Raw genomic sequence first — 142,199 nt, 5'->3', positions numbered from 1 at the left:
AATCCAGGAGGTTTTGCCCTGCAGGCGAGAGGAGGCCCATTTCCGCTGAGGCTTCTCGTGGCCAATCGCATCTAACCACTGGAACTTCCAAAGGGTCCTTCACACCATTGCTGCAACTCAAGAAGTTCCCCGACATACCCGTCTCCACTCGAGAGGAAGCACGTGGGGTCCCGCACACATCCAGGGGAGCTCCGTTTCCGCCCCCTAGCTCGAGGTGAGGGATCCTTTCCCTGTTTCGTAGGGAAAGAATTCCCGGCGTTCCCGTCGCATCTCAAGAGGAGGCGCTCTCCACAGGAAAGGCGAGAGGAACTCCAGGGTCGTGCCACCATTCCAAGAGTCCCCCAGATGTGTCAGTCCATTCCAGAGGAACCTGTTTTCCCTGCACTGCCTTGACGTTCAAGCCGAGGATCGACTCCCACCACGTGTGCACGTGGGACAGCCCAGTGGGAAAGCCTCGTGGGAAAGCCTCGTGGGAAAGACTCGAAGGAAAACCATAGATCCTTTGATCCACGCGGCGGACTGCGTGACACTGCTGCTACCGCTCTGGAGGAAAGCGCAAGTGCATGCCCGCATTCGAGACGAGGATTGACTCCCCTGGGGAGACTCCAGAAGTACCCCAAGATCCATGTCAGCACTGGAGAGGAATCCTCAGGTTCCGGCCCCGACTCCACACAAGGTCTTAGGCCCCGGCATCGACGGGAGAGGAATCCCGAGAGGCCCCCGAGGAACTCGCATGGGGACTGGCCTTTCCTGAGGCCACCAGAGCGGTTCCCTGAGGTCACCGTCGTAAGTCGAGAGCACCTGCCGCAACTCGAGAAAATCCAGGAGATTTTGCCCTCCAGGCGAGATGAGGCCCATTTCCGCTGAGGCTTCTCGAGGCCAATCACATCTAACCACTGGAACTTCCAAAGGGTCCTTCACACCGTTGCTGCAACTCAAGAAGTTCCCCGACATACCCGTCTCCACTCGAGAGGAAGCACGTGGGGTCCCGCACACATCCAGGGGAGCTCCGTTTCCGCCTCCTATCTCGAGATGATGGATCCTTTCCCTGTTTCATAGGGAAAGAATTCCCGGCGTTCCCGTCGCATCTCAAGAGGAGGCGCTCTCCACAGGAAAGGCGAGAGGAACTCCAGGGTCGTGACACCTTTCCAAGAGTCCCCCAGAAGTGTCAGTCCATTCCAGAGGAACCTGTTTTCCCTGCACTGCCTTGACGTTCAAGCCGAGGATCGACTCCCACCACGTGTGCACGTGGGACAGCCCTGTGGGAAAGCCTCGTGGGAAAGCCTCGTGGGAAAGACTCGAAGGAAAACCATAGATCCTTTGATCCACGCGGCGGACTGCGTGACACTGCTGCTACCGCTCTGGAGGAAAGCGCAAGTGCATGCCCGCATTCGAGACGAGGACTGACTCCCCTGGGGAGACTCCAGAAGTACCCCAAGATCCATGTCAGCACTGGAGAGGAATCCTCAGGTTCCGGCCCCGACTCCACACAAGGTCTTAGGCCCCGGCATCGACGGGAGAGGAATCCCGAGAGGCCCCCGAGGAACTCGCATGGGGACTGGCCTTTCCTGAGGCCACCAGAGCGGGTCCCTGAGGTCCCCGTCGTAAGTCGAGAGCACCTGCCGCGACTCGAGAAAATCCAGGAGGTTTTGCCCTCCAGGCGAGATGAGGCCCATTTCCGCTGAGGCTTCTCGAGGCCAATCACATCTAACCACTGGTCATTCCAAAGGGTCCTTCACACCCTTGTTGCAACTCAAGAAGTTCCCCGACATACCCGTCTGCACTCGAGAGGAAGCACGTGGTGTCCCGCACACATCCAGGGGAGCCCTGTTTCCGCCTCCTGCTCGAGATGAGGGATCCTTTCCCTGTTTCTTAGGGAAAGAATTCCCGGCGTTCCCGTCGCATCTCAAGAGGAGGCGCTCTCCACAGGAAAGGCGAGAGGAACTCCAGGGTCGTGACACCATTCCAAGAGTCCCCCAGAAGTGTCAGTCCATTCCAGAGGAACCTGTTTTCCCTGCACTGCCTTGACGTTCAAGCCGAGGATCGACTCCCACCACGTGTGCACGTGGGACAGCCCTGTGGGAAAGCCTCGTGGGAAAGCCTCGTGGGAAAGACTCGAGGGAAAACCATAGATCCTTTGATCCACGCGGCGGACTGCATGACACTGCTGCTACCGCTGTGGAGGAAAGCGCAAGTGCATGCCCGCATTCGAGACGAGGACTGACTCCCCTGTGGAGACTCCAGAAGTACCCCAAGATCCATGTCAGCACTGGAGAGGAATCCTCAGGTTCCGGCCCCGACTCCACACAAGGTCTTAGGCCCCGGCATCGACGGGAGAGGAATCCCGAGAGGCCCCCGTGGAACTCGCATGGGGACTGGCCTTTCCTGAGGCCACCAGAGCGGTTCCCTGAGGTCCCCGTCGTAAGTCGAGAGCACCTGCCGCAACTCGAGAAAATCCAGGAGGTTTTGCCCTGCAGGCGAGAGGAGGCCCATTTCCGCTGAGGCTTCTCGAGGCCAATCACATCTAACCACTGGAACTTCCAAAGGGTCCTTCACACCATTGCTGCAACTCAAGAAGTTCCCCGACATACCCTTCTCCACTCGAGAGGAAGCACGTGGGGTCCCGCACACATCCAGGGGAGCTCCGTTTCCGCCCCCTAGCTCGAGGTGAGGGATCCTTTCCCTGTTTCGTAGGGAAAGAATTCCCGGCGTTCCCGTCGCATCTCAAGAGGAGGCGCTCTCCACAGGAAAGGCGAGAGGAACTCCAGGGTCGTGACACCATTCCAACAGTCCCCCAGATGTGTCAGTCCATTCCAGAGGAACCTGTTTTCCCTGCACTGCCTTGACGTTCAAGCCGAGGATCGACTCCCACCACGTGTGCACGTGGGACAGCCCTGTGGGAAAGCCTCGTGGGAAAGCCTAGTGGGAAAGACTCGAAGGAAAACCATAGATCCTTTGATCCACGCGGCGGACTGCGTGACACTGCTGCTACCATTCTGGAGGAAAGCGCAAGTGCATGCCCGCATTCGAGACGAGGACTGACTCCCCTGGGGAGACTCCAGAAGTACCCCAAGATCCATGTCAGCACTGGAGAGGAATCCTCAGGTTCCGGCCCCGACTCCACACAAGGTCTTAGGCCCCGGCATCGACGGGAGAGGAATCCCGAGAGGCCCCCGAGGAACTCGCATGGGGACTGGCCTTTCCTGAGGCCACCAGAGCGGGTTCCTGAAGTCCCCGTCGTAAGTCGAGAGCACCTGCCGCAACTCGAGAAAATCCAGGAGATTTTGCCCTCCAGGCGAGATGAGGCCCATTTCCGCTGAGGCTTCTCGAGGCCAATCACATCTAACCACTGGAACTTCCAAAGGGTCCTTCACACCATTGCTGCAACTCAAGAAGTTCCCCGACATACCCGTCTCCACTCGAGAGGAAGCACGTGGGGTCCCGCACACATCCAGGGGAGCTCCGTTTCCGCCCCCTAGCTCGAGGTGAGGGATCATTTCCCTGTTTCGTAGGGAAAGAATTCCCGGCGTTCCCGTCGCATCTCAAGAGGAGGCGCTCTCCACAGGAAAGTCGAGAGGAATTCCAGGGTCGTGACACCTTTCGAAGAGTCCCCCAGATGTGTCAGTCCATTCCAGAGGAACCTGTTTTCCCTGCACTGCCTTGACGTTCAAGCCGAGGATCGACTCCCACCACGTGTGCACGTGGGACAGCCCTGTGGGAAAGCCTCGTGGGAAAGCCTCGTGGGAAAGACTCGAAGGAAAACCATAGATCCTTTGATCCACGCGGCGGACTTCGTGACACTGCTGCTACCGCTCTGGAGGAAAGCGCAAGTGCATGCCCGCATTCGAGACGAGGACTGACTCCCCTGGGGAGACTCCAGAAGTACCCCAAGATCCATGTCAGCACTGGAGAGGAATCCTCAGGTTCCGGCCCCGACTCCACACAAGGTCTTAGGCCCCGGCATCGACGGGAGAGGAATCCCGAGAGGCCCCCGAGGAACTCGCATGGGGACTGGCCTTTCCTGAGGCCACCAGAGCGGTTCCCTGTGGTCACCGTCGTAAGTCGAGAGCACCTGCCGCAACTCGAGAAAATCCAGGAGATTTTGCCCTCCAGGCGAGATGAGGCCCATTTCCGCTGAGGCTTCTCGAGGCCAATCACATCTAACCACTGGAACTTCCAAAGGGTCCTGCACACCGTTGCTGCAACTCAAGAAGTTCCCCGACATACCCGTCTCCACTCGAGAGGAAAGACGTGGGGTCCCGCACACATCCAGGGGAGCCCCGTTTCCGCCTCCTAGCTCGAGATGATTGATCCTTTCCCTGTTTCGTAGGGAAAGAATTCCCGGCGTTCCCGTCGCATCTCAAGAGGAGGCGCTCTCCACAGGAAAGGCGAGAGAAACTCCAGGGTCGTGACACCATTCCAAGAGTCCCCCAGATGTGTCAGTCCATTCCAGAGGAACCTGTTTTCCCTGCACTGCCTTGACGTTCAAGCCGAGGATCGACTCCCACCACGTGTGCACGTGGGACAGCCCTGTGGGAAAGCCTCGTGGGAAAGCCTCGTGGGAAAGACTCGAGGGAAAACCATAGATCCTTTGATCCACGTGGCGGACTGCGTGACACTGCTGCTACCGCTCTGGATTAAAGCGCAAGTGCATGCCCGCATTCGAGACGAGGACTGACTCCCCTGGGGAGACTCCAGAAGTACCCCAAGATCCATGTCAGCACTGGAGAGGAATCCTCAGTTTCCTGCCCCGACTCCACACAAGGTCTTAGGCCCCGGCATCGACGGGAGAGGAATCCCGAGAGGCCCCCGAGGAACTGGCATGGGGACTGGCCTTTCCTGAGGCCACCAGAGCGGGTCCCTGAGGTCCCCGTCGTAAGTCGAGAGCACCTGCCGCAACTCGAGAAAATCCAGGAGGTTTTGCCCTCCAAGCGAGATGAGACCCATTTCCGCTGAGGCTTCTCGAGGCCAATCACATCTTACCACTGGAACTTCCAAAGGGTCCTTCACACCCTTGCTGCAACTCAAGAAGTTCCCCGACATACCCGTCTCCATTCGAGAGGAAGCACGTGGGGTCCCGCACACATCCAGGGGAGCCCCGTTTCCGCCTCCTAGCTCGAGATGAGGGATCCTTTCCCTGTTTCTTAGGGAAAGAATTCCCGGCGTTCCCGTCGCATCTCAAGAGGAGGCGCTCTCCACAGGAAAGGCGAGAGGAACTCCAGGGTCGTGCCACCATTCCAAGAGTCCCCCAGATGTGTCAGTCCATTCCTGAGGAACCTGTTTTCCCTGCACTGCCTTGACGTTCAAGCCGAGGATCGACTCCCACCACGTGTGCACGTGGGACAGCCCTGTGGGAAAGCCTCGTGGGAAAGCCTCGTGGGAAAGACTCGAGGGAAAACCATAGATCCTTTGATCCACGCGGCGGACTACGTGACACTGCTGCTACCGCTCTGGAGGAAAGCGCAAGTGCATGCCCGCATTCGAGACGAGGACTGACTCCCCTGGGGAGACTCCAGAAGTACCCCAAGATCCATGTCAGCACTGGAGAGGAATCCTCAGGTTCCGGCCCCGACTCCACACAAGGTCTTAGGCCCCGGCATCGACGGGAGAGGAATCCCGAGACGCCCCCGAGGAACTCGCATGGGGACTGGCCTTTCCTGAGGCCACCAGAGCGGGTCCCTGAGGTCCCCGTCGTAAGTCGAGAGCACCTGCCGCAACTCAAGAAAATACAGGAGGTTTTGCCCTCCAGGCGAGATGAGGCCCATTTCCGCTGAGGCTTCTCGAGGCCAATCACATCTAACCAATGGAACTTCCAAAGGGTCCTTCACACCCTTGCTGCAACTCAAGAAGTTCCCCGACATACCCGTCTGCACTCGAGAGGAAGCACGTGGTGTCCCGCACACATCCAGGGGAGCCCCGTTTCCGCCTCCTAGCTCGAGATGAGGGATCCTTTCCCTGTTTCGTAGGGAAAGAATTCCCGGCATTCCCGTCGCATCTCAAGAGGAGGCGCTCTCCACAGGAAAGGCGAGAGGAACTCCAGGGTCGTGCCACCATTCCAAGAGTCCCCCAGATGTGTCAGTCCATTCCAGAGGAACCTGTTTTCCCTGCACTGCCTTGACGTTCAAGCCGAGGATCGACTCCCACCACGTGTGCACGTGGGACAGCCCTGTGGGAAAGCCTCGTGGGAAAGCCTCGTGGGAAAGACTCGAGGGAAAACCATAGATCCTTTGATCCACGCGGCGGACAGCGTGACACTGCTGCTACCGCTCTGGAGGAAAGCACAAGTGCATGCCCGCATTCGGGACGACGACTGACTCCCCTGGGGAGACTCCAGAAGTACCCCAAGATCCATGTCAGCACTGGAGAGGAATCCTCAGGTTCCGGCCCCGACTCCACACAAGGTCTTAGGCCCCGGCATCGACGGGAGAGGAATCCCGAGACGCCCCCGAGGAACTCGCATGGGGACTGGCCTTTCCTGAGGCCACCAGAGCGGGTCCCTGAGGTCCCCGACGTAAGTCGAGAGCACCTGCCGCAACTCGAGTAAATCCAGGAGGTTTTCACCTCCAGGCGAGATGAGGCCCATTTCCGCTGAGGCTTCTCGAGGCGAATCACATCTAACCACTGGAACTTCCAAAGGGTCCTTCACACCCTTGCTGCAACTCAAGAAGTTCCCCGACATACCCATCTGCACTCGAGAGGAAGCACGTGGTGTCCCGCACACATCCAGGGGAGCCCCGTTTCCGCCTCCTAGCTCGAGATGAGGGATCCTTTCCCTGTTTCGTAGGGAAAGAATTCCCGGCGTTCCCGTCGCATCTCAAGAGGAGGCGCTCTCCACAGGAAAGGCGAGAGGAACTCCAGGGTCGTGCCACCATTCCAAGAGTCCCCCAGATGTGTCAGTCCATTCCAGAGGAACCTGTTTTCCCTGCACTGCCTTGACGTTCAAGCCGAGGATCGACTCCCACCACGTGTGCACGTGGGACAGCCCTGTGGGAAAGCCTCGTGGGAAAGCCTCGTGGGAAAGACTCGAGGGAAAACCATAGATCCTTTGATCCACGCGGCAGACTGCGTGACACTGCTGCTACCGCTCTGGAGGAAAGCGCAAGTGCATGCCCGCATTCGAGACGAGGACTGACTCCCCTGGGGAGACTCCAGAAATACCCCAAGATCCATGTCAGCACTGGAGAGGAATCCTCAGGTTCCGGCCCCGACTCCACACAAGGTCTTAGGCCCCGGCATCGACGGGAGAGGAATCCCGAGAGGCACCCGAGGAACTCGCATGGGGACGGGCCTTTCCTGAGGCCACCAGAGCGGGTCCCTGAGTTCCCCGTCGTAAGTCGAGAGCACCTACTGCAACTCGAGAAAATCCAGGAGGTTTTGCCCTCCAGGCGAGATGAGGCCCATTTCCGCTGAGGCTTCTCCAGGCCAATCGCATCTAACCACTGGAACTTCCAAAGGGTCCTTCACACCCTTGCTGCAACTCAAGAAGTTCCCCGACATACCCGTCTGCACTCGAGAGGAAGCACGTGGTGTCCCGCACACATCCAGGGGAGCCCCGTTTCCGCCTTCTAGCTCGAGATGAGGGATCCTTTCCCTGTTTCGAAGGGAAAGAATTCCCGGCGTTCCCGTCGCATCTGAAGAGGAGGCGCTCTCCACAGGAAAGGCGAGAGGAACTCCAGGGTCGTGCCACCATTCCAAGAGTCCCCCAGATGTGTCAGTCCATTCCAGAGGAACCTGTTTTCCCTGCACTGCCTTGACGTTCAAGCCGAGGATCGACTCCCACCACGTGTGCACGTGGGACAGCCCTGTGGGACAGCCTCGTGGGAAAGCCTCGTGGAAAGACTCGAGGGAAAAACATAGATCCTTTGATCCACGCGGCGGACTGCGTGACACTGCTGCTACCGCTCTGGAGGAAAGCGCAAGTGCATGCCCGCATTCGAGACGAGGACTGACTCCCCTGGGGAGACTCCAGAAGTACCCCAAGATCCATGTCAGCACTGGAGAGGAATCCTAAGGTTCCGGCCCCGACTCGACACAAGGTCTTAGGCCCCGGCATCGACGGGAGAGGAATCCCCAGAGGAACTCGCATGGGGACTGGCCTTTCCTGAGGCCACCAGAGCGGTTCCCTGAGTTCCTCGTCGTAAGTGGAGAGCACCTGCCGCAACTCGAGAAAATCCAGGAGGTTTTGCCCTCCAGGCGAGATGAGGCCCATTTCCGCTGAGGCTTCTCGAGGCTAATCACATCTAACCACTGGAACTTCCAAAGGGTCCTTCACACCCTTGCTGCATCTCAAGAAGTTCCCCGACATACCCGTCTCCACTCGAGAGGAAGCACGTGGGTCCCGCACACATCCAGGGGAGCCCCGTTTCCGCCTCCTAGCTCGAGATGAGGGATCCTTTCGCTGTTTCGTAGGGAAAGAATTCCCGGCATTCCCGTCGCATCTCAAGAGGAGGCGCTCTCCACAGGAAAGGCGAGAGGAACTCCAGGGTCGTGCCACCATTCCAAGAGTCCCCCAGATGTGTCAGTCCATTCCAGAGGAACCTGTTTTCCCTGCACTGCCTTGACGTTCAAGCCGAGGATCGACTCCCACCACGTGTGCACGTGGGACAGCCCTGTGGGAAAGCCTCGTGGGAAAGCCTCGTGGGAAAGACTCGAGGGAAAACCATAGATCCTTTGATCCACGCGGCGGACTGCGTGACACTGCTGCTACCGCCCTGGAGGAAAGCGCAAGTGCATGCCCGCATTCGAGACGAGGACTGACTCCCCTGGAGAGACGCCAGAAGTACCCCAAATTCCATGTCAGCACTGGAGAGGAATCCTCAGGTTCCGGACCCGACTCCACACAAGGTCTTAGGCCCCGGCATCGACGGGAGAGGAATCCCGTGAGGCCCCCGAGGAACTCGCATGGGGACTGGCCTTTCCTGAGGCCACCAGAGCGGGTCCCTAAGGTCCCCGTCGTAAGTCGAGAGCACCTGCCGTAACTCGAGAAAATCCAGGAGGTTTTGCCCTCCAGGCGAGATGAGGCCCATTTCCTCTGAGGCTTCTCGAGGCCAATCACATCTAACCAATGGAACTTCCAAAGGGTCCTTCACACCCTTGCTGCAACTCAAGAAGTTCCCCGACATACCCGTGTGCACTCGAGAGGAAGCACGTGGTGTCCCGCACACATCCAGGGGAGCCCCGTTTCCGCCTCCTAGCTCGAGATGAGGGATCCTTTCCCTGTTTCGTAGGGAAAGAATTCCCGGCGTTCCCGTCGCATCTCAAGAGGAGGCGCTCTCCACAGGAAAGGCGAGAGGAACTCCAGGGTCATGCCACCATTCCAAGAGTCCCCCAGATGTGTCAGTCCATTCCAGAGGAACCTGTTTTCCCTGCACTGCCTTGACGTTCAAGCCGAGGATCGACTCCCACCACGTGTGCACGTGGGACAGCCCTGTGGGAAAGCCTCGTGGGAAAGCCTCGTGGGAAAGACTCGAAGGAAAACCATAGATCCTTTGATCCACGCGGCGGACTGCGTGACACTGCTGCTACCGCTCTGGAGGAAAGCGCAAGTGCATGCCCGCATTCGAGACGAGGACTAACTCCCCTGGGGAGACTCCAGAAGTACCCCAAGATCCATGTCAGCACTGGAGAGGAATCCTCAGGTTCCGGCCCCGACTCCACACAAGGTCTTAGGCCCCGGCATCGACGGGAGAGGAATCCCGAGAGGCCCCCGAGGAACTCGCATGGGGACTGGCCTTTCCTGAGGCCACCAGAGCGGGTCCCTGAGGTCCCCGTCGTAAGTCGAGAGCACCTGCCGCAACTCGAGAAAATCCAGGAGGTTTTGCCCTCCAGGCGAGATGAGGCCCATTTCCGCTGAGGCTTCTCGAGGCCAATCACATCTAACCACTGGTCATTCCAAAGGGTCCTTCACACCCTTGTTGCAACTCAAGAAGTTCCCCGACATACCCGTCTGCACTCGAGAGGAAGCACGTGGTGTCCCGCACACATCCAGGGGAGCCCTGTTTCCGCCTCCTGCTCGAGATGAGGGATCCTTTCCCTGTTTCTTAGGGAAAGAATTCCCGGCGTTCCCGTCGCATCTCAAGAGGAGGCGCTCTCCACAGGAAAGGCGAGAGGAACTCCAGGGTCGTGACACCATTCCAAGAGTCCCCCAGAAGTGTCAGTCCATTCCAGAGGAACCTGTTTTCCCTGCACTGCCTTGACGTTCAAGCCGAGGATCGACTCCCACCACGTGTGCACGTGGGACAGCCCTGTGGGAAAGCCTCGTGGGAAAGCCTCGTGGGAAAGACTCGAGGGAAAACCATAGATCCTTTGATCCACGCGGCGGACTGCATGACACTGCTGCTACCGCTGTGGAGGAAAGCGCAAGTGCATGCCCGCATTCGAGACGAGGACTGACTCCCCTGTGGAGACTCCAGAAGTACCCCAAGATCCATGTCAGCACTGGAGAGGAATCCTCAGGTTCCGGCCCCGACTCCACACAAGGTCTTAGGCCCCGGCATCGACGGGAGAGGAATCCCGAGAGGCCCCCGTGGAACTCGCATGGGGACTGGCCTTTCCTGAGGCCACCAGAGCGGTTCCCTGAGGTCCCCGTCGTAAGTCGAGAGCACCTGCCGCAACTCGAGAAAATCCAGGAGGTTTTGCCCTGCAGGCGAGAGGAGGCCCATTTCCGCTGAGGCTTCTCGAGGCCAATCACATCTAACCACTGGAACTTCCAAAGGGTCCTTCACACCATTGCTGCAACTCAAGAAGTTCCCCGACATACCCGTCTCCACTCGAGAGGAAGCACGTGGGGTCCCGCACACATCCAGGGGAGCTCCGTTTCCGCCCCCTAGCTCGAGGTGAGGGATCCTTTCCCTGTTTCGTAGGGAAAGAATTCCCGGCGTTCCCGTCGCATCTCAAGAGGAGGCGCTCTCCACAGGAAAGGCGAGAGGAACTCCAGGGTCGTGACACCATTCCAACAGTCCCCCAGATGTGTCAGTCCATTCCAGAGGAACCTGTTTTCCCTGCACTGCCTTGACGTTCAAGCCGAGGATCGACTCCCACCACGTGTGCACGTGGGACAGCCCTGTGGGAAAGCCTCGTGGGAAAGCCTCGTGGGAAAGACTCGAAGGAAAACCATAGATCCTTTGATCCACGCGGCGGACTGCGTGACACTGCTGCTACCGCTCTGGAGGAAAGCGCAAGTGCATGCCCGCATTCGAGACGAGGACTGACTCCCCTGGGGAGACTCCAGAAGTACCCCAAGATCCATGTCAGCACTGGAGAGGAATCCTCAGGTTCCGGCCCCGACTCCACACAAGGTCTTAGGCCCCGGCATCGACGGGAGAGGAATCCCGAGAGGCCCCCGAGGAACTCGCATGGGGACTGGCCTTTCCTGAGGCCACCAGAGCGGGTTCCTGAAGTCCCCGTCGTAAGTCGAGAGCAACTGCCGCAACTCGAGAAAATCCAGGAGATTTTGCCCTCCAGGCGAGATGAGGCCCATTTCCGCTGAGGCTTCTCGAGGCCAATCACATCTAACCACTGGAACTTCCAAAGGGTCCTTCACACCATTGCTGCAACTCAAGAAGTTCCCCGGCATACCCGTCTCCACTCGAGAGGAAGCACGTGGGGTCCCGCACACATCCAGGGGAGCTCCGTTTCCGCCCCCTAGCTCGAGGTGAGGGATCCTTTCCCTGTTTCGTAGGGAAAGAATTCCCGGCGTTCCCGTCGCATCTCAAGAGGAGGCGCTCTCCACAGGAAAGTCGAGAGGAATTCCAGGGTCGTGACACCTTTCCAAGAGTCCCCCAGATGTGTCAGTCCATTCCAGAGGAACCTGTTTTCCCTGCACTGCCTTGACGTTCAAGCCGAGGATCGACTCCCACCACGTGTGCACGTGGGACAGCCCTGTGGGAAAGCCTCGTGGGAAAGCCTCGTGGGAAAGACTCGAAGGAAAACCATAGATCCTTTGATCCACGCGGCGGACTGCGTGACACTGCTGCTACCGCTCTGGAGGAAAGCGCAAGTGCATGCCCGCATTCGAGACGAGGACTGACTCCCCTGGGGAGACTCCAGAAGTACCCCAAGATCCATGTCAGCACTGGAGAGGAATCCTCAGGTTCCGGCCCCGACTCCACACAAGGTCTTAGGCCCCGGCATCGACGGGAGAGGAATCCCGAGAGGCCCCCGAGGAACTCGCATGGGGACTGGCCTTTCCTGAGGCCACCAGAGCGGTTCCCTGAGGTCACCGTCGTAAGTCGAGAGCACCTGCCGCAACTCGAGAAAATCCAGGAGATTTTGCCCTCCAGGCGAGATGAGGCCCATTTCCGCTGAGGCTTCTCGAGGCCAATCACATCTAACCACTGGAACTTCCAAAGGGTCCTGCACACCGTTGCTGCAACTCAAGAAGTTCCCCGACATACCCGTCTCCACTCGAGAGGAAAGACGTGGGGTCCCGCACACATCCAGCGGAGCCCCGTTTCCGCCTCCTAGCTCGAGATGATTGATCCTTTCCCTGTTTCGTAGGGAAAGAATTCCCGGCGTTCCCGTCGCATCTCAAGAGGAGGCGCTCTCCACAGGAAAGGCGAGAGGAACTCCAGGGTCGTGAAACCATTCCAGGAGTCCCCCAGATGTGTCAGTCCATTCCAGAGGAACCTGTTTTCCCTGCACTGCCTTGACGTTCAAGCCGAGGATCGACTCCCACCACGTGTGCACGTGGGACAGCCCTGTGGGAAAGCCTCGTGGGAAAGCCTCGTGGGAAAGACTCGAGGGAAAACCATAGATCCTTTGATCCACGTGGCGGACTGCGTGACACTGCTGCTACCGCTCTGGATTAAAGCGCAAGTGCATGCCCGCATTCGAGACGAGGACTGACTCCCCTGGGGAGACTCCAGAAGTACCCCAAGATCCATGTCAGCACTGGAGAGGAATCCTCAGTTTCCTGCCCCGACTCCACACAAGGTCTTAGGCCCCGGCATCGACGGGAGAGGAATCCCGAGAGGCCCCCGAGGAACTCGCATGGGGACTGGCCTTTCCTGAGGCCACCAGAGCGGGTCCCTGAGGTCCCCGTCGTAAGTCGAGAGCACCTGCCGCAACTCGAGAAAATCCAGGAGGTTTTGCCCTCCAAGCGAGATGAGACCCATTTCCGCTGAGGCTTCTCGAGGCCAATCACTTCTAACCACTGGAACTTCCAAAGGGTCCTTCACACCCTTGCTGCAACTCAAGAAGTTCCCCGACATACCCGTCTCCACTCGAGAGGAAGCACGTGGGGTCCCGCACACATCCAGGGGTGCCCCGTTTCCGCCTCCTAGCTCGAGATGAGGGATCCTTTCCCTGTTTCTTAGGGAAAGAATTCCCGGCGTTCCCGTCGCATCTCAAGAGAAGGCGCTCTCCACAGGAAAGGCGAGAGGAACTCCAGGGTCGTGCCACCATTCCAAGAGTCCCCCAGATGTGTCAGTCCATTCCTGAGGAACCTGTTTTCCCTGCACTGCCTTGACGTTCAAGCCGAGGATCGACTCCCACCACGTGTGCACGTGGGACAGCCCTGTGGGAAAGCCTCGTGGGAAAGCCTCGTGGGAAAGACTCGAGGGAAAACCATAGATCCTTTGATCCACGCGGCGGACTACGTGACACTGCTGCTACCGCTCTGGAGGAAAGCGCAAGTGCATGCCCGCATTCGAGACGAGGACTGACTCCCCTGGGGAGACTCCAGAAGTACCCCAAGATCCATGTCAGCACTGGAGAGGAATCCTCAGGTTCCGGCCCCGACTCCACACAAGGTCTTAGGCCCCGGCATCGACGGGAGAGGAATCCCGAGACGCCCCCGAGGAACTCGCATGGGGACTGGCCTTTCCTGAGGCCACCAGAGCGGGTCCCTGAGGTCCCCGTCGTAAGTCGAGAGCACCTGCCGCAACTCAAGAAAATCCAGGAGGTTTTGCCCTCCAGGCGAGATGAGGCCCATTTCCGCTGAGGCTTCTCTAGGCCAATCACATCTAACCAATGGAACTTCCAAAGGGTCCTTCACACCCTTGCTGCAACTCAAGAAGTTCCCCGACATACCCGTCTGCACTCGAGAGGAAGCACGTGGTGTCCCGCACACATCCAGGGGAGCCCCGTTTCCGCCTCCTAGCTCGAGATGAGGGATCCTTTCCCTGTTTCGTAGGGAAAGAATTCCCGGCATTCCCGTCGCATCTCAAGAGGAGGCGCTCTCCACAGGAAAGGCGAGAGGAACTCCAGGGTCGTGCCACCATTCCAAGAGTCCCCCAGATATGTCAGTCCATTCCAGAGGAACCTGTTTTCCCTGCACTGCCTTGACGTTCAAGCCGAGGATCGACTTCCACCACGTGTGCACGTGGGACAGCCCTGTGGGAAAGCCTCGTGGGAAAGCCTCGTGGGAAAGACTCGAGGGAAAACCATAGATCTTTTGATCCACGCGGCGGACTGCGTGACACTGCTGCTACAGCTCTGGAGGAAAGCGCAAGTGCATGCCCGCATTCGAGACGAGGACTGACTCCCCTGGGGAGACTCCAGAAGTACCCCAAGATCCATGTCAGCACTGGAGAGGAATCCTCAGGTTCCGGCCCCGACTCCACACAAGGTCTTAGGCCCCGGCATCGACGGGAGAGGAATCCCGAGAGGCCCCCGAGGAACTCGCATGGGGACTGGCCTTTCCTGAGGCCACCAGAGCGGGTCCCTGAGGTCCCCGTCGTAAGTCGAGAGCACCTGCCGCAACTCGAGTAAATCCAGGAGGTTTTCACCTCCAGGCGAGATGAGGCCCATTTCCGCTGAGGCTTCTCGAGGCGAATCACATCTAACCACTGGAACTTCCAAAGGGTCCTTCACACCCTTGCTGCAACTCAAGAAGTTCCCCGACATACCCATCTGCACTCGAGAGGAAGCACGTGGTGTCCCGCACACATCCAGGGGAGCCCCGTTTCCGCCTCCTAGCTCGAGATGAGGGATCCTTTCCCTGTTTCGTAGGGAAAGAATTCCCGGCGTTCCCGTCGCATCTCAAGAGGAGGCGCTCTCCACAGGAAAGGCGAGAGGAACTCCAGGGTCGTGCCACCATTCCAAGAGTCCCCCAGATGTGTCAGTCCATTCCAGAGGAACCTGTTTTCCCTGCACTGCCTTGACGTTCAAGCCGAGGATCGACTCCCACCACGTGTGCACGTGGGACAGCCCTGTGGGAAAGCCTCGTGGGAAAGCCTCGTGGGAAAGACTCGAGGGAAAACCATAGATCCTTTGATCCACGCGGCGGACTGCGTGACACTGCTGCTACCGCTCTGGAGGAAAGCGCAAGTGCATGCCCGCATTCGAGACGAGGACTGACTCCCCTGGGGAGACTCCAGAAATACCCCAAGATCCATGTCAGCACTGGAGAGGAATCCTCAGGTTCCGGCCCCGACTCCACACAAGGTCTTAGGCCCCGGCATCGACGGGAGAGGAATCCCGAGAGGCACCCGAGGAACTCGCATGGGGACGGGCCTTTCCTGAGGCCACCAGAGCGGGTCCCTGAGTTCCCCGTCGTAAGTCGAGAGCACCTACTGCAACTCGAGAAAATCCAGGAGGTTTTGCCCTCCAGGAGAGATGAGGCCCATTTCCGCTGAGGCTTCTCGAGGCCAATCGCATCTAACCACTGGAACTTCCAAAGGGTCCTTCACACCCTTGCTGCAACTCAAGAAGTTCCCCGACATACCCGTCTGCACTCGAGAGGAAGCACGTGGTGTCCCGCACACATCCAGGGGAGCCCCGTTTCCGCCTCCTAGCTCGAGATGAGGGATCCTTTCCCTGTTTCGAAGGGAAAGAATTCCCGGCGTTCCCGTCGCATCTGAAGAGGAGGCGCTCTCCACAGGAAAGGCGAGAGGAACTCCAGGGTCGTGACACCATTCCAAGAGTCCCCCAGATGTGTCAGTCCATTCCAGAGGAACCTGTTTTCCCTGCACTGCCTTGACGTTCAAGCCGAGGATCGACTCCCACCACGTGTGCACGTGGGACAGCCCTGTGGGAAAGCCTCGTGGGAAAGCCTCGTGGGAAAGACTCGAGGGAAAACCATAGATCCTTTGATCCACGCGGCGGACTGCGTGACACTGCTGCTACCGCCCTGGAGGAAAGCGCAAGTGCATGCCCGCATTCGAGACGAGGACTGACTCCCCTGGAGAGACTCCAGAAGTACCCCAAATTCCATGTCAGCACTGGAGAGGAATCCTCAGGTTCCGGACCCGACTCCACACAAGGTCTTAGGCCCCGGCATCGACGGGAGAGGAATCCCGTGAGGCCCCCGAGGAACTCGCATGGGGACTGGCCTTTCCTGAGGCCACCAGAGCGGGTCCCTAAGGTCCCCGTCGTAAGTCGAGAGCACCTGCCGTAACTCGAGAAAATCCAGGAGGTTTTGCCCTCCAGGCGAGATGAGGCCCATTTCCGCTGAGGCTTCTCGAGGCCAATCACATATAACCACTGGAACTTCCAAAGTGTCCTTCACACCCTTGCTGCAACTCAAGAAGTTCCCCGACATACCCGTCTGCACTCGAGAGGAAGCACGTGGTGTCCCGCACACATCCAGGGGAGCCCCGTTTCCGCCTCCTAGCTCGAGATGAGGGATCCTTTCCCTGTTTCGTAGGGAAAGAATTCCCGGCGTTCCCGTCGCATCTCAAGAGGAGGCGCTCTCCACAGGAAAGGCGAGAGGAACTCCAGGGTCATGCCACCATTCCAAGAGTCCCCCAGATGTGTCAGTCCATTCCAGAGGAACCTGTTTTCCCTGCACTGCCTTGACGTTCAAGCCGAGGATCCACTCCCACCACGTGTGCACGTGGGACAGCCCTGTGGGAAAGCCTCGTGGGAAAGCCTCGTGGGAAAGACTCGAAGGAAAACCATAGATCCTTTGATCCACGCGGCGGACTGCGTGACACTGCTGCTACCGCTCTGGAGGAAAGCGCAAGTGCATGCCCGCATTCGAGACGAGGACTGACTCCCCTGGGGAGACTCCAGAAGTACCCCAGGATCCATGTTCAGCACTGGAGAGGAATCCTCAGGTTCCGGCCCCGACTCCACACAAGGTCTTAGGCCCCGGCATCGACGGGAGAGGAATCCCGAGAGGCCCCCGAGGAACTCGCATGGGGACTGGCCTTTCCTGAGGCCACCAGAGCGGGTCCCTGAGGTCCCCGTCGTAAGTCGAGAGCACCTGCCGCAACTCGAGAAAATCCAGGAGGTTTTGCCCTCCAGGCGAGATGAGGCCCATTTCCGCTGAGGCTTCTCGAGGCCAATCACATCTAACCACTGGTCATTCCAAAGGGTCCTTCACACCCTTGTTGCAACTCAAGAAGTTCCCCGACATACCCGTCTGCACTCGAGAGGAAGCACGTGGTGTCCCGCACACATCCAGGGGAGCCCTGTTTCCGCCTCCTGCTCGAGATGAGGGATCCTTTCCCTGTTTCTTAGGGAAAGAATTCCCGGCGTTCCCGTCGCATCTGAAGAGGAGGCGCTCTCCACAGGAAAGGCGAGAGGAACTCCAGGGTCGTGACACCATTCCAAGAGTCCCCCAGAAGTGTCAGTCCATTCCAGAGGAACCTGTTTTCCCTGCACTGCCTTGACGTTCAAGCCGAGGATCGACTCCCACCACGTGTGCACGTGGGACAGCCCTGTGGGAAAGCCTCGTGGGAAAGCCTCGTGGGAAAGACTCGAGGGAAAACCATAGATCCTTTGATCCACGCGGCGGACTGCATGACACTGCTGCTACCGCTGTGGAGGAAAGCGCAAGTGCATGCCCGCATTCGAGACGAGGACTGACTCCCCTGTGGAGACTCCAGAAGTACCCCAAGATCCATGTCAGCACTGGAGAGGAATCCTCAGGTTCCGGCCCCGACTCCACACAAGGTCTTAGGCCCCGGCATCGACGGGAGAGGAATCCCGAGAGGCCCTCGTGGAACTCGCATGGGGACTGGCCTTTCCTGAGGCCACCAGAGCGGTTCCCTGAGGTCCCCGTCGTAAGTCGAGAGCACCTGCCGCAACTCGAGAAAATCCAGGAGGTTTTGCCCTGCAGGCGAGAGGAGGCCCATTTCCGCTGAGGCTTCTCGAGGCCAATCACATCTAACCACTGGAACTTCCAAAGGGTCCTTCACACCATTGCTGCAACTCAAGAAGTTCCCCGACATACCCGTCTCCACTCGAGAGGAAGCACGTGGGGTCCCGCACACATCCAGGGGAGCCCCGTTTCCGCCTCCTAGCTCGAGATGAGGGATCCTTTCCCTGTTTCATAGGGAAAGAATTCCCGGCGTTCCCGTCGCATATCAAGAGGAGGCGCTCTCCACAGGAAAGGCGAGAGGAACTCCAGGGTCGTGCCACCATTCCAAGAGTCCCCCAGATGTGTCAGTCCATTCCAGAGGAACCTGTTTTCCCTGCACTGCCTTGACGTTCAAGCCGAGGATCGACTCCCACCACGTGTGCACGTGGGACAGTCCTGTGGGAAAGCCTCGTGGGAAAGCCTCGTGGGAAAGACTCGAGGGAAAACCATAGATCCTTTGATCCACGCGGCAGTCTGCGTGACACTGCTGCTACCGCTCTGGAGGAAAGCGCAAGTGCATGCCCGCATTCGAGACGAGGACTGACTCCCCTGGGGAGACTCCAGAAGTACCCCAAGATCCATGTCAGCACTGGAGAGGAATCCTCAGGTTCCGGCCCCGACTCCACACAAAGTCTTAGGCCCCGGCATCGACGGGAGAGGAATCCGGAGAGGCCCCCGAGGAACTCGCATGGGGACTGGCCTTTCCTGAGGCCACCACAGCGGTTCCCTGAGGTCCCCGTCGTAAGTCGAGAGCACCTGCCGCAACTCGAGAAAATCCAGGAGGTTTTGCCCTCCAGGCGCGATGAGGCCCATTTCCGCTGAGGCTTCTCGAGGCCAATCACATCTAACCACTTGAACTTCCAAAGATCCTTCACACCATTGCTGCAACTCAAGAAGTTCCCCGACATACCCGTCTGCACTCGAGAGGAAGCACGTGGGGTCCCGCACACATCCAGGGGAGCCCCGTTTCCGCCTCCTAGCTCGAGATGAGGGATCCTTTCCCTGTTTCGTAGGGAATGAATTCCCAGCGTTCCCGTCGCATCTCAAGAGGAGGCGCTCTCCACAGGAAAGGCGAGAGGAACTCCAGGGTCGTGCCACCATTCCAAGAGTCCCCCAGATGTGTCACTCCATTCCAGAGGAACCTGTTTTCCCTGCACTGCCTTGACGTTCAAGCCGAGGATCGACTCCCACCAGGTGTGCACGTGGGACAGCCCTGTGGAAAGCCTCGTGGGAAAGCCTCGTGGGAAAGACTCGAGGGAAAACCATAGATCCTTTGATCCACGCGGCGGACTGCGTGACACTGCTGCTACCGCTCTGGAGGAAAGCGCAAGTGCATGCCCGCATTCGAGACGAGGACTGACTCCCCTGGGGAGACTCCAGAAGTACCCCAAGATCCATGTCAGCACTGGAGAGGAATCCTCAGGTTCCGGTCCCGACTCCACACAAGGTCTTAGGCCCCGGCATCGACGGGAGAGGAATCCCGAGACGCCCCCGAGGAACTCGCATGGGGACTGGCCTTTCCTGAGGCCACCAGAGCGGTTCCCTGAGGTCCCCGTCGTAAGTCGAGAGCACCTGCCGCAACTCGAGAAAATCCAGGAGATTTTGCCCTCCAGGCGCGATGAGGCCCATTTCCGCTGAGGCTTCTCGAGGCCAATCACATCTAACCACTGGAACTTCCAAAGATCCTTCACACCATTGCTGCAACTCAAGAAGTTCCCCGACATACCCGTCTCCACTCGAGAGGAAGCACGTGGGGTCCCGCACACATCCAGGGGAGCCCCGTTTCCGCCTCCTAGCTCGAGATGAGGGATCCTTTCCCTGTTTCGTAGGGAAAGAATTCCCGGCGTTCCCGTCGCATCTCAAGTGGAGGCGCTCTCCACAGGAAAGGCGAGAGGAACTCCAGGGTCCTGACACCATTCCAAGAGTCCCCCAGATGTGTCAGTCCATTCCAGAGGAACCTGTTTTCCCTGCACTGCCTTGACGTTCAAGCCGAGGATCGACTCCCACCACGTGTGCACGTGGGACAGCCCTGTGGGAAAGCCTCGTGGGAAAGCCTCGTGGGAAAGACTCGAGGGAAAACCATAGATCCTTTGATCCACGCGGCGGACTGCGTGACACTGCTGCTACCGCTCTGGAGGAAAGCGCAAGTGCATGCCCGCATTCGAGACGAGGACTGACTCCCCTGGGGAGACTCCAGAAGTACCCCAAGATCCATGTCAGCACTGGAGAGGAATCCTCAGGTTCCGGCCCCGACTCCACACAAGGTCTTAGGCCCCGGCATCGACGGGAGAGGAATCCCGAGAGGCCCCCGAGGAACTCGCATGGGGACTGGCCTTTCCTGAGGCCACCAGAGCGGTTCCCTGAGGTCCCCGTCGTAAGTCGAGAGCACCTGCCGCAACTCGAGAAAATCCAGGAGGTTTTGCCCTCCAGGCGAGATGAGGCCCATTTCCGCTGAGTCTTCTCGAGGCTAATCACGTCTAACAACTGGAACTTCCAAAGGGTCCTTCACACCCTTGCTGCAACTCAAGAAGTTCCCCGACATACCCGTGTGCACTCGAGAGGAAGCACGTGGTGTCCCGCACACATCCAGGGGAGACCCGTTTCCGCCTCCTAGCTCGAGATGAGGGATCCTTTCCCTGTTTCGTAGGGAAAGAATTCCCGGCGTTCCCGTCGCATCTCAAGAGGAGGCGCTCTCCACAGGAAAGACGAGAGGAACTCCAGGGTCATGCCACCATTCCAAGAGTCCCCCAGATGTGTCAGTCCATTCCAGAGGAAACTCTTTTCCCTGCACTGCCTTGACGTTCAAGCCGAGGATCGACTCCCACCACGTGTGCACGTGGGACAGCCCTGTGGGAAAGCCTAGTGGGAAAGCATCGTGGGAAAGACTCGAGGGAAAACCATAGATCCTTTGATCCACGCGGCGGACTGTGTGACACTGCTGCTACCGCTCTGGAGGAAAGCGCAAGTGCATGCCCGCATTCGAGACTAGGACAGACTCCCCTGGGGAGACTCCAGAAGTACCCCAAGATCCATGTCAGCACTGGAGAGGAATCCTCAGGTTCCGGCCCCGACTCCACACAAGGTTTTAGGCCCTGGCATCGACGGGAGAGGAATCCCGAGAGGCCCTCGAGGAACTCGCATGTGGACTGGCCTTTCCTGAGGCCACCAGAGCGGGTCCCTGAGGTCCCCGTCGTAAGTCGAGAGCACCTGCCGCAACTCGAGAAAATCCAGGAGGTTTTGCCCTCCAGGCGAGATGAGGCCCATTTCCGCTGAGGCTTCTCGAGGCTAATCACGTCTAACAACTGGAACTTCCAAAGGGTCCTTCACACCCTTGCTGCAACTCAAGAAGTTCCCCGACATACCCGTCTCCACTCGAGGGGAAGCACGTGGGGTCCCGCAAACATCCAGGGGAGACCCGTTTCCGCCTCTTAGCTCGAGATGAGGGATCCTTTCCCTGTTTCGTAGGGAAAGAATTCCCGGCCTTCCCGTCGCATCTCAAGAGGAGGCGCTCTCCACAGGAAAGGCGAGAGGAACTCCAGGGTCATGCCACCATTCCAAGAGTCCCCCAGGTGTGTCAGTCCATTCCAGAGGAACCTGTTTTCCCTGCACTGCCTTGACGTTCAAGCCGAGGATCGACTCCCACCACGTGTGCACGTGGGAGAGCCCTGTGGGAAAGCCTCGTGGGAAAGCCTCGTGGGAAAGACTCGAGGGAAAAACATAGATCCTTTGATCCACGCGGCGGACTGCGTGACACTGCTGCTCCCGCTCTGGAGGAAAGCGCAAGTGCATGCCCGCATTCGAGACGAGGACTGACTCCCCTGGGGAGAGTCCAGAAGTACCCCAAGATCCATATCAGCACTGGAGAGGAATCCTCAGGTTCCGGCCCCGACTCCCCACAAGGTCTTAGGCCCCGGCATCGACGGGAGAGGAATCCCGAGACGCCCCCGAGGAACTCGCATGGGGACTGGCCTTTCCTGAGGCCACCAGAGCGGGTCCCTGAGGTCCCCGTCGTAAGTCGAGAGCACCTGCCGCAACTCGAGAAAATCCAGGAGGTTTTGCCCTGCAGGCGAGAGGAGGCCCATTTCCGCTGAGGCTTCTCGAGGCCAATCACATCTAACCACTGGAACTTCCAAAGGGTCCTTCACACCCTTGCTGCAACTCAAGAAGTTCCAGGACATACCCGTCTGCCCTCGAGAGGAAGCACGTGGTGTCCCGCACACATCCAGGGGAGCCCCGTTTCCGCCTCCTAGCTCGAGATGAGGGATCCTTTCCCTGTTTCGTAGGGAAAGAATTCCCGGCGTTCCCGTCGCATCTCAAGAGGAGGCGCTCTCCACAGGAAAGGCGAGAGGAACTCCAGAGTCATGCCACCATTCCAAGAGTCCCCCAGATGTGTCAGTCCATTCCAGAGGAACCTGTTTTCCCTGCACTGCCTTGACGTTCAAGCCGAGGATCGACTCCCACCACGTGTGCACGTGGGACAGCCCTGTGGGAAAGCCTCGTGGGAAAGCCTCGTGGGAAAGACTCGAGGGAAAACCATAGATCCTTTGATCCACGCGGCGGACTGCGTGACACTGCTGCTACCGCTCTGGAGGAAAGCGCAAGTGCATGCCCGCATTCGAGACGAGGACTGACTCCCCTGGGGAGACTCCAGAAGTACCCCAAGATCCATGTCAGCACTGGAGAGGAATCCTCAGGTTCCGGCCCCGACTCCACACAAGGTCTTAGGCCCCGGCATCGACGGGAGAGGAATCCCGAGAGGCCCCCGAGGAACTCGCATGGGGACTGGCCTTTCCTGAGGCCACCAGAGCGGTTCCCTGAGGCCCCGTCGTAAGTCGAGAGCACCTGCCGCAACTCGAGAAAATCCAGGAGATTTTGCCCTCCAGTCGCGATGAGGCCCATTTCCGCTGAGGCTTCTCGAGGCCAATCACATCTAACCACTGGAACTTCCAAAGATCCTTCACACCATTGCTGCAACTCAAGAAGTTACCCGACATACCCGTCTCCAATCCAGAGGAAGCACGTGGGGTCCCGCACACATCCAGGGGAGCCCCGTTTCCGCCTCCTAGCTCGAGATGAGGGATCCTTTCCCTGTTTCGTAGGGAAAGAATTCCCAGCGTTCCCGTCGCATCTCAAGAAGAGGCGCTCTCCACAGGAAAGGCGAGAGGAACTCCAGGGTCGTGCCACCATTCCAAGAGTCCCCCAGATGTGTCACTCCATTCCAGAGGAACCTGTTTTCCCTGCACTGCCTTGACGTTCAAGCCGAGGATCGACTCCTACCACGTGTGAACGTGGGACAGCCCTGTGGGAAAGCCTCGTGGGAAAGCCTCGTTGGAAAGACTCGAGGGAAAACCATAGATCCTTTGATCCACTCGGCGGACTGCGTGACACTGCTGCTACCGCTCTGGAGGAAAGCGCAAGTGCATGCCCGCATTCGAGACGAGGACTGACTCCCCTGGGGAGACTCCAGAAGTACCCCAAATCCATGTCAGCACTGGAGAGGAATCCTCAGGTTCCGGCCCCGACTCCACACAAGGTCTTAGGCACCGGCATCGACGGGAGAGGAATCCCGAGACGCCCCCGAGGAACTCGCATGGGGACTGGCCTTTCCTGAGGCCACCAGAGCGGTTCCCTGAGATCCCCGTCGTAAGTCGAGACCACCTGCCGCAACTCGAGAAAATCCAGGAGGTTTTGCCCTCCAGGCGAGATGAGGCCCATTTCCGCTGAGGGTTCTCGAGACCAATCACATCTAAACACTGGAACTTCCAAAGGGTCCTTCACAACATTGCTGCAACTCAAGAAGTTCCCCGACATACCCGTCTCCACTCGAGGGGAAGCACGTGGGGTCCCGCACACATCCAGGGGAGCCCCGTTTCCGACTCCTAACTCGAGATGAGGGATCCTTTCCCTGTTTCGTAGGGAAAGATTTCCCGGCGTTCCCGTCGCATCTCAAGACGATGCGCTCTCCACAGGAAAGGCGAGAGGAACTCCAGGGTCGTGCCACCATTCCAAGAGTCCCCCAGATGTGTCAGTCCATTCCAGAGGAACCTGTTTTCCCTTCACTGCCTTGACGTTCAAGCCGAGGATCGACTCCCACCACGTGTGCACGTGGGACAGCCCTGTGGGAAAGCCTCGTGGGAAAGCCTCGTGGGAAAGACTCGAGGGAAAACCATAGATCCTTTGATCCACGCGGCGGACTGCGTGACACTGCTGCTACCGCTCTGGAGGAAAGCGCAAGTGCATGCCCGCATTCGAGACGAGGACTGACTCCCCTGGGGAGACTCCAGAAGTACCCCAAGATCCATGTCAGCACTGGAGAGGAATCCTCAGGTTCCGGCCCCGACTCCACACAAGGTCTTAGGCCCCGGCATCGACGGGAGAGGAATCCCGAGACGCCCCCGAGGAACTCGCATGGGGACTGGCCTTTCCTGAGGCCACCAGAGCGGTTCCCTGAGGTCCCCGTCGTAAGTCGAGAGCACCTGCCACAACTCGAGAAAATCCAGGAGGTTTTGCCCTCCAGGCGAGATGAGGCCCATTTCCACTCAGGCTTCTCGAGGCCAATCACATCTAACCACTGGAACCTCCAAAGGGTCCTTCAAACCATTGCTGCAACTCAAGAAGTTCCCCGACATACCCGTCTCCACTCGAGGGGAAGCACGTGGGGTCCCGCAAACATCCAGGGGAGACCCGTTTCCGCCTCTTAGCTCGAGATGAGGGATCCTTTCCCTGTTTCGTAGGGAAAGAATTCCCGGCCTTCCCGTCGCATCTCAAGAGGAGGCGCTCTCCACAGGAAAGGCGAGAGGAACTCCAGGGTCATGCCACCATTCCAAGAGTCCCCCAGGTGTGTCAGTCCATTCCAGAGGAACCTGTTTTCCCTGCACTGCCTTGACGTTCAAGCCGAGGATCGACTCCCACCACGTGTGCACGTGGGAGAGCCCTGTGGGAAAGCCTCGTGGGAAAGCCTCGTGGGAAAGACTCGAGGGAAAAACATAGATCCTTTGATCCACGCGGCGGACTGCGTGACACTGCTGCTCCCGCTCTGGAGGAAAGCGCAAGTGCATGCCCGCATTCGAGACGAGGACTGACTCCCCTGGGGAGACTCCAGAAGTACCCCAAGATCCATATCAGCACTGGAGAGGAATCCTCAGGTTCCGGCCCCGACTCCCCACAAGGTCTTAGGCCCCGGCATCGACGGGAGAGGAATCCCGAGACGCCCCCGAGGAACTCGCATGGGGACTGGCCTTTCCTGAGGCCACCAGAGCGGGTCCCTGAGGTCCCCGTCGTAAGTCGAGAGCACCTGCCGCAACTCGAGAAAATCCAGGAGGTTTTGCCCTCCAGGCGAGATGAGGCCCATTTCCGCTGAGGCTTCTCAAGGCCAATCACATCTAACCACTGGAACTTCCAAAGGGTCCTTCACACCATTGCTGCAACTCAAGAAGTTCCCCGACATACCCGTCGGCACTCGAGAGGAAGCACGTGGGGTCCCGCACACATCCAGGGGAGCCCCGTTTCCGCCTCCTAGCTCGAGATGAGGGATCCTTTCCCTGTTTCGTAGGGAAAGAATTCCCGGCGTTCCCGTCGCATCTCAAGAGGAGGCGCTCTCCACAGGAAAGGCGAGAGGAACTCCAGGGTCGTGCCACCATTCCAAGAGTCCCCCAGATGTGTCAGTCCATTCCAGAGGAACCTGTTTTCCCTTCACTGCCTTGACGTTCAAGCCGAGGATCGACTCCCACCACGTGGGCACGTGGGACAGCCCTGTGGGAAAGCCTCGTGGGAAAGCCTCGTGGGAAAGACTCGAGGGAAAACCATAGATCCTTTGATCCACGCGGCGGACTGCGTGGCACTTCTGCTACCGCTCTGGAGGAAAGCGCAAGTGCATGCCCGCATTCGAGACGAGGACTGACTCCCCTGGGGAGACTCCAGAAGTACCCCAAGATCCATGTCAGCACTGGAGAGGAATCCTCAGGTTCCGGCCCCGACTCCACACAAGGTCTTAGGCCCCGGCATCGACGGGAGAGGAATCCCGAGACGCCCCCGAGGAACTAGCATGGGGACTGGCCTTTCCTGAGGCCACCAGAGCGGTTCCCGGAGGTCCCCGTCGTAAGTCCAGAGCACCTGCCGCAACTCGAGAAAATCCAGGAGGTTTTGCCCTCCAGGCGAGATGAGGCCCATTTCCACTGAGGCTTCTCGAGGCCAATCACATCTAACCACTGGAACCTCCAAAGGGTCCTTCAAACCATTGCTGCAACTCAAGAAGTTCCCCGACATACCCGTCTCCACTCGAGGGGAAGCACGTGGGGTCCCGCAAACATCCAGGGGAGACCCGTTTCCGCCTCTTAGCTCGAGATGAGGGATCCTTTCCCTGTTTCGTAGGGAAAGAATTCCCGGCCTTCCCGTCGCATCTCAAGAGGAGGCGCTCTCCACAGGAAAGGCGAGAGGAACTCCAGGGTCATGCCACCATTCCAAGAGTCCCCCAGGTGTGTCAGTCCATTCCAGAGGAACCTGTTTTCCCTGCACTGCCTTGACGTTCAAGCCGAGGATCGACTCCCACCACGTGTGCACGTGGGAGAGCCCTGTGGGAAAGCCTCGTGGGAAAGCCTCGTGGGAAAGACTCGAGGGAAAAACATAGATCCTTTGATCCACGCGGCGGACTGCGTGACACTGCTGCTCCCGCTCTGGAGGAAAGCGCAAGTGCATGCCCGCATTCGAGACGAGGACTGACTCCCCTGGGGAGACTCCAGAAGTACCCCAAGATCCATATCAGCACTGGAGAGGAATCCTCAGGTTCCGGCCCCGACTCCCCACAAGGTCTTAGGCCCCGGCATCGACGGGAGAGGAATCCCGAGACGCCCCCGAGGAACTCGCATGGGGACTGGCCTTTCCTGAGGCCACCAGAGCGGGTCCCTGAGGTCCCCGTCGTAAGTCGAGAGCACCTGCCGCAACTCGAGAAAATCCAGGAGGTTTTGCCCTCCAGGCGAGATGAGGCCCATTTCCGCTGAGGCTTCTCGAGGCCAATCACATCTAACCACTGGAACTTCCAAAGGGTCCTTCACACCCTTGCTGCAACTCAAGAAGTTCCAGGACATACCCGTCTGCCCTCGAGAGGAAGCACGTGGTGTCCCGCACACATCCAGGGGAGCCCCGTTTCCGCCTCCTAGCTCGAGATGAGGGATCCTTTCCCTGTTTCGTAGGGAAAGAATTCCCGGCGTTCCCGTCGCATCTCAAGAGGAGGCGCTCTCCACAGGAAAGGCGAGAGGAACTCCAGAGTCATGCCACCATTCCAAGAGTCCCCCAGATGTGTCAGTCCATTCCAGAGGAACCTGTTTTCCCTGCACTGCCTTGACGTTCAAGCCGAGGATCGACTCCCACCACGTGTGCACGTGGGACAGCCCTGTGGGAAAGCCTCGTGGGAAAGCCTCGTGGGAAAGACTCGAGGGAAAACCATAGATCCTTTGATCCACGCGGCGGACTGCGTGACACTGCTGCTACCGCTCTGGAGGAAAGCGCAAGTGCATGCCCGCATTCGAGACGAGGACTGACTCCCCTGGGGAGACTCCAGAAGTACCCCAAATCCATGTCAGCACTGGAGAGGAATCCTCAGGTTCCGGCCCCGACTCCACACAAGGTCTTAGGCACCGGCATCGACGGGAGAGGAATCCCGAGACGCCCCCGAGGAACTCGCATGGGGACTGGCCTTTCCTGAGGCCACCAGAGCGGTTCCCTGAGATCCCCGTCGTAAGTCGAGACCACCTGCCGCAACTCGAGAAAATCCAGGAGGTTTTGCCCTCCAGGCGAGATGAGGCCCATTTCCGCTGAGGGTTCTCGAGACCAATCACATCTAAACACTGGAACTTCCAAAGGGTCCTTCACAACATTGCTGCAACTCAAGAAGTTCCCCGACATACCCGTCTCCACTCGAGGGGAAGCACGTGGGGTCCCGCACACATCCAGGGGAGCCCCGTTTCCGACTCCTAACTCGAGATGAGGGATCCTTTCCCTGTTTCGTAGGGAAAGATTTCCCGGCGTTCCCGTCGCATCTCAAGAGGATGCGCTCTCCACAGGAAAGGCGAGAGGAACTCCAGGGTCGTGCCACCATTCCAAGAGTCCCCCTGATGTGTCAGTCCATTCCAGAGGAACCTGTTTTCCCTGCACTGCCTTGACGTTCAAGCCGAGGATCGACTCCCACCACGTGTGCACGTGGGACAGCCCTGTGGGAAAGCCTCGTGGGAAAGCCTCGTGGGAAAGACTCGAGGGAAAACCATAGATCCTTTGATCCACGCGGCGGACTGCGTGACACTGCTGCTACCGCTCTGGAGGAAAGCGCAAGTGCATGCCCGCATTGGAGACGAGGACTGACTCCCCTGGGGAGACTCCAGAAGTACCCCAAGATCCATGTCAGCACTGGAGAGGAATCCTCAGGTTCCGGCCCCGACTCCACACAAGGTCTTAGGCCCCGGCATCGACGGGAGAGGAATCCCGAGACGCCCCCGAGGAACTCGCATGGGGACTGGCCTTTCCTGAGGCCACCAGAGCGGTTCCCTGAGGTCCCCGTCGTAAGTCGAGAGCACCTGCCACAACTCGAGAAAATCCAGGAGGTTTTGCCCTCCAGGCGAGATGAGGCCCATTTCCACTGAGGCTTCTCGAGGCCAATCACATCTAACCACTGGAACCTCCAAAGGGTCCTTCAAACCATTGCTGCAACTCAAGAAGTTCCCCGACATACCCGTCTCCACTCGAGGGGAAGCACGTGGGGTCCCGCAAACATCCAGGGGAGACCCGTTTCCGCCTCTTAGCTCGAGATGAGGGATCCTTTCCCTGTTTCGTAGGGAAAGAATTCCCGGCCTTCCCGTCGCATCTCAAGAGGAGGCGCTCTCCACAGGAAAGGCGAGAGGAACTCCAGGGTCATGCCACCATTCCAAGAGTCCCCCAGGTGTGTCAGTCCATTCCAGAGGAACCTGTTTTCCCTGCACTGCCTTGACGTTCAAGCCGAGGATCGACTCCCACCACGTGTGCACGTGGGAGAGCCCTGTGGGAAAGCCTCGTGGGAAAGCCTCGTGGGAAAGACTCGAGGGAAAAACATAGATCCTTTGATCCACGCGGCGGACTGCGTGACACTGCTGCTCCCGCTCTGGAGGAAAGCGCAAGTGCATGCCCGCATTCGAGACGAGGACTGACTCCCCTGGGGAGACTCCAGAAGTACCCCAAGATCCATATCAGCACTGGAGAGGAATCCTCAGGTTCCGGCCCCGACTCCCCACAAGGTCTTAGGCCCCGGCATCGACGGGAGAGGAATCCCGAGACGCCCCCGAGGAACTCGCATGGGGACTGGCCTTTCCTGAGGCCACCAGAGCGGGTCCCTGAGGTCCCCGTCGTAAGTCGAGAGCACCTGCCGCAACTCGAGAAAATCCAGGAGGTTTTGCCCTCCAGGCGAGATGAGGCCCATTTCCGCTGAGGCTTCTCGAGGCCAATCACATCTAACCACTGGAACTTCCAAAGATCCTTCACACCATTGCTGCAACTCAAGAAGTTCCCCGACATACCCGTCTCCACTCGAGAGGAAGCACGTGGGGTCCCGCACACATCCAGGGGAGCCCCGTTTCCGCCTCCTAGCTCGAGATGAGGGATCCTTTCCCTGTTTCGTAGGGAAAGATTTCCCGGCGTTCCCGTCGCATCTCAAGAGGAGGCGCTCTCCACAGGAAAGGCGAGAGGAACTCCAGGGTCGTGCCACCATTCCAAGAGTCCCCCAGATGTGTCAGTCCATTCCAGAGGAACCTGTTTTCCCTGCACTGCCTTGACGTTCAAGCCGAGGATCGACTCCCACCACGTGTGCACGTGGGACAGCCCTGTGGGAAAGCCTCGTGGGAAAGCCTCGTGGGAAAGACTCGAGGGAAAACCATAGATCCTTTGATCCACGCGGCGGACTGCGTGACACTGCTGCTACCGCTCTGGAGGAAAGCACAAGTGTATGCCCGCATTCGAGACGAGGACTGACTCCCCTGGGGAGACTCCAGAAGTACCCCAAGATCCATGTCAGCACTGGAGAGGAATCCTCAGGTTCCGGCCCCGACTCCACACAAGGTCTTAGGCCCCGGCATCGACGGGAGAGGAATCCCGAGAGGCCCCCGAGGAACTCGCATGGGGACTGGCCTTTCCTGAGGCCACCAGAGCGGGTCCCTGAGGTCACCGTCGTAAGTCGAGAGCACCTGCCGCAACTCGAGAAAATCCAGGAGGTTTTGCCCTCCAGGCGAGATGAGGCCCATTTCCGCTGAGGCTTCTCGAGGCTAATCACGTCTAACAACTGGAACTTCCAAAGGGTCCTTCACACCCTTGCTGCAACTCAAGAAGTTCCAGGACATACCCGTCTGCCCTCGAGAGGAAGCACGTGGTGTCCCGCACACATCCAGGGGAGCCCCGTTTCCGCCTCCTAGCTCGAGATGAGGGATCCTTTCCCTGTTTCGTAGGGAAAGAATTCCCGGCGTTCCCGTCGCATCTCAAGAGGAGGCGCTCTCCACAGGAAAGGCGAGAGGAACTCCAGAGTCATGCCACCATTCCAAGAGTCCCCCAGATGTGTCAGTCCATTCCAGAGGAACCTGTTTTCCCTGCACTGCCTTGACGTTCAAGCCAAGGATCGACTCCCACCACGTGTGCACGTGGGACAGCCCTGTGGGAAAGCCTCGTGGGAAAGCCTCGTGGGAAAGACTCGAGGGAAAACCATAGATCCTTTGATCCACGCGGCGGACTGCGTGACACTGCTGCTACCGCTCTGGAGGAAAGCGCAAGTGCATGCCCGCATTCGAGACGAGGACTGACTCCCCTGGGGAGACTCCAGAAGTACCCCAAATCCATGTCAGCACTGGAGAGGAATCCTCAGGTTCCGGCCCCGACTCCACACAAGGTCTTAGGCCCCGGCATCGACGGGAGAGGAATCCCGAGAGGCCCCCGAGGAACTCGCATGGGGACTGGCCTTTCCTGAGGCCACCAGAGCGGTTCCCTGAGGTCTCCGTCGTAAGTCGAGAGCACCTGCCGCAACTCGAGAAAATCCAGGAGGTTTTGCCCTCCAGGCGAGATGAGGCCCATTTCCACTGAGGCTTCTCGAGGCCAATCACATCTAACCACTGGAACTTCCAAAGGGTCCTTCACACCCTTGCTGCAACTCAAGAAGTTCCCCGACATACCCGTCTCCACTCGAGGGGAAGCACGTGGGGTCCCGCACACATCCAGGGGAGCCCCGTTTCCGCCTCCTAGCTCGAGATGAGGGATCCTTTCCCTGTTTCGTAGGGAAAGAATTCCCGCCGTTCCCGTCGCATCTCAAGAGGAGGCGCTCTCCACAGGAAAGGCGAGAGGAACTCCAGGGTCGTGCCACCATTCCAAGAGTCCCCCAGATGTGTCAGTCCATTCGAGAGGAACCTGTTTTCCCTGCACTGCCTTGACGTTCAAGCCGAGGATCGACTCCCACCACGTGTGCACGTGGGACAGCCCTGTGGGAAAGCCTCGTGGGAAAGCCTCGTGGGAAAGACTCGAGGGAAAACCATAGATCCTTTGATCCACGCGGCGGACTGCGTGACACTGCTGCTACCGCTCTGGAGGAAAGCGCAAGTGCATGCCCGCATTCGAGACGAGGACTGACTCCCCTGGGGAGACTCCAGAAGTACCCCAAGATCCATGTCAGCACTGGAGAGGAATCCTCAGGTTCCGGCCCCGACTCCACACAAGGTCTTAGGCCCCGGCATCGACGGGAGAGGAATCCCGAGGGGCCCCCGAGGAACTTGCATGGGGACTGGCCTTTCCTGAGGCCACCAGAGCGGTTCCCTGAGGTCCCCGTCGTAAGTCGAGAGCACCTGCCGCAACTCGAGAAAATCCAGGAGGTTTTGCCCTCCAGGCGAGATGAGGCCCATTTCCACTGAGGCTTCTCGAGGCCAATCACATCTAACCACTGGAACCTCCATAGGGTCCTTCAAACCATTGCTGCAACTCAAGAAGTTCCCCGACATACCCGTCTCCACTCGAGGGGAAGCACGTGGGGTCCCGCACACATCCAGGGGAGCCCCGTTTCCGCCTCTTAGCTCGAGATGAGGGATCCTTTCCCTGTTTCGTAGGGAAAGAATTCCCGGCGTTCCCGTCACATCTCAAGAGGAGGCGCTCTCCACAGGAAAGGCGAGAGGAACTCCAGGGTCATGCCACCATTCCAAGAGTCCCCCAGGTGTGTCAGTCCATTCCAGAGGAACCTGTTTTCCCTGCACTGCCTTGACGTTCAAGCCGAGGATCGACTCCCACCACGTGTGCACGTGGGACAGCCCTGTGGGAAAGCCTCGTGGGAAAGCCTCGTGGGAAAGACTCGAGGGAAAAACATAGATCCTTTGATCCACGCGGCGGACTGCGTGACACTGCTGCTACCGCTCTGGAGGAAAGCGCAAGTGCATGCCCGCATTCGAGACGAGGACTGACTCCCCTGGGGAGACTCCAGAAGTACCCCAAGATCCATGTCAGCACTGGAGAGGAATCCTCAGGTTCCGGCCCCGACTCCACACAAGGTCTTAGGCCCCGGCATCGACGGGAGAGGAATCCCGAGAGGCCCCCGAGGAACTCGCATGGGGACTGGCCTTTCCTGAGGCCACCAGTGCGGGTCCCTGAGGTCCCCGTTGAAAGTCGAGAGCACCTGCCGCAACTCGAGAAAATCCAGGATGTTTGGCCCTCCAGGCGAGATGAGGCCCATTTCCGCTGAGGCTTCTCGAGGCCAATCACATCTAACCACTGGAACTTCCAAAGGGTCCTTCACACCACTGCTGCAACTCAAGAAGTTCCCCGACATACCCGTCTGCCCTCGAGAGGATGCACGTGGTGTCCCGCAAACATCCAGGGGAGCCCCGTTTCCGCCTCCTAGCTCGAGATGAGGGATCCTTTCCCTGTTTCGTAGGGAAAGAATTCCCGGCGTTCCCGTCGCATCTCAAGAGGAGGCGCTCTCCACAGGATAGGCGAGAGGAACTCCAGAGTCATGCCACCATTCCAAGAGTCCCCCAGATGTGTCAGTCCATTCCAGAGGAACCAGTTTTCCCTGCACTGCCTTGACGTTCAAGCCGAGAATCGACTCCCACCACGTGTGCACGTGGGACAGCCCTGTGGGAAAGCCTCGTGGGAAAGCCTCGTGGGAAAGACTCGAGGGAAAACCATAGATCCTTTGATCCACGCGGCGGACTGCCTGACACTGCTGCTACCGCTCTGGAGGAAAGCGCAAGTGCATGCCCGCATTCGAGACGAGGACTGACTCCCCTGGGGAGACTCCAGAAGTACCCCAAATCCATGTCAGCACTGGAGAGGAATCCCCAGGTTCCGGCCCCGACTCCACACAAGGTCTTAGGCCCCGGCATCGACGGGAGAGGAATCCCGAGACGCCCCCGAGGAACTCGCATGGGGACTGGCCTTTCCTGAGGCCACCAGAGCGGTTCCCTGAGGTCCCCGTCGTAAGTCGAGAGCACCTGCCGCAACTCGAGAAAATCCAGGAGGTTTTGCCTTCCAGGCGAGATGAGGCCCATTTCCGCTGAGGCTTCTCGAGGCCAATCACATCTACCACTGGAAATTCCAAAGGGTCCTTCACACCATTGCTGCAACTCAAGAAGTTCCCCGACATACCCGTCTGCATTCGAGAGGAAGCACGTGGGGTCCCGCACACATCCAGGGGAGCCCCGTTTCCGCCTCCTAGCTCGAGATGAGGGATCCTTTCCCTGTTTCGTAGGGAAAGAATTCCCGGCGTTCCCGTCGCATCTCAAGAGGAGGCGCTCTCCACAGGAAAGGCGAGAGGAACTCCAGGGTCGTGCCACCATTCCAAGAGTCCCCCAGATGTGTCAGTCCATTCCAGAGGAACCTGTTTTCCCTGCACTGCCTTGACGTTCAAGCCGAGGATCGACTCCCACCACGTGTGCACGTGGAACAGCCCTGTGGGAAAGCCTCGTGGGAAAGCCTCGTGGGAAAGACTCGAGGGAAAACCATAGATCTTTTGATCCACGCGGAGGACTGCGTGACACTGCTGCTACCGCTCTGGAGGAAAGCGCAAGTGCATGCCCGCATTCGAGACGAGGATTGACTCCCCTGGGGAGACTCCAGAAGTACCCCAAGATCCATGTCAGCACTGGAGAGGAATCCTCAGGTTCCGGCCCCGACTCCACACAAGGTCTTAGGCCCCGGCATCGACGGGAGAGGAATCCCGAGAGGCCCCCGAGGAACTCGCATGGGGACTGGCCTGTCCTGAGGCCACCAGAGCGGGTCCCTGAGGTCCCCGTCGTAAGTCGAGAGCACCTGCCGCAACTCGAGAAAATCCAGGAGGTTTTGCCCTCCAGGCGTGATGAGGCCCATTTCCGCTGAGGCTTCTCGAGGCCAATCACATCTAACCACTGGAACTTCCAAAGGGTCCTTCACACCCTTGCTGCAACTCAAGAAGTTCCCCGACATACCCGTCTGCCCTCGAGAGGATGCACGTGGTGTCCCGCACACATCCAGGGGAGCCCCGTATCCGCCTCCTAGCTCGAGATGAGGGATCTTTTCCCTGTTTCGTAGGGAAAGAATTCCCGGCGTTCCCGTCGCATCTCAAGAGGAGGTGCTCTCCACAGGAAAGGCGAGAGGAACTCCAGAGTCATGCCACCATTCCAAGAGTCCCCCAGATGTGTCAGTCCATTCCAGAGGAACCTGTTTTCCCTCCACTGCCTTGACGTTCAAGCCGAGGATCGACTCCCACCACGTGTGCACGTGGGACAGCCCTGTGGGAAAGCCTCGTGGGAAAGCCTCGTGGGAAAGACTCGAGGGAAAACCATAGATCCTTTGATCCACGCGTTGGACTGCGTGACACTGCTGCTACCGCTCTGGAGGAAAGCGCAAGTGCATGCCCACATTCGAGACGAGGACTGACTCCCCTGGGGAGACTCCAGAAGTACCCCAAGATCCATGTCAGCACTGGAGAGGAATCCTCAGGTTCCGGCCCCGACTCCACACAAGGTCTTATGCCCCGGCATCGACGGTAGAGGAATCCCCAGAGGCCCCCGAGGAACTCCCATGGGGACTGGCCTTTCCTGAGGCCACCAGAGCGGGTCCCTGAGGTCACCGTCGTAAGTCGAGAGCACCTGCCGCAACTCGAGAAAATCCAGGAGGTTTTGCCCTCCAGGCGAGATGAGGCCCATTTCCGCTGAGGCTTCTCGAGGCTAATCACGTCTAACAACTGGAACTTCCAAAGGGTCCTTCACACCCTTGCTGCAACTCAAGAAGTTCCAGGACATACCCGTCTGCCCTCGAGAGGAAGCACGTGGTGTCCCGCACACATCCAGGGGAGCCCCGTTTCCGCCTCCTAGCTCGAGATGAGGGATCCTTTCCCTGTTTCGTAGGGAAAGAATTCCCGGCGTTCCCGTCGCATCTCAAGAGGAGGCGCTCTCCACAGGAAAGGCGAGAGGAACTCCAGAGTCATGCCACCATTCCAAGAGTCCCCCAGATGTGTCAGTCCATTCCAGAGGAACCTGTTTTCCCTGCACTGCCTTGACGTTCAAGCCAAGGATCGACTCCCACCACGTGTGCACGTGGGACAGCCCTGTGGGAAAGCCTCGTGGGAAAGCCTCGTGGGAAAGACTCGAGGGAAAACCATAGATCCTTTGATCCACGCGGCGGACTGCGTGACACTGCTGCTACCGCTCTGGAGGAAAGCGCAAGTGCATGCCCGCATTCGAGACGAGGACTGACTCCCCTGGGGAGACTCCAGAAGTACCCCAAATCCATGTCAGCACTGGAGAGGAATCCTCAGGTTCCGGCCCCGACTCCACACAAGGTCTTAGGCCCCGGCATCGACGGGAGAGGAATCCCGAGAGGCCCCCGAGGAACTCGCATGGGGACTGGCCTTTCCTGAGGCCACCAGAGCGGTTCCCTGAGGTCTCCGTCGTAAGTCGAGAGCACCTGCCGCAACTCGAGAAAATCCAGGAGGTTTTGCCCTCCAGGCGAGATGAGGCCCATTTCCACTGAGGCTTCTCGAGGCCAATCACATCTAACCACTGGAACTTCCAAAGGGTCCTTCACACCCTTGCTGCAACTCAAGAAGTTCCCCGACATACCCGTCTCCACTCGAGGGGAAGCACGTGGGGTCCCGCACACATCCAGGGGAGCCCCGTTTCCGCCTCCTAGCTCGAGATGAGGGATCCTTTCCCTGTTTCGTAGGGAAAGAATTCCCGGAGTTCCCGTCGCATCTCAAGAGGAGGCGCTCTCCACAGGAAAGGCGAGAGGAACTCCAGGGTCGTGCCACCATTCCAAGAGTCCCCCAGATGTGTCAGTCCATTCGAGAGGAACCTGTTTTCCCTGCACTGCCTTGACGTTCAAGCCGAGGATCGACTCCCACCACGTGTGCACGTGGGACAGCCCTGTGGGAAAGCCTCGTGGGAAAGCCTCGTGGGAAAGACTCGAGGGAAAACCATAGATCCTTTGATCCACGCGGCGGACTGCGTGACACTGCTGCTACCGCTCTGGAGGAAAGCGCAAGTGCATGCCCGCATTCGAGACGAGGACTGACTCCCCTGGGGAGACTCCAGAAGTACCCCAAGATCCATGTCAGCACTGGAGAGGAATCCTCAGGTTCCGGCCCCGACTCCACACAAGGTCTTAGGCCCCGGCATCGACGGGAGAGGAATCCCGAGAGGCCCCCGAGGAACTCGCATGGGGACTGGCTTTCCTGAGGCCACCAGTGCGGGTCCCTGAGGTCCCCGTCGAAAGTCGAGAGCACCTGCCGCAACTCGAGAAAATCCAGGATGTTTGGCCCTCCAGGCGAGATGAGGCCCATTTCCGCTGAGGCTTCTCGAGGCCAATCACATCTAACCACTGGAACTTCCAAAGGGTCCTTCACACCACTGCTGCAACTCAAGAAGTTCCCCGACATACCCGTCTGCCCTCGAGAGGATGCACGTGGTGTCCCGCAAACATCCAGGGGAGCCCCGTTTCCGCCTCCTAGCTCGAGATGAGGGATCCTTTCCCTGTTTCGTAGGGAAAGAATTCCCGGCGTTCCCGTCGCATCTCAAGAGGAGGCGCTCTCCACAGGAAAGGCGAGAGGAACTCCAGAGTCATGCCACCATTCCAAGAGTCCCCCAGATGTGTCAGTCCATTCCAGAGGAACCAGTTTTCCCTGCACTGCCTTGACGTTCAAGCCGAGAATCGACTCCCACCACGTGTGCACGTGGGACAGCCCTGTGGGAAAGCCTCGTGGGAAAGCCTCGTGGGAAAGACTCGAGGGAAAACCATAGATCCTTTGATCCACGCGGCGGACTGCGTGACACTGCTGCTACCGCTCTGGAGGAAAGCGCAAGTGCATGCCCGCATTCGAGACGAGGACTGACTCCCCTGGGGAGACTCCAGAAGTACCCCAAATCCATGTCAGCACTGGAGAGGAATCCCCAGGTTCCGGCCCCGACTCCACACAAGGTCTTAGGCCCCGGCATCGACGGGAGAGGAATCCCGAGACGCCCCCGAGGAACTCGCATGGGGACTGGCCTTTCCTGAGGCCACCAGAGCGGTTCCCTGAGGTCCCCGTCGTAAGTCGAGAGCACCTGCCGCAACTCGAGAAAATCCAGGAGGTTTTGCCTTCCAGGCGAGATGAGGCCCATTTCCGCTGAGGCTTCTCGAGGCCAATCACATCTAACCACTGGAAATTCCAAAGGGTCCTTCACACCATTGCTGCAACTCAAGAAGTTCCCCGACATACCCGTCTGCATTCGAGAGGAAGCACGTGGGGTCCCGCACACATCCAGGGGAGCCCCGTTTCCGCCTCCTAGCTCGAGATGAGGGATCCTTTCCCTGTTTCGTAGGGAAAGAATTCCCGGCGTTCCCGTCGCATCTCAAGAGGAGGCGCTCTCCACAGGAAAGGCGAGAGGAACTCCAGGGTCGTGCCACCATTCCAAGAGTCCCCCAGATGTGTCAGTCCATTCCAGAGGAACCTGTTTTCCCTGCACTGCCTTGACGTTCAAGCCGAGGATCGACTCCCACCACGTGTGCACGTGGAACAGCCCTGTGGGAAAGCCTCGTGGGAAAGCCTCGTGGGAAAGACTCGAGGGAAAACCATAGATCTTTTGATCCACGCGGCGGACTGCGTGACACTGCTGCTACCGCTCTGGAGGAAAGCGCAAGTGCATGCCCGCATTCGAGACGAGGATTGACTCCCCTGGGGAGACTCCAGAAGTACCCCAAGATCCATGTCAGCACTGGAGAGGAATCCTCAGGTTCCGGCCCCGACTCCACACAAGGTCTTAGGCCCCGGCATCGACGGGAGAGGAATCCCGAGAGGCCCCCGAGGAACTCGCATGGGGACTGGCCTTTCCTGAGGCCACCAGAGCGGGTCCCTGAGGTCCCCGTCGTAAGTCGAGAGCACCTGCCGCAACTCGAGAAAATCCAGGAGGTTTTGCCCTCCAGGCGTGATGAGGCCCATTTCCGCTGAGGCTTCTCGAGGCCAATCACATCTAACCACTGGAACTTCCAAAGGGTCCTTCACACCCTTGCTGCAACTCAAGAAGTTCCCCGACATACCCGTCTGCCCACGAGAGGATGCACGTGGTGTCCCGCACACATCCAGGGGAGCCCCGTATCCGCCTCCTAGCTCGAGATGAGGGATCTTTTCCCTGTTTCGTAGGGAAAGAATTCCCGGCGTTCCCGTCGCATCTCAAGAGGAGGCGCTCTCCACAGGAAAGGCGAGAGGAACTCCAGAGTCATGCCACCATTCCAAGAGTCCCCCAGATGTGTCAGTCCATTCCAGAGGAACCTGTTTTCCCTCCACTGCCTTGACTTTCAAGCCGAGGATTGACTCCCACCACGTGTGCACGTGGGACAGCCCTGTGGGAAAGCCTCGTGGGAAAGCTTCGTGGGAAAGACTCGAGGGAAAACCATAGATCCTTTGATCCACGCGGAGGAATGCGTGACACTGCTGCTACCGCTCTGGAGGAAAGCGCAAGTGCATGCCCGCATTCGAGACGAGGACTGACTCCCCTGGGGAGACTCCAGAAGTACCCCAAGATCCATGTCAGCACTGGAGAGGAATCCTCAGGTTCCGGCCCCGACTCCACACAAGGTCTTAGGCCCCGGCATCGACGGGAGAGGAATCCCGAGAGGCCCCCGTGGAACTCGCATGGGGACTGGCCTTTCCTGAGGCCACCAGAGCGGGTCCCAGAGGTCCCCGTCGTAAGTCGAGAGCACCTGCCGCAACTCGAGAAAATCGAGGAGGTTTTGCCCTCCAGGCGAGATGAGGCCCATTTCCGCTGAGGCTTCTCGAGGCTAATCACGTCTAACCACTGGAACTTCCAAAGGGTCCTTCACACCCATGCTGCAACTCAAGATGTTCCCCGACATACCCGTCTCCACTCGAGAGGAAGCACGTGGGGTCCCGCACAGATCCAGGGGAGCCCCGTTTCTGCCTCCTAGCTCTAGATGAGGGATCCTTTCCCTGTTTCGTAGGGAAAGAATTCCCGGCGTTCCCGTCGCATCTCAAGAGGAGGCGCTCTCCACAGGAAAGGCGAGAGGAACTCCAGGGTCATGACACCATTCCAAGAGTCCCCCAGATGTGTCAGTCCATTCCAGAGGAAACTGTTTTCCCTGCACTGCCTTGACGTTCAAGCCGAGGATCGACTCCCACCACGTGTGCACGTGGGACAGCCCTGTGGGAAAGCCTCGTGGGAAAGCCTCGTGGGAAAGACTCGAGGGAAAACCATAGATCCTTTGATCCACGCGGCGGACTGCGTGACAATTCTGCTACCGCTCTTTAGGAAAGCGTAAGTGCATGCCCGCATTCGAGACGAGGACTGACTCCCCTGGGGAGACTCCAGAAGTACCCCAAGATCCATGTCAGCACTGGAGAGGAATCCTCAGGTTCCGGCCCCGACTCCACACAAGGTCTTAGGCCCCGGCATCGACGGGAGAGGAATCCCGAGAGGCCCCCGAGGAACTCGCATGGGGACTGGCCTTTCCTGAGGCCACCAGAGCGGTTCCCTGAGGTCCCCGTCGTAAGTCGAGAGCACCTGCCGCAACTCGAGAAAATCCAGGAGGTTTTGCCCTCCAGGCGAGATGAGGCCCATTTCCACTGAGGCTTCTCGAGGCTAATCACGTCTAACCACTGGAACTTCCAAAGGGTCCTTCACACCCTTGCTGCAACTCAAGAAGTTCCCCGACATACCCGTCTCCACTCGAGAGGAAGCACGTGGGTCCCGCACACATCCAGGGGAGCCCCGTTTCCGCCTCCTAGCTCGAGATGAGGGATCCTTTCCCTGTTTCGTAGGGAAAGAATTCCCGGTGTTCCCGTTGCATCTCAAGAGGAGGCGCTCTCCACAGGAAAGGCGAGAGGAACTCCAGGGTCGTGCCACCATTCCAAGAGTCCCCCAGATGTGTCAGTCCATTCCAGAGGAACCTGTTTTCCCTGCACTGCCTTGACGTTCAAGCCGAGGATCGACTCCCACCACGTGTGCACGTGGGAGAGCCCTGTGGGAAAGCCTCGTGGGAAAGCCTCGTGGGAAAGACTCGAGGGAAAACCATAGATCCTTTGATCCACGCGGCGGACTGCGTGACACTTCTGCTACCGCTCTGGAGGAAAGCGCAAGTGCATGCCCGCATTCGAGACGAGGACTGACTCCCCTGGGGAGACTCCAGAAGTACCCCAAGATCCATGTCAGCACTGGAGAGGAATCCTCAGGTTCCGGCCCCGACTCCACACAAGGTCTTAGGCCCCGGCATCGACGGGAGAGGAATCCCTAGAGGCCCCCGAGGAACTCGCATGGGGACTGGCCTTTCCTGAGGCCACCAGAGCGGGTCCCTGAGGTCCCCGTCGTAAGTCGAGAGCACGTGCCGCGACTCAAGAAAATCCAGGAGGTTTTGCCCTCCAGGCGAGATGAGGCCCATTTCCACTGAGGCTTCTCGAGGCTAATCACGTCTAACCACTGGAACTTCCAAAGGGTCCTTCACACCCTTGCTGCAACTCAAGAAGTTCCCCGACATACCCGTCTCCACACGAGAGGAAGCACGTGGGGTCCCGCACACATCCAGGGGATCCCTATTTCCGCCTCCTAGCTCGAGATGAGGGATCCTTTCCCTGTTTCGCAGGGAAAGAATTCCCGGCGTTCCCGTCGCATCTCAAGAGGAGGCGCTCTCCACAGGAAAGGCGTGAGGAACTCCAGGGTCCTGACACCATTCCAAGAGTCCCCCAGATGTGTCACTCCATTCCAGAGGAACCTGTTTTCCCTGCACTGCCTTGACGTTCAAGCCGAGGATCGACTCCCACCACGTGTGCACGTGGGACAGCCCTGTGGGAAAGCCCCGTGGGAAAGCCTCGTGGGAAAGACTCGAGGGAAAAAGATAGATCCTTTGATCCACACGGCGGACTGCGTGACACTTCTGCTACCGCTCTGGAGGAAAGCGCAAGTGCATGCCCGCATTCGAGACGAGGACTGACTCCCCTGGGGAGACTCCAGAAGTACCCCAAGATCCATGTCAGCACTGGAGAGGAATCCTCAGGTTCCGGCCCCGACTCCACACAAGGTCTTAGGCCCCGGCATCCACGGGAGAGGAATCCCGAGAGGCCCCCGAGGGACTCGCATGGGGACTGGCCTTTCCTGAGGCCACCAGAGCGGGTCCCTGAGGTCCCCGTCGTAAGTCGAGAGCACCTGCCGCAACTCGAGAAAATCCAGGAGGTTTTGCCCTCCAGGCGAGATGAGGCCCTTTTCCACTGAGGCTTCTCGAGGCTAATCACGTCTAACCACTGGAACTTCCAAAGGGTCCTGCACACACTTGCTGCAACTCAAGAAGTTCCCCGACATACCCGTCTCCACTCGAGAGGAAGCACGAGGGTCCCGCACACATCCAGGGGAGCCCCGTTTCCGCCTCCTAGCTCGAGATGAGGGATCCTTTCCCTGTTTCGTAGGGAAAGAATTCCCGGCGTTCCCGTCGCATCTCAAGAGGAGGCGCTCTCCACAGGAAAGGCGAGAGGAACTCCAGGGTCGTGCGACCATTCCAAGAGTCCCCCAGATGTGTCAGTCCATTCCAGAGGAACCTGTTTTCCCTGCACTGCCTTGACTTTCAAGCTGAGGATCGACTCCCACCACGTGTGCACGTGGGACAGCCCTGTGGGAAAGCCTCGTGGGAAAGCCTCGTGGGAAAGACTCGAGGGAAAACCATAGATCCTTTGATCCACGCGGCGGACTGCGTGACACTGCTGCTACCACTCTGGAGGAAAGCGCAAGTGCATGCCCGCATTCGAGACGAGGACTGACTCCCCTGGGGAGACTCCAGAACTACCCCAAGATCCATGTCAGCACTGGAGAGGAATCCTCAGGTTCCGGCCCCGACTCCACACAAGGTCTTAGGCCCCGGCATAGACGGGAGAGGAATCCCGAGAGGCCCCCGAGGAACTCGCATGGGGACTGGCCTTTCCTGAGGCCACCAGAGCGGGTCCCTGAGGTCCCCGTCGTAAGTCGAGAGCACCTGCCGCAACTCGAGAAAATCCAGGAGGTTTTGCCCTCCAGGCGAGATGAGGCCCATTTCAGCTGAGGCTTCTCGAGGCTAATCACATCTAACCACTGGAACATCTAAAGGGTCCTTCTCACCCTTGCTGCAACTCAAGAAGTTCCCCGACATACCCGTCTCCACTCGAGAGGAAGCACGAGGGTCCCGCACACATCCAGGGGAGACCCGTTTCCGCCTCCTAGCTCGAGATGAGGGATCCTTTCCCTGTTTCGTAGGGAAAGAATTCCCGGCATTCCCGTCGCATCTCAAGAGGAGGCGCTCTCCACAGGAAAGGCGAGAGGAACTCCAGGGTCGTGCCACCATTCCAAGACACCCCCGGATGTGTCAGTCCATTCCAGAGGAACCTGTTTTCCCTGCACTGCCTTGACGTTCAAGCCGAGGATCGACTCCCACCACGTGTGCACGTGGGACAGCCCTGTGGGAAAGCCTCGTGGGAAAGCCTCGTGGGAAAGACTCGAGGGAAAACCATAGATCCTTTGATCCACGCGGCGGACTGCGTGACACTGCTGCTACCGCTCTGGAGGAAACGCAAGTGCATGCCCGCATTCGAGACGAGGACTGACTCCCCTGGGGAGACTCCAGAAGTACCCCAAGATCCATGTCAGCACTGGAGAGGAATCCTCAGGTTCCGGCCCCGACTCCACACAAGGTCTTAGGCCCCGGCATCGACGGGAGAGGAATCCCGAGAGGCCCCCGAGGAACTCGCATGGGGACTGGCCTTTCCTGAGGCCACCAGAGCGGGTCCCTGAGGTCCCGGTCGTAAGTCGAGAGCACCTGCCGCAACTCGAGAAAATCCAGGAGGTTTTGACCTCCAGGCGAGATGAGGCCCATTTCCGCTGAGGCTTCTCGAGGCTAATCACATCTAACCACTGGAACATCCAAAGGGTCCTTCTCACCCTTGCTGCAACTCAAGAAGTTCCCCGACATACCCGTCTCCACTCGAGAGGAAGCACGTGGGGTCCCGCACACATCCAGGGGAGCCCCGTTTCCGCCTCCTAGCTCGAGATGAGGGATCCTTTCCCTGTTTCGTAGGGAAAGAATTCCCGGCGTTCCCGTCGCATCTCAAGAGGAGGCGCTCTCCACAGGAAAGGCGAGAGGAACTCCAGGGTCATGCCACCATTCCAAGAGTCCCCCAGATGTGTCAGTCCATTCCAGAGGAAACTCTTTTCCCTGCACTGCCTTGACGTTCAAGCCGAGGATCGACTCCCACCACGTGTGCACGTGGGACAGCCCTGTGGGAAAGCCTAGTGGGAAAGCATCGTGGGAAAGACTCGAGGGAAAACCATAGATCCTTTGATCCACGCGGCGGACTGTGTGACACTGCTGCTACCGCTCTGGAGGAAAGCGCAAGTGCATGCCCGCATTCGAGACTAGGACAGACTCCCCTGGGGAGACTCCAGAAGTACCCCAAGATCCATGTCAGCACTGGAGAGGAATCCTCAGGTTCCGGCCCCGACTCCACACAAGGTTTTAGGCCCTGGCATCGACGGGAGAGGAATCCCGAGAGGCCCCCGAGGAACTCGCATGTGGACTGGCCTTTCCTGAGGCCACCAGAGCGGGTCCCTGAGGTCCCCGTCGTAAGTCGAGAGCACCTGCCGCAACTCGAGAAAATCCAGGAGGTTTTGCCCTCCAGGCGAGATGAGGCCCATTTCCGCTGAGGCTTCTCGAGGCTAATCACGTCTAACAACTGGAACTTCCAAAGGGTCCTTCACACCCTTGCTGCAACTCAAGAAGTTCCCCGACATACCCGTCTCCACTCGAGAGGAAGCACGTGGGTCCCGAACACATCCAGGGGAGCCCCGTTTCCGCCTCCTAGCTCGAGATGAGGGATCCTTTCCCTGTTTCGTAGGGAAAGAATTCCCGGCGTTCCCGTCGCATCTCAAGAGGAGGCGCTCTCCACAGGAAAGGCGAGAGGAACTCCAGGGTCGTGCCACCATTCCAAGAGTCCCCCAGATGTGTCAGTCCATTCCAGAGGAAACTGTTTTCCCTGCACTGCCTTGACGTTCAAGCCGAGGATCGACTCCCACCACGTGTGCACGTGGGACAGCCCTGTGGGAAAGCCTCGTGGGAAAGCCTCGTGGGAAAGACTCGAGGGAAAACCATAGATCCTTTGATCCACGCGGCGGACTGCGTGACACTGCTGCTACCGCTCTGGAGGAAAGCGCAAGTGCATGCCCGCATTCGAGACGAGGACTGACTCCCCTGGGGAGACTCCAGAAGTACCCCAAGATCCATGTCAGCACTGGAGAGGAATCCTCAGGTTCCGGTCCCGACTCCACACAAGGTCTTAGGCCCCGGCATCGACGGGAGAGGAATCCCAAGACGCCCCCGAGGAACTCGCATGGGGACTGGCCTTTCCTGAGGCCACCACAGCGGTTCCCTGAGGTCCCCGTCGTAAGTCGAGAGCACCTGCCGCAACTCGAGAAAATCCAGGAGATTTTACCCTCCAGGCGCGATGAGGCCCATTTCCGCTGAGGCTTCTCGAGGCCAATCACATCTAACCACTGGAACTTCCAAAGATCCTTCACACCATTGCTGCAACTCAAGAAGTTACCCGACATACCCGTCTCCACTCGAGAGGAAGCACGTGGGGTCCCGCACACATCCAGGGGAGCCCCGTTTCCGCCTCCTAGCTCGAGATGAGGGATCCTTTCCCTGTTTCGTAGGGAATGAATTCCCGGCGTTCCCGTCGCATCTCAAGAGGAGGCGCTCTCCACAGGAAAGGCGAGAGGAACTCCAGGGTCGTGCCACCATTCCAAGAGTCCCCCAGATGTGTCACTCCATTCCAGAGGAACCTGTTTTCCCTGCACTGCCTTGACGTTCAAGCCGAGGATCGACTCCCACCACGTGTGCACGTGGGACAGCCCTGTGGAAAGCCTCGTGGGAAAGCCTCGTGGGAAAGACTCGAGGGAAAACCATTGATCGTTTGATCCATGCGGCGGACTGCGTGACACTGCTGCTACCGCTCTGGAGGAAAGCGCAAGTGCATGCCCGCATTCGAGACGAGGACTGACTCCCCTGGGGAGACTCCAGAAGTACCCCAAGATCCATGTCAGCACTGGAGAGGATTCCTCAGGTTCCGGCCCCGACTCCACACAAGATCTTAGGCCCCGGCATCGACGGGAGAGGAATCCCGAGACGCCCCCGGGGAACTCGCATGGGGACTGGCCTTTCCTGAGGCCACCAGAGCGGTTCCCAGAGGTCCCCGTCGTAAGTCGAGAGCACCTGCCGCAACTCGAGAAAATCCAGGAGGTTTTGCCCTCCAGGCGAGATGAGGCCCATTTCCGCTGAGGCTTCTCGAGGCCAATCACATCTAACCACTGGAACTTCCAAAGGGTCCTTCACACCATTGCTGCAACTCAAGAAGTTCCCCGACATACCCGTCTCCACTCGAGGGGAAGCACGTGGGGTCCCGCACACATCCAGGGGAGCCCCGTTTCCGACTCCTAACTCGAGATGAGTGATCCTTTCCCTGTTTCGTAGGGAAAGATTTCCCGGCGTTCCCGTCGCATCTCAAGAGGAGGCGCTCTCCACAGGAAAGGCGAGAGGAACTCCAGGGTCGTGCCACCATTCCAAGAGTCCCCCAGATGTGTCAGTCCATTCCAGAGGAACCTGTTTTCCCTGCACTGCCTTGACGTTCAAGCCGAGGATCGACTCCCACCACGTGTGCACGTGGGACAGCCCTGTGGGAAAGCCTCGTGGGAAAGAATCGTGGGAAAGACTCGAGGGAAAACCATAGATCCTTTGATCCACGCGGCGGAATGCGTGACACTGCTGCTACCGCTCTGGAGGAAAGCACAAGTGTATGCCCGCATTCGAGACGAGGACTGACTCCCCTGGGGAGACTCCAGAAGTACCCCAAGATCAATGTCAGCACTGGAGAGGAATCCTCAGGTTCCGGCCCCGACTCCACACAAGGTCTTAGGCCCCGGCATCGACGGGAGAGGAATCCCGAGAGGCCCCCGTGGAACTCGCATGGGGACTGGCCTTTCCTGAGGCCACCAGAGCGGTTCCCTGAGGTCCCCGTCGTAAGTCGAGAGCACCTGCCGCAACTCGAGAAAATCCAGGAGGTTTTGCCCTCCAGGCGAGATGAGGCCCATTTCCGCTGAGGCTTCTCGAGGCCAATCACATCTAACCACTGGAACTTCCAAAGATCCTTCACACCATTGCTGCAACTCAAGAAGTTACCCGACATACCCGTCTCCACTCGAGAGGAAGCACGTGGGGTCCCGCACACATCCAGGGGAGCCCCGTTTCCGCCTCCTAGCTCGAGATGAGGGATCCTTTCCCTGTTTCGTAGGGAATGAATTCCCGGCGTTCCCGTCGCATCTCAAGAGGAGGCGCTCTCCACAGGAAAGGCGAGAGGAACTCCAGGGTCGTGCCACCATTCCAAGAGTCCCCCAGATGTGTCACTCCATTCCAGAGGAACCTTTTTTCCCTGCACTGCCTTGACGTTCAAGCCGAGGATCGACTCCCACCACGTGTGCACGTGGGACAGCCCTGTGGAAAGCCTCGTGGGAAAGCCTCGTGGGAAAGACTCGAGGGAAAACCATTGATCGTTTGATCCATGCGGCGGACTGCGTGACACTGCTGCTACCGCTCTGGAGGAAAGCGCAAGTGCATGCCCCCATTCGAGACGAGGACTGACTCCCCTGGGGAGACTCCAGAAGTACCCCAAGATCCATGTCAGCACTGGAGAGGATTCCTCAGGTTCCGGCCCCGACTCCACACAAGATCTTAGGCCCCGGCATCGACGGGAGAGGAATCCCGAGACGCCCCCGGGGAACTCGCATGGGGACTGGCCTTTCCTGAGGCCACCAGAGCGGTTCCCAGAGGTCCCCGTCGTAAGTCGAGAGCACCTGCCGCAACTCGAGAAAATCCAGGAGGTTTTGCCCTCCAGGCGAGATGAGGCCCATTTCCGCTGAGGCTTCTCGAGGCCAATCACATCTAACCACTGGAACTTCCAAAGGGTCCTTCACACCATTGCTGCAACTCAAGAAGTTCCCCGACACCCGTCTCCACTCGAGGGGAAGCACGTGGGGTCCCGCACACATCCAGGGGAGCCCCGTTTCCGACTCCTAACTCGAGATGAGGGATCCTTTCCCTGTTTCGTAGGGAAAGATTTCCCGGCGTTCCCGTCGCATCTCAAGAGGAGGCGCTCTCCACAGGAAAGGCGAGAGGAACTCCAGGGTCGTGCCACCATTCCAAGAGTCCCCCAGATGTGTCAGTCCATTCCAGAGGAACCTGTTTTCCCTGCACTGCCTTGACGTTCAAGCCGAGGATCGACTCCCACCACGTGTGCACGTGGGACAGCCCTGTGGGAAAGCCTCGTGGGAAAGCCTCGTGGGAAAGACTCGAGGGAAAACCATAGATCCTTTGATCCACGCGGCGGACTTCGTGACACTGCTGCTACCGCTCTGGAGGAAAGCACAAGTGTATGCCCGCATTCGAGACGAGGACTGACTCCCCTGGGGAGACTCCAGAAGTACCCCAAGATCCATGTCAGCACTGGAGAGGAATCCTCAGGTTCCGGTCCCGACTCCACACAAGGTCTTAGGCCCCGGCATCGACGGGAGAGGAATCCCAAGACGCCCCCGAGGAACTCGCATGGGGACTAGCCTTTCCTGAGGCCACCACAGCGGTTCCCTGAGGTCCCCGTCGTAAGTCGAGAGCACCTGCCGCAACTCGAGAAAATCCAGGAGATTTTGCCCTCCAGGCGCGATGAGGCCCATTTCCGCTGAGGCTTCTCGAGGCCAATCACATCTAACCACTGGAACTTCCAAAGATCCTTCACATCATTGCTGCAACTCAAGAAGTTACCCGACATACCCGTCTCCACTCGAGAGGAAGCACGTGGGGTCCCGCACACATCCAGGGGAGCCCCGTTTCCGCCTCCTAGCTCGAGATGAGGGATCCTTTCCCTGTTTCGTAGGGAATGAATTCCCGGCGTTCCCGTCGCATCTCAAGAGGAGGCGCTCTCCACAGGAAAGGCGAGAGGAACTCCAGGGTCGTGCCACCATTCCAAGAGTCCCCCAGATGTGTCACTCCATTCCAGAGGAACCTGTTTTCCCTGCACTGCCTTGACGTTCAAGCCGAGGATCGACTCCCACCACGTGTGCACGTGGGACAGCCCTGTGGAAAGCCTCGTGGGAAAGCCTCGTGGGAAAGACTCGAGGGAAAACCATTGATCGTTTGATCCATGCGGCGGACTGCGTGACACTGCTGCTACCGCTCTGGAGGAAAGCGCAAGTGCATGCCCCCATTCGAGACGAGGACTGACTCCCCTGGGGAGACTCCAGAAGTACCCCAAGATCCATGTCAGCACTGGAGAGGATTCCTCAGGTTCCGGCCCCGACTCCACACAAGATCTTAGGCCCCGGCATCGACGGGAGAGGAATCCCGAGACGCCCCCGGGGAACTCGCATGGGGACTGGCCTTTCCTGAGGCCACCAGAGCGGTTCCCAGAGGTCCCCGTCGTAAGTCGAGAGCACCTGCCGCAACTCGAGAAAATCCAGGAGGTTTTGCCCTCCAGGCGAGATGAGGCCCATTTCCGCTGAGGCTTCTCGAGGCCAATCACATCTAACCACTGGAACTTCCAAAGGGTCCTTCACACCATTGCTGCAACTCAAGAAGTTCCCCGACATACCCGTCTCCACTCGAGGGGAAGCACGTGGGGTCCCGCACACATCCAGGGGAGCCCCGTTTCCGACTCCTAACTCGAGATGAGTGATCCTTTCCCTGTTTCGTAGGGAAAGATTTCCCGGCGTTCCCGTCGCATCTCAAGAGGAGGCGCTCTCCACAGGAAAGGCGAGAGGAACTCCAGGGTCGTGCCACCATTCCAAGAGTCCCCCAGATGTGTCAGTCCATTCCAGAGGAACCTGTTTTCCCTGCACTGCCTTGACGTTCAAGCCGAGGATCGACTCCCACCACGTGTGCACGTGGGACAGCCCTGTGGGAAAGCCTCGTGGGAAAGAATCGTGGGAAAGACTCGAGGGAAAACCATAGATCCTTTGATCCACGCGGCGGAATGCGTGACACTGCTGCTACCGCTCTGGAGGAAAGCACAAGTGTATGCCCGCATTCGAGACGAGGACTGACTCCCCTGGGGAGACTCCAGAAGTACCCCAAGATCAATGTCAGCACTGGAGAGGAATCCTCAGGTTCCGGCCCCGACTCCACACAAGGTCTTAGGCCCCGGCATCGACGGGAGAGGAATCCCGAGAGGCCCCCGTGGAACTCGCATGGGGACTGGCCTTTCCTGAGGCCACCAGAGCGGGTCCCTGAGGTCCCCGTCGTAAGTCGAGAGCACCTGCCGCAACTCGAGAAAATCCAGGAGGTTTTGCCCTCCAGGCGAGATGAGGCCCATTTCCGCTGAGGCTTCTCGAGGCTAATCACGTCTAACAACTGGAACTTCCAAAGGGTCCTTCACACCCTTGCTGCAACTCAAGAAGTTCCCCGACATACCCGTCTCCACTCGAGAGGAAGCACGTGGGTCCCGCACACATCCAGGGGAGCCCCGTTTCCGCCTCCTAGCTCGAGATGAGGGATCCTTTCCCTGTTTCGTAGGGAAAGAATTCCCGGCGTTCCCGTCGCATCTCAAGAGGAGGCGCTCTCCACAGGAAAGGCGAGAGGAACTCCAGGGTCGTGCCACCATTCCAAGAGTCCCCCAGATGTGTCAGTCCATTCCAGAGGAACCTGTTTTCCCTGCACTGCCTTGACGTTCAAGCCAAGGATCGACTCCCACCACGTGTGCACGTGGGACAGCCCTGTGGGAAAGCCTCGTGGGAAAGCCTCGTGGGAAAGACTCGAGGGAAAACCATAGATCCTTTGATGCACGCGGCGGACTGCGTGACACTGCTGCTACCGCTCTGGAGGAAAGCGCAAGTACATGCCCGCATTCGAGACGAGGACTGACTCCCCTGGGGAGACTCCAGAAGTACCCCAAGATCCATGTCAGCACTGGAGAGGAATCCTCAGGTTCCGGCCCCCACTCCACACAAGGTCTTAGGCCCCGGCATCGACGGGAGAGGAATCCCGAGGGGCCCCCGAGGAACTCACATGGGGACTGGCCTTTCCTGAGGCCACCAGAGCGGGTCCCTGAGGTCCCCGTCGTAAGTCGAGAGCACCTGCCGCAACTCGAGAAAATCCAGGAGGTTTTGCCCTCCAGGCGAGATGAGGCCCATTTCCGCTGAGGCTTCTCGAGGCTAATCACGTCTAACAACTGGAACTTCCAAAGGGTCCTTCACACCCTTGCTGCAACTCAAGAAGTTCCAGGACATACCCGTCTGCCCTCGAGAGGAAGCACGTGGTGTCCCGCACACATCCAGGGGAGCCCCGTTTCCGCCTCCTAGCTCGAGATGAGGGATCCTTTCCCTGTTTCGTAGGGAAAGAATTCCCGGCGTTCCCGTCGCATCTCAAGAGGAGGCGCTCTCCACAGGAAAGGCGAGAGGAACTCCAGAGTCATGCCACCATTCCAAGAGTCCCCCAGATGTGTCAGTCCATTCCAGAGGAACCTGTTTTCCCTGCACTGCCTTGACGTTCAAGCCAAGGATCGACTCCCACCACGTCTGCACGTGGGACAGCCCTGTGGGAAAGCCTCGTGGGAAAGCCTCGTGGGAAAGACTCGAGGGAAAACCATAGATCCTTTGATCCACGCGGCGGACTGCGTGACACTGCTGCTACCGCTCTGGAGGAAAGCGCAAGTGCATGCCCGCATTCGAGACGAGGACTGACTCCCCTGGGGAGACTCCAGAAGTACCCCAAATCCATGTCAGCACTGGAGAGGAATCCTCAGGTTCCGGCCCCGACTCCACACAAGGTCTTAGGCCCCGGCATCGACGGGAGAGGAATCCCGAGAGGCCCCCGAGGAACTCGCATGGGGACTGGCCTTTCCTGAGGCCACCAGAGCGGTTCCCTGAGGTCTCCGTCGTAAGTCGAGAGCACCTGCCGCAACTCGAGAAAATCCAGGAGGTTTTGCCCTCCAGGCGAGATGAGGCCCATTTCCACTGAGGCTTCTCGAGGCCAATCACATCTAACCACTGGAACTTCCAAAGGGTCCTTCACACCCTTGCTGCAACTCAAGAAGTTCCCCGACATACCCGTCTCCACTCGAGGGGAAGCACGTGGGGTCCCGCACACATCCAGGGGAGCCCCGTTTCCGCCTCCTAGCTCGAGATGAGGGATCCTTTCACTGTTTCTTAGGGAAAGAATTCCCGGCGTTCCCGTCGGATCTCAAGAGGAGGCGCTCTCCACAGGAAAGGCGAGAGGAACTCCAGAGTCATGCCACCATTCCAAGAGTCCCCCAGATGTGTCAGTCCATTCCAGAGAAACCTGTTTTCCCTGCACTGCCTTGACGTTCAAGCCGAGGATCGACTCCCACCACGTGTGCACGTGGGACAGCCCTGTGGGAAAGCCTCGTGGGAAAGCCTCGTGGGAAAGACTCGAGGGAAAACCATAGATCCTTTGATCCACGCGGCGGACTGCGTGACACTGCTGCTACCGCTCTGGAGGAAAGCGCAAGTGCATGCCCGCATTCGAGACGAGGACTGACTCCCCTGGGGAGACTCCAGAAGTACCCCAAGATCCATGTCAGCACTGGAGAGGAATCCTCAGGTTCCGGTCCCGACTCCACACAAGGTCTTAGGCCCCGGCATCGACGGGAGAGGAATCCCGAGAGGCCCCCGAGGAACTCGCATGGGGACTGGCCTTTCCTGAGGCCACCAGAGCGGTTCCCTGAGGTCCCCGTCGTAAGTCGAGAGCACCTGCCGCAACTCGAGAAAATCCAGGAGATTTTGCCCTCCAGTCGCGATGAGGCCCATTTCCGCTGAGGGTTCTCGAGACCAATCACATCTAACCACTGGAACTTCCAAAGGGTCCTTCACACCATTGCTGCAACTCAAGAAGTTCCCCGACATACCCGTCTCCACTCGAGGGGAAGCACGTGGGGTCCCGCACACATCCAGGGGGGCCCGTTTCCGACTCCTAACTCGAGATGAGGGATCCTTTCCCTGTTTCGTAGGGAAAGATTTCCCGGCGTTCCCGTCGCATCTCAAGAGGATGTGCTCTCCACAGGAAAGGCGAGAGGAACTCCAGGGTCGTGCCACCATTCCAAGAGTCCCCCAGATGTGTCAGTCCATTCCAGAGGAACCTGTTTTCCCTGCACTGCCTTGACGTTCAAGCCGAGGATCGACTCCCACCACGTGTGCACGTGGGACAGCCCTGTGGGAAAGCCTCGTGGGAAAGCCTCGTGGGAAAGACTCGAGGGAAAACCATAGATCCTTTGATCCACGCGGCGGACTGCGTGACACTGCTGCTACCGCTCTGGAGGAAAGCGCAAGTGCATGCCCGCATTCGAGACGAGGACTGACTCCCCTGGGGAGACTCCAGAAGTACCCCAAAATCCATGTCAGCACTGGAGAGGAATCCTCAGGTTCCGGCCCCGACTCCACACAAGGTCTTAGGCCCCGGCATCGACGGGAGAGGAATCCCGAGACGCCCCCGAGGAACTCGCATGGGGACTGGCCTTTCCTGAGGCCACCAGAGCGGTTCCCTGAGGTCCCCGTCGTAAGTCGAGAGCACCTGCCGCAACTCGAGAAAATCCAGGAGGTTTTGCCCTCCAGGCGAGATGAGGCCCATTTCCGCTGAGGCTTCTCGAGGCCAATCACATCTAACCACTGGAACTTCCAAAGGGTCCTTCACACCATTGCTGCAACTCAAGAAGTTCCCCGACACCCGTCTCCACTTGAGGGGAAGCACGTGGGGTCCCGCACACATCCAGGGGAGCCCCGTTTCCGACTCCTAACTCGAGATGAGGGATCCTTTCCCTGTTTCGTAGGGAAAGATTTCCCGGCGTTCCCGTCGCATCTCAAGAGGAGGCGCTCTCCACAGGAAAGGCGAGAGGAACTCCAGGGTCGTGCCACCATTCCAAGAGTCCCCCAGATGTGTCAGTCCATTCCAGAGGAACCTGTTTTCCCTGCACTGCCTTGACGTTCAAGCCGAGGATCGACTCCCACCACGTGTGCACGTGGGACAGCCCTGTGGGAAAGCCTCGTGGGAAAGCCTCGTGGGAAAGACTCGAGGGAAAACCATAGATCCTTTGATCCACGCGGCGGACTTCGTGACACTGCTGCTACCGCTCTGGAGGAAAGCACAAGTGTATGCCCGCATTCGAGACGAGGACTGACTCCCCTGGGGAGACTCCAGAAGTACCCCAAGATCCATGTCAGCACTGGAGAGGAATCCTCAGGTTCCGGCCCCGACTCCACACAAGGTCTTAGGCCCCGGCATCGACGGGAGAGGAATCCCGAGAGGCCCCCGAGGAACTCGCATGGGGACTGGCCTTTCCTGAGGCCACCAGAGCGGGTCCCTGAGGTCACCGTCGTAAGTCGAGAGCACCTGCCGCAACTCGAGAAAATCCAGGAGGTTTTGCCCTCCAGGCGAGATGAGGCCCATTTCCGCTGAGGCTTCTCGAGGCTAATCACGTCTAACAACTGGAACTTCCAAAGGGTCCTTCACACCCTTGCTGCAACTCAAGAAGTTCCAGGACATACCCGTCTGCCCTCGAGAGGAAGCACGTGGTGTCCCGCACACATCCAGGGGAGCCCCGTTTCCGCCTCCTAGCTCGAGATGAGGGATCCTTTCCCTGTTTCGTAGGGAAAGAATTCCCGGCGTTCCCGTCGCATCTCAAGAGGAGGCGCTCTCCACAGGAAAGGCGAGAGGAACTCCAGAGTCATGCCACCATTCCAAGAGTCCCCCAGATGTGTCAGTCCATTCCAGAGGAACCTGTTTTCCCTGCACTGCCTTGACGTTTAAGCCAAGGATCGACTCCCACCACGTGTGCACGTGGGACAGCCCTGTGGGAAAGCCTCGTGGGAAAGCCTCGTGGGAAAGACTCGAGGGAAAACCATAGATCCTTTGATCCACGCGGCGGACTGCGTGACACTGCTGCTACCGCTCTGGAGGAAAGCGCAAGTGCATGCCCGCATTCGAGACGAGGACTGACTCCCCTGGGGAGACTCCAGAAGTACCCCAAGATCCATGTCAGCACTGGAGAGGAATCCTCAGGTTCCGGCCCCGACTCCACACAAGGTCTTAGGCCCCGGCATCGACGGGAGAGGAATCCCGAGGGGCCCCCGAGGAACTTGCATGGGGACTGGCCTTTCCTGAGGCCACCAGAGCGGGTCCCTGAGGTCCCCGTCGTAAGTCGAGAGCACCTGCCGCAACTCGAGAAAATCCAGGAGGTTTTGCCCTCCAGGCGAGATGAGGCCCATTTCCACTGAGGCTTCTCGAGGCCAATCACATCTAACCACTGGAACCTCCATAGGGTCCTTCAAACCATTGCTGCAACTCAAGAAGTTCCCCGACATACCCGTCTCCACTCGAGGGGAAGCACGTGGGGTCCCGCACACATCCAGGGGAGCCCCGTTTCCGCCTCTTAGCTCGAGATGAGGGATCCTTTCCCTGTTTCGTAGGGAAATAATTCCCGGCGTTCCCGTCACATCTCAAGAGGAGGCGCTCTCCACAGGAAAGGCGAGAGGAACTCCAGGGTCATGCCACCATTCCAAGAGTCCCCCAGGTGTGTCAGTCCATTCCAGAGGAACCTGTTTTCCCTGCACTGCCTTGACGTTCAAGCCGAGGATCGACTCCCACCACATGTGCACGTGGGACAGCCCTGTGGGAAAGCCTCGTGGGAAAGCCTCGTGGGAAAGACTCGAGGGAAAAACATAGATCCTTTGATCCACGCGGCGGACTGCGTGACACTGCTGCTACCGCTCTGGAGGAAAGCGCAAGTGCATGCCCGCATTCGAGACGAGGACTGACTCCCCTGGGGAGACTCCAGAAGTACCCCAAGATCCATGTCAGCACTGGAGAGGAATCCTCAGGTTCCGGCCCCGACTCCACACAAGGTCTTAGGCCCCGGCATCGACGGGAGAGGAATCCCGAGAGGCCCCCGAGGAACTCGCATGGGGACTGGCCTTTCCTGAGGCCACCAGAGCGGGTCCCTGAGGTCCCCGTCGAAAGTCGAGAGCACCTGCCGCAACTCGAGAAAATCCAGGATGTTTGGCCCTCCAGGCGAGATGAGGCCCATTTCCGCTGAGGCTTCTCGAGGCCAATCACATCTAACCACTGGAACTTCCAAAGGGTCCTTCACATCATTGCTGCAACTCAAGAAGTTCCCCGACATACCCGTCTCCACTCGAGAGGAAGCACGTGGGGTCCCGCACACTTCCAGGGGAGCCCCGTTTCCGCCTCCTAGCTCGAGATGAGGGATCCTTTCCCTGTTTCGTAGGGAAAGAATTCCCGGCGTTCCCGTCGCATCTCAAGAGGAGGCGCTCTCCACAGGAAAGGCGAGAGGAACTCCAGGGTCGTGCCACCATTCCAAGAGTCCCCCAGATGTGTCAGTCCATTCCAGAGGAACCTGTTTTCCCTGCACTGCCTTGACTTTCAAGCCGAGGATCGACTCCCACCACGTGTGCACGTGGGACAGCCCTGTGGGAAAGCCTCGTGGGAAAGCTTCGTGGGAAAGACTCGAGGGAAAACCATAGATCCTTTGATCCACGCGGAGGAATGCGTGACACTGCTGCTACCGCTCTGGAGGAAAGCGCAAGTGCATGCCCGCATTCGAGACGAGGACTGACTCCCCTGGGGAGACTCCAGAAGTACCCCAAGATCCATGTCAGCACTGGAGAGGAATCCTCAGGTTCCGGCCCCAACTCCACACAAGGTCTTAGGCCCCGGCATCAACGGGAGAGGAATCCCGAGAGGCCCCCGAGGAACTCGCATGGGGACTGGCCTGTCCTGAGGCCACCAGAGCGGGTCCCTGAGGTCCCCGTCGTAAGTCGAGAGCACCTGCCGCAACTCGAGAAAATCCAGGAGGTTTTGCCCTCCAGGCGAGATGAGGCCCATTTCCGCTGAGGCTTCTCGAGGCCAATCACATCTAACCACTGGAACTTCCAAAGGGTCCTTCACACCCTTGCTGCAACTCAAGAAGTTCCCCGACATACCCGTCTGCCCTCGAGAGGATGCACGTGGTGTCCCGCACACATCCAGGGGAGCCCCGTATCCGCCTCCTAGCTCGAGATGAGGGATCCTTTCCCTGTTTCGTAGGGAAAGAATTCCCGGCGTTCCCGTCGCATCTCAAGAGGAGGTGCTCTCCACAGGAAAGGCGAGAGGAACTCCAGAGTCATGCCACCATTCCAAGAGTCCCCCAGATGTGTCAGTCCATTCCAGAGGAACCTGTTTTCCCTCCACTGCCTTGACGTTCAAGCCGAGGATCGACTCCCACCACGTGTGCACGTGGGACAGCCCTGTGGGAAAGCCTCGTGGGAAAGCCTCGTGGGAAAGACTCGAGGGAAAACCATAGATCCTTTGATCCACGCGGCGGACTGCGTGACACTGCTGCTACCGCTCTGGAGGAAAGCGCAAGTGCATGCCCGCATTCGAGACGAGGACTGACTCCCCTGGGGAGACTCCAGAAGTACCCCAAGATCCATGTCAGCACTGGAGAGGAATCCTCAGGTTCCGGCCCCGACTCCACACAAGGTCTTAGGCCCCGGCATCGACGGGAGAGGAATCCTGAGACGCCCCCGAGGAACTCGCATGGGGACTGGCCTTTCCTGAGGCCACCAGAGCGGGTCCCTGAGGTCCCCGTCGTAAGTCGAGAGCACCTGCCGCAACTCGAGAAAATCCAGGAGGTTTTGCCCTCCAGGCGAGATGAGGCCCATTTCCACTGAGGCTTCTCGAGGCTAATCACGTCTAACCACTGGAACTTCCAAAGGGTCCTTCACACCCTTGCTGCAACTCAAGAAGTTCCCCGACATACCCGTCTCCACTCGAGAGGAAGCACGTGGGTCCCGCACACATCCAGGGGAGCCCCGTTTCCGCCTCCTAGCTCGAGATGAGGGATCCTTTCCCTGTTTCGTAGGGAAAGAATTCCCGGCGTTCCCGTCGCATCTCAAGAGGAGGCGCTCTCCACAGGAAAGGCGAGAGGAACTCCAGGGTCGTGCCACCATTCCAAGAGTCCCCCAGATGTGTCAGTCCATTCCAGAGGAACCTGTTTTCCCTGCACTGCCTTGACGTTCAAGCCGAGGATCGACTCCCACCACGTGTGCACGTGGGACAGCCCTGTGGGAAAGCCTCGTGGTAAAGCCTCGTGGGAAAGACTCGAGGGAAAACCATAGATCCTTTGATCCACGCGGCGGACTGCGTGACACTTCTGCTACCTCTCTGGAGGAAAGCGCAAGTGCATGCCCGCATTCGAGACGAGGACTGACTCCCCTGGGGAGACTCCAGAAGTACCCCAAGATCCATGTCAGCACTGGAGAGGAATCCTCAGGTTCCGGCCCCGACTCCACACAAGGTCTTAGGCCCCGGCATCGACGGGAGAGGAATCCCCAGAGGCCCCCGAGGAACTCGCATGGGGACTGGCCTTTCCTGAGGCCACCAGAGCGGGTCCCTGAGGTCCCCGTCGTAAGTCGAGAGCACCTGCCGCAACTCGAGAAAATCCAGGAGGTTTTGCCCTCCAGGCGAGATGAGGCCCATTTCCGCTGAGGCTTCTCGAGGCCAATCACATCTAACCACTGGAACTTCCAAAGGGTCCTTCACATCATTGCTGCAACTCAAGAAGTTCCCCGACATACCCGTCTCCACTCGAGAGGAAGCACGTGGGGTCCCGCACACTTCCAGGGGAGCCCCGTTTCCGCCTCCTAGCTCGAGATGAGGGATCCTTTCCCTGTTTCGTAGGGAAAGAATTCCCGGCGTTCCCGTCGCATCTCAAGAGGAGGCGCTCTCCACAGGAAAGGCGAGAGGAACTCCAGGGTCGTGCCACCATTCCAAGAGTCCCCCAGATGTGTCAGTCCATTCCAGAGGAACCTGTTTTCCCTGCACTGCCTTGACTTTCAAGCCGAGGATCGACTCCCACCACGTGTGCACGTGGGACAGCCCTGTGGGAAAGCCTCGTGGGAAAGCTTCGTGGGAAAGCCTCGAGGGAAAACCATAGATCCTTTGATCCACGCGGAGGAATGCGTGACACTGCTGCTACCGCTCTGGAGGAAAGCGCAAGTGCATGCCCGCATTCGAGACGAGGACTGACTCCCCTGGGGAGACTCCAGAAGTACCCCAAGATCCATGTCAGCACTGGAGAGGAATCCTCAGGTTCCGGCCCCGACTCCACACAAGGTCTTAGGCCCCGGCATCGACGGGAGAGGAATCCCGAGAGGCCCCCGTGGAACTCGCATGGGGACTGGCCTTTCCTGAGGCCACCAGAGCGGGTCCCAGAGGTCCCCGTCGTAAGTCGAGAGCACCTGCCGCAACTCGAGAAAATCGAGGAGGTTTTGCCCTCCAGGCGAGATGAGGCCCATTTCCGCTGAGGCTTCTCGAGGCTAATCACGTCTAACCACTGGAACTTCCAAAGGGTCCTTCACACCCATGCTGCAACTCAAGAAGTTCCCCGACATACCCGTCTCCACTCGAGAGGAAGCACGTGGGGTCCCGCACAGATCCAGGGGAGCCCCGTTTCTGCCTCCTAGCTCTAGATGAGGGATCCTTTCCCTGTTTCGTAGGGAAAGAATTCCCGGCGTTCCCGTCGCATCTCAAGAGGAGGCGCTCTCCACAGGAAAGGCGAGAGGAACTCCAGGGTCATGACACCATTCCAAGAGTCCCCCAGATGTGTCAGTCCATTCCAGAGGAAACTGTTTTCCCTGCACTGCCTTGACGTTCAAGCCGAGGATCGACTCCCACCACGTGTGCACGTGGGACAGCCCTGTGGGAAAGCCTCGTGGGAAAGCCTCGTGGGAAAGACTCGAGGGAAAACCATAGATCCTTTGATCCACGCGGCGGACTGCGTGACACTTCTGCTACCGCTCTGGAGGAAAGCGCAAGTGCATGCCCGCATTCGAGACGAGGACTGACTCCCCTGGGGAGACTCCAGAAGTACCCCAAGATCCATGTCAGCACTGGAGAGGAATCCTCAGGTTCCGGCCCCGACTCCACACAAGGTCTTAGGCCCCGGCATCGACGGGAGAGGAATCCCGAGAGGCCCCCGAGGAACTCGCATGGGGACTGGCCTTTCCTGAGGCCACCAGAGCGGGTCCCTGAGGTCCCCGTCGTAAGTCGAGAGCACCTGCCGCAACTCGAGAAAATCCAGGAGGTTTTGCCCTCCAGGCGAGATGAGGCCCATTTCCGCTGAGGCTTCTCGAGGCCAATCACATCTAACCACTGGAACTTCCAAAGGGTCCTTCACACCATTGCTGCAACTCCAGAATTTCCCCGACATACCCGTCTCCACTCGAGAGGAAGCACGTGGGGTCCCGCACACATCCAGTGGAGCCCCGTTTCTGCCTCCTAGCTCGAGATGAGGGATCCTTTCCCTGTTTCCTAGGGAAAGAATTCCCGGCGTTCCCGTTGCAACTCTAGAGGAGGCGCTCTCCACAGGAAAGGCGAGAGGAACTCCAGGGTCGAGACACCATTCCAAGAATCCCCCAGATGTGTCAGTCCATTCCAGAGGAACCTGTTTTCCCTGCACTGCCTTGACGTTCAAGCCGAGGATCGACTCCCACCACGTGTGCACGTGGGACAGCCCTGTGGGAAAGCCTCGTGGGAAAGACTCGAGGGAAAACCATAGATCCTTTGATCCACGCGGCGGACTGCGTGACACTGCTGCTACCGCTCTGGAGGAAAGGGCAAGTGCATGCCCGCATTCGAGACGAGGACTGACTCCCCTGGGGAGACTCCAGAAGTACCCCAAGATCCATGTCAGCACTGGAGAGGAATCCTCAGGTTCCGGCCCCGACTCCACACAAGGTCTTAGGCCCCGGCATCGACGGGAGAGGAATCCCGAGAGGCCCCCGAGGAACTCGCATGGGGACTGGCCTTTCCTGAGGCCACCAGAGCATGTCCCTGAGGTCCCCGTCGTAAGTCGAGAGCACCTGCCACAACTCGAGAAAATCAAGGAGGTTTTGCCCTCCAGGCGAGATGAGGCCCATTTCCGCTGAGGCTTCTCGAGGCTAATCACTTCTAACCACTGGAACTTCCAAAGGGTCCTTCACACCCTTGCTGCAACTCAAGAAGTTCCCCGACATACCCGTCTCCACTCGAGAGGAAGCACGTGGGGTCCCGCACACATCCAGGGGAGCCCCGTTTCCGCCTCCTAGCTCGAGATGAGGGATCCTTTCCCTGCTTCGTAGGGAAAGAATTCCCGGCGTTCCCGTCGGATCTCAAGAGGAGGCGCTCTCCACAGGAAAGGCGAGAGGAACTCCAGGGTCGTGTCACCATTCCAAGAGTCCCCCAGATGTGTCAGTCCATTCCAGAGGAACCTGTTTTCCCTCCACTGCCTTGACGTTCAAGCTGAGGATCGACTCCCACCACGTGTGCCCGTGGGACAGCCCTGTGGGAAAGCCTCGTGGGAAAGCCTCGTGGGAAAGACTCGAGGGAAAACCATAGATCCTTTGATCCACGCGGTGGACTGCGTGACACTGCTGCTACCGCTCTGGAGGAAAGCGTAAGTGCATGCCCGCATTCGAGACGAGGACTGACTCCCCTGGGGAGACTCCAGAAGTACCCCAAGATCCATGTCAGCACTGGAGAGGAATCGTCAGGTTCCGGCCCCGACTCCACACAAGGTCTTAGGCACCGGCATCGACGGGAGAGGAATCCCGAGAGGCCCCCGAGGAACTCGCATGGGGACTGGCCTTTCCTGAGGCCAACAGAGCGGGTCCCTGAGGTCCCGGTCGTAAGTCGAGAGCACCTGCCGCAACTCGAGAAAATCCAGGAGGTTTTGCCCTCCAGGCGAGATGAGGCCCATTTCCGCTGAGGCTTCTCGAGCCTAATCACGTCTAACCACTGGAACTTCCAAAGGGTCCTGCACACACTTGCTGCAACTCAAGAAGTTCCCCGACATACCCGTCTCCACTCGAGAGGAAGCACGAGGGTCCCGCACACATCCAGGGGAGCCCCGTTTCCGCCTCCTAGCTCGAGATGAGGGATCCTTTCCCTGTTTCGTAGGGAAAGAATTCCCGGCGTTCCCGTCGCATCTCAAGAGGAGGCGCTCTCCACAGGAAAGGCGAGAGGAACTCCAGGGTCGTGCGACCATTCCAAGAGTCCCCCAGATGTGTCAGTCCATTCCAGAGGAACCTGTTTTCCCTGCACTGCCTTGACTTTCAAGCTGAGGATCGACTCCCACCACGTGTGCACGTGGGACAGCCCTGTGGGAAAGCCTCGTGGGAAAGCCTCGTGGGAAAGACTCGAGGGAAAACCATAGATCCTTTGATCCACGCGGCGGACTGCGTGACACTGCTGCTACCACTCTGGAGGAAAGCGCAAGTGCATGCCCGCATTCGCGACGAGGACTGACTCCCCTGGGGAGACTCCAGAAGTACCCCAAGATCCATGTCAGCACTGGAGAGGAATCCTCAGGTTCCGGCCCCGAATCCACACAAGGTCTTAGGCCCCGGCATCGACGGGAGAGGAATCCCGAGAGGCCCCCGAGGAACTCGCATGGGGACTGGCCTTTCCTGAGGCCACCAGAGCGGGTCCCTGAGGTCCCCGTCGTAAGTCGAGAGCACCTGCCGCAACTCGAGAAAATCCAGGAGGTTTTGCCCTCCAGGCGAGATGAGGCCCATTTCAGCTGAGGCTTCTCGAGGCTAATCACATCTAACCACTGGAACATCTAAAGGGTCCTTCTCACCCTTGCTGCAACTCAAGAAGTTCCCCGACATACACGTCTCCACTCGAGAGGAAGCACGAGGGTCCAGCACACATCCAGGGGAGCCCCGTTTCCGCCTCCTAGCTCGAGATGAGGGATCCTTTCCCTGTTTCGTAGGGAAAGAATTCCCGGCGTTCCCGTCGCATCTCAAGAGGAGGCGCTCTCCACAGGAAAGGCGAGAGGAACTCCAGGGTCGTGCCACCATTCCAAGACTCCCCCGGATGTGTCAGTCCATTCCAGAGGAACCTGTTTTCCCTGCACTGCCTTGACGTTCAAGCCGAGGATCGACTCCCACCACGTGTGCACGTGGGACAGCCCTGTGGGAATGCCTCGTGGGAAAGCCTCGTGGGAAAGACTCGAGGGAAAACCATAGATCCTTTGATCCACGCGGCGGACTGCGTGACACTGCTGCTACCGCTCTGGAGGAAACGCAAGTGCATGCCCGCATTCGAGACGAGGACTGACTCCCCTGGGAAGACTCCAGAAGTACCCCAAGATCCATGTCAGCACTGGAGAGGAATCCTCAGGTTCCGGCCCCGACTCCACACAAGGTCTTAGGCCCCGGCATCGACGGGAGAGGAATCCCGAGAGGCCCCCGAGGAACTCGCATGGGGACTGGCCTTTCCTGAGGCCACCAGAGCGGGTCCCTGAGGTCCCGGTCGTAAGTCGAGAGCACCTGCCGCAACTCGAGAAAATCCAGGAGGTTTTGACCTCCAGGCGAGATGAGGCCCATTTCCGCTGAGGCTTCTCGAGGCTAATCACATCTAACCACTGGAACATCCAAAGGGTCCTTCTCACCCTTGCTGCAACTCAAGAAGTTCCCCGACATACACGTCTCCACTCGAGAGGAAGCACGAGGGTCCCGCACACATCCAGGGGAGCCCCGTTTCCGCCTCCTAGCTCGAGATGAGGGATCCTTTCCCTGTTTCGTAGGGAAAGAATTCCCGGCGTTCCCGTCGCATCTCAAGAGGAGGCGCTCTCCACAGGAAAGGCGAGAGGAACTCCAGGGTCGTGCCACCATTCCAAGACTCCCCCGGATGTGTCAGTCCATTCCAGAGGAACCTGTTTTCCCTGCACTGCCTTGACGTTCAAGCCGAGGATCGACTCCCACCACGTGTGCACGTGGGACAGCCCTGTGGGAATGCCTCGTGGGAAAGCCTCGTGGGAAAGACTCGAGGGAAAACCATAGATCCTTTGATCCACGCGGCGGACTGCGTGACACTGCTGCTACCGCTCTGGAGGAAACGCAAGTGCATGCCCGCATTCGAGACGAGGACTGACTCCCCTGGGAAGACTCCAGAAGTACCCCAAGATCCATGTCAGCACTGGAGAGGAATCCTCAGGTTCCGGCCCCGACTCCACACAAGGTCTTAGGCCCCGGCATCGACGGGAGAGGAATCCCGAGAGGCCCCCGAGGAACTCGCATGGGGACTGGCCTTTCCTGAGGCCACCAGAGCGGGTCCCTGAGGTCCCGGTCGTAAGTCGAGAGCACCTGCCGCAACTCGAGAAAATCCAGGAGGTTTTGACCTCCAGGCGAGATGAGGCCCATTTCCGCTGAGGCTTCTCGAGGCTAATCACATCTAACCACTGGAACATCCAAAGGGTCCTTCTCACCCTTGCTGCAACTCAAGAAGTTCCCCGACATACCCGTCTCCACTCGAGAGGAAGCACGAGGGTCCCGCACACATCCAGGGGAGCCCCGTTTCCGCCTGCTAGCTCGAGATGAGGGATCCTTTCCCTGTTTCGTAGGGAAAGAATTCCCGGCGTTCCCGTCGCATCTCAAGAGGAGGCGCTCTCCACAGGAAAGGCGAGAGGAACTCCAGGGTCGTGCCACCATTCCAAGAGTCCCCCAGATATGTCAGTCCATTCCAGAGGAACCTGTTTTGCCTGCACTGCCTTGACGTTCAAGCTGAGGATCGACTCCCACCACGTGTGCACGTGGGACAGCCCTGTGGGAAAGCCTCGTGGGAAAGCCTCGTGGGAAAGACTCGAGGGAAAACCATAGATCCTTTGATCCACGCGGCGGATTGCGTGACACTGCTGCTACCGCTCTGGAGGAAAGCGCAAGTGCATGCCCGCATTCGAGACGAGGACTGACTCCCCTGGGGAGACTCCAGAAGTACCCCAAGATCCATGTCAGCACTGGAGAGGAATCCTCAGGTTCCGGCCCCAACTCCACACAAGATCTTAGGCCCCGGCATCGACGGGAGAGGAATTCCGAGAGGCCCCCGAGGAACTCGCATGGGGACTGGCCTTTCCTGAGGCCACCAGAGCGGGTCCCTGAGGTTCCCGTCGTAAGTCGAGAGCACCTGCCGCAACTCGAGAAAATCCAGGAGGTTTTGCCCTCCAGGCGAGATGAGGCCCATTTCCGCTGAGGCTTCTCGAGGCTAATCACATCTAACCACTGGAACATCCAAAGGGTCCTTCTCACCCTTGCTGCAACTCAAGAAGTTCCCCGACATACCCGTCTCCACTCGAGAGGAAGCAGGAGGGTCCCGCACACATCCAGGGGAGCCCCGTTTCCGCCTCCTAGCTCGAGATGACGGATCCTTTCCCTGTTTCGTAGGGAAAGAATTCCCGGCGTTCCTGTCGCATCTCAAGAGGAGGCGCTCTCCACAGGAAAGGCGAGAGGAACTCCAGGGTCGTGCCACCATTCCAAGAGTCCCCCAGATGTGTCAGTCCATTCCAGAGGAACCTGTTTTCCCTGCACTGCCTTGACGTTCAAGCCGAGGATCGACTCCCACCACGTGTGCACGTGGGACAGCCCTGTGGGAAAGCCTCGTGGGAAAGCCTCGTGGGAAAGACTCGAGGGAAAACCATAGATCCTTTGATCCACGCGGTGGACTGCGTGACACTGCTGCTACCGCTCTGGAGGTAGGCGCAAGTGCATGCCCGCATTCGAGACGAGGACTGACTCCCCTGGGGAGACTGCAGAAGTACCCCAAAATCCATGTCAGCACTGGAGAGGAATCCTCAGGTTCCGGCCCCGACTCCACACAAGGTCTTAGGCCCCGGCATCGAGGGGAGAGGAATCCCGAGAGGCCCCCGAGGAACTCGCATGGGGACTGGCCTTTCCTGAGGCCACCAGAGCGGGTCCCTGAGGTCCCCGTCGTAAGTCGAGAGCACCTGCCGCAACTCGAGAAAATCCACGAGGTTTTGCCCTCCAGGCGAGATGAGGCCCATTTCCGCTGAGCCTTCTCGAGGCTAATCACTTCTAACCACTGGAACTTCCAAAGGGTCCTTCACACCCTTGCTGCAACTCAAGAAGTTCCCCGACATAAACGTCTCCACTCGAGAGGAAGCACGTGGGGTCCCGCACACATCCAGGGGAGCCCCGTTTCCGCCTCCTAGCTCGAGATGAGGGATCCTTTCCCTGTTTCGTAGGGAAAGAATTCCCGGCGTTCCCGTCGCATCTCAAGAGGAGGCGCTCTCCACAGGAAAGGCGAGAGGAACTCCAGGGTCTTGCCACCATTCCAAGAGTCCCCCAGATGTGTCAGTCCATTCCAGAGGAACCTGTTTTCCCTGCACTGCCTTGACTTTCAAGCCGAGGATCGACTCCCACCACGTGTGCACGTGGGACAGCCCTGTGGGAAAGCCTCGTGGGAAAGCCTCGTGGGAAAGACTCGAGGGAAAACCATAGATCCTTTGATCCACGCGGCGGACTGCGTGACACTGCTGCTACCGCCCTGGAGGAAAGCGCAAGTGCATGGCCGCATTCGAGACGAGGACTGACTCCCCTGGGGAGACTCCAGAAGTACCCCAAGATCCATGTCAGCACTGGAGAGCAATCCTCAGGTTCCGGCCCCGACTCCACACAAGGTCTTAGGCCCCGGCATCGACGGGAGAGGAATCCCGAGAGGCCCCCGAGGAACTCGCATGAGGACTGGCCTTTCCTGAGGCCACCAGAGCGGGTCCCTGAGGTCCCCGTCGTAAGTCGAGAGCACCTGCAGCAACTCTAGAAAATCCAGGAGGTTTTGCCCTCCAGGCGAGATGAGGCCCATTTCCGCTGAGGCTTCTCGAGGCTAATCACATCTAACCACTGGAACATACAAAGGGTCCTTCTCACCCTTGCTGCAACTCAAGAAGTTCCCCGACATACCTGTCTCCACTCGAGAGGAAGCACGAGGGTCCCGCACACATCCAGGGGAGCCCCGTTTCCGCCTCCTAGCTCGAGATGAGGGATCCTTTCCCTGTTTCGTAGGGAAAGAATTCCCGGAGTTCCCGTCGCATCTCAAGAGGAGGCGCTCTCCACAGGAAAGGCGAGAGGAACTCCAGGGTCGTGCCACCATTCCAAGAGTCCCCCAGATGTGTCAGTCCATTCCAGAGGAACCTGTTTTCCCTGCACTGCCTTGACGTTCAAGCCGAGGATCGACTCCCACCACGTGTGCACGTGGGACAGCCCTGTGGGAAAGCCTCGTGGGAAAGCCTCGTGGGAAAGACTCGAGGGAAAACCATAGATCCTTTGATCCACGCGGCGGACTGCGTGACACTGCTGCTACCGCCCTGGAGGAAAGCGCAAGTGCATGCCCGCATTCGAGACGAGGACTGACTCCCCTGGGGAGACTCCAGAAGTACCCCCAAGATCCATGTCAGCACTGGAGAGGAATCCTCAGGTTCCGGCCCCGACTCCACACAAGGTCTTAGGCCCCGGCATCGACGGGAGAGGAATCCCGAGAGGCCCCCGAGGAACTCGCATGGGGACTGGCCTTTCCTGAGGCCACCAGAGCGGGTCCCTGAGGTCCCCGTCGTAAGTCGAGAGCACCTGCCGCAACTCGAGAAAATCCAGGAGGTTTTGCCCTCCAGGCGAGATGAGGCCCATTTCCGCTGAGGCTTCTCGAGGCTAATCACATCTAACCACTGGAACATCCAAAGGGTCCTTCTCACCCTTGCTGCAACTCAAGAAGTTCCCCGACATACCCGTCTCCACTCGAGAGGAAGCACGAGGGTCCCGCACACATCCAGGGGAGCCCCGTTTCCGCCTCCTAGCTCGAGATGAGGGATCCTTTCCCTGTTTCGTAGGGAAAGAATTCCCGGCGTTCCCGTCGCATCTCAAGAGGAGGCGCTCTCCACAGGAAAGGCGAGAGGAACTCCAGGGTCGTGCCACCATTTCAAGAGACCACCAGATGTGTCAGTCCATTCCAGAGGAACCTGTTTTCCCTGCACTGCCTTGACGTTCAAGCCGAGGATCGACTCCCACCACGTATGCACCTGGGACAGCCCTGTGGGAAAGCCTCGTGGGAAAGCCTCGTGGGAAAGACTCGAGGGAAAACCATAGATCCTTTGATCCACGCGGCGGTCTGCCTGACACTGCTGCTACCGCTCTGGAGTAAAGCGCAAGTGCATGCCCGCATTCGAGACGAGGACTGACTCCCCTGGGGAGACTCCAGAAGTACCCCAAGATCCATGTCAGCACTGGAGAGGAATCCTCAGGTTCCGGCCCCGACTCCACACAAGGTCTTAGGCCCCGGCATCGACGTGAGAGGAATCCCGAGAGGCCCCCAGGAACTCGCATGGGGACTGGCCTTTCCTGAGGCCACCAGAGCGGGTCCCTGAGGTCCCCGTCGTAAGTCGAGAGCACCTGCCGCAACTCGAGAAAATCCAGGAGGTTTTGTCCTCCAGGCGAGATGAGGCCCATTTCCGCTGAGGCTTCTCGAGGCTAATCACGTCTAACCACTGGAACTTCCAAAGGGTCCTTCACACCCTTGCTGCAACTCAAGAAGTTCCCCGACATACCCGTCTCCACTCGAGAGGAAGCACGTGGGGTCCCGCACACATCCAGGGGAGCCCCTTTTTCGCCTGCTAGCTCGAGATGAGGGATCCTTTCCCTGTTTCGTAGGGAAAGAATTCCCGGCGTTCCCGTCGCATCTCAAGAGGAGGCGCTCTCCACAGGAATGGCGAGAGGAACTCAAGGGTCGTGCCACCATTCCAAGAGTCCCCCAGATGTGTCAGTCCATTCCAGAGGAACCTGTTTTCCCTGCACTGCCTTGACGTTCAAGCCGAGGATCGACTCCCACCACTTGTGCACGTGGGACAGCCCTGTGGGAAAGCCTCGTGGGAAAGCCTCGTGGGAAAGACTCGAGGGAAAACCATAGATCCTTTGATCCACGCGGTGGACTGCGTGACACGGCTGCTACCACTCTGGAGGTAAGCGCAAGTGCATGCCCGCATTCGAGACGAGGACTGACTCCCCTGGGGAGACTCCAGAAGTACCCCAAGATCCATGTCAGCACTGGAGAGGAATCCTCAGGTTCCGGCCCCGACTCCACACAAGGTCTTAGGCCCCGGCATCGACGGGAGAGGAATCCCGAGAGGCCCCCGAGGAACTCGCATGAGGACTGGCCTTTCCTGAGGCCACCAGAGCGGGTCCCTGAGGTCCCCGTCGTAAGTCGAGAGCACCTGCCGCAACTCGAGAAAATCCACGAGGTTTTGCCCTCCAGGCGAGATGAGGCCCATTTCCGCTGAGGCTTCTCGAGGCTAATCACATCTAACCACTGGAACATCCAAAGGGTCCTTCTCACCCTTGCTGCAACTCAAGAAGTTCCCCGACATACCCGTCTCCACTCGAGAGGAAGCACGAGGGTCCCGCACACATCCAGGGGAGCCCCGTTTCCGCCTCCTAGCTCGAGATGAGGGATCTTTCCCTGTTTCGTAGGGAAAGAATTCCCGGCGTTCCCGTCGCATCTCAAGAGGAGGCGCTCTCCACAGGAAAGGCGAGAGGAACTCCAGGGTCGTGCCACCATTCCAAGAGTCCCCCAGATGTGTCAGTCCATTCCAGAGGAACCTGTTTTCCCTGCACTGCCTTGACGTTCAAGCTGAGGATCGACTCCCACCACGTGTGCACGTGGGACAGCCCTGTGGGAAAGCCTCGTGGGAAAGCCTCGTGGGAAAGACTCGAGGGAAAACCATAGATCCTTTGATCCACGCGGCGGATTGCGTGACACTGCTGCTACCGCTCTGGAGGAAAGCGCAAGTGCATGCCCGCATTCGAGACGAGGACTGACTCCCCTGGGGAGACTCCAGAAGTACCCCAAGATCCATGTCAGCACTGGAGAGGAATCCTCAGGTTCCGGCCCCGACTCCACACAAGGTCTTAGGCCTCGGCATCGACGTGAGAGGAATCCCGAGAGGCCCCCAGGAACTCGCATGGGGACTGGCCTTTCCTGAGGCCACCAGAGCGGGTCCCTGAGGTCCCCGTCGTAAGTCGAGAGCACCTGCCGCAACTCGAGAAAATCCAGGAGGTTTTGCCCTCCAGGCGAGATGAGGCCCATTTCCGCTGAGGCTTCTCGAGGCTAATCACGTCTAACCACTGGAACTTCCAAAGGGTCCTTCACACCCTTGCTGCAACTCAAGAAGTTCCCCGACATACCCGTCTCCACTCGAGAGTAAGCACGTGGGGTCCCGCACACATCCAGGGGAGCCCCGTTTCCGCCTGCTAGCTCGAGATGAGGGATCCTTTCCCTGTTTCGTAGGGAAAGAATTCCCGGCGTTCCCGTCGCATCTCAAGAAGAGGCGCTCTCCACAGGAAAGGCGAGAGGAACTCCAGGGTCGTGCCACCATTCCAAGAGTCCCCCAGATGTGTCAGTCCATTCCAGAGGAACCTGTTTTCCCTGCACTGCCTTGAGGTTCAAGCCGAGGATCGACTCCCACCACGTGTGCCCGTGGGACAGCCCTGCGGGAAAGCCTCGTGGGAAAGACTCGAGGGAAAACCATAGATCCTTTGATCCACGCGGCGGACTGCGTGACACTGCTGCTACCGCTCTGGAGGAAAGCGCAAGTGCATGCCCGCATTCGAGACGAGGACTGTCTCCCCTGGGGAGACTCCAGAAGTACCCCAAGATCCATGTCAGCACTGGAGAGGAATCCTCAGGTTCCGGCCCCGACTCCACACAAGGTCTTAGGCCCGGCATCGACGGGAGAGGAATCCCGAGAGGCCCCCGAGGAACTCGCATGGGGACTGGCCTTTCCTGAGGCCTCCAGAGCGGGTCCCTGAGGTCCCCGTCGTAAGTCGAGAGCACCTGCCGCAACTCGAGAAAATCCAGGAGGTTTTGCCCTCCAGGCGAGATGAGGCCCATTTCCGCTGAGGCTTCTCGAGGCTAATCACATCTATCCACTGGAACTTCCAAAGTGTCCTTCACACCCTTGCTGAAACTCAAGCAGTTCCGCGACATACCCGTCTCCACTCCAGAGGAAGCACGTGGGTTCCCGCACACATCCAGGGGAGCCCCGTTTCCGCCTCCTAGCTCGAGATGAGGGATCCTTTCCCTGTTTCGTAGGGAAAGAATTCCCGGCGTACCCGTCGCATCTCAAGAGGAGGCGCTCTCCACAGGTAAGGCGAGAGGAACTCCAGGGTCGTGGCACCATAGCAAGAGACCACCAGATGTGTCAGTCCATTCCAGAGGAACCTGTTTTCCCTGCACTGCCTTGACGTTCAAGCCGAGGATCGACTCCCACCACGTGTGCACGTGGGACAGCCCTGTGGGAAAGCCTCGTGGGAAAGCCTCGTGGGAAAGACTCGAGGGAAAACCATAGATCCTTTGATCTACGCGGCGGACTGCGTGACACTGCTGCTACCGCTCTGGAGGAAAGCGCAAGTGCATGCCCGCATTCGAGACGAGGACTGACTCCCCTGGGGAGACTCCAGAAGTACCCCAAGATCCATGTCAGCACTGGAGAGGAATCCTCAGGTTCCGGCCCCGACTCCACACAAGGTCTTAGGCCCCGGCATCCACGGGAGAGGAATCCCGAGAGGCCCCCGAGGAACTCGCATGGGGACTGGCATTTCCTGAGGCCACCAGAGCGGGTCCCTGAGGTCCCCGTCGTAAGTCGAGAGCACCTGTCGCAACTCGATAAAATCCAGGAGGTTTTGCCCTCCAGCCGAGATGAGGCCCAATTCGCTGAGGCTTCTCGAGGCTAATCACATCTAACCACTGGAACTTTCAAAGGGTCCTTCACACCCTTGCTGCAACTCAAGAAGTTCCCCGACATATCCGTCTCCACTCGAGAGGAAGCACGAGGGTCCCGCACACATCCACTGGAGCCACGTTTCCGCCTCCTAGCTTGAGATGAGGGATCCTTTCCCTGTTTCGTAGGGAAAGAATTCCCGGCGTTCCCGTCGCATCTCAAGAGGAGGCGCTCTCCACAGGAAAGGGGAGAGGAACTCCAGGGTCGTGCCACCATTCCAAGAGTCCACCAGATGTGTCAGTCCATTCCAGAGGAACCTGTTTTCCCTGCACTGCCTTGATGTTCAAGCCGAGGATCGACTCCCACCACGTGTGAACGTGGGACAGCCATGTGGGAAAGCCTCGTGGGAAAGCCTCGTGGGAAAGACTCGAGGGAAAACCATAGATCCTTTGAGCCACGCGGCGGGCTGCGTGACACTGCTGCCACAGCTCTGGAGGAAAGCGCAAGTGCATGCCCGCATTCGAGACGAGGACTGACTCCCCTGGGGAGACTCCAGAAGTACCCCAAGATCCATGTCAGCACTGGAGAGGAATCCTCAGGTTCCGGCCTCGACTCCACACAAGGTCTTAGGCCCCGGCATCGACGGGAGAGGAATCCCGAGAGGCCCCCGAAGAACTCGCATGGGGACTGGCCTTCCTGAGGGCACCAGAGCGGGTCCCTGAGGTCCCCAACGTAAGTCGAGAGCACCTGCCGCAACTCGAGAAAATCCAGGAGGTTTTGCCCTCCAGGCGAGATGAGGCCCATTTCCGCTGAGGCTTCTCGAAGCTAATCACATGTAACCACTCGAAATTCCAAAGGGTCTTTCACACCCTTGCTGTAACTCAACCAGTTCCGCGACATACCCATCTCCACTCTAGAGGAAGCACGTGGTGTCCCGCACACATCCAGGGGAGCCCCGTTTCCGCCTCCTAGCTCGAGATGAGGGATCCTTTCCCTGTTTCGTAGGGAAAGAATTCCCGGCGGTCCCGTCGCATCTCAAGAGGAGGCGCTCTCCACAGGAAAGGCGAGAGGAACTCCAGGGTCGTGGCACCATTCCAAGAGACCCCCAGATGTGTCAGTCCATTCCAGAGGAACCTGTTTTCCCTGCACTGCCTTGACGTTCAAGCCGAGGATCGACTCCCACCACGTGTGCACGTGGGACAGCCCTGTGGAAAGCCTCGTGGGAAAGCCTCGTGGGAAAGACTCGAGGGAAAACCATAGATCCTTTGATCCACGCGGCGGACTGCGTGACACTGCTGCTACCGCTCTGGAGGAAAGCGCAAGTGCATGCCCGCATTCGAGACGAGGACTGACTCCCCTGGGGAGACTCCAGAAGTACCCCAAGGTCCATGTCATCACTGGAGAGGAATCCTCAGATTCCGGCCCCGACTCCACATAAGGTCTTAGGCCCCGGCATGGACGGGAGAAGAATCCCGAGAGGCCCCCGAGGAACTCGCATGGGGACTGGCCTTTCCTGAGGCCACCAGAGCGGGTCCCTGAGGTCCCCGTCATAAGTCGAGAGCACCTGCTGCAACTCGAGAAAATCCAGGAGGTTTTGCCCTCCAGGCGAGATGAGGCCCATTTCCGCTGAGGCTTCTCGAGGCTAATCACATCTAACCACTGGAACATCCAAAGGGTCCTTCTCACCCTTGCTGCAACTCAAGAAGTTCCCCGACATACCCGTCTCCACTCGAGAGGAAGCACGAGGGTCCCGCACACATCCAGGTGAGCCCCGTTTCCGCCTCCTAGCTCGAGATGAGGGTTCCTTTCCCTGTTTCGTTGGGAAAGAATTCCCGACGTCCCGTCGCATCTCAAGAGGAGGCGCTCTCCACAGGAAAGGCGAGAGGAACTCCAGGGTCGTGCCACCATTGCAAGAGTCCCCCAGATGTGTCAGTCCATTCCAGAGGAACCTGTTTTCCCTGCACTGCCTTGACGTTCAAGACGAGGATCGACTCCCACCACGTGTGCACGTGGGACAGCCCTGTGGGAATGCCTCGTGGGTAAGCCTCGTGGGAAAGACTCGAGGGAAAACCATAGATCCTTTGATCCACGCGGCGGACTGCGTGACACTGCTGCTACCGCTCTGGGGGAAAGCGCAAGTGCATGCCCGCATTCGAGACGAGGACTGACACCCCTGGGGAGACTCCAGAAGTAGCCCAAGATCCATGTCAGCACTGGAGAGGAATCCTCAGGTTCCGGCCCCGACTCCACACAAGGTCTTAGGCCCCGGCATTGATAGGAGAGGAATCCCAAGAGGCCCCCGAGGAACTCGCATGGGGACTGGCCTTTCCTGAGGACACCAGAGCGGGTCCCTGAGGTCCCCGTCGTAAGTCGAGAGCACCTGCCGCAACTCGAGAAAATCCAGGAGGTTTTGCCCTCCAGGCGAGATGAGGTCCATTTCCGCTGAGGCTTCTCGAGGCTAATCACGTCTAACCACTGGAACTTCCTAAGGGTCTTTCACACCATTGCTGCAACTCAAGAAGTTCCCCGACATACCGGTCTACACTCGAGAGGAAGCACGTGGGGTCCCGCACACATCCAGGGGAGCCCCGTTTCCGCCTCCTAGCTCGAGATGAGGGATCCTTTCCCTGTTTCGTAGGGAAAGAATTCCCGGCGTTCCCGTCGCATCTCAAGAGGAGGCGCTCTCCACAGGAAAGGCGAGAGGAACTCCAGGATCGTGCCACCATTCCAAGAGTCCCCTAGATGTGTCAGTCCATTCCAGAGGAACCTGTTTTCCCTGCACTGCCTTGACGTTCAAGCCGAGGATCGAGTCCCACCACGTGTGCACGTGGGACAGCCCTGTGGGATAGCCTCGTGGGAAAGACTCGAGGGAAAACCATAGATCCTTTGATCCACGCGGCGGACTGCGTGACACGGCTGCTACCGCTCTGGAGGAAAGCGCAAGTGCATGCCCGCATTCGAGACGAGGACTGACTCCCCTGGGGAGACTCCAGAAGTAGCCCAAGATCCTTGTCAGCACTGGAGAGGAATCCTCAGGTTCCGGCCCCGACTCCACACAAAGTCTTGACACCGGCATCGACGGGAGAGGAATCCCGAGAGGCCCCCGAGGAACTCGCATGGGGACTGGCCTTTCCTGGGGCCACCAGAGCAGGTCCCTGAGGTCCCCGTCGTAAGTCGAGAGCACCTGCCGCAACTCGAGAAAATCCAGGAGGTTTTGCCCTCCAGGCGAGATGAGGCCCATTTCCGCTGAGGCTTCTCGAGGCTAAACACATCTAACCTCTGGAACTTCCAAAGGGTCCTTCACACCCTTACTGCAACTCAAGAAGTTCCCCGACATATCCGTCTCACTCGAGAGGAAGCACGTGGGGTCCCGCACACATCCAGGGGAGCCCCGATTTCTCCTCGTAGCTCGAGATGAGGGATCCTTTCCCTGTTTCGTAGGGAAAGAATTCCCGGCGTTCCCGTCGCATCTCAAGAGGAGGCGCTCTCAACAGGAAAGGGGAGAGGATCTCCAGAGTCGTGCCACCATTCCAAGAGACCCCCAGATGTGTCAGTCCATTACAGAGGAACCTGTTTTCCCTGCACTTCCTTGACGTTCAAGCCGAGGATCGACTCCCACCACGTGTGCATGTGGGACAGCCCTGTGGGAAAGCCTGGTGGTAAAGCCTCTTGGGAAAGACTCGAGGGAAAACCATAGATCCTTTGATCTACGCGGCGGACTGCGTGACACTGCTGCTACCGCTCTGGAGGAAAGCGCAAGTGCATGCCCGCGTTCGAGACGAGGACTGACTCCCCTGGGGAGACTCCAGAAGTACCCCAAGGTCCATGTAAGAACTGGAGAGGAATCCTCAGGTTCCGGCCCCGACTCCACACAAGGTCTTAGGCCCCGGCATCGACGGGAGAGGAATCCCGAGAGGCCCCCGAGGAACTCGCATGTGGACTGGCCTTTCCTGAGGCCACCAGAGCGGGTCCCTGAGGTCCCCGTCGTAAGTCGAGAGCACCTGCCACAACTCGAGAAAATCCAGGAGGTTTTGCCCTCAAGGCGAGATGAGGCCCATTTCCGCTGAGGCTTCTCGAGGCCAATCACATGTAACCACTCGAAATTCCAAAGGGTCCTTCACACCCTTGCTGTAACTCAACCAGTTCCGCGACATACCCATCTCCACTCTAGAGGAAGCACTTGGGGTCCCGCACACATCCAGGGGAGCCCCGTTTCCGCCTCCTAGCTCGAGATGAGGGATCCTTTCCCTGTTTAGTAGGGAAAGAATTCCCGGCGGTCCCGTCGCATCTCAAGAGGAGGCGCTCTCCACAGGAAAGGCGAGAGGAACTCCAGGGTCGTGGCACCATTCCAAGAGACCCCCAGATGTGTCAGTCCATTCCAGAGGAACCTGTTTTCCCTGCACTGCCTTGACGTTCAAGCCGAGGATCGACTCCCACCACGTGTGCACGTGGGACAGCCCTGTGGAAAGCCTCGTGGGAAAGCCTCGTGGGAAAGACTCGAGGGAAAACCATAGATCCTTTGATCCACGCGGCGGACTGCGTGACACTGCTGCTACCGCTCTGGAGGAAAGCGCAAGTGCATGCCCGCATTCGAGACGAGGACTGACTCCCCTGGGGAGACTCCAGAAGTACCCCAAGATCCATGTCAGCACTGGAGAGGAATCCTCAGGTTTCGGCCCCGACTCCACACATGGTCTTAGTCCCCGGCATCGACGGGAGAGGAATCCCGAGAGGCCCCCGAGGAACTCGCATGGGGACTGGCCTTTTCTGCGGCCACCAGACCGGGTCCCTGAGGTCCCCGTCGTAAGTTGAGAGCACATGCCGCAAGTCGAGAATATCAGGAGGTTTTGCCCTCCAGGCGAGATGAGGCCCATTTCCGCTGAGGCTTCTCGAGGCTAATCACATCTAACCACTGGAACTTCCAAAGGGTCCTTCACACCCTTGCTGCAACTCAAGCAGTTCCGCGACATTCCCGTCTCCACTAGAGAGGAAGCACGTGGGGTCCCGCACACATCCAGGGGAGCCCCGTTTCCGCCTCCTAGTTCGAGATGAGGGACCTTTCCCTGTTTCGTAGGGAAAGAATTCCCGGCGTTCCCGTCGCATCTCAAGAGGAGGCGCTCTCCACAGTAAAGGCGAGAGGAACTTCAGGGTCGTGCCACCATTCCAAGAGTCCCCCAGATATGTCAGTCCATTCAAGAGGAACCTGTTTTCCCTGCACTGCCTTGACGTTCAAGCCGAGGATCGACTCCCACCACGTGTGCACGTGGGACAGCCTTGTGGGAAAGCCTCGTGGGAAAGCCTCGTGGGAAAGACTCGAGGGAAAACCATAGATCCTTTGATCCACGCGGCAGACTGAGTGACACGGCTGCTACCGCTCTGGAGGAAAGCGCAAGTGCATGCCCGCATTCGAGACGAGGACTGACTCCCCTGGGGAGACTCCAGAAGTACCCCAAGGTCCATGTCAGCACTGGAGAGGAATCCTCAGATTCCGGCCCCGACTCCACACAAGGTCTTAGGCCCCGGCATCGACGGGAGATGAATCCCGAGAGGCCCCCGAGGAACTCGCATGGGGACTGGCCTTTCCTGAGGCCACCAGAGCGGGTCCCTGAGGTCCCCGTCATAAGTCGAGAGCACCTGCTGCAACTCGAGAAAATCCAGGAGGTTTTGCCCTCCAGGCGAGATGAGGCCCATTTCCGCTGAGGCTTCTCGAGGCTAATCACATCTAACCACTGGAACATCCAAAGGGTCCTTCTAACCCTTGCTGCAACTCAAGAAGTTCCCCGACATACCCGTCTCCACTCGAGAGGAAGCACGAGGGTCCCGCACACATCCAGGTGAGCCCCGTTTCCGCGTCCTAGCTCGAGATGAGTGTTCCTTTCCCTGTTTCGTTGGGAAAGAATTCCCGACGTCCCGTCGCATCTCAAGAGGAGGCGCTCTCCACAGGAAGGGCGAGAGGAACTCCAGGGTCGTGCCACCATTGCAAGAGTCCCCCAGATGTGTCAGTCCATTCCAGAGGAACCTGTTTTCCCTGCACTGCCTTGACGTTCAAGCCGAGGATCGACTCCCACCACGTGTGCACGTGGGACAGCCCTGTGGGAATGCCTCGTGGGTAAGCCTCGTGGGAAAGACTCGAGGGAAAACCATAGATCCTTTGATCCACGCGGCGGACTGCGTGACACTGCTGCTACCGCTCTGGGGGAAAGCGCAAGTGCATGCCCGCATTCGAGACGAGGACTGACACCCCTGGGGAGACTCCAGAAGTAGCCCAAGATCCATGTCAGCACTGGAGAGGAATCCTCAGGTTCCGGCCCCGACTCCACACAAGGTCTTAGGCCCCGGCATTGACAGGAGAGGAATCCCAAGAGGCCCCCGAGGAACTCGCATGGGGACTGGCCTTTCCTGAGGCCACCAGAGCGGGTCCCTGAGGTCCCCGTCGTAAGTCGAGAGCACCTGCCGCAACTCGAGAAAATCCAGGAGGTTTTGCCCTCCAGGCGAGATGAGGCCCATTTCCGCTGAGGCTTCTCGAGGCTAATCACGTCTAACCACTGGAACTTCCTAAGGGTCTTTCACACCATTGCTGCAACTCAAGAAGTTCCCCGACATACCGGTCTACACTCGAGAGGAAGCACGTGGGGTCCCGCACACATCCAGGGGAGCCCCGTTTCCGCCTCCTAGCTCGAGATGAGGGATCCTTTCCCTGTTTCGTAGGGAAAGAATTCCCGGCGTTCCCGTCGCATCTCAAGAGGAGGCGCTCTCCACAGGAAAGGCGAGAGGAACTCCAGGATCGTGCCACCATTCCAAGAGTCCCCTAGATGTGTCAGTCCATTCCAGAGGAACCTGTTTTCCCTGCACTGCCTTGACGTTCAAGCCGAGGATCGAGTCCCACCACGTGTGCCCGTGGGACAGCCCTGTGGGATAGCCTCGTGGGAAAGACTCGAGGGAAAACCATAGATCCTTTGATCCACGCGGCGGACTGCGTGACACGGCTGCTACCGCTCTGGAGGAAAGCGTAAGTGCATGCCCGCATTCGAGACGAGGACTGACTCCCCTGGGGAGACTCCAGAAGTAGCCCAAGATCCTTGTCAGCACTGGAGAGGAATCCTCAGGTTCCGGCCCCGACTCCACAGAAAGTCTTGGCCCCGGCATCGACGGGAGAGGAATCCCGAGAGGCCCCCGAGGAATTCGCATGGGTACTGGCCTTTCCTGAGGCCACCAGAGCGGGTCCCTGAGGTCCCCGTCGTAAGTCGAGAGCACCTGCCTCAACTCGAGAAAATCCAGGAGGTTTTGCCCTCCAGGCGAGATGAGGCCCATTTCCGCTGAGGCTTCTCGAGGCTAATCACATCTAACCTCTGGAACTTCCAAAGGGTCCTTCACACCCTTACTGCAACTCAAGAAGTTCCCCGACATATCCGTCTCACTCGAGAGGAAGCACGTGTGGTCCCGCACACATCCAGGGGAGCCCCGATTTCTCCTCGTAGCTCGAGATGAGGGATCCTTTCCCTGTTTCGTAGGGAAAGAATTCCCGGCGTTCCCGTCGCATCTCAAGAGGAGGCGCTCTCAACAGGAAAGGGGAGAGGATCTCCAGAGTCGTGCCACCATTCCAAGAGACCCCCAGATGTGTCAGTCCATTACAGAGGAACCTCTTTTCCCTGCACTGCCTTGACGTTCCAGCCGAGGATCGACTCCCACCACGTGTGCATGTGGGACAGCCCTGTGGGAAAGCCTGGTGGGAAAGCCTCTTGGGAAAGACTCGAGGGAAAACCATCGATCCTTTGATCCACGCGGCGGACTGCGTGACACTGCTGCTACCGCTCTGGAGGAAAGCGCAAGTGCATGCCCGCGTTCGAGACGAGGACTGACTCCCCTGGGGAGACTCCAGAAGTACCCCAAGGTCCATGTAAGAACTGGAGAGGAATCCTCAGGTTCCGGCCCCGACTACACAAGGTCTTAGGCCCCGGCATCGACGGGAGAGGAATCCCGAGAGGCCCCCGAGGAACTCGCATGTGGACTGGCCTTTCCTGAGGCCACCAGAGCGGGTCCCTGAGGTCCCCGTCGTAAGTCGAGAGCACCTGCCACAACTCGAGAAAATCCAGGAGGTTTTGCCCTCAAGGCGAGATGAGGCCCATTTCCGCTGAGGCTTCTCGAGGCCAATCACATGTAACCACTCGAAATTCCAAAGGGTCCTTCACACCCTTGCTGTAACTCAACCAGTTCCGCGACATACCCATCTCCACTCTAGAGGAAGCACTTGGGGTCCCGCACACATCCAGGGGAGCCCCGTTTCCGCCTCCTAGCTCGAGATGAGGGATCCTTTCCCTGTTTAGTAGGGAAAGAATTCCCGGCGGTCCCGTCGCATCTCAAGAGGAGGCGCTCTCCACAGGAAAGGCGAGAGGAACTCCAGGGTCGTGGCACCATTCCAAGAGACCCCCAGATGTGTCAGTCCATTCCAGAGGAACCTGTTTTCCCTGCACTGCCTTGACGTTCAAGCCGAGGATCGACTCCCACCACGTGTGCACGTGGGACAGCCCTGTGGAAAGCCTCGTGGGAAAGCCTCGTGGGAAAGACTCGAGGGAAAACCATAGATCCTTTGATCCACGCGGCGGACTGCGTGACACTGCTGCTACCGCTCTGGAGGAAAGCGCAAGTGCATGCCCGCATTCGAGACGAGGACTGACTCCCCTGGGGAGACTCCAGAAGTACCCCAAGATCCATGTCAGCACTGGAGAGGAATCCTCAGGTTTCGGCCCCGACTCCACACATGGTCTTAGTCCCCGGCATCGACGGGAGAGGAATCCCGAGAGGCCCCCGAGGAACTCGCATGGGGACTGGCCTTTTCTGCGGCCACCAGACCGGGTCCCTGAGGTCCCCGTCGTAAGTTGAGAGCACATGCCGCAAGTCGAGAATACCAGGAGGTTTTGCCCTCCAGGCGAGATGAGGCCCATTTCCGCTGAGGCTTCTCGAGGCTAATCACATCTAACCACTGGAACTTCCAAAGGGTCCTTCACACCCTTGCTGCAACTCAAGCAGTTCCGCGACATTCCCGTCTCCACTAGAGAGGAAGCACGTGGGGTCCCGCACACATCCAGGGGAGCCCCGTTTCCGCCTCCTAGTTCGAGATGAGGGACCTTTCCCTGTTTCGTAGGGAAAGAATTCCCGGCGTTCCCGTCGCATCTCAAGAGTAGGCGCTCTCCACAGTAAAGGCGAGAGGAACTTCAGGGTCGTGCCACCATTCCAAGAGTCCCCCAGATATGTCAGTCCATTCAAGAGGAACCTGTTTTCCCTGCACTGCCTTGACGTTCAAGCCGAGGATCGACTCCCACCACGTGTGCACGTGGGACAGCCTTGTGGGAAAGCCTCGTGGGAAAGCCTCGTGGGAAAGACTCGAGGGAAAACCATAGATCCTTTGATCCACGCGGCAGACTGAGTGACACGGCTGCTACCGCTCTGGAGGAAAGCGCAAGTGCATGCCCGCATTCGAGACGAGGACTGACTCCCCTGGGGAGACTCCAGAAGTACCCCAAGGTCCATGTCAGCACTGGAGAGGAATCCTCAGATTCCGGCCCCGACTCCACATAAGGTCTTAGGCCCCGGCATCGATGGGAGATGAATCCCGAGAGGCCCCCGAGGAACTCGCATGGGGACTGGCCTTTCCTGAGGCCACCAGAGCGGGTCCCTGAGGTCCCCGTCATAAGTCGAGAGCACCTGCTGCAACTCGAGAAAATCCAGGAGGTTTTGCCCTCCAGGCGAGATGAGGCCCATTTCCGCTGAGGCTTCTCGAGGCTAATCACATCTAACCACTGGAACATCCAAAGGGTCCTTCTCACCCTTGCTGCAACTCAAGATGTTCCCCGACATACCCGTCTCCACTCGAGAGGAAGCACGAGGGTCCCGCACACATCCAGGTGAGCCCCGTTTCCGCCTCCTAGCTCGAGATGAGGGTTCCTTTCCCTGTTTCGTAGGGAAAGAATTCCCGACGTCCCGTCGCATCTCAAGAGGAGGCGCTCTCCACAGGAAAGGCGAGAGGAACTCCAGGGTCGTGCCACCATTGCAAGAGTCCCCCAGATGTGTCAGTCCATTCCAGAGGAACCTGTTTTCCCTGCACTGCCTTGACGTTCAAGCCGAGGATCGACTCGCACCACGTGTGCACGTGGGACAGCCCTGTGGGAATGCCTCGTGGGTAAGCCTCGTGGGAAAGACTCTAGGGAAAACCATAGATCCTTTGATCCACGCGGCGGACTGCGTGACACTGCTGCTACCGCTCTGGGGGAAAGCGCAAGTGCATGCCCGCATTCGAGACGAGGACTGACACCCCTGGGGAGACTCCAGAAGTAGCCCAAGATCCATGTCAGCACTGGAGAGGAATCCTCAGGTTCCGGCCCCGACTCCACACAAGGTCTTAGGCCCCGGGATTGACAGGAGAGGAATCCCAAGAGGCCCCCGAGGAACTCGCATGGGGACTGGCCTTTCCTGAGGCCACCAGAGCGGGTCCCTGAGGTCCCCGTCGTAAGTCGAGAGCACCTGCCGCAACTCGAGAAAATCCAGGAGGTTTTGCCCTCCAGGCGAGATGAGGCCCATTTCCGCTGAGGCTTCTCGAGGCTAATCACGTCTAACCACTGGAACTTCCTAAGGGTCTTTCACACCATTGCTGCAACTCAAGAAGTTCCCCGACATACCGGTCTACACTCGAGAGGAAGCACGTGGGGTCCCGCACACATCCAGGGGAGCCCCGTTTCCGCCTCCTAGCTCGAGATGAGGGATCCTTTCCCTGTTTCGTAGGGAAAGAATTCCCGGCGTTCCCGTCGCATCTCAAGAGGAGGCGCTCTCCACAGGAAAGGCGAGAGGAACTCCAGGATCGTGCCACCATTCCAAGAGTCCCCTAGATGTGTCAGTCCATTCCAGAGGAACCTGTTTTCCCTGCACTGCCTTGACGTTCAAGCCGAGGATCGAGTCCCACCACGTGTGCACGTGGGACAGCCCTGTGGGATAGCCTCGTGGGAAAGACTCGAGGGAAAACCATAGATCCTTTGATCCACGCGGCGGACTGCGTGACACTGCTGCTACCGCTCTGGAGGAAAGCGCAAGTGCATGCCCGCATTCGAGACGAGGACTGACTCCCCTGGGGAGACTCCAGAAGTAGCCCAAGATCCTTGTCAGCACTGGAGAGGAATCCTCAGGTTCCGGCCCCGACTCCACACAAAGTCTTGGCCCCGGCATCGACGGGAGAGGAATCCCGAGAGGCCCCCGAGGAACTCGCATGGGGACTGGCCTTTCCTGAGGCCACCAGAGCGGGTCCCCGTGGTCCCCGTCGTAAGTCGAGAGCACCTGCCGCAACTCGAGAAAATCCAGGAGGTTTTGCCCTCCAGGCGAGATGAGGTCCATTTCCGCTGAGGCTTCTCGAGGCTAATCACATCTAACCTCTGGAAATTCCAAAGGGTCCTTCACACCCTTACTGCAACTCAAGAAGTTCCCCGACATATCCGTCTCACTCGAGAGGAAGCACGTGGGGTCCCGCACACATCCAGGGGAGCCCCGAATTCTCCTCGTAGCTCGAGATGAGGGATCCTTTCCCTATTTTGTAGGGAAAGAATTCCCGGCGTTCCCGTCGCATCTCAAGAGGAGGCGCTCTCAACAGGAAAGGGGAGAGGATCTCCAGAGTCGTGCCACCATTCCAAGAGACCCCCAGATGTGTCAGTCCATTACAGAGGAACCTCTTTTCCCTGCACTGCCTTGACGTTCAAGCCGAGGATCGACTCCCACCACGTGTGCATGTGGGACAGCCCTGTGGGAAAGCCTGGTGGGAAAGCCTCTTGGGAAAGACTCGAGGGAAAACCATAGATCCTTTGATCCACGCGGCGGACTGCGTGACACTGCTGCTACCGCTCTGGAGGAAAGCGCAAGTGCATGCCCGCGTTCGAGACGAGGACTGACTCCCCTAGGGAGACTCCAGAAGTACCCCAAGGTCCATGTAAGAACTGGAGAGGAATCCTCAGGTTCCGGCCCCGACTCCACACAAGGTCTTAGGCCCCGGCATCGACGGGAGAGGAATCCCGAGAGGCCGCCGATGAACTCGCATGTGGACTGGCCTTTCCTGAGGCCACCAGAGCGGGTCCCTGAGGTCCCCGTCGTAAGTCGAGAGCACCTGCCACAACTCGAGAAAATCCAGGAGGTTTTGCCCTCAAGGCGAGATGAGGCCCATTTCCGCTGAGGCTTCTCGAGGCCAATCACATGTAACCACTCGAAATTCCAAAGGGTCCTTCACACCCTTGCTGTAACTCAACCAGTTCCGCGACATACCCATCTCCACTCTAGAGGAAGCACGTGGGGTCCCGCACACATCCAGGGGAGCCCCGTTTCCGCCTCCTAGCTCGAGATGAGGGATCCTTTCCCTGTTTAGTAGGGAAAGAATTCCCGGCGGTCCCGTCGCATCTCAAGAGGAGGCGCTCTCCACAGGAAAGGCGAGAGGAACTCCAGGGTCGTGGCACCATTCCAAGAGACCCCCAGATGTGTCAGTCCATTCCAGAGGAACCTGTTTTCCCTGCACTGCCTTGACGTTTAAGCCGAGGATCGACTCCCACCACGTGTGCACGTGGGACAGCCCTGTGGAAAGCCTCGTGGGAAAGCCTCGTGGGAAAGACTCGAGGGAAAACCATAGATCCTTTGATCCACGCGGCGGACTGCGTGACACTGCTGCTACCGCTCTGGAGGAAAGCGCAAGTGCATGCCCGCATTCGAGACGAGGACTGACTCCCCTGGGGAGACTCCAGAAGTACCCCAAGATCCATGTCAGCACTGGAGAGGAATCCTCAGGTTTCGGCCCCGACTCCACACATGGTCTTAGTCCCCGGCATCGACGGGAGAGGAATCCTGAGAGGTCCCCGAGGAACTCGCATGGGGACTGGCCTTTTCTGCGGCCACCAGAACGGGTCCCTGAGGTCCCCGTCGTAAGTTGAGAGCACATGCCGCAAGTCGAGAAAATCAGGAGGTTTTGCCCTCCAGGCGAGATGAGGCCCATTTCCGCTGAGGCTTCTCGAGGCTAATCACATCTAACCACTGGAACTTTCAAAGGGTCCTTCACACCCTTGCTGCAACTCCAGCAGTTCCGCGACATTCCCGTCTCCACTAGAGAGGAAGCACGTGGGGTCCCGCACACATCCAGGGGAGCCCCGTTTCCGCCTCCTAGTTCGAGATGAGGGACCTTTCCCTGTTTCGTAGGGAAAGAATTCCCGGCGTTCCCGTCGCATCTCAAGAGGAGGCGCTCTCCACAGTAAAGGCGAGAGGAACTTCAGGGTCGTGCCACCATTCCAAGAGTCCCCCAGATATGTCAGTCCATTCCAGAGGAACCTGTTTTCCCTGCACTGCCTTGACGTTCAAGCCGAGGATCGACTCCCACCACGTGTGCACGTGGGACAGCCTTGTGGGAAAGCCTCGTGGGAAAGCCTCGTGGGAAAGACTCGAGGGAAAACCATAGATCCTTTGATCCACGCGGCAGACTGAGTGACACGGCTGCTACCGCTCTGGAGGAAAGCGCAAGTGCATGCCCGCATTCGAGACGAGGACTGACTCCCCTGGGGAGACTCCAGAAGTACCCCAAGGTCCATGTCAGCACTGGAGAGGAATCCTCAGATTCCGGCCCCGACTCCACACAAGGTCTTAGGCCCCGGCATCGACGGGAGATGAATCCCGAGAGGCCCCCGAGGAACTCGCATGGGGACTGGCCTTTCCTGAGGCCACCAGAGCGGGTCCCTGAGGTCCCCGTCATAAGTCGAGAGCACCTGCTGCAACTCGAGAAAATCCAGGAGGTTTTGCCCTCCAGGCGAGATGAGGCCCATTTCCGCTGAGGCTTCTCGAGGCTAATCACATCTAACCACTGGAACATCCAAAGGGTCCTTCTCACCCTTGCTGCAACTCAAGATGTTCCCCGACATACCCGTCTCCACTCGAGAGGAAGCACGAGGGTCCCGCACACATCCAGGTGAGCCCCGTTTCCGCCTCCTAGCTCGAGATGAGGGTTCCTTTCCCTGTTTCGTAGGGAAAGAATTCCCGACGTCCCGTCGCATCTCAAGAGGAGGCGCTCTCCACAGGAAAGGCGAGAGGAACTCCAGGGTCGTGCCACCATTGCAAGAGTCCCCCAGATGTGTCAGTCCATTCCAGAGGAACCTGTTTTCCCTGCACTGCCTTGACGTTCAAGCCGAGGATCGACTCGCACCACGTGTGCACGTGGGACAGCCCTGGGGGAATGCCTCGTGGGTAAGCCTCGTGGGAAAGACTCTAGGGAAAACCATAGATCCTTTGATCCACGCGGCGGACTGCGTGACACTGCTGCTACCGCTCTGGGGGAAAGCGCAAGTGCATGCCCGCATTCGAGACGAGGACTGACACCCCTGGGGAGACTCCAGAAGTAGCCCAAGATCCATGTCAGCACTGGAGAGGAATCCTCAGGTTCCGGCCCCGACTCCACACAAGGTCTTAGGCCCCGGCATTGACAGGAGAGGAATCCCAAGAGGCCCCCGAGGAACTCGCATGGGGACTGGCCTTTCCTGAGGCCACCAGAGCGGGTCCCTGAGGTCCCCGTCGTAAGTCGAGAGCACCTGCCGCAACTCGAGAAAATCCAGGAGGTTTTGCCCTCCAGGCGAGATGAGGCCCATTTCCGCTGAGGCTTCTCGAGGCTAATCACGTCTAACCACTGGAACTTCCTAAGGGTCTTTCACACCATTGCTGCAACTCAAGAAGTTCCCCGACATACCGGTCTACACTCGAGAGGAAGCACGTGGGGTCCCGCACACATCCAGGGGAGCCCCGTTTCCGCCTCCTAGCTCGAGATGAGGGATCCTTTCCCTGTTTCGTAGGGAAAGAATTCCCGGCGTTCCCGTCGCATCTCAAGAGGAGGCGCTCTCCACAGGAAAGGCGAGAGGAACTCCAGGATCGTGTCACCATTCCAAGAGTCCCCTAGATGTGTCAGTCCATTCCAGAGGAACCTGTTTTCCCTGCACTGCCTTGACGTTCAAGCCGAGGATCGACTCCCACCACGTGTGCACGTGGGACAGCCCTGTGGGATAGCCTCGTGGGAAAGACTCGAGGGAAAACCATAGATCCTTTGATCCACGCGGCAGACTGAGTGACACGGCTGCTAACCCCCCTGGAGGAAAGCGCAAGTGCATGCCCGCATTCGAGACGAGGACTGACTCCCCTGGGGAGACTCCAGAAGTAGCCCAAGATCCTTGTCAGCACTGGAGAGGAATCCTCAGGTTCCGGCCCCGACTCCACACAAAGTCTTGGCCCCGGCATCGACGGGAGAGGAATCCCGAGAGGCCCCCGAGGAACTCGCATGGGGACTGGCCTTTCCTGAGGCCACCAGAGCGGGTCCCCGTGGTCCCCGTCGTACGTCGAGAGCACCTGCCGCAACTCGAGAAAATCCAGGAGGTTTTGCCCTCCAGGCGAGATGAGGTCCATTTCCGCTGAGGCTTCTCGAGGCTAATCACATCTAACCTCTGGAAATTCCAAAGGGTCCTTCACACCCTTAGTGCAACTCAAGAAGTTCCCCGACATATCCGTCTCACTCGAGAGGAAGCACGTGGGGTCCCGCACACATCCAGGGGAGCCCCGAATTCTCCTCGTAGCTCGAGATGAAGGATCCTTTCCCTATTTTGTAGGGAAAGAATTCCCGGCGTTCCCGTCGCATCTCAAGAGGAGGCGCTCTCAACAGGAAAGGGGAGAGGATCTCCAGAGTCGTGCCACCATTCCAAGAGACCCCCAGATGTGTCAGTCCATTACAGAGGAACCTCTTTTCCCTGCACTGCCTTGACGTTCAAGCCGAGGATCGACTCCCACCACGTGTGCATGTGGGACAGCCCTGTGGGAAAGCCTGGTGGGAAAGCCTCTTGGGAAAGACTCGAGGGAAAACCATAGATCCTTTGATCCACGCGGCGGACTGCGTGACACTGCTGCTACCGCTCTGGAGGAAAGCGCAAGTGCATGCCCGCGTTCGAGACGAGGACTGACTCCCCTAGGGAGACTCCAGAAGTACCCCAAGGTCCATGTAAGAACTGGAGAGGAATCCTCAGGTTCCGGCCCCGACTCCACACAAGGTCTTAGGCCCCGGCATCGACGGGAGAGGAATCCCGAGAGGCCGCCGATGAACTCGCATGTGGACTGGCCTTTCCTGAGGCCACCAGAGCGGGTCCCTGAGGTCCCCGTCGTAAGTCGAGAGCACCTGCCACAACTCGAGAAAATCCAGGAGGTTTTGCCCTCAAGGCGAGATGAGGCCCATTTCCGCTGAGGCTTCTCGAGGCCAATCACATGTAACCACTCGAAATTCCAAAGGGTCCTTCACACCCTTGCTGTAACTCAACCAGTTCCGCGACATACCCATCTCCACTCTAGAGGAAGCACGTGGGGTCCCGCACACATCCAGGGGAGCCCCGTTTCCGCCTCCTAGCTCGAGATGAGGGATCCTTTCCCTGTTTAGTAGGGAAAGAATTCCCGGCGGTCCCGTCGCATCTCAAGAGGAGGCGCTCTCCACAGGAAAGGCGAGAGGAACTCCAGGGTCGTGGCACCATTCCAAGAGACCCCCAGATGTGTCAGTCCATTCCAGAGGAACCTGTTTTCCCTGCACTGCCTTGACGTTCAAGCCGAGGATCGACTCCCACCACGTGTGCACGTGGGACAGCCCTGTGGAAAGCCTCGTGGGAAAGCCTCGTGGGAAAGACTCGAGGGAAAACCATAGATCCTTTGATCCACGCGGCGGACTGCGTGACACTGCTGCTACCGCTCTGGAGGAAAGCGCAAGTGCATGCCCGCATTCGAGACGAGGACTGACTCCCCTGGGGAGACTCCAGAAGTACCCCAAGATCCATGTCAGCACTGGAGAGGAATCCTCAGGTTTCGGCCCCGACTCCACACATGGTCTTAGTCCCCGGCATCGACGGGAGAGGAATCCTGAGAGGTCCCCGAGGAACTCGCATGGGGACTGGCCTTTTCTGCGGCCACCAGAACGGGTCCCTGAGGTCCCCGTCGTAAGTTGAGAGCACATGCCGCAAGTCGAGAAAATCAGGAGGTTTTGCCCTCCAGGCGAGATGAGGCCCATTTCCGCTGAGGCTTCTCGAGGCTAATCACATCTAACCACTGGAACTTTCAAAGGGTCCTTCACACCCTTGCTGCAACTCAAGCAGTTCCGCGACATTCCCGTCTCCACTAGAGAGGAAGCACGTGGGGTCCCGCACACATCCAGGGGAGCCCCGTTTCCGCCTCCTAGTTCGAGATGAGGGACCTTTCCCTGTTTCGTAGGGAAAGAATTCCCGGCGTTCCCGTCGCATCTCAAGAGGAGGCGCTCTCCACAGTAAAGGCGAGAGGAACTTCAGGGTCGTGCCACCATTCCAAGAGTCCCCCAGATATGTCAGTCCATTCCAGAGGAACCTGTTTTCCCTGCACTGCCTTGACGTTCAAGCCGAGGATCGACTCCCACCACGTGTGCACGTGGGACAGCCTTGTGGGAAAGCCTCGTGGGAAAGCCTCGTGGGAAAGACTCGAGGGAAAACCATAGATCCTTTGATCCACGCGGCAGACTGAGTGACACGGCTGCTACCGCTCTGGAGGAAAGCGCAAGTGCATGCCCGCATTCGAGACGAGGACTGACTCCCCTGGGGAGACTCCAGAAGTACCCCAAGGTCCATGTCAGCACTGGAGAGGAATCCTCAGATTCCGGCCCCGACTCCACACAAGGTCTTAGGCCCCGGCATCGACGGGAGATGAATCCCGAGAGGCCCCCGAGGAACTCGCATGGGGACTGGCCTTTCCTGAGGCCACCAGAGCGGGTCCCTGAGGTCCCCGTCATAAGTCGAGAGCACCTGCTGCAACTCGAGAAAATCCAGGAGGTTTTGCCCTCCAGGCGAGATGAGGCCCATTTCCGCTGAGGCTTCTCGAGGCTAATCACATCTAACCACTGGAACATCCAAAGGGTCCTTCTCACCCTTGCTGCAACTCAAGAAGTTCCCCGACATACCCGTCTCCACTCGAGAGGAAGCACGAGGGTCCCGCACACATCCAGGTGAGCCCCGTTTCCGCCTCCTAGCTCGAGATGAGTGTTCCTTTCCCTGTTTCGTTGGGAAAGAATTCCCGACGTCCCGTCGCATCTCAAGAGGAGGCGCTCTCCACAGGAAAGGCGAGAGGAACTCCAGGGTCGTGGCACCATTGCAAGAGTCCCCCAGATGTGTCAGTCCATTCCAGAGGAACCTGTTTTCCCTGCACTGCCTTGACGTTCAAGCCGAGGATCGACTCCCACCACGTGTGCACGTGGGACAGCCCTGTGGGAATGCCTCGTGGGTAAGCCTCGTGGGAAAGACTCGAGGGAAAACCATAGATCCTTTGATCCACGCGGCGGACTGCGTGACACTGCTGCTACCGCTCTGGGGGAAAGCGCAAGTGCATGCCCGCATTCGAGACGAGGACTGACACCCCTGGGGAGACTCCAGAAGTAGCCCAAGATCCATGTCAGCACTGGAGAGGAATCCTCAGGTTCCGGCCCCGACTCCACACAAGGTCTTAGGCCCCGGCATTGACAGGAGAGGAATCCCAAGAGGCCCCCGAGGAACTCGCATGGGGACTGGCCTTTCCTGAGGCCACCAGAGCGGGTCCCTGAGGTCCCCGTCGTAAGTCGAGAGCACCTGCCGCAACTCGAGAAAATCCAGGAGGTTTTGCCCTCCAGGCGAGATGAGGCCCATTTCCGCTGAGGCTTCTCGAGGCTAATCACGTCTAACCACTGGAACTTCCTAAGGGTCTTTCACACCATTGCTGCAACTCAAGAAGTTACCCGACATACCGGTCTACACTCGAGAGGAAGCACGTGGGGTCCCGCACACATCCAGGGGAGCCCCGTTTCCGCCTCCTAGCTCGAGATGAGGGATCCTTTCCCTGTTTCGTAGGGAAAGAATTCCCGGCGTTCCCGTCGCATCTCAAGAGGAGGCGCTCTCCACAGGAAAGGCGAGAGGAACTCCAGGATCGTGCCACCATTCCAAGAGTCCCCTAGATGTGTCAGTCCATTCCAGAGGAACCTGTTTTCCCTGCACTGCCTTGACGTTCAAGCCGAGGATCGAGTCCCACCACGTGTGCCCGTGGGACAGCCCTGTGGGATAGCCTCGTGGGAAAGACTCGAGGGAAAACCATAGATCCTTTGATCCACGCGGCGGACTGCGTGACACGGCTGCTACCGCTCTGGAGGAAAGCGTAAGTGCATGCCCGCATTCGAGACGAGGACTGACTCCCCTGGGGAGACTCCAGAAGTAGCCCAAGATCCTTGTCAGCACTGGAGAGGAATCCTCAGGTTCCGGCCCCGACTCCACAGAAAGTCTTGGCCCCGGCATCGACGGGAGAGGAATCCCGAGAGGCCCCCGAGGAATTCGCATGGGGACTGGCCTTTCCTGAGGCCACCAGAGCGGGTCCCTGAGGTCCCCGTCGTAAGTCGAGAGCACCTGCCGCAACTCGAGAAAATCCAGGAGGTTTTGCCCTCCAGGCGAGATGAGGCCCATTTCCGCTGAGGCTTCTCGAGGCTAATCACATCTAACCTCTGGAACTTCCAAAGGGTCCTTCACACCCTTACTGCAACTCAAGAAGTTCCCCGACATATCCGTCTCACTCGAGAGGAAGCACGTGTGGTCCCGCACACATCCAGGGGAGCCCCGATTTCTCCTCGTAGCTCGAGATGAGGGATCCTTTCCCTGTTTCGTAGGGAAAGAATTCCCGGCGTTCCCGTCGCATCTCAAGAGGAGGCGCTCTCAACAGGAAAGGGGAGAGGATCTCCAGAGTCGTGCCACCATTCCAAGAGACCCCCAGATGTGTCAGTCCATTACAGAGGAACCTCTTTTCCCTGCACTGCCTTGACGTTCAAGCCGAGGATCGACTCCCACCACGTGTGCATGTGGGACAGCCCTGTGGGAAAGCCTGGTGGGAAAGCCTCTTGGGAAAGACTCGAGGGAAAACCATCGATCCTTTGATCCACGCGGCGGACTGCGTGACACTGCTGCTACCGCTCTGGAGGAAAGCGCAAGTGCATGCCCGCGTTCGAGACGAGGACTGACTCCCCTGGGGAGACTCCAGAAGTACCCCAAGGTCCATGTAAGAACTGGAGAGGAATCCTCAGGTTCCGGCCCCGACTCCACACAAGGTCTTAGGCCCCGGCATCGACGGGAGAGGAATCCCGAGAGGCCCCCGAGGAACTCGCATGTGGACTGGCCTTTCCTGAGGCCACCAGAGCGGGTCCCTGAGGTCCCCGTCGTAAGTCGAGAGCACCTGCCACAACTCGAGAAAATCCAGGAGGTTTTGCCCTCAAGGCGAGATGAGGCCCATTTCCGCTGAGGCTTCTCCAGGCCAATCACATGTAACCACTCGAAATTCCAAAGGGTCCTTCACACCCTTGCTGTAACTCAACCAGTTCCGCGACATACCCATCTCCACTCTAGAGGAAGCACGTGGGGTCCCGCACACATCCAGGGGAGCCCCGTTTCCGCCTCCTAGCTCGAGATGAGGGATCCTTTCCCTGTTTAGTAGGGAAAGAATTCCCGGCGGTCCCGTCGCATCTCAAGAGGAGGCGCTCTCCACAGGAAAGGCGAGAGGAACTCCAGGGTCGTGGCACCATTCCAAGAGACCCCCAGATGTGTCAGTCCATTCCAGAGGAACCTGTTTTCCCTGCACTGCCTTGACGTTCAAGCCGAGGATCGACTCCCACCACGTGTGCACGTGGGACAGCCCTGTGGAAAGCCTCGTGGGAAAGCCTCGTGGGAAAGACTCGAGGGAAAACCATAGATCCTTTGATCCACGCGGCGGACTGCGTGACACTGCTGCTACCGCTCTGGAGGAAAGCGCAAGTGCATGCCCGCATTAGAGACGAGGACTGACTCCCCTGGGGAGACTCCAGAAGTACCCCAAGATCCATGTCAGCACTGGAGAGGAATCCTCAGGTTTGGGCCCCGACTCCACACATGGTCTTAGTCCCCGGCATCGACGGGAGAGGAATCCCGAGAGGCCCCCGAGGAACTCGCATGGGGACTGGCCTTTTCTGCGGCCACCAGACCGGGTCCCTGAGGTCCCCGTCGTAAGTTGAGAGCACTTGCCGCAAGTCGAGAAAATCAGGAGATTTTGCCCTCCAGGCGAGATGAGGCCCATTTCCGCTGAGGCTTCTCGAGGCTAATCACATCTAACCACTGGAACTTCCAAAGGGTCCTTCACACCCTTGCTGCAACTCAAGCAGTTCCGCGACATTCCCGTCTCCACTAGAGAGGAAGCACGTGGGGTCCCGCACACATACAGGGGAGCCCCGTTTCCGCCTCCTAGTTCGAGATGAGGGACCTTTCCCTGTTTCGTAGGGAAAGAATTCCCGGCGTTCCCGTCGCATCTCAAGAGGAGGCGCTCTCCACAGGAAAGGCGAGAGGAACTTCAGGGTCGTGCCACCATTCCAAGAGTCCCCCAGATATGTCAGTCCATTCCAGAGGAACCTGTTTTCCCTGCACTGCCTTGACGTTCAAGCCGAGGATCGACTCCCTCCACGTGTGCACGTGGGACAGCCCTGTGGGAAAGCCCCGTGGGAAAGCCTCGTGGGAAAGACTCGAGGGAAAACCATAGATCCTTTGATCCACGCGGCGGACTGCGTGACACTGCTGCTACCGCTCTGGAGGAAAGCGCAAGTGCATGCCGCATTCGAGACGAGGACTGACTCCCCTGGGGAGACTCCAGAAGTACCCTAAGATCCATGTCAGCACTGGAGAGGAATCCTCAGGTTCCGGCCCCGACTCCACACAAGGTCTTAGGCCCCGGCATCGACGGGAGAGGAATCCCGAGAGGCCCCCGAGGAACTCTCATGAGGACTGGCCTTTCCTGAGGCCACCAGAGCGGGTCCCTGAGGTCCCCGTCGTAAGTCGAGAGCACCTGCCGCAACTCGAGAAAATCCAGAAGGTTTTGCCCTCCATGCGAGATGATGCCCATTTCCGATCAGGCTTCTCGAGGCCAATCACATCTAACTACTGGAACTTCCAAAGGGTCCTTCACACCCTTGCTGCAACTCAAGCAGTTCCGCGACATTCCCGTCTCCACTAGAGAGGAAGCACGTGGGGTCCCGCACACATCCAGGGGAGCCCCGTTTCCGCCTCCTAGCTCGAGATGAGGGACCTTTCCCTGTTTCGTAGGGAAAGAATTCCCGGCGTTCCCGTCGCATCTCAAGAGTAGGCGCTCTCCACAGGAAAGGCGAGAGGAACTTCAGGGTCGTGCCACCATTCCAAGAGTCCCCCAGATATGTCAGTCCATTCCAGAGGAACCTGTTTTCCCTGCACTGCCTTGACGTTCAAGCCGAGGATCGACTCCCTCCACGTGTGCACGTGGGACAGCCCTGTGGGAAAGCCCCGTGGGAAAGCCTCGTGGGAAAAACTCGAGGGAAAACCATAGATCCTTTGATCCACGCGGCAGACTGAGTGACACGGCTGCTACCGCTCTGGAGGAAAGCGCAAGTGCATGCCCGCATTCGAGACGAGGACTGACTCCCCTGGGGAGACTCCAGAAGTAGCCCAAGATCCTTGTCAGCACTGGAGAGGAATCCTCAGGTTCCGGCGCCGACTCCACACAAGGTCTTAGGCCCCGGCATCGACGGGAGAGGAATCCCGAGAGTCCCCCGAGGAACTCGCATGGGGACTGGCCTTTCCTGCGGCCACCAGAGCGGGTCCCTGAGGTCCCCGTCATAAGTTGAGAGCACCTGCCGCAACTCGAGAAAATCCAGGAGGTTTTGCCCTCCAGGCGAGATGAGGCCCATTTCCGCTGAGGCTTCTCGAGGCTAAGCACATCTAACCACTGGAACTTCCAAAGGGTCCTTCACACCCTTGCTGCAACTCAAGGAGTTCCGCGACATACCCGTCTGGACTCGAGAGGAAGCACGTGGGTTCCCGCACACATCCAGGGGAGCCCCGTTTCCGCCTCCTAGCTCGAGATGAGGGATCCTTTCCCTGTTTCGTAGGGAAAGAATTCCCGGCGTTCCTGTCGCATCTCAAGAGGAGGCGCTCTCCACAGGCAAGGCGAGAGGAACTCCAGGGTCGTGCCACCATTCCAAGAGACCCTCAGATGTGTCAGTCCATTCTAGAGGAACCTGTTTTCCCTGCACTTCCTTGACGTTCAAGCCGAGGATCGACTCCCACCACGTCTGCACGTGGGACAGCCCTGTGGGAAAGCCTCGTGGGAAAGCCTCGTGGGAAAGACTCGAGGGAAAACCATAGATCCTTTGATCCACGCGGCGGACTGCGTGACACTGCTGCTACCACTCTGGAGAAAAGCGGAAGTGTATGCCCGCATTCGAGACGAGGACTGACTCCCCTGGGGAGACTCCAGAAGTACCCCAAGGTCCATGTCAGCACTGGAGAGGAATCCTCAGGTTCCGGCCCCGACTCCACACAAGGTCTTAGGCCCCGGCATCGACGGGAGAGGAATCCCAAGAGGCCCCCGAGGAACTCGCATGGGGACTGGCCTTTCCTGAGGCCACCAGAGCGGGTCCCTGAGGTCCCCGTCGTAAGTCGAGAGCACCTGCCGCAACTCGAGAAAATCCAGGGGGTTTTGCCCTCCAGGCGAGATGAGGCCCATTTCCGCTGAGGCTTCTCGAGGCTAATCACATCTAACCACTGGAACTTCAAAAGGGTCCTTCACACCCTTGCTGCAACTCAAGAAGTTCCCCGACATACCAGTCTCCACTCGAGAGGAAGCACGAGGGTCCCGCACACATCCAGAGGAGCCTCGTTTCCGCCTCCTAGCTCGAGATGAGGGATCCTTTCCCTGTTTGGTAGGGAAAGAATTCCCGGCGTTCCCGTCGCATCTCAAGAGGAGGCGCTCTCCACAGGAAAGGCGAGAGGAACTCCAGGGTCGTGCCACCATTCCAAGAGTCCCCCCGATGTGTCAGTCCATTCCAGAGGAACCTGTTTTCCCTGCACTGCCTTGACGTTCAAGCCGACGATCGACTCCCACCACGTGTGCACGTGGGACAGCCCTGTGGGAAAGCCTCGTGGGAAAGCCTCGTGGGAAAGACTCGAGGGAAAACCATAGATCCTTTGATCCACGCGGCGGACTGCGTGACACTGCTGCTACCGCTCTGGAGGAAAGCGCAAGTGCATGCCCGCATTCGAGACGAGGACTGACTCCCCTGGGGAGACTCCAGAAGTACCCCAAGATCCATGTCAGCACTGGAGAGGAATCCTCAGGTTCCGGCCCAGACTCCACACAAGGTCTTAGGCCCCGGCATCGACGGGAGAGGAATCCCGAGAGGCCCCCGAGGAACTCGCATGGGGACTGGCCTTTCCTGAGGCCACCAGAGCGGGTCCCTGAGGTCCCAGTCGTAAGTCGAGAGCACCTGCCGCAACTCGAGAAAATCCAGGAGGTCTTGCCCTCCAGGCGAGATGAGGCCCATTTCCGCTGAGGCTTCTCGAGGCTAATCACATCTAACCACTGAAACTTCCAAAGGGTCCTTCACACCCTTGCTGCAACTCAAGAAGTTCCCCGAGATACCCGTATCCACTCGAGAGGAAGCACGAGGTTCCCGCACACATCCAGGGGAGCCCCGTTTCCGCCTCCTAGCTCGAGATGAGGGATCCTTTCCCTGTTTCGTAGGGAAAGAATTCCCAGCGTTCCCGTCGCATCTCAAGAGGAGGCGCTCTCCACAGGAAAGGCGAGAGGAACTCCGGGATCGTGCCACCATTCCAAGAGTCCCCCAGATGTGTCAGTCCATTCCAGAGGAACCTGTTTTCCCTGCACTGCCTTGACTTTCAAGCCGAGGATCGACTCCCACCCCGTGTGCACGTGGGACAGCCCTGTGGGAAAGCCTCGTGGGAAAGCCTCGTGGGAAAGACTCGAGGGAAAACCATAGATCCATTGATCCACGTGGCGGACTGCGTGACACTGCTGCTACCGCTCTGGAGGAAAGGGCAAGTGCATGCCCGCATTCGAGACGAGGACTGACTCCCCTGGGGAGACTCCAGAAGTACCCCAAGATCCATGTCAGCACTGGAGAGGAATCCTCAGGTTCCGGCCACGACTCCACACAAGATCCTAGGCTCCAGCATCGACGGGAGAGGAATCCCGAGAGGCCCCCGAGGAACTCGCATGGTGACTGGCCTTTCCTGAGGCCACCAGAGCGGGTCCCTGAGGTCCCCGTCGTAAGTCGAGAGCATCTGCCGCAACTCGAGACAATCCAGGAGGTTTTGCCCTCCAGGCGAGATGAGGCCCATTTCCCGCTGAGGCTTTTCGAGGCTAATCACATCTAACCACTGGAACTTCCAAAGGGTCAATCACACCCTTGCTGCAACTCAAGAAGTTCCCCGACATACCCGTCTCCTCTCGAGAGAAAGCACGAAGGTCGCGCACACATCCGGGGGAGACCCGTTTCCGCCGCCTAGCTCGAGATGAGGGATCCTTTCCCTGTTTAGTAGGGAAAGATTTCCCGGCGTTCCCGTCGCATCTCAAGAGGAGGCGCTCTCCACAGGAAAGGCGAGAGGAACTCCAGGGTCGTGCCACCATTCCAAGAGTCCCCCAGATGTGTCAGTCCATTCCAGAGGAATCTGTTTTCCCTGCACTGCCTTGACGTTCAAGCCGAGGATCGACTCCCTCCACGTGTGCAAGTGGGACAGCCCTGTGGGAAAGCCTCGTGAGAAAGCCTCGTGGGACAGACTCGAGGGAAAACCATAGATCCTTTGATCCACGTGGCGGACTGCGTGACACTGCTGCTACTGCTCTGGAGGAAAGCGCAAGTGCATGCCCGCATTCGAGACGAGGACTGACTCCCCTGGGGAGACTCCAGAAGTACCCCAAGATCCATGTCAGCACTGGAGAGGAATCCTCAGGTTCCGGCCCCGACTCCACACAAGGTCTTAGGCCCCGGCATCGACGGGAGAGGAATCCCGAGAGGCCCGCGAGGAACTCGCATGGGGACTGGTCTTTCCTGAGGCCACCAGAGCGGGTCCCAGAGGTCCCCGTCGTAAGTCGAGAGCACCTGCCACACCTCGAGAACTTCCAGGATGTTTTGCCCTCCAGGCAAGATGAGGCCCATTTCCGCTGAGGCTTCTCGAGGCTAATCACATCTAACCACTGGAACTTCCAAAGGGTCCTTTACACCCTTGCTGCAAGTCCAGAAGTTCCCCGACATACCCATCTCCACTCGAGAGGAAGCAGGAGGGTCCCGCACACATCCAGGGGAGCCCCGTATCCGCCTCCTAGCTCGAGATGAGGGATCCTTTCCCTGTTTCGTAGGGAAAGAATTCCCGGCATTCCCGTCGCATCTCAAGAGGAGGCGCTCTCAACTGGAAAGGCAGAGGAACTCCAGGGTCGTGCCACCATTCCAAGAGTCCCCCAGATGTGTCAGTCCATTCCAGAGGAACGTAATTTCCCTGCACTGCCTCGACGTTCATGCCGAGGATCGACTCCCACCACGGTGGCACGTGGGCCAGCCCTGTGTGAAAGCATCGTGGGAAAGCCTTGAGGGAAAAACATAGATCCCTTGATCCACTCGGCGGACTGCGTGACACTGCTGCTACCACTCTGGAGGAAAGCGCAAGTGCATGCCCGCATTCGAGACGAGGACTGACTCCCCTGGGGAGACTCCAGAAGTACCCCAAGATCCATGTCAGCACTGGAGAGGAATCCTCAGGTTCCGGCCCCGACTCCACACAAGGTCTTAGGCCGCGGCATCGACGGGAGAGGAATACCGAGAGGCCCGCGTTGAACTCGCATGGGGACTGGCCTTTCCTGAGGCCACCAGAGCGGGTCCCCGAGGTCCCGGTCGTAAGTCGAGAGCACCTGCCACAACTCGAGAAAATCCAGGAGGTTTTGCCCTCCAGGCGAGATGTGGCCCATTTCCGCTGAGGTTTCTCGAGGCTAATCACATCTAACCACTGGAACTTCCAAAGAGTCCTTCACACCCTTGCTGCAACTCAAGAAGTTCCCCGACATACCCGTGTCCACTCGAGAGGACGCACGAGGGTCCCGCACACATCCAGGGGAGCCCCGTTTCCGACTCCTAGCTCGAGATGAGGGATCCTTTCCCTGTTTCGTAGGGAAAGAATTCCCGGCGTTCCCGTCGCATCTCAAGAGGAGGCGCTCTCCACAGGAAACGCGAGAGGAACTCCAGGGTCGTGCCACCATTCCAAGAGTCCCCCAGATGTGTCAGTCCATTCCAGAGGAACCTGTTTTCCCTGCACTGCCTTGACGTTCAAGCCGAGGATCGACTCCCACCACGTGTGCACGTGGGACAGCCCTGTGGGAAAGCCTCGTGGGAAAGACTCGAGGGAAAGCCATAGATCCCTTGATCCACGCGGCGGAATCCGTGACACTGCTGCTACCGGTCTGGAGGAAAGCGCAAGTGCATGCCGGCATTCGAGAGGAGGACTGACTCCCCTGGGGAGACTCCAGAAGTACCCCAAGATCCATGTCAGCACTGCAGAGGAAAACCCAGGTTCCGGCCCCGACTCCACACAAGGTCATAGGCCCCGGCATCGACGGGAGAAGAATCCCGAGAGGCTCCCGAGGAACTCGCATGGGGACTGGCCTTTCCTGAGGCCACCAGAGCGGGTCCCTGAGGTCCCCGTCGTAAGTCGAGAGCACCTGCCACAACACGAGAAAATCCAGGAGGTTTTGCCCTCCAGGCGAGATGTGGCCCATTTCCGCTGAGGCTTCTCGAGGCTAATCACATCTAACCACTGGAACTTCCAAAGGGTCCTTCACACCCTTGCTGCAACTCAAGAAGTTCCCCGACATACCCGTCTCCACTCGAGAGGAAGCACGAGGGTCCCGCACACATCCAGGGGAGCCCCGTTTCCGCCTCCTAGCTCGAGATGAGGGATCCTTTCCCTGTTTCGTAGGGAAAGAATTCCCGGCGTTCCCGTCGCATCTCAACAGGAGGCTCTCTCCACAGGAAAGGCGAGAGGAACTCCAGGGTCGTGCCACCATTCCAAGAGTCCCCCAGATGTGTCAGTCCATTCCAGAGGAACCTGTTTCCCTGCACTGCCTTGACGTTCAAGTCGAGGATCGACCACCACCACGTGTGAACGTGGGACAGCCTTTGGGAAAGCCTCGTGGGAAAGCCTCGTGGGAAAGACTCGAGGGAAAACCATAGATCCTTTGATCCACGCGGCGGACTGCGTGACACTGCTGCTACCGCTCTGGAGGAAAGCGCAAGTGCATTCCCGCATTCGAGACGAGGACTGACTCCCCTGGGGAGACTCCAGAAGTACCTCAAGATCCATATCAGCACTGGAGAGTAATCCTCAGGTTCCGGCCTCGACTCCACACAAGGTCTTAGGCCCCGGCATCGACGGGAGAGGAATCCCGAGAGGCCCCCGAGGAACTCGCATGGGGACTGGCCTTTCCTGAGGCCACCAGAGCGGATCCCTGAGGTCCCCGTCGTAAGTCGAGAGCACATGCCGCAACTCGAGAAAATCCATGAGGTTTTGCCCTCCAGGAGAGATGAGGCCCATTTCCGCTGAGGCTTCTCGAGGCTAATCACATCTAACCACTGGAACTTCCAAAGGGTCCTTCACACCCTTGCTGCAAATCAAGCAGTTCCGCGACATACCCGTCTCTACTCGAGAGGAAGCACGTGGGGTCCCGCACACATCCAGGGGAGCCCCGTTTCCTCCTCCTAGTTCGAGATGAGGGATCCTATCCCTGTTTCGTAGGGAAAGATTTCCCGGCGTTCCCGTCGCATCTCAAGAGGAGGCGCTCTCCACAGGAAAGGCGAGAGGAACTCCAGGGTCGTGCCACCATTCCAAGAGACCCCAGATGTGTCAGTCCATTCCAGAGGAAACTGTTTTCCCTGTACTGCCTTGACGTTCAAGCCGAGGATCGACTCTCACCACGTGTGCACGTGGGAAAGCCCTGTGGGATAGCCTCGTGGGAAAGACTCGAGGGAAAACCATAGATCCTTTGATCCACGCGGCGGATTGCGTGACACTGCTGCTACCGCTCTGGAGGAAAGCGCAAGTGCATGCCCGCATTCGAGACGAGGACTGACTCCCCTGGGGAGACTCCAGAAGTACCCCAAGATCCATGTCAGCACTGGAGAGGAATCCTCAGGTTCCGGCCCCGACTCCACACAAGGTCTTAGGCCCCGGCATCGACGGGAGAGGAATCTCGAGTGGCCCCCGAGGAACTCGCATGGGGACTGGCCTTTCCTGAGGCCACCAGAGCGGGTCCCTGAGGTCCCCGTCGTAAGTCGAGAGCACCTGCCGCAACTCGAGAAAATCCAGGAGGTTTTGCCCTCCAGGCGAGACGAGGCCCATTTCCGCTTAGGCTTCTCGAGGCTAATCACGTCTAACCACTGGAACTTCCTAAGGGTCCTTCTCACCCTTGCTGCAACTGAAGAAGTTCCCCGACATACCCGTCTCCACTCGAGAGGAAGCACGTGGGGTCCCGCACAGAACCAGGGGAGCCCCGTTTCCGCCTCCTAGCTCGAGATGAGGGATCCTTTCCCTGTTTCGTAGGGAAAGAATTCCTGGCGTTCCCGTCGCATCTCAAGAGGAGGCGCTCACCACAGGAAAGGGGAGATTAACTCCATTGTCGTGCCACCATTCCAAGAGACCCCCAGATGTGTCAGTCCATTCCAGAGGAACCTGTTTTCCCTGCACTGCCTTGACGTTCAAGCTGAGGATCGACTCCCACCACGTGTGCACGTGGGACAGCCCTGTGTGAAAGCCTTGTGGGAAAGCCTCGTGGGAAAGACTCGAGGGAAAACCATAGATCCTTTGATCCACGCGGCGGATTGCGTGACACTGCTGCTACCGCTCTGGAGGAAAGCGCAAGTGCATGCCCGCATTCGAGACGAGGACTGACTCCCCTGGGGAGACTCCAGAAGTACCCCAAGATCCATGTCAGCACTGGAGAGGAATCCTCAGGTTCCGGCCCCGACTCCACACAAGGTCTTAGGCCCCGGCATCGACGGGAGAGGAATCCCGAGAGGCCCCCGAGGAACTGGCATGGGGACTGGCCTTTCCTGAGGCCACCAGAGCGGGTCCCTGAGGTCCCCGTCGTAAGTCGAGAGCACCTGCCGCAACTCGAGAAAATCCAGGAGGTTTTGCCCTCCAGGCGAGATGAGGCCCATTTCCGCTGAGGCTTCTCGAGGCTAATCACATCTAACCACTGGAACTTCCAAAGGGTCCTTCACACCCTTGCTGAAACTCAAGATGTTCCCCGACATACCAGTCTCCACTCGAGAGGAAGCACGTGGGGTCCCGCACACATCCAGGGGAGCCCCGTTTCCGCCTCCTAGCTCGAGATGAGGGATCCTTTCCCTGTTTCGTAGGGAAAGAATTCCCGGCGTTCCCGTCGCATCTCAAGAGGAGGCGCTCTCCACAGGAAAGGCGAGAGGAACTCCAGGGTCGTGCCACCATTCCAAGAGTCCCCCAGATGTGTCAGTGCATTCCAGAGGAACCTGTTTTCCCTGCACTGCCTTGACGTTCAAGCTGAGGATCGACTCCCACCACGTGTGCACGTGGGACAGCCCTGTGGGAAAGCCTCGTGGGAAAGCCTCGTGGGAAAGACTCGAGGGAAAACCATAGATCCTTTGATCCACGCGGCGGATTGCGTGACACTGCTGCTACCGCTCTGGAGGAAAGCGCAAGTGCATGCCCGCATTCGAGACGAGGACTGACTCCCCTGGGGAGACTCCAGAAGTACCCCAAGATCCATGTCAGCACTGGAGAGGAATCCTCAGGTTCCGGCCCCGACTCCACACAAGGTCTTAGGCCCCGGCATCGACGGGAGAGGAATCCCGAGAGGCCCCCGAGGAACTCGCATGGGGACTGGCCTTTCCTGAGGCCACCAGAGCGGGTCCCTGAGGTCCCGGTCGAGAGTCGAGAGCACCTGCCGCAACTCGAGAAAATCCAGGAGGTTTTGACCTCCAGGCGAGATGAGGCCCATTTCCGCTGAGGCTTCTCGAGGCTAATCACATCTAACCACTGGAACAACCAAAGGGTCCTTCTCACCCTTGCTGCAACTCAAGAAGTTCCCCGACATACACGTCTCCACTCGAGAGGAAGCACGAGGGTCCCGCACACATCCAGGGGAGCCCCGTTTCCGCCTCCTAGCTCGAGATGAGGGATCCTTTCCCTGTTTCGTAGGGATAGAATTCCCCGCGTTCCCGTCGCATCTCAAGAGGAGGCGCTCTCCACAGGAAAGGCGAGAGGAACTCCAGGGTCGTGCCACCATTGCAAGAGTCCCCCAGATGTGTCAGTCCATTCCAGAGGAACCTGTTTTCCCTGCACTGCCTTGACGTTCAAGCTGAGGATCGACTCCCACCACGTGTGCACGTGGGACAGCCCTGTGGGAAAGCCTTGTGGGAAAGCCTCGTGGGAAAGACTCGAGGGAAAACCATAGATCCTTTGATCCACGCGGCGGATTGCGTGACACTGCTGCTACCGCTCTGGAGGAAAGCGCAAGTGCATGCCCGCATTCGAGACGAGGACTGACTCCCCTGGGGAGACTCCAGAAGTACCCCAAGATCCATGTCAGCACTGGAGAGGAATCCTCAGGTTCCGGCCCCGACTCCACACAAGGTCTTAGGCCCCGGCATCGACGGGAGAGGAATCCCGAGAGGCCCCCGAGGAACTCGCATGGGGACTGGCCTTTCCTGAGGCCACCAGAGCGGGTCCCTGAGGTCCCCGTCGTAAGTCGAGAGCACCTGCCGCAACTCGAGAAAATCCAGGAGATTTTGCCCTCCAGGCGAGATGAGGCCCATTTCCGCTGAGGCTTCTCGAGGCTAATCACATCTAACCACTGGAACTTCCAAAGGGTCCTTCACACCCTTGCTGAAACTCAAGATGTTCCCCGACATACCAGTCTCCACTCGAGAGGAAGCACGTGGGGTCCCGCACACATCCAGGGGAGCCCCGTTTCCGCCTCCTAGCTCGAGATGAGGGATCCTTTCCCTGTTTCGTAGGGAAAGAATTCCCGGCGTTCCCGTCGCATCTCAAGAGGAGGCGCTCTCCACAGGAAAGGCGAGAGGAACTCCAGGGTCGTGCCACCATTCCAAGAGTCCCCCAGATGTGTCAGTCCATTCCAGAGGAACCTGTTTTCCCTGCACTGCCTTGACGTTCAAGCTGAGGATCGACTCCCACCACGTGTGCACGTGGGACAGCCCTGTGGGAAAGCCTCGTGGGAAAGCCTCGTGGGAAAGACTCGAGGGAAAACCATAGATCCTTTGATCCACGCGGCGGATTGCGTGACACTGCTGCTACCGCTCTGGAGGAAAGCGCAAGTGCATGCCCGCATTCGAGACGAGGATTGACTCCCCTGGGGAGACTCCAGAAGTACCCCAAGATCCATGTCAGCACTGGAGAGGAATCCTCAGGTTCCGGCCCCGACTCCACACAAGGTCTTAGGCCCCGGCATCGACGGGAGAGGAATCCCGAGAGGCCCCCGAGGAACTCGCATGGGGACTGACCTTTCCTGAGGCCACCAGAGCGGGTCCCTGAGGTCCCCGTCGTAAGTCGAGAGCACCTGCCTCAACTCGAGAAAATCCACGAGGTTTTGCCCTCCAGGCGAGATGAGGCCCATTTCCGCTGAGGTTTCTCGAGGCTAATCACGTCTAACCACTGGAACTTCCAAAGGGTCCTTCACACCCTTGCTGCAACTCAAGAAGTTCCCCGACATACCCGTCTCCACTCGAGAGGAAGCACGTGGGGTCCCGCACACATCCAGGGGAGCCCCGTTTCCGCCTCCTAGCTCGAGATGAGAGATCCTTTCCCTGTTTCGTAGGGAAAGAATTCCCGGCGTTCCCGTCGCATCTCAAGAGGAGGCGCTCTCCACAGGAAAGGCGAGAGGAACTCCAGGGTCTTGCCACCATTCCAAGAGTCTCCCAGATGTGTCAGTCCATTCCAGAGGAACCTGTTTTCCCTGCACTGCCTTGACGTTCAAGCCGAGGATCGAATCCCACCACGTGTGCACGTGGGACAGCCCTGTGGGAAAGCCTCGTGGGATAGACTCGTGGGAAAGACTCGAGGGAAAACCATAGATCCTTTGATCCACGCGGCGGACGGCGTGACACTGCTGCTACCGCCCTGGAGGAAAGCGCAAGTGCATGCCCGCATTCGAGACGAGGACTGACTCCCCTGGGGAGACTCCAGAAGTACCCCAAGATCCATGTCAGCACTGGAGAGGAATCCTCAGGTTCCGGCCCCGACTCCACACAAGGTCTTAGGCCCCGGCATCGACGGGAGAGGAATCCCGAGAGGCCCCCGAGGAACTCGCATGAGGACTGGCCTTTCCTGAGGCCACCAGAGCGGGTCCCTGAGGTCCCCGTCGTAAGTCGAGAGCACCTGCAGCAACTCGAGACAATCCAGGAGGTTTTGCCCTCCAGGCGAGATGAGGCCCATTTCCGATGAGGCTTCTCGAGGCTAATCACATCTAACCACTGGAACATCCAAAGGGTCCTTCTCACCCTTGCTGCAGCTCAAGAAGTTCCCCGACATACCCGTCTCCACTCGAGAGGAAGCACGAGGGTCCCGCACACATCCAGGGGAGCCCCGTTTCCGCCTCCTAGCTCGAGATGAGGGATCCTTTCCCTGTTTCGTAGTGAAAGAATTCCCGGCGTTCCCGTCGCATCTCAAGAGGAGGCGCTCTCCACAGGAAAGGCGAGAGGAACTCCAGGGTCGTGCCACCATTCCAAGAGTCCCCCAGATGTGTCAGTCCATTCCAGAGGAACCTGTTTTCCCTGCACTGCCTTGACGTTCAAGCTGAGGATCGACTCCCACCACGTGTGCACGTGGGACAGCCCTGTGGGAAAGCCTCGTGGGAAAGCCTCGTGGGAAAGACTCGAGGGAAAACCATAGATCCTTTGATCCACGCGGCGGATTGCGTGACACTGCTGCTACCGCTCTGGAGGAAAGCGCAAGTGCATGCCCGCATTCGAGACGAGGACTGACTCCCCTGGGGAGACTCCAGAAGTACCCCAAGATCCATGTCAGCACTGGAGAGGAATCCTCAGGTTCCGGCCCCGACTCCACACAAGGTCTTAGGCCCCGGCATCGACGGGAGAGGAATCCCGAGAGGCCCCCGAGGAACTCGCATGGGGACTGGCCTTTCCTGAGGCCACCAGAGCGGGTCCCTGAGGTCCCTGTCGTAAGTCGAGAGCACCTGCCGCAACTCGAGAAAATCCAGGAGGTTTTGCCCTCCAGACGAGATGAGGCACATTTCCGCTGAGGCTTCTCGAGGCTAATCACGTCTAACCACTGGAACTTCCAAAGGGTCCTTCACACCCTTGGTGCAACTCAAGAATTTCCCCGACATACCCGTCTCCACTCGAGAGGAAGCACGTGGGGTCCCGCACACATCAAGGGGAGCACCGTTTCCGCCTCCTAGCTCGAGATGAGGGATCCTTTCCCTGTTTCGTAGGGAAAGAATTCCCGGCGTTCCCGTCGCATCTCAAGAGGCAGTGCTCTCCACAGGAAAGGCGAGAGGAACTCCAGGGTCGTGCCACCATTCCAAGAGTCCCCCAGATGTGTCAGTCCATTCCAGAGGAACCTGTTTTCCCTGCACTGCCTTGACGTTCAAGCCGAGGATCGACTCCCACCACGTGTGCACGTGGGACAGCCCTGTGGGAAAGCCTCGTGGTAAAGCCTCGTGGGAAAGACTCGAGGGAAAACCATAGATCCTTTGATCCACGCGGCGGACTGCGTGACACTGCTGCTACCGCTCTGGAGGAAAGCGCAAGTGCATGCCCGCATTCGAGACGAGGACTGACTCCCCTGGGGAGACTCCAGAAGTACCACAAGATCCATGTCAGCACTGGAGAGGAATCCTCAGGTTCCGGCCCCGACTCCACACAAGGTCTTAGGCCCCGGCATCGACGGGAGAGGAATCCCGAGAGGCCCGCGTTGAACTCGCATGGGGACTGGCCTTTCCTGAGGCCACCAGAGCGGGTCCCTGAGGTCCCCGTCGTAAGTCGAGAGCACCTGCCGCAACTCGAGAAAATCCAGGAGGTTTTGCGCTCCAGGCGAGATGAGGCACATTTCCGCTGAGGCTTCTCGAGGCTAATCACGTCTAACCACTGGAACTTCCAAAGGGTCCTTCACACCCTTGCTGCAAGTCAAGAAGTTCCCCGACATACCCGTCTCCACTCGAGAGGAAGCACGTGGGGTCCCGCACACATCCAGGGGAGCCCCGTTTCCGCCTCCTAGCTCGAGATGAGGGATCCTTTCCCTGTTTCGTAGGGAAAGAATTCCCGGCGTTCCCGTCGCATCTCAAGAGGAGGCGCTCTCCACAGGAAAGGCGAGAGGAACTCCAGGCTCGTGCCACCATTCCAAGAGTCCCCCAGATGTGTCAGTCCATTCCAGAGGAACCTGTTTTCCCTGCACTGCCTTGACGTTCAAGCCGAGGATCGACTCCCACCACGTGTGCACGTGGGACAGCCCTGTGGGAAAGCCTCGTGGGAAAGCCTCGTGGGAAAGACTCGAGGGAAAACCATAGATCCTTTGATCCACGCGGCGGACTGCGTGACACTGCTGCTACCGCCCTGGAGGAAAGCGCAAGTGCATGCCCGCATTCGAGACGAGGACTGACTCCCCTGGGGAGACTCTAGAAGTACCCCAAGATCCATGTCAGCACTGGAGAGGAATCCTCAGGTTCCGGCCCCGACTCCACACAAGGTCTTAGGCCCCGGCATCGACGGGAGAGGAATCCCGAGAGGCCCCCGAGGAACTCGCATGGGGACTGGCCTTTCCTGAGGCCACCAGAGCGTGTCCCTGAGGTCCCCGTCGTAAGTCGAGAGCACCTGCCGCAACTCGAGAAAATCCAGGAGGTTTTGCCCTCCAGGCGAGATGAGGCCCATTTCTGCTGAGGCTTCTCGAGGCTAATCACATCTAACCACTGGAACATCCAAAGGGTCCTTCTCACCCATGCTGCAACTCAAGAAGTTCCCCGACATACCCGTCTCCACTCGAGAGGAAGCACGAGGGTCCCGCACACATCCAGGGGAGCCCCGTTTCCGCCTCCTAGCTCGAGATGAGGGATCCTTTCCCTGTTTCGTAGGGAAAGAATTCCCGGCGTTCCCGTCGCAACTCAAGAGGAGGCGCTCTCCACAGGAAAGGCGAGAGGAACTCCAGGGTCTTGCCACCATTCCAAGAGTCTCCCAGATGTGTCAGTCCATTCCAGAGGAACCTGTTTTCCCTGCACTGCCTTGACGTTCAAGCCGAGGATCGAATCCCACCACGTGTGCACGTGGGACAGCCCTGTGGGAAAGCCTCGTGGGATAGACTCGTGGGAAAGACTCGAGGGAAAACCATAGATCCTTTGATCCACGCGGCGGACGGCGTGACACTGCTGCTACCGCCCTGGAGGAAAGCGCAAGTGCATGCCCGCATTCGAGACGAGGACTGACTCCCCTGGGGAGACTCCAGAAGTACCCCAAGATCCATGTCAGCACTGGAGAGGAATCCTCAGGTTCCGGCCCCGACTCCACACAAGGTCTTAGGCCCCGGCATCGACGGGAGAGGAATCCCGAGAGGCCCCCGAGGAACTCGCATGAGGACTGGCCTTTCCTGAGGCCACCAGAGCGGGTCCCTGAGGTCCCCGTCGTAAGTCGAGAGCACCTGCAGCAACTCGAGACAATCCAGGAGGTTTTGCCCTCCAGGCGAGATGAGGCCCATTTCCGATGAGGCTTCTCGAGGCTAATCACATCTAACCACTGGAACATCCAAAGGGTCCTTCTCACCCTTGCTGCAGCTCAAGAAGTTCCCCGACATACCCGTCTCCACTCGAGAGGAAGCACGAGGGTCCCGCACACATCCAGGGGAGCCCCGTTTCCGCCTCCTAGCTCGAGATGAGGGATCCTTTCCCTGTTTCGTAGTGAAAGAATTCCCGGCGTTCCCGTCGCATCTCAAGAGGAGGCGCTCTCCACAGGAAAGGCGAGAGGAACTCCAGGGTCGTGCCACCATTCCAAGAGTCCCCCAGATGTGTCAGTCCATTCCAGAGGAACCTGTTTTCCCTGCACTGCCTTGACGTTCAAGCTGAGGATCGACTCCCACCACGTGTGCACGTGGGACAGCCCTGTGGGAAAGCCTCGTGGGAAAGCCTCGTGGGAAAGACTCGAGGGAAAACCATAGATCCTTTGATCCACGCGGCGGATTGCGTGACACTGCTGCTACCGCTCTGGAGGAAAGCGCAAGTGCATGCCCGCATTCGAGACGAGGACTGACTCCCCTGGGGAGACTCCAGAAGTACCCCAAGATCCATGTCAGCACTGGAGAGGAATCCTCAGGTTCCGGCCCCGACTCCACACAAGGTCTTAGGCCCCGGCATCGACGGGAGAGGAATCCCGAGAGGCCCCCGAGGAACTCGCATGGGGACTGGCCTTTCCTGAGGCCACCAGAGCGGGTCCCTGAGGTCCCTGTCGTAAGTCGAGAGCACCTGCCGCAACTCGAGAAAATCCAGGAGGTTTTGCCCTCCAGACGAGATGAGGCACATTTCCGCTGAGGCTTCTCGAGGCTAATCACGTCTAACCACTGGAACTTCCAAAGGGTCCTTCACACCCTTGGTGCAACTCAAGAATTTCCCCGACATACCCGTCTCCACTCGAGAGGAAGCACGTGGGGTCCCGCACACATCAAGGGGAGCACCGTTTCCGCCTCCTAGCTCGAGATGAGGGATCCTTTCCCTGTTTCGTAGGGAAAGAATTCCCGGCGTTCCCGTCGCATCTCAAGAGGCGGTGCTCTCCACAGGAAAGGCGAGAGGAACTCCAGGGTCGTGCCACCATTCCAAGAGTCCCCCAGATGTGTCAGTCCATTCCAGAGGAACCTGTTTTCCCTGCACTGCCTTGACGTTCAAGCCGAGGATCGACTCCCACCACGTGTGCACGTGGGACAGCCCTGTGGGAAAGCCTCGTGGTAAAGCCTCGTGGGAAAGACTCGAGGGAAAACCATAGATCCTTTGATCCACGCGGCGGACTGCGTGACACTGCTGCTACCGCTCTGGAGGAAAGCGCAAGTGCATGCCCGCATTCGAGACGAGGACTGACTCCCCTGGGGAGACTCCAGAAGTACCACAAGATCCATGTCAGCACTGGAGAGGAATCCTCAGGTTCCGGCCCCGACTCCACACAAGGTCTTAGGCCCCGGCATCGACGGGAGAGGAATCCCGAGAGGCCCGCGTTGAACTCGCATGGGGACTGGCCTTTCCTGAGGCCACCAGAGCGGGTCCCTGAGGTCCCCGTCGTAAGTCGAGAGCACCTGCCGCAACTCGAGAAAATCCAGGAGGTTTTGCGCTCCAGGCGAGATGAGGCACATTTCCGCTGAGGCTTCTCGAGGCTAATCACGTCTAACCACTGGAACTTCCAAAGGGTCCTTCACACCCTTGCTGCAAGTCAAGAAGTTCCCCGACATACCCGTCTCCACTCGAGAGGAAGCACGTGGGGTCCCGCACACATCCAGGGGAGCCCCGTTTCCGCCTCCTAGCTCGAGATGAGGGATCCTTTCCCTGTTTCGTAGGGAAAGAATTCCCGGCGTTCCCGTCGCATCTCAAGAGGAGGCGCTCTCCACAGGAAAGGCGAGAGGAACTCCAGGCTCGTGCCACCATTCCAAGAGTCCCCCAGATGTGTCAGTCCATTCCAGAGGAACCTGTTTTCCCTGCACTGCCTTGACGTTCAAGCCGAGGATCGACTCCCACCACGTGTGCACGTGGGACAGCCCTGTGGGAAAGCCTCGTGGGAAAGCCTCGTGGGAAAGACTCGAGGGAAAACCATAGATCCTTTGATCCACGCGGCGGACTGCGTGACACTGCTGCTACCGCCCTGGAGGAAAGCGCAAGTGCATGCCCGCATTCGAGACGAGGACTGACTCCCCTGGGGAGACTCTAGAAGTACCCCAAGATCCATGTCAGCACTGGAGAGGAATCCTCAGGTTCCGGCCCCGACTCCACACAAGGTCTTAGGCCCCGGCATCGACGGGAGAGGAATCCCGAGAGGCCCCCGAGGAACTCGCATGGGGACTGGCCTTTCCTGAGGCCACCAGAGCGTGTCCCTGAGGTCCCCGTCGTAAGTCGAGAGCACCTGCCGCAACTCGAGAAAATCCAGGAGGTTTTGCCCTCCAGGCGAGATGAGGCCCATTTCTGCTGAGGCTTCTCGAGGCTAATCACATCTAACCACTGGAACATCCAAAGGGTCCTTCTCACCCATGCTGCAACTCAAGAAGTTCCCCGACATACCCGTCTCCACTCGAGAGGAAGCACGAGGGTCCCGCACACATCCAGGGGAGCCCCGTTTCCGCCTCCTAGCTCGAGATGAGGGATCCTTTCCCTGTTTCGTAGGGAAAGAATTCCCGGCGTTCCCGTCGCAACTCAAGAGGAGGCGCTCTCCACAGGAAAGGCGAGAGGAACTCCAGGGTCGTGCCACCATTCCAAGAGTCCCCCAGATGTGTCAGTCCATTCCAGAGGAACTTTTTTTCCCTGCACTGCCTTGACGTTCAAGCCGAGGATCGACTCCCACCACGTGTGCACGTGGGACAGCCCTGGGGGAACCCTCGTGGGAAAGACTCGAGGGAAAACCATAGATCCTTTGATCCACGCGGCGGACTGCGTGACACTGCTCCTACCGCCCTGGAGGAAAGCGCAAGTGCATGCCCGCATTCGAGAAGAGGACTGACTCCCCTGGGGAGACTCCAGAAGTACCCCAAGATCCATGTCAGCACTGGAGAGGAATCCTTAGGTTCCGGCCCCGACTCCACACAAGGTCTTAGGCCCCGGCATCGACGGGAGAGGAATCCCGAGAGGCCCCCGAGGAACTCGCATGGGGACTGGCCTTTCCTGAGGCCACCAGAGCGGGTCCCTGAGGTCCCCGTCGTAAGTCGAGAGCACCTGCCGCAACTCGAGAAAATCCAGGAGGTTTTGCCCTCCAGGCGAGATGAGGCCCATTTCCGCTGAGGCTTCTCGAGGCTAATCACATCTAACCACTGGAACTTCCAAAGGGTCCTTCACACCCTTGCTGCAACTCAAGAAGTTCCCCGACATACCCGTCTGCACTCGAGAGGAAGCACGTGGGGTCCCGCACACATCCAGGGGAGTCCCGTTTCCGCCTCCTAGCTCGAGATGAGGGATCCTTTCCCTGTTTCGTAGGGAAAGAATTCCCGGCGTTCCCGTCGCATCTCAAGAGGAGGCGCTCTCCACAGGAAAGGCGAGAGGAAGTCAAGGGTCGTGCCACCATTCCAAGAGACCCCCAGATGTGTCAGTCCATTACAGAGGAAGCTGTTTTCCCTGCACTGCCTTGACGTTCAAGCCGAGGATCGACTCCCACCACGTGTGCACGTGGGACAGCCCTGTGGGAAAGCCTCGTGGGAAAGCCTCGTGGGACAGACTCGAGGGAAAACCATAGATCCTTTGATCCACGCGGCGGACTGCGTGACACTGCTGCTACCGCTCTGGAGGAAAGCGCAAGTGCATGCCCGCATTCGAGACGAGGACTGACTCCCCTGGGGAGAGTCCAGAAATACCCCAAGATCCATGTCAGCACTGGAGAGGAATCCTCAGATTCCGGCCCCGACTCCACACAAAGTCTTAGGCCCCGGCATCCACGGGAGAGGAATCCCGAGAGGCCCCCGAGGAACTTGCATGGGGACTGGCCTTTCCTGAGGCCACCAGAGCGGGTCCCTGAGGTCCCTGTCGTAAGTCGAGAGCACCTGCCGCAACTCGAGAAAATCCAGGAGGTTTTGCCCTCCAGGCGAGATGAGGCCCATTTCCGCTGAGGCTTCTCGAGGCTAAACACATCTAACCACTGGAACATCCAAAGGGTCCTTCTCACCCTTGCTGCAACTCAAGAAGTTCCCCGACATACCCGTCTCGACTCGAGAGGAAGCACGAGGGTCCCGCACACATCCAGGGGAGCCCCATTTCCGCCTCCTAGATCGAGATGAGGGATCCTTTCCCTGTTTCGTAGGGAAAGAATTCCCGGCGTTCCCGTCGCATCTCAAGAGGAGGCGCTCTCCACAGGAAAGGCGAGAGGAACTGAAGGGTCGTGCCACCATTCCAAGAGTCCCCCAGATGTGTCAGTCCATTCCAGAGGAACCTGTTTTCCCTGCACTGCCTTGACGTTCAAGCCGAGGATCGACTCCCACCACGTGTGCACGTGGGACAGCCCTGTGGGAAAGCCTCGTGGGAAAGCCTCGTGGGAAAGAATCGAGGGAAAACCATAGATCCTTTGATCCTCCCGGCGGACTGCGTGACACTGCTGCTACCGCCCTGGAGGAAAGCGCAAGTGCATGCCCGCATTCGAGACGAGGACTGACTCCCCTGGGGAGACTCCAGAAGTACCCCAAGATCCATGTCAGCACTGGAGAGGAATCCTCAGGTTCCGGCCCCGACTCCACACAAGGTCTTAGGCCCCGGCATCCACGGGAGTGGAATCCCGAGAGGCCCCCGAGGAACTCGCATGGGGACTGGCCTTTCCTGAGGCCACCAGAGCGGGTCCCTGAGGTCCCCGTCGTAAGTCGAGAGCACCTGCCGCAACTCGAGAAAATCCAGGAGGTTTTGCCCTCCAGGCGAGATGAGGCCCATTTCCGCTGAGGCTTCTCGAGGATATTCACATCTAACCACTGGAACTTCCAAAGGGTCCTTCACACCCTTGCTGCAACTCAAGCAGTTCCGCGACATACCCGTCTCCACTCGAGAGGAAGCACGAGGTTCCCGCACACATCCAGGGGAGCCCCGTTTCCGCCTCCTAGCTCGAGATGAGGGATCCTTTCCCTGTTTCGTAGGGAAAGAATTCCCGGCGTTCCCGTCGCATCTCAAGAGGAGGCGCTCTCCACAGGAAAGGCGAGAGGAACTCCAGGGTCGTGCCACCATTCCAAGAGTCCCCCAGATGTGTCAGTCCATTCCAGAGGAACCTGTTTTCCCTGCACTGACTTGAGTTCAAGCCGAGGATCGACTCCCACCACGTGTGCACGTGGGACAGCCCTGTGGGAAAGCCTCGTGGGAAAGCCTCGTGGGAAAGACTCGAGGGAAAACCATAGATCCTTTGATCCACGCGGCGGACTGCGTGACACTGCTGATACCGCTCTGGAGGAAAGCGCAAGTGCATGCCCGCATTCGAGACGAGGACTGACTCCCCTGGGGAGACTCCAGAAGTACCCCAAGATCCATGTCAGCACTGGAGAGGAATCCTCAGGTTCCGGCCCCGACTCCACACAAGGTCTTAGGCCCCGGCATCGACGGGAGAGGAATCCCGAGAGGCCCCCGAGGAACTCGCATGGGGACTGGCCTTTCCTGAGGCCACCAGAGCGGGTCCCTGAGGTCCCCGTCGTAAGTCGAGAGCACCTGCCGCAACTCGAGAAATTCCACGAGGTTTTGCCCTCCAGGCGAGCTGAGGCCCATTTCCGCTGAGGCTTCTCGAGGCTAATCACGTCTAACCACTGGAACTTCCAAAGGGTCCTTCACACCCTTGCTGCAACTCAAGAAGTTCCCCGACATACCCGTCTCCACTCGAGAGGAAGCACGTGGGTCCCGAACACATCCAGGGGAGCCCCGTTTCCGCCTCCTAGCTCGAGATGAGGGATCCTTTCCCTGTTTCGTAGGGAAAGAATTCCCGGCGTTCCCGTCGCATCTCAAGAGGAGGCGCTGTCCACAGGAAAGGCGAGAGGAACTCCAGGGTCGTGCCACCATTCCAAGAGTCCCCCAGATGTGTCAGTCCATTCCAGAGGAAACTGTTTTCCCTGCACTGCCTTGACGTTCAAGCCGAGGATCGACTCCCACCACGTGTCCACGTGGGACAGCCCTGTGGGAAAGCCTCGTGGGAAAGCCTCGTGGGAAAGACTCGAGGGAAAACCATAGATCCTTTGATCCACGCGGCGGACTGCGTGACACTGCTGCTACCGCTCTGGAGGAAAGCGCAAGTGCATGCCCGCATTCGAGACGAGGACTGACTCCCCTGGGGAGACTCCAGAAGTACCCCAAGATCCATGTCAGCACTGGAGAGGAATCCTCAGGTTCCGGTCCCGACTCCACACAAGGTCTTAGGCCCCGGCATCGACGGGAGAGGAATCCCAAGACGCCCCCGAGGAACTCGCATGGGGACTGGCCTTTCCTGAGGCCACCACAGCGGTTCCCTGAGGTCCCCGTCGTAAGTCGAGAGCACCTGCCGCAACTCGAGAAAATCCAGGAGATTTTGCCCTCCAGGCGCGATGAGGCCCATTTCCGCTGAGGCTTCTCGAGGCCAATCACATCTAACCACTGGAACTTCCAAAGATCCTTCACACCATTGCTGCAACTCAAGAAGTTCCCCGACATACTCGTCTGCACTCGAGAGGAAGCACGTGGGGTCCCGCACACATCCAGGGGAGCCCCGTTTCTGCCTCCTAGCTCGAGATGAGGGATCCTTTCCCTGTTTCGTAGGGAATGAATTCCCGGCGTTCCCGTCGCATCTCAAGAGGAGGCGCTCTCCACAGGAAAGGCGAGAGGAACTCCAGGGTCGTGCCACCATTCCAAGAGTCCCCCAGATGTGTCACTCCATTCCAGAGGAACCTGTTTTCCCTGCACTGCATTGACGTTCAAGCCGAGGATCGACTCCCACCACGTGTGCACGTGGGACAGCCCTGTGGAAAGCCTCGTGGGAAAGCCTCGTGGGAAAGACTCGAGGGAAAACCATAGATCGTTTGATCCATGCGGCGGACTGCGTGACACTGCTGCTACCGCTCTGGAGGAAAGCGCAAGTGCATGCCCGCATTCGAGACGAGGACTGACTCCCCTGGGGAGACTCCAGAAATACCCCAAATCCATGTCAGCACTGGAGAGGATTCCTCAGGTTCCGGCCCCGACTCCACACAAGATCTTAGGCCCCGGCATCGACGGGAGAGGAATCCCGAGACGCCCCCGAGGAACTCGCATGGGGACTGGCCTTTCCTGAGGCCACCAGAGCGGTTCCCAGAGGTCCCCGTCGTAAGTCGAGAGCACCTGCCGCAACTCGAGAAAATCCAGGAGGTTTTGCCCTCCAGGCGAGATGAGGCCCATTTCCGCTGAGGCTTCTCGAGGCCAATCACATCTAACCACTGGAACTTCCAAAGGGTCCTTCACACCATTGCTGCAACTCAAGAAGTTCCCCGACATACCCGTCTCCACTCGAGGGGAAGCACGTGGGGTCCCGCACACATCCAGGGGAGCCCCGTTTCCGACTCCTAACTCGAGATGAGTGATCCTTTCCCTGTTTCGTAGGGAAAGATTTCCCGGCGTTCCCGTCGCATCTCAAGAGGAGGCGCTCTCCACAGGAAAGGCGAGAGGAACTCCAGGGTCGTGCCACCATTCCAAGAGTCCCCCAGATGTGTCAGTCCATTCCAGAGGAACCTGTTTTCCCTGCACTGCCTTGACGTTCAAGCCGAGGATCGACTCCCACCACGTGTGCACGTGGGACAGCCCTGTGGGAAAGCCTCGTGGGAAAGAATCGTGGGAAAGACTCGAGGGAAAACCATAGATCCTTTGATCCACGCGGCGGACTGCGTGACACTGCTGCTACCGCTCTGGAGGAAAGCACAAGTGTATGCCCGCATTCGAGACGAGGACTGACTCCCCTGGGGAGACTCCAGAAGTACCCCAAGATCCATGTCAGCACTGGAGAGGAATCCTCAGGTTCCGGCCCCGACTCCACACAAGGTCTTAGGCCCCGGCATCGACGGGAGAGGAATCCCGAGAGGCCCCCGTGGAACTCGCATGGGGACTGGCCTTTCCTGAGGCCACCAGAGCGGGTCCCTGAGGTCCCCGTCGTAAGTCGAGAGCACCTGCCGCAACTCGAGAAAATCCAGGAGGTTTTGCCCTCCAGGCGAGATGAGGCCCATTTCCGCTGAGGCTTCTCGAGGCTAATCACGTCTAACAACTGGAACTTCCAAAGGGTCCTTCACACCCTTGCTGCAACTCAAGAAGTTCCCCGACATACCCGTCTCCACTCGAGAGGAAGCACGTGGGTCCCGCACACATCCAGGGGAGCCCCGTTTCCGCCTCCTAGCTCGAGATGAGGGATCCTTTCCCTGTTTCGTAGGGATAGAATTCCCGGCGTTCCCGTCGCATCTCAAGAGGAGGCGCTCTCCACAGGAAAGGCGAGAGGAACTCCAGGGTCGTGCCACCATTCCAAGAGTCCCCCAGATGTGTCAGTCCATTCCAGAGGAACCTGTTTTCCCTGCACTGCCTTGACGTTCAAGCCAAGGATCGACTCCCACCACGTGTGCACGTGGGACAGCCCTGTGGGAAAGCCTCGTGGGAAAGCCTCGTGGGAAAGACTCGAGGGAAAACCATAGATCCTTTGATGCACGCGGCGGACTGCGTGACACTGCTGCTACCGCTCTGGAGGAAAGCGCAAGTACATGCCCGCATTCGAGACGAGGACTGACTCCCCTGGGGAGACTCCAGAAGTACCCCAAGATCCATGTCAGCACTGGAGAGGAATCCTCAGGTTCCGGCCCCCACTCCACACAAGGTCTTAGGCCCCGGCATCGACGGGAGAGGAATCCCGAGGGGCCCCCGAGGAACTCGCATGGGGACTGGCCTTTCCTAAGGCCACCAGAGCGGGTCCCTGAGGTCCCCGTCGTAAGTCGAGAGCACCTGCCGCAACTCGAGAAAATCCAGGAGGTTTTGCCCTCCAGGCGAGATGAGGCCCATTTCCGCTGAGGCTTCTCGAGGCCAATCACATCTAACCACTGGAACTTCCAAAGGGTCCTTCACACCATTGCTGCAACTCAGGAAGGTCCCCGACATACCCGTCGGCACTCGAGAGGAAGCACGTGGGGTCCCGCACACATCCAGGGGAGCCCCGTTTCCGCCTCCTAGCTCGAGATGAGGGATCCTTTCCCTGTTTCGTAGGGAAAGAATTCCCGGCGTTCCCGTCGCATCTCAAGAGGAGGCGCTCTCCACAGGAAAGGCGAGAGGAACTCCAGGGTCGTGCCACCATTCCAAGAGTCCCCCAGATGTGTCACTCCATTCCAGAGGAACCTGGTTTCCCTGCACTGCCTTGACTTTCAAGCCGAGGATCGACTCCCACCACGTGTGCACGTGGGACAGCCCTGTGGGAAAGCCTCGTGGGAAAGCCTCGTGGGAAAGACTCGAGGGAAAACCATAGATCCTTTGATCCACGCGGCGGACTGCGTGACACTTCTGCTACCGCTCTGGAGGAAAGCGCAAGTGCATGCCCGCATTCGAGACGAGGACTGACTCCCCTGGGGAGACTCCAGAAGTACCCCAAGATCCATGTCAGCACTGGAGAGGAATCCTCACGTTCCGGCCCCGACTCCACACAAGGTCTTAGGCCCCGGCATCGACGGGAGAGGAATCCCGAGAGGCCCCCGAGGAACTCGCATGGGGACTGGCCTTTCCTGAGGCCACCAGAGCGGTTCCCTGAGGTCCCCGTCGTAAGTCGAGAGCACCTGCCGCAACTCGAGAAAATCCAGGAGGTTTTGCCCTCCAGGCGAGATGAGGCCCATTTCCACTGAGGCTTCTCGAGGCCAATCACATCTAACCACTGGAACCTCCAAAGGGTCCTTCAAACCATTGCTGCAACTCAAGAAGTTCCCCGACATACCCGTCTCCACTCGAGGGGAAGCACGTGGGGTCCCGCACACATCCAGGGGAGCCCCGTTTCTGCCTCCTAGCTCGAGATGAGGGATCCTTTCCCTGTTTCGTAGGGAATGAATTCCCGGCGTTCCCGTCGCATCTCAAGAGGAGGCGCTCTCCACAGGAAAGGCGAGAGGAACTCCAGGGTCATGCCACCATTCCAAGAGTCCCCCAGGTGTGTCAGTCCATTCCAGAGGAACCTGTTTTCCCTGCACTGCCTTGACGTTCAAGCCGAGGATCGACTAACACCACGTGTGCACGTGGGAGAGCCCTGTGGGAAAGCCTCGTGGGAAAGCCTCGTGGGAAAGACTCGAGGGAAAAACATAGATCCTTTGATCCACGCGGCGGACTGCGTGACACTACTGCTACCGCTCTGGAGGAAAGCACAAGTGTATGCCCGCATTCGAGACGAGGACTGACTCCCCTGGGGAGACTCCAGAAGTACCCCAAATCCATGTCAGCACTGGAGAGGAATCCCCAGGTTCCGGCCCCGACTCCACACAAGGTCTTAGGCCCCGGCATCGACTGGAGAGGAATCCCGAGACGCCCCCGAGGAACTCGCATGGGGACTGGCCTTTCCTGAGGCCACCAGAGCGGTTCCCTGAGGTCCCCGTCGTAAGTTGAGAGCACCTGCCGCAACTCGAGAAAATCCAGGAGGTTTTGCCTTCCAGGCGAGATGAGGCCCATTTCCGCTGAGGCTTCTCGAGGCCAATCACATCTAACCACTGGAAATTCCAAAGGGTCCTTCACACCATTGCTGCAACTCAAGAAGTTCCCCGACATACCCGTCTGCATTCGAGAGGAAGCACGTTGGGTCCCGCACACATCCAGGGGAGCCCCGTTTCCTCCTCCTAGCTCGAGATGAGGGATCCTTTCCCTGTTTCGTAGGGAAAGAATTCCCGGCGTTCCCGTCGCATCTCAAGAGGAGGCGCTCTCCACAGGAAAGGCGAGAGGAACTCCAGGGTCGTGCCACCATTCCAAGAGTCCCCCAGATGTGTCAGTCCATTCCAGAGGAACCTGTTTTCCCTGCACTGCCTTGACGTTCAAGCCGAGGATCGACTCCCACCACGTGTGCACGTGGAACAGCCCTGTGGGAAAGCCTCGTGGGAAAGCCTCGTGGGAAAGACTCGAGGGAAAACCATAGATCCTTTGATCCACGCGGCGGACTGCGTGACACTGCTGCTACCGCTCTGGAGGAAAGCGCAAGTGCATGCCCGCATTCGAGACGAGGATTGACTCCCCTGGGGAGACTCCAGAAGTACCCCAAGATCCATGTCAGCACTGGAGAGGAATCCTCAGGTTCCGGCCCCGACTCCACACAAGGTCTTAGGCCCCGGCATCGACGGGAGAGGAATCCCGAGAGGCCCCCGAGGAACTCGCATGGGGACTGGCCTGTCCTGAGGCCACCAGAGCGGGTCCCTGAGGTCCCCGTCGTAAGTCGAGAGCACCTGCCGCAACTCGAGAAAATCCAGGAGGTTTTGCCCTCCAGGCGAGATGAGGCCCATTTCCGCTGAGGCTTCTCGAGGCCAATCACATCTAACCACTGGAACTTCCAAAGGGTCCTTCACACTCTTGCTGCAACTCAAGAAGTTCCCCGTCATACCCGTCTGCCCTCGAGAGGATGCACGTGGTGTCCCGCACACATCCAGGGGAGCCCCGTATCCGCCTCCTAGCTCGAGATGAGGGATCCTTTCCCTGTTTCGTAGGGAAAGAATTCCCGGCGTTCCCGTCGCATCTCAAGAGGAGGTGCTCTCCACAGGAAAGGCGAGAGGAACTCCAGAGTCATGCCACCATTCCAAGAGTCCCCCAGATGTGTCAGTCCATTCCAGAGGAACCTGTTTTCCCTCCACTGCCTTCACGTTCAAGCCGAGGATCGACTCCCACCACGTGTGCACGTGGGACAGCCCTGTGGGAAAGCCTCGTGGGAAAGCCTCGTGGGAAAGACTCGAGGGAAAACCATAGATCCTTTGATCCACGCGGCGGACTGCGTGACACTGCTGCTACCGCTCTGGAGGAAAGCGCAAGTGCATGCCCGCATTCGAGACGAGGACTGACTCCCCTGGGGAGACTCCAGAAGTACCCCAAGATCCATGTCAGCACTGGAAAGGAATCCTCAGGTTCCGGCCCCGACTCCACACAAGGTCTTAGGCCCCGGCATCGACGGGAGAGGAATCCCGAGACGCCCCCGAGGAACTCGCATGGGGACTGGCCTTTCCTGAGGCCACCAGAGCGGGTCCCTGAGGTCCCCGTCGTAAGTCGAGAGCACCTGCCGCAACTCGAGAAAATCCAGGAGGTTTTGCCCTCCAGGCGAGATGAGGCCCATTTCCACTGAGGCTTCTCGAGGCTAATCACGTCTAACCACTGGAACTTCCAAAGGGTCCTTCACACCCTTGCTGCAACTCAAGAAGTTCCCCGACATACCCGTCTCCACTCGATAGGAAGCACGTGGGTCCCGCACACATCCAGGGGAGCCCCGTTTCCGCCTCCTAGCTCGAGATGAGGGATCCTTTCCCTGTTTCGTAGGGAAAGAATTCCCGGCGTTCCCGTCGCATCTCAAGAGGAGGCGCTCTCCACAGGAAAGGCGAGAGGAACTCCAGGGTCGTGCCACCATTCCAAGAGTCCCCCAGATGTGTCAGTCCATTCCAGAGGAACCTGTTTTCCCTGCACTGCCTTGACGTTCAAGCCGAGGATCGACTCCCACCACGTGTGCACGTGGGACAGCCCTGTGGGAAAGCCTCGTGGTAAAGCCTCGTGGGAAAGACTCGAGGGAAAACCATAGATCCTTTGATCCACGCGGCGGACTGCGTGACACTTCTGCTACCGCTCTGGAGGAAAGCGCAAGTGCATGCCCGCATTCGAGACGAGGACTGACTCCCCTGGGGAGACTCCAGAAGTACCCCAAGATCCATGTCAGCACTGGAGAGGAATCCTCAGGTTCCGGCCCCGACTCCACACAAGGTCTTAGGCCCCGGCATCGACGGGAGAGGAATCCCGAGAGGCCCCCGAGGAACTCGCATGGGGACTGGCCTTTCCTGAGGCCACCAGAGCGGGTCCCTGAGGTCCCCGTCGTAAGTCGAGAGCACCTGCCGCAACTCGAGAAAATCCAGGAGGTTTTGCCCTCCAGGCGAGATGAGGCCCATTTCCGCTGAGGCTTCTCGAGGCCAATCACATCTAACCACTGGAACTTCCAAAGGGTCCTTCACATCATTGCTGCAACTCAAGAAGTTCCCCGACATACCCGTCTCCACTCGAGAGGAAGCACGTGGGGTCCCGCACACTTCCAGGGGAGCCCCGTTTCCGCCTCCTAGCTCGAGATGAGGGATCCTTTCCCTGTTTCGTAGGGAAAGAATTCCCGGCGTTCCCGTCGCATCTCAAGAGGAGGCGCTCTCCACAGGAAAGGCGAGAGGAACTCCAGGGTCGTGCCACCATTCCAAGAGTCCCCCAGATGTGTCAGTCCATTCCAGAGGAACCTGTTTTCCCTGCACTGCCTTGACTTTCAAGCCGAGGATCGACTCCCACCACGTGTGCACGTGGGACAGCCCTGTGGGAAAGCCTCGTGGGAAAGCTTCGTGGGAAAGACTCGAGGGAAAACCATAGATCCTTTGATCCACGCGGAGGAATGCGTGACACTGCTGCTACCGCTCTGGAGGAAAGCGCAAGTGCATGCCCGCATTCGAGACGAGGACTGACTCCCCTGGGGAGACTCCAGAAGTACCCCAAGATCCATGTCAGCACTGGAGAGGAATCCTCAGGTTCCGGCCCCGACTCCACACAAGGTCTTAGGCCCCGGCATCGACGGGAGAGGAATCCCGAGAGGCCCCCGTGGAACTCGCATGGGGACTGGCCTTTCCTGAGGCCACCAGAGCGGGTCCCAGAGGTCCCCGTCGTAAGTCGAGAGCACCTGCCGCAACTCGAGAAAATCGAGGAGGTTTTGCCCTCCAGGCGAGATGAGGCCCATTTCCGCTGAGGCTTCTCGAGGCTAATCACGTCTAACCACTGGAACTTCCAAAGGGTCCTTCACACCCATGCTGCAACTCAAGAAGTTCCCCGACATACCCGTCTCCACTCGAGAGGAAGCACGTGGGGTCCCGCACAGATCCAGGGGAGCCCCGTTTCTGCCTCCTAGCTCTAGATGAGGGATCCTTTCCCTGTTTCGTAGGGAAAGAATTCCCGGCGTTCCCGTCGCATCTCAAGAGGAGGCGCTCTCCACAGGAAAGGCGAGAGGAACTCCAGGGTCATGACACCATTCCAAGAGTCCCCCAGATGTGTCAGTCCATTCCAGAGGAAACTGTTTTCCCTGCACTGCCTTGACGTTCAAGCCGAGGATCGACTCCCACCACGTGTGCACGTGGGACAGCCCTGTGGGAAAGCCTCGTGGGAAAGCCTCGTGGGAAAGACTCGAGGGAAAACCATAGATCCTTTGATCCACGCGGCGGACTGCGTGACAATTCTGCTACCGCTCTTTAGGAAAGCGTAAGTGCATGCCCGCATTCGAGACGAGGACTGACTCCCCTGGGGAGACTCCAGAAGTACCCCAAGATCCATGTCAGCACTGGAGAGGAATCCTCAGGTTCCGGCCCCGACTCCACACAAGGTCTTAGGCCCCGGCATCGACGGGAGAGGAATCCCGAGAGGCCCCCGAGGAACTCGCATGGGGACTGGCCTTTCCTGAGGCCACCAGAGCGGGTCCCTGAGGTCCCCGTCGTAAGTCGAGAGCACCTGCCGCAACTCGAGAAAATCCAGGAGGTTTTGCCCTCCAGGCGAGATGAGGCCCATTTCCACTGAGGCTTCTCGAGGCTAATCACGTCTAACCACTGGAACTTCCAAAGGGTCCTTCACACCCTTGCTGCAACTCAAGAAGTTCCCCGACATACCCGTCTCCACTCGAGAGGAAGCACGTGGGTCCCGCACACATCCAGGGGAGCCCCGTTTCCGCCTCCTAGCTCGAGATGAGGGATCCTTTCCCTGTTTCGTAGGGAAAGAATTCCCGGTGTTCCCGTTGCATCTCAAGAGGAGGCGCTCTCCACAGGAAAGGCGAGAGGAACTCCTGGGTCGTGCCACCATTCCAAGAGTCCCCCAGATGTGTCAGTCCATTCCAGAGGAACCTGTTTTCCCTGCACTGCCTTGACGTTCAAGCCGAGGATCGACTCCCACCACGTGTGCACGTGGGAGAGCCCTGTGGGAAAGCCTCGTGGGAAAGCCTCGTGGGAAAGACTCGAGGGAAAACCATAGATCCTTTGATCCACGCGGCGGACTGCGTGACACTTCTGCTACCGCTCTGGAGGAAAGCGCAAGTGCATGCCCGCATTCGAGACGAGGACTGACTCCCCTGGGGAGACTCCAGAAGTACCCCAAGATCCATGTCAGCACTGGAGAGGAATCCTCAGGTTCCGGCCCCGACTCCACACAAGGTCTTAGGCCCCGGCATCGACGGGAGAGGAATCCCGAGAGGCCCCCGAGGAACTCGCATGGGGACTGGCCTTTCCTGAGGCCACCAGAGCGGGTCCCTGAGGTCCCCGTCGTAAGTCGAGAGCACGTGCCGCGACTCAAGAAAATCCAGGAGGTTTTGCCCTCCAGGCGAGATGAGGCCCATTTCCGCTGAGGCTTCTCGAGGCCAATCACATTTAACCACTGGAACTTCCAAAGGGTCCTTCACACCATTGCTGCAACTCAAGAAGTTCCCCGACATACCCGTCTCCACTCGAGAGGAAGCACGTGGGGTCCCGCACACATCCAGGGGAGCCCCGTTTTGGCCTCCTAGCTCGAGATGAGGGATCCTTTCCCTGTTTCGTAGGGAAAGAATTCCCGGCGTTCCCGTCGCATCTCAAGAGGAGGCGCTCTCCACAGGAAAGGCGAGAGGAACTCCAGGGTCGAGACACCATTCCAAGAGTCCCCCAGATGTGTCAGTCCATTCCAGAGGAACCTGTTTTCCCTGCACTGCCTTGACGTTCAAGCCGAGGATCAACTCCCACCACGTGTGCAAGTGGGACAGCGCTGTGGGAAAGCCTCGTGGGAAAGCCTCGTGGGAAAGACTCGAGGGAAAACCATAGATCCTTTGATCCACGCGGAGGACTGGGTGAAACTGCTGCTACCGCTCTGGAGGAAAGAGCAAGTGCATGCCCGCATTCGAGACGAGGACTGACTCCCCTGGGGAGACTCCAGAAGTACCCCAAGATCCATGTCAGCACTGGAGAGGAATCCTCAGGTTCCGGCCCCGACTCCACACAAGGTCTTAGGCTCCGGCATCGACGGGAGAGGAATCCCGAGAGGCCCCCGAGGAACTGGCATGGGGACTGGCCTTTCCTGAGGCGACCAGAGCTGGTCCCTGAGGTCCCCGTCGTAAGTCGAGAGAACCTGCCGCAACTCGAGAAAATCCAGGAGGTTTTGCCCTCCAGGCGAGATGAGGCCCATTTCCACTGAGGCTTCTCGAGGCTAATCACGTCTAACCACTGGAACTTCCAAAGGGTCCTTCACACCCTTGCTGCAACTCAAGAAGTTCCCCGACATACCCGTCTCCACTCGAGAGGAAGCACGTGGGGTCCCGCACACATCCAGGGGAGCCCCGTTTCCGCCTCCTAGCTCGAGATGAGGGATCCTTTCCCTGTTTCGTAGGGAAAGAATTCCCGGCGTTCCCGTCGGATCTCAAGAGGAGGCGCTCTCCACAGGAAAGGCGAGAGGAACTCCAGGGTCGTGTCACCATTCCAAGAGTCCCCCAGATGTGTCAGTCCATTCCAGAGGAACCTGTTTTCCCTGCACTGCCTTGACGTTCAAGCTGAGGATCGACTCCCACCACGTGTGCCCGTGGGACAGCCCTGTGGGAAAGCCTCGTGGGAAAGCCTCGTGGGAAAGACTCGAGGGAAAACCATAGATCCTTTGATCCACGCGGTGGACTGCGTGACACTGCTGCTACCGCTCTGGAGGAAAGCGTAAGTGCATGCCCGCATTCGAGACGAGGACTGACTCCCCTGGGGAGACTCCAGAAGTACCCCAAGATCCATGTCAGCACTGGAGAGGAATCGTCAGGTTCCGGCCCCGACTCCACACAAGGTCTTAGGCACCGGCATCGACGGGAGAGGAATCCCGAGAGGCCCCCGAGGAACTCGCATGGGGACTGGCCTTTCCTGAGGCCACCAGAGCGGGTCCCTGAGGTCCCGGTCGTAAGTCGAGAGCACCTGCCGCAACTCGAGAAAATCCAGGAGGTTTTGCCCTCCAGGCGAGATGAGGCCCATTTCAGCTGAGGCTTCTCGAGGCTAATCACATCTAACCACTGGAACATCTAAAGGGTCCTTCTCACCCTTGCTGCAACTCAAGAAGTTCCCCGACATACCCGTCTCCACTCGAGAGGAAGCACGAGGGTCCCGCACACATCCAGGGGAGCCCCGTTTCCGCCTCCTAGCTCGAGATGAGGGATCCTTTCCCTGTTTCGTAGGGAAAGAATTCCCGGCGTTCCCGTCGCATCTCAAGAGGAGGCGCTCTCCACAGGAAAGGCGAGAGGAACTCCAGGGTCGTGCCACCATTCCAAGACTCCCCCGGATGTGTCAGTCCATTCCAGAGGAACCTGTTTTCCCTGCACTGCCTTGACGTTCAAGCCGAGGATCGACTCCCACCACGTGTGCACGTGGGACAGCCCTGTGGGAAAGCCTCGTGGGAAAGCCTCGTGGGAAAGACTCGAGGGAAAACCATAGATCCTTTGATCCACGCGGCGGACTGCGTGACACTGCTGCTACCGCTCTGGAGGAAACGCAAGTGCATGCCCGCATTCGAGACGAGGACTGACTCCCCTGGGGAGACTCCAGAAGTACCCCAAGATCCATGTCAGCACTGGAGAGGAATCCTCAGGTTCCGGCCCCGACTCCACACAAGGTCTTAGGCCCCGGCATCGACGGGAGAGGAATCCCGAGAGGCCCCCGAGGAACTCGCATGGGGACTGGCCTTTCCTGAGGCCACCAGAGCGGGTCCCTGAGGTCCCCGTCGTAAGTCGAGAGCACCTGCCGCAACTCGAGAAAATCCAGGAGGTTTTGACCTCCAGGCGAGATGAGGCCCATTTCCGCTGAGGCTTCTCGAGGCTAATCACATCTAACCACTGGAACATCCAAAGGGTCCTTCTCACCCTTGCTGCAACTCAAGAAGTTCCCCGACATACCCGTCTCCACTCGAGAGGAAGCACGAGCGTCCCGCACACATCCAGGGGAGCCCCGTTTCCGCCTCCTAGCTCGAGATGAGGGATCCTTTCCCTGTTTCGTAGGGAAAGAATTCCCGGCGTTCCCGTCGCATCTCAAGAGGAGGCCCTCTCCACAGGAAAGGCGAGAGGAACTCCAGGGTCGTGCCACCATTCCAAGAGTCCCCCAGATGTGTCAGTCCATTCCAGAGGAACCTGTTTTCCCTGCACTGCCTTGACGTTCAAGCTGAGGATCGACTCCCACCACGTGTGCACGTGGGACAGCCCTGTGGGAAAGCCTCGTGGGAAAGCCTCGTGGGAAAGACTCGAGGGAAAACCATAGATCCTTTGATCCACGCGGCGGATTGCGTGACACTGCTGCTACCGCTCTGGAGGAAAGCGCAAGTGCATGCCCGCATTCGAGACGAGGACTGACTCCCCTGGGGAGACTCCAGAAGTACCCCAAGATCCATGTCAGCACTGGAGAGGAATCCTCAGGTTCCGGCCCCGACACGACCCAAGGTCTTAGGCCCCGGCATCGACGGGAGAGGAATCCCGAGAGGCCCCCGAGGAACTCGCATGGGGACTGGCCTTTCCTGAGGCCACCAGAGCGGGTCCCTGAGGTTCCCGTCGTAAGTCGAGAGCACCTGCCGCAACTCGAGAAAATCCAGGAGGTTTTGCCCTCCAGGCGAGATGAGGCCCATTTCCGCTGAGGCTTCTCGAGGCTAATCACATCTAACCACTGGAACATCCAAAGGGTCCTTCTCACCCTTGCTGCAACTCAAGAAGTTCCCCGACATACCCGTCTCCACTCGAGAGGAAGCACGAGGGTCCCGCACACATCCAGGGGAGCCCCGTTTCCGCCTCCTAGCTCGAGATGACGGATCCTTTCCCTGTTTCGTAGGGAAAGAATTCCCGGCGTTCCTGTCGCATCTCAAGAGGAGGCGCTCTCCACAGGAAAGGCGACAGGAACTCCAGGGTCTTGCCACCATTCCAAGAGTCCCCCAGATGTGTCAGTCCATTCCAGAGGAACCTGTTTTCCCTGCACTGCCTTGACTTTCAAGCCGAGGATCGACTCCCACCACGTGTGCACGTGGGACAGCCCTGTGGGACAGCCCTGTGGGAAAGCCTCGTGGGAAAGCCTCGTGGGAAAGACTCGAGGGAAAACCATAGATCCTTTGATCCACGCGGCGGTCTGCCTGACACTGCTGCTACCGCTCTGGAGGAAAGCACAAGTGCATGCCCGCATTCGAGACGAGGACTGACTCCCCTGGGGAGACTCCAGAAGTACCCCAAGATCCATGTCAGCACTGGAGAGGAATCCTCAGGTTCCGGCCCCGACTCCACACAAGGTCTTAGGCCCCGGCATCGACGTGAGAGGAATCCCGAGAGGCCCCCAGGAACTCGCATGGGGACTGGCCTTTCCTGAGGCCACCAGAGCGGGTCCCTGAGGTCCCCGTCGTAAGTCGAGAGAACCTGCCGCAACTCGAGAAAATCCAGGAGGTTTTGCCCTCCAGGCGAGATGAGGCCCATTTCCGCTGAGGCTTCTCGAGGCTAATCACGTCTAACCACTGGAACTTCCAAAGGGTCCTTCACACCCTTGCTGCAACCCAAGAAGTTCCCCGACATACCCGTCTCCACTCGAGAGGAAGCACGTGGGGTCCCGCACACATCCAGGGGAGCCCCTTTTTCGCCTGCTAGCTCGAGATGAGGGATCCTTTCCCTGTTTCGTAGGGAAAGAATTCCCGGCGTTCCCGTCGCATCTCAAGAGGAGGCGCTCTCCACAGGAAAGGCGAGAGGAACTCAAGGGTCGTGCCACCATTCCAAGAGTCCCCCAGATGTGTCAGTCCATTCCAGAGGAACCTGTTTTCCCTGCACTGCCTTGACGTTCAAGCCGAGGATCGACTCCCACCACTTGTGCACGTGGGACAGCCCTGTGGGAAAGCCTCGTGGGAAAGCCTCGTGGGAAAGACTCGAGGGAAAACTATAGATCCTTTGATCCACGCGGTGGACTGCGTGACACGGCTGCTACCACTCTGGAGGTAAGCGCAAGTGCATGCCCGCATTCGAGACGAGGACTGACTCCCCTGGGGAGACTCCAGAAGTACCCCAAGATCCATGTCAGCACTGGAGAGGAATCCTCAGGTTCCGGCCCCGACTCCACACAAGGTCTTAGGCCCCGGCATCGACGGGAGAGGAATCCCGAGAGGCCCCCGAGGAACTCGCATGAGGACTGGCCTTTCCTGAGGCCACCAGAGCGGGTCCCTGAGGTCCCCGTCGTAAGTCGAGAGCACCTGCCGCAACTCGAGAAAATCCAGGAGGTTTTGCCCTCCAGGCGAGATGAGGCCCATTTCCGCTGAGGCTTCTCGAGGCTAATCACATCTAACCACTGGAACATCCAAAGGGTCCTTCTCACCCTTGCTGCAACTCAAGAAGTTCCCCGACATACCCGTCTCCACTCGAGAGGAAGCACGAGGGTCCCGCACACATCCAGGGGAGCCCCGTTTCCGCCTCCTAGCTCGAGATGAGGGATCCTTTCCCTGTTTCGTAGGGAAAGAATTCCCGGCGTTCCCGTCGCATCTCAAGAGGAGGCGCTCTCCACAGGAAAGGCGAGAGGAACTCCAGGGTCGTGCCACCATTCCAAGAGTCCCCCAGATGTGTCAGTCCATTCCAGAGGAACCTGTTTTCCCTGCACTGCCTTGACGTTCAAGCTGAGGATCGACTCCCACCACGTGTGCACGTGGGACAGCCCTGTGGGAAAGCCTCGTGGGAAAGCCTCGTGGGAAAGACTCGAGGGAAAACCATAGATCCTTTGATCCACGCGGCGGATTGCGTGACACTGCTGCTACCGCTCTGGAGGAAAGCGCAAGTGCATGCCCGCATTCGAGACGAGGACTGACTCCCCTGGGGAGACTCCAGAAGTATCCCAAGATCCATGTCAGCACTGGAGAGGAATCCTCAGGTTCCGGCCCCGACTCCACACAAGGTCTTAGGCCTCGGCATCGACGTGAGAGGAATCCCGAGAGGCCCCCAGGAACTCGCATGGGGACTGGCCTTTCCTGAGGCCACCAGAGCGGGTCCCTGAGGTCCCCGTCGTAAGTCGAGAGCACCTGCCGGGACTCGAGAAAATCCAGGAGGTTTTGCCCTCCAGGCGAGATGAGGCCCATTTCCGCTGAGGCTTCTCGAGGCTAATCACGTCTAACCACTGGAACTTCCAAAGGGTCCTTCACACCCTTGCTGCAACTCAAGAAGTTCCCCGACAGACCCGTCTCCACTCGAGAGTAAGCACGTGGGGTCCCGCACACATCCAGGGGAGCCCCGTTTCCGCCTGCTAGCTCGAGATGAGGGATCCTTTCCCTGTTTCGTAGGGAAAGAATTCCCGGCGTTCCCGTCGCATCTCAAGAAGAGGCGCTCTCCACAGGAAAGGCGAGAGGAACTCCAGGGTCGTGCCACCATTCCAAGAGTCCCCCAGATGTGTCAGTCCATTCCAGAGGAACCTGTTTTCCCTGCACTGCCTTGACGTTCAAGCCGAGGATCGACTCCCACCACGTGTGCACGTGGGACAGCCCTGCGGGAAAGCCTCGTGGGAAAGACTCGAGGGAAAACCATAGATCCTTTGATCCACGCGGCGGACTGCGTGACACTGCTGCTACCGCTCTGGAGGAAAGCGCAAGTGCATGCCCGCATTCGAGACGAGGACTGACTCCCCTGGGGAGACTCCAGAATTACCCCAAGATCCATGTCAGCACTGGAGAGGAATCCTCAGGTTCCGGCCCCGACTCCACACAAGGTCTTAGGCCCCGGCCTCGACGGGAGAGGAATCCCGAGAGGCCCCCGAGGAACTCGCATGGGGACTGGCCTTTCCTGAGGCCACCAGAGCGGGTCCCTGAGGTGTCCGTGGTAAGTCGAGAGCACCTGCCGCAACTCTAGAAAATCCAGGAGGTTTTGCCCTACAGGCGAGATGAGGCCCATTTCCGCTGAGGCTTCTGGAGGCTAATCACATTTAACCACTGGAACTTACAAAGGGTCCTTCACACCCTTGCTGCAACTCAAGAAGTTCCCCGACATACCCGTCTCCACTCGAGAGGAAGCACGTGGGGTCCCGCACACATCCAGGGGAGCCCCGTTTCCGCCTGCTAGCTCGAGATGAGGGATCCTTTCCCTGTTTCGTAGGGAAAGAATTCCCGGCGTTCCCGTCGCATCTCAAGAAGAGGCGCTCTCCACAGGAAAGGCGAGAGGAACTCCAGGGTCGTGCCACCATTCCAAGAGTCCCCCAGATGTGTCAGTCCATTCCAGAGGAACCTGTTTTCCCTGCACTGCCTTGACGTTCAAGCTGAGGATCGACTCCCACCACGTGTGCACGTGGGACAGCCCTGTGGGAAAGCCTCGTGGGAAAGCCTCGTGGGAAAGACTCGAGGGAAAACCATAGATCCTTTGATCCACGCGGCGGATTGCGTGACACTGCTGCTACCGCTCTGGAGGAAAGCGCAAGTGCATGCCCGCATTCGAGACGAGGACTGACTCCCCTGGGGAGACTCCAGAAGTACCCCAAGATCCATGTCAGCACTGGAGAGGAATCCTCAGGTTCCGGCCCCGACTCCACACAAGGTCTTAGGCCCCGGCATCGACGGGAGAGGAATCCCGAGAGGCCCCCGAGGAACTCGCATGGGGACTGGCCTTTCCTGAGGCCAACAGAGCGGGTCCCTGAGGTCCCCGTCGTAAGTCGAGAGCACCTGCCGCAACTCGAGAAAATCCAGGAGGTTTTGCCCTCCAGGCGAGATGAGGCCCATTTCCGCTGAGGCTTCTCGAGGCTAATCACGTCTAACCACTGGAACTTCCAAAGGGTCCTTCACACCCTTGCTGCAACTCAAGAAGTACCTCGACAAAGAAGTCTCCACTCGAGAGGAAGCACGAGGGTCCCGCACACATCCAGGGGAGCCCCGTTTCCGCCTCCTAGCTCGAGATGAGGGATCCTTTCCCTGTTTCGTAGGGAAAGAATTCCCGGCGTTCCTGTCGCATCTCAAGAGGAGGCGCTCTCCACAGGAAAGGCTAGAGGAACTCCAGGGTCGTGCCACCATTCCAAGAGTCCCCCAGATGTGTCAGTCCATTCCAGAGGAACCTGTTTTCCCTGCACTGCCTTGAGTTCAGGCCGAGGATCGACTCCCACCACGTGTGCACGTGGGACAGCCCTGTGGGAAAGCCTCGTGGGAAAGCCTCGTGGGAAAGACTCGAGGGAAAACCATAGATCCTTTGATCCACGCGGCGGACTGCGTGACACTGCTGCTACCGCTCTGGAGGAAAGCGCAAGTGCATGCCCGCATTCGAGACGAGGACTGACTCCCCTGGGGAGACTCCAGAAGTACCCCAAGATCCATGTCAGCACTGGAGAGGAATCCTCAGGTTCCGGCCCCGACTCCACACAAGGTCTTAGGCCCCGGCATCGACGGGAGAGGAATCCCGAGAGGCCCCCGAGGAACTCGCATGGGGACTGGCCTTTCCTGAGGCCACCAGAGCGGGTCCCTGAGGTCCCCGTTGTAAGTCGAGATCACCTGCCGCAACTCGAGAAATTCCACGAGGTTTTGCCCTCCAGGCGAGTTGAGGCACATTTCCGCTGAGGCTTCTCGAGGCTAATCACGTCTAACCACTGGAACTTCCAAAGGGTCCTTCACACCCTTGCTGCAACTCAAGAAGTTCCCCAACATACCCGTCTCCACTCGAGAGGAAGCACGTGGGGTCCCGCACACATCCAGGGGAGCCCCGTTTCCGCCTCCTAGCTCGACATGAGGGATCCTTTCCCTGTTTCGTAGGGAAAGAATTCCCGGCGTTCCCGTCGCATCTCAAGAGGAGGCGCTCTCCACAGGAAAGGCGAGAGGAACTCCACGGTCGTGCCACCATTCCAAGACTCCCCCGGATGTGTCAGTCCATTCCAGAGGAACCTGTTTTCCCTGCACTGCCTTGACGTTCAAGCCGAGGATCGACTCCCACCACGTGTGCACGTGGGACAGCCCTATGGGAAAGCCTCGTGGGAAAGCCTCGTGGGAAAGACTCGAGGGAAAACCATAGATCCTTTGATCCACGCGGCGGTCTGCGTGACACTGCTGCTACCGCTCTGGAGGAAACGCAAGTGCATGCCCGCATTCGAGACGAGGACTGACTCCCCTGGCGAGACTCCAGAATTACCCCAAGATCCATGTCAGCACTGGAGAGGAATCCTCAGGTTCCGGCCCCGACTCCACACAAGGTCTTAGGCCCCGGCATCCACGGGAGAGGAATCCCGAGAGGCCCCCGAGGAACTCGCATGGGGACTGGCCTTTCCTGACGCCACCAGAGCGGGTCCCTGAGGTCCCCGTCGTAAGTCGAGAGCACCTGCCGCAACTCGAGAAAATCCAGGAGGTTTTGCCCTCCAGGCGAGATGAGGCCCATTTCCGCTGAGGCTTCTCGAGGCTAATCACGTCTAACCACTGGAACTTCCAAAGGGTCCTTCACACCCTTGCTGCAACTCAAGCAGTTCCGCGACATACCCGTCTCCACTCGAGAGGAAGCACGAGGGTCCCGCACACATCCAGGGGAGCCCCGTTTCCGCCTCCTAGCTCGAGATGAGGGATCCTTTCCCTGTTTCGTAGGGAAAGAATTCCCGGCGTTCCCGTCGCATCTCAAGAGGAGGCGCTCTCCACAGGAAAGGCGAGAGGAACTCCAGGGTCGTGCCACCATTCCAAGAGTCCCCCAGATGTGTCAGTCCATTCCAGAGGAAACTGTTTTCCCTGCACTGCCTTGAGTTCAAGCCGAGGATCGACTCCCACCACGTGTGCACGTGGGACAGCCCTGTGGGAAAGCCTCGTGGGAAAGCCTCGTGGGAAAGACTCGAGGGAAAACCATAGATCCTTTGATCGACGCGGCGGACTGCGTGACACTGCTGCTACCGCACTGGAGGAAAGCGCAAGTGCATGCCCGCATTCGAGACGAGGACTGACTCCCCTGGGGAGACTCCAGAAGTACCCCAAGATCCATGTCAGCACTGGAGAGGAATCCGCAGGTTCCGGCCCCGACTCCACACAAGGTCTTAGGCCCCGGGATCGACGGGAGAGGAATCCCGAGAGGCCCCCGAGGAACTCGCATGGGGACTGGCCTTTCCTGAGGCCACCAGAGCGGGTCCCTGAGGTCCCCGTTGTAAGTCGAGAGCACCTGCCGCAACTCGAGAAATTCCACGAGGTTTTGCCCTCCAGGCGAGTTGAGGCACATTTCCGCTGAGGTTCTCGAGGCTAATCACGTCTAACCACTGGTACTTCCAAAGGGTCCTTCACACCCTTGCTGCAACTCAAGAAGTTCCCCGACATACCCGTCTCCACTCGAGAGCAAGCACGTGGGGTCCCGCACACATCCAGGGGAGCCCCGTTTCCGCCTCCTAGCTCGAGATGAGGGATCCTTTCCCTGTTTCGTAGGGAAAGAATTCCCGGCGATCCCGTCGCATCTCAAGAGGAGGCGCTCTCCACAGGAAAGGCGAGAGGAACTCCACGGTCGTGCCACCATTCCAAGACTCCCCCGGATGTGTCAGTCCATTCCAGAGGAACCTGTTTTCCCTGCACTGCCTTGACGTTCAAGCCGAGGATCGACTCCCACCACGTGTGCACGTGGGACAGCCCTGTGGGAAAGCCTCGTGGGAAAGCCTCGTGGGAAAGACTCGAGGGAAAACCATAGATCCTTTGATCCACGCGGCGGACTGCGTGACACTGCTGCTACCGCTCTGGAGGAAAGCGCAAGTGCATGCCCGCATTCGAGACGAGGACTGACTCCCCTGGGGAGACTCCAGAAGTACCCCAAGATCCATGTCAGCACTGGAGAGGAATCCTCAGGTTCCGGCCCCGACACCACACAAGGTCTTAGGCCCCGGCATCGATGGGAGAGGAATCCCGAGAGGCCCCCGAGGAACTCGCATGGGGACTGGCCTTTCCTGAGGCCAGCAGAGCGGGTCCCTGAGGTCCCCGTTGTAAGTCGAGAGCACCTGCCGCAACTCGAGAAAATCCAGGAGGTTTTGTCCTCCAGGCGAGATGAGGCACATTTCCGCTGAGGCTTCTCGAGGCTAATCACGTCTAACCACTTGAACTTCCAAAGGGTCCTTCACACCCTTGCTGCAACTCAAGCAGTTCCACGAAATACCCGTCTCCACTCGAGAGGAAGCACGTGGGGTCCCGCACACATCCAGTGGAGCCCTGTTTCCGCCTCCTAGTTCGAGATGAGGGATCCTTTCCCTGTTTCGTAGGGAAAGAATTCCCGGCGTTCCCGTCGCATCTCAAGAGGAGGCGCTCTCCAAAGGAAAGGCGAGAGGAACTCCAGGGTCGTGCCACCATTCCAAGAGTCCCCCAGATGTGTCAGTCCATTCCAGAGGAACCTGTTTTCCCTGCACTGCCTTGACGTTCAAGCCGAGGATCGACTCCCACCACGTGTGCACGTGGGACAGCCATGTGGGAAAGCCTCGTGGGAAAGCCTCGTGGGAAAGACTCGAGGGAAAACCATAGATCCTTTGATCCACGCGGTGGACTGCATGACACTGCTGCTACCGCTCTGGAGGAAAGCGCAAGTGCATGCCCGCATTCGAGACGAGGACTGACTCCCCTGGGGAGACTCCAGAAGTACCCCAAGATCCATGTCAGCACTGGAGAGGAATCCTCAGGTTCCGGCCCCGACTTCACACAAGGTCTTAGGCCCCGGCATCGACGGGAGAGGAATCCCGAGAGGCCCCCGAGGAACTCACATGGGGACTGGCCTTTCCTGACGCCCCAAGAGCGGGTCCCTGAGGTCCCCGTCGTAAGTCGAGAGCACCTGCCGCAACTCGAGAAAATCCACGAGGTTTTGCCCTCCAGGCGAGATGAGGCCCATTTCCGCTAAGGCTTCTCGAGGCTAATCACATCTAACCACTGGATCTTCCAAAGGGTCCTTCACACCCTTGCTGCAACTCAAGCAGTTCCGCGACATACCCGTCTCCACTCGAGAGGAAGCACGAGGGTCCCGCACACATCCAGGGGAGCCCCGTTTCCGCCTCCTAGGTCGAGATGAGGGATCCTTTCCCTGTTTCGTAGGGAAAGAATTCCCGGCGTTCCCGTCGCATCTCAAGAGGAGGCGCTCTCCACAGGAAAGGCTAGAGGAACTCCAGGGTCGTTCCACCATTCCAAGAGTCCCCCAGATGTGTCAGTCCATTCCAGGGAACCTGTTTTCCCTGCACTGCCTTGAGTTCAAGCCGAGGATCGACTCCCACCACGTGTGCACGTGGGACAGCCCTGTGGGAAAGCCTCGTGGGAAAGCCTAGTGGGAAAGACTCGAGGGAAAACCATAGATCCTTTGATCCACACGGCGGATTGCGTGACACTGCTGCTACCGCTCTGGAGGAAAGCGCAAGTGCATGCCCGCATTCGAGACGAGGACTGACTCCCCTGGGGAGACTCCAGAAGTACCCCAAGATCCATGTCAGCACTGGAGAGGAATCCTCAGGTTCCGGCCCCGACTCCACACAAGGTCTTAGGCCCCGGCATCGACGTGAGAGGAATCCCTAGAGGCCCCCGAGGAACTCGCATGGGGACTGGCCTTTCCTGAGGCCACCAGAGCGGGTCCCTGAGGTCCCCGTCGTAAGTCGAGAGCACCTGCCGCAACTCGAGAAAATCCAGGAGGTTTTGCCCTCCAGGCGAGATGAGGCACATTTCCGCTGAGGCTTCTCGAGGCTAATCACGTCTAACCACTGGAACTTCCAAAGGGTCCTTCACACCCTTGCTGCAACTCAAGATGTTCCCCGACATACCCGTCTCCACTCGAGAGGAAGCACGTGGGGTCCCGCACACATCCAGTGGAGCCCCGTTTCCGCCTCCTAGTTCGAGATGAGGGATCCTTTCCCTGTTTCGTAGGGAAAGAATTCCCGGCGTTCCCGTCGCATCTCAAGAGGAGGCGCTCTCCACAGGAAAGGCGAGAGGAACTCCAGGCTCGTGCCACCATTCCAAGAGTCCCCCAGATGTGTCAGTCCATTCGAGAGGAACCTGTTTTCCCTGCACTGCCTTGACGTTCAAGCCGAGGATCGACTCCCACCATGTGTGCACGTGGGACAGCCCTGTGGGAAAACCTCGTGGGAAAGCCTCGTGGGAAAGACTCGAGGGAAAACCATAGATCCTTTGATCCACGCGGTGGACTGCATGACACTGCTGCTACCGCTCTGGAGGAAAGCGCACGTGCATGCCCGCATTCGAGACGAGGACTGACTCCCCTGGGGAGACTCCAGAAGTACCCCAAGATCCATGTCAGCACTGGAGAGGAATCCTCAGGTTCCGGCCCCGACTCCACACAAGGTCTTAGGCCCCAGCATCGACGGGAGAGGAATCCCGAGAGGCCCCCGAGGAACTCGCATGGGGACTGGCCTTTCCTGAGGCCACCAGAGCGGGTCCCTGAGGTCCCCGTCGTAAGTCGAGAGCACCTGCCGCAACTCGAGAAAATCCAGGAGGTTTTGCCCTCCAGGCGAGATGAGGCCCATTTCCGCTGAGGCTTCTCGAGGCTAATCACGTCTAACCACTGGAACTTCCAAAGGGTCCTTCACGTCCTTGCTGCAACTCAAGAAGTTCCCCGACATACCCGTCTCCACTCGAGAGGAAGCACGTGGGGTCCCGCACACATGCAGGGGAGCCCCGTTTCCGCCTCCTAGCTCGAGATGAGGGATCCTTTCCCTGTTTCGTAGGGAAAGAATTCCCGGCGTTCCCGTCGCATCTCAAGAGGAGGCGCTCTCCACAGGAAAGGCGAGAGGAACTCCAGGGTCGTGCCACCATTCCAAGAGTCCCCCAGATGTGTCAGTCCATTCCAGAGGAACCTGTTTTCCCTGCACTGCCTTGACGTTCAAGCCGAGGATCGACTCCCACCACGTGTGCACGTGGGACAGCCCTGTGGGAAAGCCTCGTGGGAAAGCCTCGTGGGAAAGACTCGAGGGAAAACCATAGATCCTTTGATCCACGCGGCGGACTGCGTGACACTGCTGTTACCGCTCTGGAGGAAAGCGCAAGTGCATGCCCGCATTCGAGACGAGGACTGACACCCCAGGGGAGACTCCAGAAGTACCCCAAGATCCATGTTAGCACTGGAGAGGAATCCTCAGGTTCCGGCCCCGACTCCACTCAAGGTCTTAGGCCCCGGCATCGACGGGAGAGGAATCCCGAGAGGCCCCCGAGGAACTCGCATGGGGACTGGCCTTTCCTGAGGCCACCAGAGCGGGTCCCTGAGGTCCCCGTCGTAAGTCGAGAGCACCTGCCGCAACTCGAGAAAATCCAGGAGGTTTTGCCCTCCAGGCGAGATGAGGCCCATTTCCGCTGAGGCTTCTCGAGGCTAATCACGTCTAACCACTGGAACTTCCAAAGGGTCCTTCACACCCTTGCTGGAACTCAAGTTGTTCCCCGACATACCCGTCTCCACTCGAGAGGAAGCACGTGGGGTCCCGCACACATCCAGGGGAGCCCCGTTTCCGCCTCCTAGCTCGAGATGAGGGATCCTTTCCCTGTTTCCTAGGGAAAGAATTCCCGGGGTTCCCGTCGCATCTCAAGAGGTGGCGCTCTCCACAGGAAAGGCGAAAGGAACTCCAGGGTCGTGCCACCATTCCAAGAGTCCCCCAGATGTGTCAGTCCATTCCAGAGGAACCTGTTTTCCCTGCACTGCCTTGACGTTCAAGCCGAGGATCGACTCCCACAACGTGTGCACGTGGGACAGCCCTGTGGGAAAGCCTCGTTGGAAAGCCTCGTGGGAAAGACTCGAGGGAAAACCATAGATCCTTTGATCCACGCGGCGGACTGCGTGACACTGCTGCTACCGCTCTGGAGGAAAGCGAAAGTGCATGCCCGCATTCGAGACGAGGACTGTCTCCCCTGGGGAGACTCCAGAAGTACCCCAAGATCCATGTCAGCACTGGAGAGGAATCCTCAGGTTCCGGCCCCGACTCCACACAAGGTCTTAGGCCCCGGCATCGACGGGAGAGGAATCCCGAGAGGCCCCCGAGGAACTCGCATGGGGACTGGCCTTTCCTGACGCCACCAGAGCGGGTCCCTGAGGTCCCCGTCGTAAGTCGAGAGCACCTGCCGCAACTCGAGAAAATCCAGGAGGTTTTGCCCTCCAGGCGAGATGAGGCCCATTTCCGCTGAGGCTTCTCGAGGCTAATCACGTCTAACCACTGGAACTTCCAAAGGGTCCTTCACACCCTTGCTGCAACTCAAGCAGTTCCGCGACATACCCGTCTCCACTCGAGAGGAAGCACGAGGGTCCCGCACACATCCAGGGGAGCCCCGTTTCCGCCTCCTAGCTTGAGATGAGGGATCCTTTCCCTGTTTGGTAGGGAAAGAATTCCCGGCGTTCCCGTCGCATCTCAAGAGGAGGCGCTCTCCACACGAAAGGCGAGAGGAACTCCAGGGTCGTGCCACCATTCCAAGAGACCCCAGATGTGTCAGTCCATTCCAGAGGAACCTGTTTTCCATGTACTGCCTTGACGTTCAAGCCGAAGATAGACTCCCTCCACGTGTGCACGTGGGACAGCCCTGTGGGAAAGCCTCGTGGGAAAGCCTCGTGGGAAAGACTCGAGGGAAAACCATAGATCCTTTGATCCACGCGGCGGACTGCGTGACAGTGCTGCTACCGCTCTGGACGAAAGCGCAATTGCAGGCCCGCATTCGAGACGAGGACTGACTCCCCTGGGGAGTCTCCAGAATTACCCAAAGATCCATGTCAGCACTGGAGAGGAATCCTCAGGTTCCGGCCCCGAATCCACACAAGGTCTTAGTCCCCGGAATCGAGGGGAGAGGAATCCCGAGAGGCCCCCGAGGAACTCGCATGGGGACTGGCCTTTCCTGAGGCCACCAGAGCGGGTCCCTGAGGTCCTCGTAGTAAGTCGAGAGCACCTCCGCAACTAGAGAAAATCCAGGAGGTTTTGCCCTCCAGGCGAGATGAGGCCCATTTCCCCTGAGGCTTCTCGAGGCTAATCACGTCTAACCACTGGAACTTCCTAAGGGTCCTTCACACCCTTGCTGCAACTCAAGAAGTTCCCCGACATACCCGTCTCCACTCGAGAGGAAGCACGAGTGTCCCGCACACATCCAGGGGAGCCCCGTTTCCGCCTCCTAGCTCGAGATGAGGGATCCTTTCCCTGTTTGGTAGGGAAAGAATTCCCGGCGTTCCCGTCGCATCTCAAGAGGAGGCGCTCTCCACAGGAAAGGCGAGAGGAACTCCAGGGTCGTGCCACCATTCCAAGAGACCCCAGATGTGTCAGTCCATTCCAGAGGAACCTGTTTTCCATGTACTGCCTTGACGTTCAAGCCGAAGATAGACTCCCACCACGTGTGCACGTGGGACAGCCCTGTGGGAAAGCCTCGTGGGAAAGCCTCGTGGGAAAGACTCGAGGGAAAACCATAGATCCTTAGATCCACGCGGCAGACTGCGTGACACTGCTGCTACCGCTCTGGAGGAAAGCGCAAGTGCATGCCCGCATTCGAGACGAGGACTGACTCACCTGGGGAGACTCCAGAAGTACCCCAAGATCCATGTCAGCACTGGAGAGGAATCCTCAGGTTCCGGGACCGACTCCACACAAGGTCTTAGGCCCCGGCATCGACGGGAGAGGAATCCCAAGAGGCCCCCGAGGAAGTCGCATGGGGACTGGCCTTTCCTGAGGCCACCAGAGCGGGACCCTGAGGTCCCCGTCGTAAGTCGAGAGCACCTGCCGCAACTCGAGAAAATCCAGGAGGTTTTGCGCTCCAGGCGAGATGAGGTCCATTTCCGCTGAGGCTTCTCGAGGCTAATCACATCTAACAACTATAACTTCCAAAGGGTCCTTCACACCCTTGCTGCAACTCAAGAAGTTCCCCGACATACCCGTCTCCACTCGAGAGGAAGCACGAGGGTCCCGCACACATCCAGAGGAGCCCCGTTTCCGCCTCCTAGCTCGAAATGAGAGATCCTTTCCCTGTTTCGTAGGGAAAGAATTCCCGGCGTTCCCGTCGCATCTCAAGAGGAGGCGCTCTCCACAGGAAAGGCGAGAGGAACTCCAGGGTCGTGCCACCATTCCAAGAGTCCCCCAGATGTGTCAGTCCATTCCAGAGGAACCTGTTTTCCCTGCACTTCCTTGACGTTCAAGCCGACGATCGACTCCCACCACGTGTGCACTTGGGACAGCCTCGTGGGAAAGCCTCGTGGGAAAGCCTCGTGGGAAAGAATCGAGGGAAAACCATAGATCCTTTGATCCACGCGGTGGACTGCGTGACACTGCTGCTACCGCTCTGGAGGAAAGCACAAGTGCATGCCCGCATTCGAGACGAGGACTGACTCCCCTGGGGAGACTCCAGAAGTAGCCCAAGATACATGTCAGCACTGGAGAGGAATCCTCAGGTTCCGGCCCCGACTCCACACTAGGTCCTAGGCCCCGGCATCGACCGGAGAGGAATCCCGAGAAGCCCCCGAGGAACTCGCATGGGGACTGGCCTTTCCTGAGGCCACCAGAGCGGGTCCCTGAGGTCCCCGTCGTAAGTCGAGAGCACCTGCCGCAACTCGAGAAAATCCAGGAGGTTTTGCCCTCCAGGCGAGATGAGGCCCATTTCCGCTGAGGCTTCTCGAGGCTAATCACATTAAAACACTGGAACTTTCAAAGGGTCCTTCACACCCTTGCTGCAACTCAAGAAGTTCCACGACATACCCGTCTCCACTCGAGAGGAAGCACGAGGGTCCCGCACACATCCAGGGGAGCCCCGTTTCCGCCTTCTAGCTCGAGATGAGGGATCCTTTCCCTGTTTCGTAGGGAAAGAATTCCCGGCGTTCCCGTCGCATCTCAAGAGGAGGCACTCTCCACAGGAAAGGCGAGAGGAACTCCAGGGTCGTGTCACCATTCCAAGAGACCCCCAGATGTGTCAGTCCATTCCAGAGGAACCTGATTTCCCTGCACTGCCTTGACTCTCAAGCCAAAGATCGAGTCCCACCAAGTTTGCACGTGGTACAGCCCGTGGGAAAGCCTCGTGGGAAAGCCTCAGGGAAAGACTCGAGGGAAAACCATAGATCCTTTGATCCACGCGGCGGACTGCGTGACACTGCTGCTACCGCTCTGGAGGAAAGCACAACTGCATGCCCGCATTCGAGACGAGGACTGACTCACCTGGGGAGACTCCAGAAGTACCCCAAGATCCATGTCAGCACTGGAGAGGAATATTCAGGTTCCGGCCCCGACACCACACTATGTCCTAGGCCCCGGCATCGACGGGAGAGGAATCCCGAGAGGCCCCCGAGGAACTCGCATGGGGACTGGCCTTTCCTGAGGCCACCAGAGCGGGTCCCTGAGATCCCCGTCGTAAGTCGAGAGCACCTGCCGCAACTCGAGAAAATCCAGGAGGTTTTGCCCTCCAGGCGAGATGAGGCCCATTTCCGCTGAGGCTTCTCGAGGCTAATCACATCTAACCACTGGAACTTCCCAAGGGTCCTTCACACCCTTACTGCAACTCAAGAAGTTCCCCGACATACCCGTCTCCACTCGAGAGGAAGCACGAGGGTCAAGCACACATCCAGGGGAGCCCCGTTTCCGCCTCCTAGCTCGAGATGAGGGATCCTTTCCCTGTTTCGTAGGGAAAGAATTCCCGGCGTTCCCGTCGCATCTCAAGAGGAGGGGCTCTCCACAGGAAAGGCGAGAGGAACTCCAGGGTCGTGCCACCATTTCAAGTGTCCCCCAGATGTGTCAGTCCATTCCAGAGGAACCTGTTTTCCCTGCACTGCCTTGACGTTCAAGCCGAGGATCGACTCCCACCACGTGTGCACGTGGGACAGCCCTGTGGGAAAGCCTCGTGGGAAAGCCTCGTGGGAAAGACTCGAGGGAAAACCATAGATCCTTTGATCCACGCGGCGGACTGCGTGACACTGCTGCTACCGCTCTGGGGGAAAGCGCAAGTGCATGCCCGCATTCGAGACGAGGACTGACACCCCTGGGGAGACTCCAGAAGTAGCCCAAGATCCATGTCAGCACTGGAGAGGAATCCTCAGGTTCCGGCCCCGACTCCACACAAGGTCTTAGGCCCCGGCATTGACAGGAGAGGAATCCCAAGAGGCCCCCGAGGAACTCGCATGGGGACTGGCCTTTCCTGAGGACACCAGAGCGGGTCCCTGAGGTCCCCGTCGTAAGTCGAGAGCACCTGCCGCAACTCGAGAAAATCCAGGAGGTTTTGCCCTCCAGGCGAGATGAGGTCCATTTCCGCTGAGGCTTCTCGAGGCTAATCACGTCTAACCACTGGAACTTCCTAAGGGTCTTTCACACCATTGCTGCAACTCAAGAAGTTCCCCGACATACCGGTCTACACTCGAGAGGAAGCACG

This window comes from Ovis canadensis, chromosome 13 (assembly GCF_042477335.2).
Source record: "Ovis canadensis isolate MfBH-ARS-UI-01 breed Bighorn chromosome 13, ARS-UI_OviCan_v2, whole genome shotgun sequence".
In the NCBI taxonomy this organism is placed as follows: Eukaryota; Metazoa; Chordata; class Mammalia; order Artiodactyla; family Bovidae; genus Ovis; species Ovis canadensis.
The sequence above is the reverse complement of the archived record's forward strand: the minus strand, read 5'-3'. Positions refer to the sequence as shown.